We start from the raw sequence: 122881 nt of genomic DNA, 5'->3' as shown, positions 1-122881 counted from the left end.
CGCCCTATGGGACTCCCAATCACGGCCGGTTGTGATACAGCCCAGGATCAAACCCGGGTCTGTAGTGACGCCTCTAGCACTGCGATGTAGTGCCTTAGACCGCTGTGCCACTCGGGAGGCCCAGAGATGCACTCTTGACTAGGATCAAAACCCCCAACAATCCTTAAAATGCTCTTTGAGAGTGGTACATTGTCTTTTCATATAACTCTTCCTCAGACTAAGGATGAGAATCCGAAAAATATTGTTATCCATATATGAAAGCTATAGCTTTTGAGGCACTGCAATTATTGTGAATGGGTGTCTGTATAAGGGCCGTGTGGGTCTTACTTAGGGTTGAAGGTCTATCCGTCTGTGTGTGAAAGTGTTTGTGTTAGGGTTAGGGGTTGTATCACTCTTTGACAGTGAGCATTATGGGGTAGGGGTAGGGTCAGGGTCAGCGGTGCGTCAGTTTCTCCAAGTGCCATGTTTAGGCTTTGAGGTCACCTCTCCCTCTGAATGCACTGTGGGCCTAAACAGAGTATTAGGGTTGGGTAAACTCACAGGGAGTGCCTGATTGCCAGAAAGAGCCTTTATAAAGGGCAAAAGCTGAGGCTTGGTTCTAATCACTGGGATATCAAATGTAGCCAATGTCCCCTCAGAGAGCTAACAAGAGGCAGGTCGTGACCCCTGACTTAGTGGTGCTAAAGGTCGGTGCGCTCATATGAAATGAAGAGCTATTAACAGAAAGATCATCGCTAATGAGGACCCTTCTCTGCATGGACAGAGAGAGCCCAGGCTGTGATATGTGGACTTTTCATAAACACAGGGGAAAGGTTATTAGGAACAACTTTTATGAGGAAATGTAATTACTGGATGAGTGATTGTTGTCCATGTATTAGATTTGTTAATGTTTCTGTTTTTGTTTCTGTTTTTTTGTTTCTGCCAATGGTTTGGTTGTGTGTGATTGTTGTTTGTGCATGGACATGTGCATGTGTGTGGATACTTTAAAACTAAAAGATCTATTGAACCCTGTCCTGCCATGGCCTGCCCTGCAGTGACCCAATCTCCCAACCAGGAGGCGCTGCTCGCACTGTGAGTCTATGGGGACTAGGACCAGAATGAAGACGAAGATGATGTAATCTCTTTCAAGTTTGTGAGCCTTTCTCATGAGCTCAGAGCACACATATCCTGGCTCAGTAGCAGAGGCTGAATACAAAGTGAAAGAGTACTGTGTGTGTGTTGATCCCAACTGAAACAAAGTGGAACAGCCATGTCATCATTCTGCGCCCAGACCATGAGTTCCCATGGGAAAAGTTACAAAGAGCTGCTAAAAATGAGTGGGGCACATTCTGTGTGCCTCACAGTCACGGGAAGTCACAGTCACTGGACACAAGCTATAACAGTTGAGCGCTTTACTGAGGTCTACAGAGTCTCTCTCCTAATTCTCTCTCTCTTTCTCTCTTTTCTCTATCTCTCTATTTCTCTCTCTCTCTCTCTCCTATTTTATTTTATTTCCCTTCACCTTATAAAAATTCAGTGGAGATTACTGTGCCAATGAAGAGTTTATTGATGGAATGAATATCTTAGTTCTCTCCTCATAGTCTGAACTGCTTTATTAGTTTGTCGTAAGAAGGTTTCAGTGTGTTTACTTTAAGTCCCTGATGACAATGAGACAGAGGTAGCAGACAGTCACTAGCGGAGGCATTCTCTGTGAGAATACAAACAAACCCCTTTGGCCATGAGATAAGTGTTTGTTTACCTTCTCCGTTTCTCAGGTAATAAACATTGATTAGCTCAAGTGTGTTAGCTTAGTTTAATTAGCGCTTTGAGCACACATGCAGTCGGAACAAGCCTTCTTTTAAAAATTTAACTAGGCAAGTCAGTTAAGAACAAATTCTTATTTACAATGACGGCCTACCCCGGCCAACTGTGCGCCACCCTATGGGACTGGCCAATCACAGCCAGATGTGATGCAGCCTGGATTCAATCCAGGTATTGCAGTGACACCTCTTGTACTGAGATGCGGTGTCTTAGACCACTCCGCCACTCGAGAGCCCAAACACACACGCACGCAAACATACGTGCACGCACAAACACACGCACAAACACAGGCAAACACACACACAGTGACTGCACAATGAATGTACATGTACTCACATCTCAGTCCGGCTGGTCCATGTATCTCTGCCGTGGTCTTCCTGACAGTTGTAGTATAATGGATAGTTTGGGCGGTAAAATAAACAGGTTGAGGGGTCAGTCTGGGTGATTTATAGCCTGTAGAATGAATCACCTCCTCTTTCAGGGAGGGGGTCACCATCCCCATCACCATCACCATCAAATCCTTCCGTTTCACTGAGCAGCGGAGTAATCTGTGGATTCAGCTGTGACCTCACTAACCTAGTGTCTGAAGCCACCAACAGAGCCTGAAATGCACTTCATCTGTCCTCCTCCTCCTCCTCCTCACTTTGTCCAGCTCCATCAGACTGCTGTATGTCAACGCCACTCACACATGCACAGCTACATCAGCCACATGGCGTGCAGTGTAACATCCATTTAACAGTAATATACTATCAACCAGTCAGAGTGTGGGTACCAGGGTTTGAGGTCAGTTCCATGGTGTCAACTCAGAATGACACACATATGCCAATGTATGTGTTGACTGAATTGGAGTGGAATTTAGCCCACATGGGTACACCATCTCCACACCCTGCAAACTCCATAAGATACTTCTGCTGGTCAGACACTGAACTGTGGCCTATGTATTGCACTGTGAACCACACACTTCATCAATATGGAACTGGTGACATCTCCATCATACTGACAGAGACATTACTCACTACTTATTCATTCATACGTATATACATGGTAGGAATGTGTGCCAGTCTTGCTGCTGGTCATCAGACCTTGTCATTCGATTACAGGTCACACAAATCTAAGTGGCAGCCAGTGAGCTGAGAGAACAGAAACACAGCCCAGCCAAAGCCATATGACAGTCAGGAGCAAGGTCCGGAGAGAACAGAATCTGGCCTGTCACCGACTCACCGCATTACCTTCCTCAATGACAGGGTCTGTTTGTGATGATTCAAATAGGCTGTCTGCTTCCCATAGAGATTACAGTGTGAACCCAGTTCCAGTCAACATAGCACCAGATCTCACTAGCGAGGTATGCAAGGGGAAACAAGTGGTCACGTCTGGGCAACGCCACTATCTCAGCCACCATGGATGTCCAGGTGTGACATGAGAAGCCTTGGTCATCCCATAGATAAGGTTGTTATCATGGTAACATATAGGACATCAGCGGACTGGGCTCAACTCAGCCCCAAATCATATTGACAGGAAATGTGTCACCTGAAATGAACTGTGAGATGGTTGTGGCCCGCCCCGTGTATCATTCTAGGGCGTGGTTGTAAGTGTTGGCAGCTGATACAGTTTTTCTCAGGCTCAATCAGCCAAGCTGCTTGAGGTAAAAGGGATCAATACTTTTCATTTTGAAAACAGAGGTGATATCGAGCGGAGAAAGACTGACTCCTCACTCAGAGTTGAGTGACAATAAGAGGCAAGAAGAGGCACATTATTTTAATAATTGTGATGTTTCATCTGCTTGTCTCTCTTGTCTCCTGGCTTTAGAGACAGAGATGGCTTTGGAAAACGCACCAGAAAAACTTCAGAGAATACTTATTTTCAGAAATGAGTGCAAAGTGATGCTCAATTCTGTCTGAGCTGAGAACATATTATTTTTCATTTGGAGACAGGGAGACGTGTATACATCATATGCAAACTCACACTGTTTTCCTGACCCAAGCACGCACGCACGCACGCACGCACGCACGCACGCACGCACGCACGCACGCACGCACGCACGCACACACACACACACACACACACACACACACACACACACACACACAAACACGACCTTCTGCAATAATAATACAAATAAATTGAAGCCGTTTTATGATCACACGCCAGATAGGTGCAGGGAAATATGTTGGTTTACAGAGTCAGCCATAGCAGTACGGCACCCTTGGAGCTTATAGGTCTAAGTGCCTTGCTCAAGGGCACATCAACAAATGTTTCACTTTGTCGGCTCTGGTATTTGAACCAGCGACCTTTCGGTTACTGGCCCAAAGACATGTGCTGATGAAGCCATCATGGTCCAGAGAGTGTATCATAACCATGCCCAGATCTAATTTGACCATTTAGTTGAGGGAAGGAGATTGAAATTGCGACAGCATTCATCTTCCATCACAGCTGGCAGAGGGGAAAACAACAATAGCCTGCTCAATGTATTATAATTTTATTCAGATCAAATTGAAAAATGTAATCACAGTCATATTCATAAAGTGCCAATAGGCGAGAGAGGAAATGCAGTCATAATAGTTCTGCTGCTGCCCCTCTGATTGTTCTACTGTGTGTCTGACATGCTCTCTATTACAGTACAGTCACATACACTCTTAGAAAAAAATATGCTATCTAGAACCTAAAAGGGTTCTTCAGCTGTCCCCACAGAGAACTCTTTGAAGAACCCTTTTGGGTTCCATGTACAACCCTTTCCACAGAGGGTTTTACATTAAACCCAAAAGGGTTCAACCTATATCTACAGCATACTTATCTGTATTCTGAAACAATTTCAATGTGTATAGCATATCCACACAGTATATCATTTAATTTCATATAATTATCATATCTAAATTTACACCTACAAATGTACAAATTATAAACTGTAACACTGTGACATACAGGATTAGATCACTCTCCATTCCATTTGTCATTGTCAAATTTAGACTAGAAAATACCATAGTATGATTTCAGAGCTGTTCTCCCACCACAGAACAGACATGGTTGTTGAGGAAAGGACCTGGCCGGGCTGGGACAGAGTGACTAGTCACCGTGACCCGGCTCTCACCCTATCCTCATTAGAGTCTCACTCTAACCCAGGGGAGCACGTTTCATAGTCTCCTGTGAAAGGAAAACACAGCCCTGTTAAAGCCCCTTCTCCTGTGTGTGTGTGTGTGTGTGTGTGTGTGTGTGTGTGTGTGTGTGTGTGTGTGTGTGTGTGTGTGTGTGTGTGTGTGTGTGTGTGTGTGTGTGTGTGTGTGTGTGTGTGTGTGTGTGTGTGTGTGTGTGTGTGTGTGTGTGTGTGTGTGTGTAAGCCTCTGGGGAGCACGGCTGAAGGAGGAAAGGTGAACCACAGCTCCACTCAGACTGTTGCTGATCCACAGGTCATAACATGTGTTAACAGTGACACAGTGAGGTCATGTGTGTGGTGTGTCACTCTCTCACACTGTGTGTGTGTGTTTATGTGAATATATGCACTGTATGCATCTGCTTGAATGGTTCAAAGGATGGCTGTGCGCTACAGTTTAAGCCTTCCATTATTTCTCATCATATAGGTCAAAAACGCTTTATGTAGTACTGCTATGCTATGCCGAATTAAAGCAACCTAGTCTGAACCATTTACCTAACATCACACACTGGCACATAGTTTTTTCTGAGATATCGGGGTGTAGAAGAGAAACTTAATCTTTGTAACTAGCTAACGAAGCCCACTATGGGAATCCATTCATAGCATGGTACACTATCCAGGTCCTCCCTTTCCCCATGACTGTGGTCCTGTTCTTGCCTCCTCCTATTCACCTCTCACTGCATTATTACAGTCATGTGACCAATGTGGGACACAAACCAGGGGTGAAATGGAATTTGTTCACTGTGCGTACGAAAGCATGGGTTCTCCTCCCAAAAACTCTGCCCCCTGTGTATACCTTAAGGAGCACCTCTCGGGTTTGCCCTTAATCCCCACTGATTGTTCACCATATGAGCGGCTTTAGGATTCCCTGGGAGATTAATTTAACAAATACACCACCTTCGGGGGACTTAAGCTGTGTTTAAAGATAGGTAAAGACTCATAAAAGATGTGGCTATAAAGACATTAAAAAAATAAAAATCCCAATTATTGGATGAGCAAAACAAATGAACACACACATAGGGTTATATCTTATATCTTGTGTTATTCTCTCACCACGACTCGCCTAAATCAGCATGGGAATAAGGACAACTCAGGAAATTAACTTGTATGAAAAATGCAAGAGGCTAGGGATATAACTAATAGATATTTAAAGGTTTAGATGACTGTTTCCAGAATGTTCTCCCATCAAATAAGAATAACTGCAGTATGACAATGAAATACAACCATACACTGACTGCAATTTGACTTGGATGTATTACAAATAAAAATGATCGGTTACACAACACAATCAATGGACATGTGTATAGAAATAAAAATAGAAAACCTCTGGTGATTAGAGTCCACGCTTATAAAACTCAGTTATTGACACTGTTCGACATAGCCAACTTGCAAACTATAGTAGGCACACGGTGGAGCCCACCAAAGACATGACGAATGATCCAGCAAAAGGAATGGAAACCCAATGTTACTCACGGTACCGAACTCCCTGAAACAATAATTCCAAGGCCGATGCCCATCTATAACCCATGGCGGAAAATGCCCTGCATGCAAAAGAAGAGATGTCCAGGGGCCTCCCGAGTGGTGCAGCGGTCTAAGGTACTGCATCGCATTGCTAGATGCGTTATTACAGACCCAGGGTCATTCCCGGGCTTTGCCACAACCGGCCGTGGCCGGGAGTCCCATAGGACGGCGCACAATTGGCCCAGCGCCATCCGTGTTAGGGGAGGGTTTGGCCGGAGGGGCTTTACTTGGCTCATCGTGCTCTAGCGACTCCTTGTGGTGGGCCGGGTGCCTGCAGGCTGACTCCGGTCACCAGTTGAATGGTGTTTCCTCCGAGACATTGGTGTGGCTGGCTTCTGACTCCACCTTTGTCTCTCCCGAGCCCGTTGGGGTGGCAGCGATGAGACAAGATCGAAATTGGGGAGAAAAAGGGGGGTAAAATGAAAAAATAAATAAAAGAAGGGATGTCCAGGTCACGAAATAAGTCCTCAACTCATCTCAAAACAAAACCGTCCTCTTGAGCTCTCAATCTGACAAAACCTAGGCTAGCTCTTGTTGACGTGACGATGGATAAATCCTCACAGCAGGCGAATTCAAGTAGGTTCGATAGATTTGTAACAGGTAAGTAAAATTAAGCAACAGTCTGTTTGCTAATTCAGTTCATAATCTCTTCAGATGTAAAACTTTATACTTAACAACGGCAGCATCCGTGTCTCTCTTCTAACATCTTGAGCAGAAACTTAAAAGTCTCTCGTGCCACAGCAAACCCAGAATTCACACGATTGGCCATTTGCTAAACCAAACCAGGTTACTTTAGTTTACTGTAACGTAAAGGACAAAAAAATTAAGTGGACATCACATTACAGAATTCTACCAACAGTGACTCTCAAACGATTTACATGTTGTTTCTTTGTAGTTTGCACATGAAAGTAAACACATTTGTTTGATGCCCTTTCCCTTTCCCAATGCAATTACAAAATATAACTGCAGCAAAAGCTGTAGTAAAACAAAGTGTTTCTAATACATGGTACATAATACATAATAAGATAAATAAGATGGTCTTGACTTCCATATGGACCATTCAGTGTTTCACCTGGCAGGCTGCTCCATCTCAAGGCTTTAATAAAACTATCCTAAGGCCATAACAGAAGACACTCACTCCTATGAGGTCTGACTCCTATGAGGTCAGTACTGCTGAACTGCTATGGGAGTATATGATCATGCACTACCCATACTCACTGCAGTTGTATCGAGCATATACCGCTACATGTAGCTTGTGTAGTTAAAAGAACTTTGTAGAATATTGTACAACTCTTACACCAAACAATGTAGCACATGTGTAACAAAAATATTGTATCAAGGGATGGATTTTGGAAACTGGCCAGCAGCGCTAGTAGACTACAATTTGAAAAGAGGACAAAACGTCTCTTGCCGGCGGGCTAGTTGGGCACATTTTTACAAGTCTGAAAAGTATTAGCCACAGGCTAGAGGGCTATCTTAATTTCCCTCCATGGCTGTATCATATCCTTACATCAACATATCTTATGTTTTACAGTGTACCTTTGAAAAGGCATTCTTATTAAGCCTAGATTTTTCTAAACCAATTTTGGACCCACTATACATGTGTGACCGGAGCACAAGGCATGTGTTTTCCGAGCGTGTTTTGAAGGCCACCTTTGGCTTCTCTTCTTAATTGAAAAGTGTCTGTTTCATTCACACACAGCCGATTGCCCATCCCCAAGGAGGATCAGGTATCTGTCGGAAGTGAAGCCAGACATTCATATTCCTCCATGTATTCCCTCCTGTTCTCCCCTAGACCCTGTCAGGCCTGGATCACGGCCCCGCGCTGCATGATCCCCACTCCTTTCATTGGACAGGAGACGTGAACTGATGTCCCTTCAACGCTAGTGGCCTCAGATCAATTTTACACCGCTGTGAGTTTTCTTAATTTACCCATCCAATTCATGACATCTCCCTACAGTCCCGTTATGAACAAGTACCTTCTTCAACTTGAAACTCTTCAGATCAAAGTGCAATGAATAAAAGCGAGCAAAACTCATTTCTAGACCTTTTCATTAAGGAGGTTTAGATGTGTGTTTGAGTGTATGATGCATAATTAATCAGTTATTAAAGATTGGCAAACACAAAAGCTGCTTATAAGGGTAATTCCATGGCTGGGCCATTTTGTGCTTTGTTTCAGAGCTGGATCAATCTCTATTCGGTCGTCAGAAGCAACCAAAACCCCAGACAGACTGTATTAAACCTGGGTGTAGATCAGTAGAGTCTCCTAGTGTTTTAGGGGGCCTGTATGACATTTTAAACCACTCAACAGTGCACAATTTTGTATTCTTAGAACAAAGCTGATCTTATATTGTGTCCTTGAACAAAGCTAATTTCACTTAACAAACTGTATGACTGATGAGAGAACAATGTCATCAGTGGACAGAGGGCAATATGAATGTATGAATGAGCTGATGATCCTACCAGATGAGCTAAAGACCTTCTATGCTCACTTCGAGGCTAGCAACACTGAACCATGCATGAGATCACCAGCTGTTCCGGACGACTGTGTGATCACGCTCTCCGTAGCCATTGTGAGTAAGACCTTTAAACAGGCTAACATTCACAAGGTCGCAGGGCCAGATGGATTACCAGGAGGCGTACTCAGAGCATGCGTTGACCAGCTGGCAAATGTCTTCACTGACATTTTTAACCTCTCCCTGACCCAGTCTGTAATACCTACATGTTTCAAGTAGACCACCATAGTCCCTGTGCCCAATAATGCCTTAAAATTCTTTGAAAGGCTGGTAATGGCTCACATTAACACCACCATCCCAGACACCCTGGACCAACTCCATTTTGCATACCGCCCCAACAGATCCACAGATGACGCAATCTCTATTGCACTCCGCACCGCCGTTTCCCACCTGGACAAAAGAAACACCTGCGTGAGAATGCTGTTCATTGACACTGCTCAACGTTCAACTTTGCAGTGCCCTCCAAGCTCATCACTAAGCTAAGGACCCTGGGATTAAACAACTCCCTCTGCAACTAGATCCTGGACTTCCTGACGGGCCGCCCCCATGTTGTGAGGGTAGGCGACAACACATCCGCAATGCTGACCCTCAACATGGGGCTATTTTTTGATTATTTATCGTTTTATTCTCTCTGCATTGTTGGGAAGGGCCCATAAGTAAACATTTCACTGTTAGCCTACACCTGTTGTTTACAAAGCATATAACAAAATAACATTGATTTGATGAACAAATCAAATGATTCTACTATGTGATATGTGACTGCCTGAGGCTGATTGGCTCTGACCCACTCTTACTCTCCAATGTAGAAATCTGGAAATGTAGAATTCTGGTGAGAACTTCCCCCACTGAAATAGCTGGCATTCCAATGTCAGCAGTCCTAATTTTCTTTACAATGACTTTAAACAGCAAAGCAATAGTGGCTCACAGGCATTACTGACCTTGGACCAGGGAACCATCACTTATGAAAACATGTATGAAGTTATTATTTTGTCCATAAGCATGCAAGGCATGTGTGTTTGTGTGTGTGTTTCTGTGTGTATGTTTGTATTCCAGAGGTCATGTATACAAAAAAGTTCACCTAGGTGCCACACACAGACCTGTAAGTGTCAGCTCAACAGGAATGGATCAGACCTCCCATAGCTTGCTGAATCGAAATCAACTTACCTCCCTGCATCTCATATACACTCCTCTCTCTCTCTGAACTTTTGTTACTCTACCACTTGTGTATTTTCAGCCTCTCTCTCTCTCTCATTAGAGGCTATCCGTCGTCTTACCTCTGCTATAGTCTTGTATGAGCTGGGTGGCCAGCTGGAATGGGTCACAGTGGAGTTTTAGACAGAGGAGTGATGGGGCGAGATCAAGAAATAAACTGCTCCACCGGGGGAGAGATAAACATTTACTTTTCCATGAGGAGCTAGCATTAGTATGACACAGAAAGAGGATGAGAGAAAGGGGGGAAAGAGGCGAAGACAAAAAGGTAAGAGAGAGAAAGAAAGAAAGAAAGAAAGAAAGAAAGAAAGAAAGAAAGAAAGAAAGAAAGAAAGAAAGAAAGAAAGAAAGAAAGAAAGAAAGAAAGGAAAAGACAGAAACATTTCCATTCATCATTCAGTTTCTAGCATAGATCATATGACCATCCTTTGTAATGACTCTCCAGGTATTAGCCAGGCAAGAACAACACAGCAGTAATCCAAACTCTGGGTAACCCAGCTCTATGCTGTGTCTTACACCTTCAATACCCACCAATTGGTGAACAGGGAGATGGCCCTCAGTGAATTCATAACCATTACATTGGAGATTATCAGAGGATATGAAATGTGTTGGGGGAATCTGGTTTCATACACAGCTACAATGTGATTACTGCCTGCTTATCCCTTGCTAATGGAATAGGACTCTAGGGGCATTATGAGTGTATTACAACAAAAACACATAGTGACAGTTTGATGGCAAAGGGTTATGAGGAATATTTATAACCCACAGAAAAAAAGGTAAAAACAAGCCTTTTCCCATCGCTGACCTTTGTGTGCAAACTCTGTCAGTTGTGCACGGCAGATCCAATCTCCTCCTTCTCCCTCTGTGTGTGTGATATGTACATGTAGTGCATATGTGGAGACCACATTTCTTTGTGTGTGTGACAGAGGCAGCCACGCAAGGTCATGAGAAAGTGAGGACATTAGAACGCGACGCTGTGTATCATTGCATACTGCAGCCCTGACCCTAATTTATAATGAGTCCATTGTCTCTGGTAACATGGATGTATATGGGGTGTAAATGGGGTGTGAATGAAGAAGGACAAGCGCTATAGGGGGATGATGAGGTGGTTAAGGCTCATGGATTAGTCTACTTGGGTGAGAGGCTGGGCCTGTTGGTGTGACCAGCACATACGCATCACATATACCCAGACTGGTCATATAGCCAGACTGGTCATATAGCCAGACTGGTCATATACCCAGACTGGTCATATACCCAGACTGGTCATATAGCCAGACTGGTCAACCAAACAAAAACGGTGTGAGTTAAACACAAACCAAGGAGGACCATATTACACGAATTGTCCTGTGTGATTGTGCTAATAGTTTGTACATAAAAGTCCCTTCTTAGATTTCATCAATAGATTGGTCTTGTGTATTTGTGTATGAAAAGCAGGCACAGGCTATTTATTCTGCAAAAATATAGTGTTTGCCTTATGACTGGGCAACATGTGTGAGTGGGATCTCAGCCTTGGAAAGTGCATGTGACTATGAAAGAGCTAAGTTCAATTCCAGCTGGAACACTGGCCATGATAATGGTTCTCAGTAGTTAATGGTACTCAAGAGTTAATGACTGTTTTGAGGGTTAGGAATGTTGAGATATTCTTGATCCTGAACGATTAATGACTGCGTACTGTTCTAGTTGACTATCCAGGCTTTGAGATGAGGTTCCTTCGTGGAACTGGTTATACTAGGAATTATCTTTGACACACCAGACCCTCCTGTGTCTAGTACTGCCTTAATGGACCTCATGCTGTCTGCCGGATGGCATGTTACTGCAATAACAAGAAAATACCATAACAATCGGCCCTACTACAGGCCTATGATGTTATACCTAAAATAGTCATCTTGATAAAATAATATAGAACACATATGACATTTATTTTGTTTACCTGATCTTTGATCTAATTACTTAATTTATAACCCACCTTTCTGCTATCCAGGAAGCGCTTTTCCTTATCTCCACTGCGGGGCGCCAAGAAACATTGAAAGACTAGTGCGTAAAGCATGTCAAGGGCGCAAACCGATAAGACGGCGAACCAGTCTGACAGGCTACAAAATCTACAAGACAGAAACATTTTGCAAATGCCCTTGCTCAATGTTTGAATTTTGAATGCGTAGTAGGCAAATATTGACAAATATTTGGGGAAGTAATGCAGAGTGCACTGCGTTTACATGTTTATCAGAACTGTTCATTATTAGACACACAGTGGGATACCTCATGGAATTGAATAGGATCAAAAACAGTAGTAAATCAACTCCAGGAGCTCAATGGATGATAATAGACAGTCGTGGGCATTAAGGATTCAGTGGTTAGTTGTAGCATCATTTGCCACAATTCTGGATAATGCAAAACATTGTTGGTTTTAAAATACTTTGTGTGCGTAAAGACAGTATGGACCTCGGTGAAAGGTGTAAACCTGTAAACCGACATGCAAAGCAGAGCTGATATCAGATCGTTCTTATCTCGTTTAGGATCCGTGGCCCTAATGCCTAATAGGTCTACCTTGTGAAATAAATGATCTGTCGCTTGAGGAAGCAGATGTATGAGGAGGGATGTTGTTTTTGTAAGCGAAACGCCCATCATTCACATTTCAAACCAATGAGACTGTGCGCAAGCCTGAAACCGTACCCGCGCTGGCACAGTGGGGGAGCATGCATGCATGGCCGAGCCGGCGCTGCGCTGACTTGGTTTTCTTCCGGCCGAACTATACGACTTTCCACCGAGCCTGCTTACATTTGCCTCGTTTCATGCGACACATCGAAGTATCTCCGTCCATGCTGAGGTTTTTATAAACTCGTTTTATGCCACGGCACATTTGAATGACTCCGGTCCGAGTAAGGAAAGAGCTGATCCTAGTTATCCAGCCGTGACAATCCAGCGACAACGCCGAAGTCACGGACACAGATCCGAGGGAGGACAACGTCAAGGAAGACACGGAACTGTCTGTAGCGCACAGGTTCTTTGGAGTTACTTCTTATTCCAAAGTTCTAGAACAATTGAACAGATTTATGCATGGACTACTCTGTTATTACCTTTATTATCAGCAATTATATAGCTGCGTAACCTATAGTTGCAGAAACTATTAGTGCGCCAATAAGTGTTATTCCGAGGAGAGAATTATTCCTCATTGTGTTTAAAAGGCTATTCATGGTAGACCTACTGAAGGATATCTTTTTTAAGGCTCTAAATTCATGTGTTTAATATTTGTGGCATTCCACATCTGCGGTTGAAGAGGATGCGCTTGTTGCGATGAATACATTATACGAGCATTGACTGAAATAGTATTTATTTCAAACGGACCCTCAACTAATATTGCAGCATTTTTTTTCTTCACCGATTGCAATTATTTTGTATTCCACAAAAAACGGATTGTGCTTTTCTAAAACTGAATGCAAATACTGAACTTTTTCCAAATGTTAATTCAAGCTTCAGCACAATAACTCCCTCGCGAAGTAATCCAATCAGTTCGTTATAACCAGAGAGGAATCAACTGAGATATAAGGCAATTATAATTTAAAAGCCTTCAGATGGGAATATCATTTCATTCTGTCTGTTCATTCGAATAATTCTATCGCGCGAGACGCTGCATCGAGAGGGACTTTGGCGTGGCCAAGTTCTGGAGCTTTGCCGCAGGTGGAAATGATCCTGTTCGTTTCCCTGGTGTTATGGATGTGTGCATATGGCCAAGAGCCGGCGTCCAAGGTGGTGTCCGACCGCTATGCCGTCTACTGGAACCGGACCAACCCCAGGTGAGTCTCGTGCGTAATCGCAAATTGTGTCAAGGACTGGCCACGGGTCACCAACTTCATGTGGCATCAACTTCATTGTTGACATTGGTTAGAGGTGGATGGCCCCTGGACCATATATGACATTTGTAACAGCATTAATTAGGAAATTTTTCATCATGATTCATTGATCAATGACTTGGCTATAGCCTATAAACATAAATTTTATTGATGCACATCGGCAATAATATACAAAAATTGTATGTTAGGTGACATACATGTTATCTAAAAAAACAACAACGCCTCTCATCAATAGTTTTTTATATCCTATACTGTAAATACACCTGAATGATTATCCATAGATAATATTATCCTGGCTCTGCTGAATGCGCCGAAAAGGACTTTCCTTGTAGGCATCCTTAGCTATAATTTTACTAATAGAAAATGATGAGTCTTATCTCTTTAATGAGATAAATCGGGTGTTAGTGTGATAATTTAAGATATTATGTGTTGCTGTGGCGGATTGTTACCGCGTCCACTTTTAGTGCGTCGGCAGTAGGAAAATGATTCTGTTGATTTCTGTTAGAGTTCTCTGCGACTGTATCCCAGTGTCGATTAAACCAATGGCTGTACATATGAAGCGTTAAACATCTAAAATGTTGCCTTGAATGAAATAAATAATATCTGCCAGTTTGACTTGGAAAAATATAAGGCGTTTTGCTTATGACGCACATAAATTGCAAGCTTGTGTGTGCTTATAACATGTAATTGAATCCTTTGCATGTGGTTCTACAATAAAATCCACAAAATATTTAGTAGTAGGTTAGGTTGCCATCTGCCGTTTCTATTTTATTCTAATTAGTCAAAGTTGCCAATGAGTGTGTTCACAAGGGTAAAGCAATGGCTTCATAATAGCTGGAATGACCCACTGTAATGAATGGGCAGATGTGACTTCTATTTGACAGAGGTGCTAATTGTGCATTTCTAATCCCATCAACCCTACAGCTCTGGTACCTCAACAGTTATTCACACTGGATGACTTGCATCTCAGCAAATAGTTTGTAGTATGAGTGTATCACTTTGTTTTGTGTCATGCTTAACACATCACCACCATTGTACCTGATCAGGTTTTTTCCTGACAGTTATAGTTTCGATATGACTCCTCAAAATAGTTTGTTTTTACTTGGGGAGAAGAAACTGGTCCTTTGGGGTGATTTGCCTTGCACAGAGTCAACAGATGATGCTGTACTTGTTTGTCTTTTTGTGGTAACTCTGAGGTAAAGTGGGTGCAATGAACTAGTTAGGAGACGGCAGGTAGCCTAGTGGTTAGAGCATTGGGCCAGTAACCGAAAGGTTGCTAGCTCGAATCCCCGAGCTGACTAGGTAAAAATCTGTCGTTCTGCCCCTGAACAAGGCAGTTAACCCACTGTTCCTAGGCCGTCATTGTAAATAAAAATTGGTTCTTAACTGACTTGCCTAGTTAAAAATAAAAAAGAAAGGGAACAGGTGAGATATAAACGCAAGTGTGGTGGCTATTTTCCTGGAACAGATAACATCTTTGATATACTCCCATAGTGGCCTCAGCTCATTCCAACAGCTCCTGCCTAAAAAAAAAGGAAAAGCTTCCCAACTTCCCAAGGCCTGCTCCTCCGTTGCCATGCCCCCCGTCCCTGCTCCCCCCACACCCAGTGTGTGACAGACAATGAGGGGAACACAGAGGGGTATTTCAGCAGTGGCCCAGGCCCAGCGTGGTGCATGCTCCTGGGAGAGATACACACATGCTGAGGTCACACACTCTGCGGTAACCAAACAGGCCCTGGGATAACCATCACAGAGCAGCACAGAGGGGACTGTAGTTAGGGTTAAAGCTGGGGCAGAACCTACCTCTCCTCTGAGGCTCTGTGACGGCCATGCAACGGCACCCTGCCTGGGTTTTGTCTGAGGAGAAAAGGGCTCCTCGGGTAAATAAATAAGTAACTAAATGACTGTCTCCTTTTTCTCATTCAGGGGCCTAATCCAAACCCGACCCCGCAGTATAATGTAACCGTGCACCATGCAAAGACTCAGGGGCCCCTGGCCCTGCCGTATAATGTAACCATACTCTGTGTTAGACCTTGGGCCCCTGGCCCCTGCTGGGTAATGTAACCATACTCAGCCATCAGAGCTCGCAGCCTGCTGGGGTATAGTCACAACTTCCAGATGAGGCTTTTTTTCTGACCACAGGAGAAAAACAGCACCCAATGCAGTAGTCCTGCAGTCCATACTCAGCCATTCATGAAATCCCCTACAGGGACTCTGAAATTGAAATGGGAAGTGACTCGTGAAAAATGGAAATGGTGAAGACATTTTCACGTATTTTATATTGTCTCAAACATATGTAGGTTGATAATGGTGCAAGTTTGTTGCAAGCTTTATAAACATTATTCCTATTTTCCTCCCAAAACCGCAACATTCTGATGCACTTAGTTGATTCACTCAAACAGTGGGATTCAAAAGCAGTGGAGCAGGAGTTTAACTATGATGATGATTCAGTCATGCTTGGAGGTACAAATTCCTCAATTAGTGACAGTGAGGCGCTCAAGTCATTATAATCTCCTTAATTAAAAAAAATGAAGTGCTTGAATGACACACAATCTGGTTGAGGAGACATAAAACCACTGAGCCACAATGAATATTTTAAGTCAGTGTTTGACTTGTTATTTAAAAATGATTTGATTTAAAGACAGCATAATTTGAAATGCCCATCTTTTGTGCTATATTAGTAGTAATTAGCTAAAGAAGACATAATAAAATGTATTTTAAGGTTGGTTAACACAAATAAAGGTTAAATAAAAATAACCAAATAAAAAACATACATGTGTGAATGCTGTGTAAATGTAGGTAATACAGGGTTGAGGGGCCACTCAGACATTTTCTTCAGTAATACTCTGTTCATACATGTGTAATTAACAACAAGATGAGTAAATAAAGTAAATGATCAGCTTATTGCCCATTAATCAGTTGGCATTAGACAATTCCCCACCTGGCCTGTATTAAGTTTGATAGTTGCTTCATTAAAACCGTCAGGCTCCATATGGGACACATACACCCATCGCCGTGGCAAAGGTGTTTATTTGTTGCTGATAGGTGGGATCAGTGGAGAATCAGGGCTGAGTTCCGTCCCTAATCTTCCTGCTGTTTGTGTCTCCGATGCCATGGAAACCGATACCCTTCCTCATCAAAGAGCCTCATTGGGGTGGGACTAACGACCTGACAGCTGGGGAGAGGGATTCCAGCATTCTACAAGAGCACTGTCACCCCAGGGGCTGCAGTTTAAGCTCCGATAATGCCCCTCAAAGCTTTCTACAACAGATGTGACATATTTCTGTTGAAGATAATCAAAATACTTTCATCTATTTGCCTTGTGGTCAACTACTTTGGTAGCTATGGTAACTATCCGGCGGTGATCAAAAGTGCTTGTCCTTTTCTGAGGAAATTGTTGGATGTAGTTATACTATGATTCGATTCTGCAGTCCTTTAGAGGACACCTCAGAAATGTGAAAATGCCTTCCTTGGCATCTCTTTCCACCTCATAACATTCTTGCCCTGACAGACACAGATAGTTCTCCACTGAGCGAAATTACCTTGGCTGTTTGCTTTCTCTATTCCGGCTCATTTTTAATCTCCACTTAAGAAACAATACACCATTTTTCAGTTTGTGGCAAGTTGATGTTGTGATAGTTTCCCAGTGGCATTGTGAGTTGCTCCGTCTGCATTGTTCAGAGTGTTTACCCTCGCTTTTCCCCCTCAGCCTTTTCCCGGCTCCCTGCTGCGTGGTTCCGCTTCGATTAAAAACGGACACATAAAAGCAGCCGAGTCCAAATATTGACTGGGTCTCAGGACCGCAGCCCTCTCCCAGCCCTGGCTCGGACAGTGTGAAAGGACACTATTGTTCCTATCGTACTCAGCGGCCCATGGCCAGCATGCTCTTAGAGAGAGACAGTCAGAAAGAGAGAGGAGAGGTGAGTGGCAGAGAGAGAGAGGTAGTTGTGACGGGCTATTGTGAGGGTAAATATGTTAGGAGGCGAAGGGGAAGGGGCACACAGTCACAGGGTTAACAGAAGCTTCCGGAGAGGGGTCACAGGGTTACACAGGGAAACAGTGGCCATGCCATGGGTCCCCTGCATGAGGTCAAAACCCATATTTCCACCCCTGCCCCGGCTTAGCCTGTGGATGGAGACAGGCATGTTGCAGCCATCTTCTCAGGGATGTCTTGGTGTCAGAGAGTGTGGTGATATATCCTGGCCCTCTGTGAAGAGGAAAATAGTCCTCCTGTGGAGAAAGCAGCCAGTTCCACTGCTCTGCGACCCTGCACGCAGAGAGAGAGGTGCCTTGCCTCTGTTGCTCTTTTCAAACTAACAAGGCTGCCTCTGCTTGACTGACAGCAACTAAAGAGACACGGGTGTTTTAAGTCGGTGTCTTGTTAGTGAACATTTATTGTGTTTACTGTGTGTAGGTAAGGATTTCTTTGTTACCTTACAGCAACACTCAATATTCATAGCGCCACACAATGAATCCTTTGGATTTGGATATAAAGTGTTTGCCATGCTGTTTCTGTTAAGATTTGTGTAGATCACATTCTCAGCAGCTCCTGTAAACTTGTTTTCAGTTAATTCTCGATCGGTGGTATAGCTCAGCAAGTCGGCATCCTCCATTTCATATGCGCGGGCCAGCCAATGGATTAGAGCCAACCCTCCAGTCCCTAATCTCCAAGTCTCACTCCAGCGCTCCAAGGTTCACTTTTCTGCCGTTTCTTAAGGTTTAACTCTCGACTGGGCTTTTTGTGTGCTGTTTAAATGTGAGTGGTGAAATGGCATCCCTGTGTCTTTGTAGGCACCGGTGAGGGTATTAGCAGAGAGGCTCCAAGGGGCTTAAGAGGTCAGCCTCCCTTTGTGTGGAGACACAAAACACTTCCTGTGGGACCCTTCACCCCACTCTGTTCTTCCCCCAGAAAGCCAGAGCCTGCCTGACCATTCACATTAATCAGGGCCGGCCCCTAATGACTGCAGTAAAGCCTCTGGAACTGCTGCTAAAAGGCCTCCTGACAGACAGAAAGACAGACAGACAGACAGACAGACAGACAGACAGACAGACAGACAGACAGACAGACAGACAGACAGACAGACAGACAGACAGACAGACAGACAGACAGACAGACAGACAGACAGACAGACAGACAGACAGACAGACAGACAGACAGACAGACAGACAGTATAGCGGTGGGCTGGGAAGGCTGCTGTATTGACGGCCTCTATGCACCACACTCTCTATCAGAGGTAGTACAGTGTGGTGAGTGGCTATCTGGGCTTCCTATTACACTTTATACAGTAGGCCAAGGCACAGATAATGAAAATGGACTCCACAAAGAGAATCCACAAAGAAAGTGTAAGGTCTGAACATTTTAAACTGCAGTTAGCTGTATTATCTACTGTATGCCTCCTATTACAGAACATTCCCTAAGATAAAGGAAATGAAGGCTGTATTTTGCACTGCAGGTTTCAAATGGATAGAACAAATTGGCTGAGTACAATTCAGGGGAAGATGGATAGAGAGAGAAAGGCAGAAAGATAATTGGAATGATCTCCTCTGTGTTCTGTCTCCTCTCCCTCTGAGCACAGCAGTTCTCTTTGCAGCTGGAGTACCTAGAGCCAGGTTACTCAGAGATGACTTGGTCCATCCTCTGTCTTTAGTTAGTAATGGTTGTTGTTAGTAGTGCTCAGTCTGAGATAGCTCCAGAAGGGTGTGGTCAGCCATGACGTCTGTTTTAGTGTTGCTGGAATTCCCCCAGTTCTACTGATGGGGAGGGACGATGGCAGTCTCTCCAGTCTATGGCACACAAGTGGCACCAATCATGCATATTGGCACGCGGAGCTGTATATAGACCCTAGTATAATCTATTCAAAATTAATCCAAATTGGAAGGAAAGTATGCACAATATAAAACAAATGCGACGGTACATCCAAGCATCCGTGAAATGCTTCTGGAACTTCATTTGGTTCAATGTGGCTTTTGAAATGACAGAAAAAGATAATATCCCTCTCCATGAGGCAATGTTTCCCTGTGTCATTGGTGGCAAACTTTTGTAGAGGAAAAAATACGTTTTGCTTCTACAGAATTTCTACTGTGATTGCATCAGACTTTTCCAATCAGGATTTTTTTTACCAGGGTAGATGAAGAGTAGATATTTTTTTTAATTGACAGCATTTATAAGACTCAAAAAATAAATCTGATGACAGTGTTACGTTCCCCAGCAAGAAAACCAAAAATGGCACTCAAACAGAAGATGGAACTAACAAAGAGTCACTGACCAACAACCAAAACAAAACAGCTGGGGTTTTAGGAGGGGTTCTGATGGGGGTGTCCACTGAAAGTTAACTAGCAACAACAACTGGAATCTAAGACACCCACCATGGGCGCCAACCAAATTTGGCCAAGGAGAAGCAAACAAAAGAAAAACCCACACCAAATTTAAAGACAGGAAACTAACCAAAAAGGTGGAGCAAAACAACATCAGGGAAATCAGACAAAATAATGTTTTTCTATAAATAAAAATAGGGAGCACCAACTAAAGGTGTTAACCCTCCACATCCATCAAGACAACTGGGGCACTGGGCCAGCCACTGCACAGGTGAATCACCTTCCCACTAACAAGATGGCAACCAACACAGGTGTAACACATACTGACTAACGAGGTGACACCAATCGGTGCGCCCCATGTGCTGAAGAGCTATACGTGCTAAAGTCCAAACTCAAAACATAAATAGAAAAACCAAAGCCTGTAATAATAGCTTTACATTTATCAATGTTCTTATCCAGAACGACTTACAGGAGCAATTAGGATTAAGTGCCTTGCTCAAGGTCACATCGACAGATTCTTCTCCTAGTTGGCTCAGGGATTCAAACCAGCAACCTTTCAGTTACTGGCCCAACACTCTTAACCCCTAGACCACCTGCCACCCCCCTGTAGCATTATTTTCCATAGCATTCCAGAACATGTCTAGGGTGTTGTCAGTGTATGCCGTAATCTTTGGCATAGTTGTGTCATATCAGGCACCCGTGGACAAATTAGGTAAAGTGCATTGATAATGTGATTTCTTTAGTCAATACAAAAAACACAAGTGACATTTAGATGTGTGGAAAGAACAGTGTTATTTTCATGAACTTGTTGTCACTTTGCGGGACCTTTAGTGTGGCTTACTGGCCCATGGAGACAGGAAGTTTCCTCCTGTTGGATTTGAGCACGCTTGGTGCTTTGGGACCCTGAAATATTAAAAAGCTGTTTGCGATCTCACAGTAGAGCCTGGACACGCAACCAGAAGAAATCCAGGTCAGGACCACCGTGACTTTAATGCAGGGGTCGACATTTTGTCTCTCCATCTTTCATACATGTTTTCTCACCCCCATGTTTATTTGATGTTAATAAGCAATTTCGATGAAATCATATGATTTTGTCATCACCCTAAGTTAAGCACTGTTGATTGAAATCTCAGACTGCTAGGATTTGTTCTGTCTTCATAGGCGTGGCTCTCTTCTCTTGCCTGACTTTCAGCTGTGTCTTGTGACAGGGAGGGAAGCAAAGACCGCCATTTCCCTCCAAATCAGACTCCATTTTGTTTCTAAGAAACAAAAGTCGGTTGAGAATCCTGGGACCCTTAGTGAACAGGCTCCACCCCTTGTTGAATTCAACATGAAGATACATAGGACACAATGAACAGCTTTAGATATGATAAACCTACATTTTTTTATTGCAATTTTAATGCATTGCTTTACAACGTTAATTTACAGTGAAATTGAATCTTGGGGTAAAGGGGGTTAGGGGCTGTGAGGAGGGGGGCAACAAAACAATGCAAACCAGGGGTCTCGCTCAGCCATAAGTCAATGTTCGAGGCAACATGGTCATTGCTTGGTTGTGTTTGCGTCATAGCCATGTTGTGTTTGTGCCCTAGCTAGCCTTGCTTGCCTAGCCGTATCTATGCCATGGCTGCTGGTGCCCTAGCTGAGCTGGCGGCCTGGCACCCATATCACTCTTCGTGGCAACACAGTGGGAACATGCAGGCAGACGCTGGCAGCGCCTGGGCTGATGATCTCCCTTTATGTCTTTGCTCCGCCAGGGCCCTCAGTTATTCTAGTGCATAATTGATGTCGGAGTTAGAATAGCAGAAGTAATGCGATGAGAGGGTGCAGTCAGGCGGAGCGAGGGATCGCGTGCGTGGGGCTGCAAACATTGGAGGGGACGACGAGAGGGCATCTGGAGTAACAGGTCCCTGCGCTTTGGCACGCAGAGTCAACACAAAATGTCATCCTCCAGCCAATCACAGCTCAACGTCTTCCCTCCCAATAAGATGTCTTCGCTAAAGCAGAATACTATGTTCCCCATGAATCAGACAACCGACCACAGTTATTAGTCTGCAGATTATGTGCTAGGATATTAATAGGTTTTATTAGCCCTTTCTCATACTAAATTCAACTGAGACAGAAAATGAGTAGCATTGCCCTTTTTATATATAATGTGTTATAATTGAAGTAATTTAACATTTTAGTGGTCATTTGAATGGGCCTGGACTGTGGTATTTATGGGGTACGTTGAGTCACAAGGCATTCTCTCCAACATCTTTGTTCCTTTATCATGTAGTTAGTAGATGTAGCAGTGACAGAGTGTATATCACACCTAGACAAGCAACTACAAAGAGACACTAATGGGCAAACAACCCTCTGTTGTCTGTTAAACAAAGAGGCCAGGTCGCAGATTACCTGTCCTGTCCCTCTTCAAAGCAGCCAACTACCTTTCACGACAAAAACCTGCAATTAAAGCTGCAGGACTTCACCTGAAACCCATCTGAAATCCCTATGTTCCTGGTTAGGATGCTGCGGTTAGAGCCTGAAACCACTCTGTATCATTCCCACTAGTATCGCTATACTAGGGGACAGACAAGAGAGAACAGATGTGCCAGATAGATGTATGAGAGAATTACAATTATGTTTGATTTCTATACATTTTTATAAAAAATGATGTAGTAATTTTTCATCCGTCTGCAAAATAAATCTATCAACAAACATGCCTTCAGTTTCGATTGATAAATTAACGTATCTTTTAAAATTGAAAAAAGTAGTTAGTAGTTAGAAATTGATAGCAATTTAATTTCCATCAATATGTAATTTGAATATGAATTTGAATTTGAATAGTGATCTAACAAAGCAATTCTATTTAGTTGTGTTTATTAAAACCTAACATCTATTTTATGGAATCAATCCATCAGACCTGCAAGCAATGTACTGTATATTTATTACTGCATATTTTAAGAAATGTTACTTAGATTCTCAGGGGATTGTATATTATAGCACCTTCTTAGAGTTAAAAAAATACTTTTTATATTTCAGTTATGAACTCTGAGCCATGCTATGGTTTGGCCAGTTACAGTATTCCATAATAACTCAATGGGCAGGTCCGTCTGGAGACAGAAATATTACTGCACTGCCATAAAGACTTCCGATGGAAACCTAAGCAGTGTGCACACTCCGGAAAAAATAAAACATCTTTATGAGCAGGATTTTATGATCTTAATGACCAAAGCCCAGGCCCAATGGCCTTTAAGTGCACTTCTGGACAGAGATTTTTAGGGCCAGACATGGACCAACCCAGGTAGTGCTTATATAATGGTACTACTAGTGAGATTTACCACAATTGATTGTTTTCATATGTTGGTCATCACATTTTTGGAGGAAAATATGCCAATATCAGGGTTTGCACTCGCTATACGCCATTTGGCTGTAGCATAAGCTACATTTAGGCATACACTAAAGTGAATAAAAAAATACGAAAGAAAAATTATTGGACTGTGCTATATTTCAACAATTTCATTCCCCGAAAATGTAAGTACTATATTTTATTATAAACCAACGGATTTAAAAAAAGATTAAGATAACTTTATGCAACCATTTTAAATATAGTTCACAATTATATTTTTTTATATACATTTAAAATGTATTTAAATGACAGAGTATTCATTAAGGAAGATACTGATTACATTTAATTGGTAACATACATTTTTATAAGTGTCTTGTGGTGGGTATAAATAAAATAAAATATACAGTTGACCTCAGGCAAAATATTACAAAAGTGGACAATACAAAACATTACCTTTGAATTTTTTTAAATACTTTATATCAATGATATATAACGTTTTATAAATAAGAATTTGCCTAGTTAAATAAAGGTTAAATACATTTTTTTATAAAATAAATAAAAACGATTTAATTTTGATTCCCATGCTGAGTTAGTTATTTGATAAGTTGTGTAAAGGAGGCACTAATCAGATATTGTGGAATGATTATATACCACAGTCATGTGAATGGTGCATTTGAAATGTAATTGTTATTTATCTCTCAGTCTAAGAGAAAAATGTAGTTTTATAAATAGGAAGTTGGCATTTCAGTGCTTGAATGGACCGTGGTACCAACCACGGGTGTTTTGTGACGGCTTCTAATTTTTTTACTACTAAAAAGAGAATTGATTGAAAAAGCCTCTGGTCTGTTAGGTGCTAAAGTCTTGTGACTGCTACTTTGGTCAGTCACATGGTCCAACACAGAGGTTCTGTTAGTGAGGTCTAGACACGCGATACACAAGGGGCCAAATAAGTGCACCGGCTAACACGTCACACATGTTTACCATCCACCAACCAAGCTACTACAGTATGACGGAGGCAGGCTCATTTGAAATTTTGCCCAGCAACCCAGTAACATGGTAGGAAATATAGTAGGCCGACCTAATATTGCTGGTTACAATTCTCCTTTGCTATTAGTTAAAGATTTACCATGTCCAACTGATTTTTTCTCTCAATTGTTTAGGGAAATATTGAGATAATTGAGATAGAGCCTTTAGGTAATATCAAGGCTTTATATATAATAGATCTAGATAATTTTGTTAATAATTTTGGTGTTCAGTATCAGCTGACAGTGTGGCTTGCAGTGCTTGCCTGTGCTGGTCTAATGGGCTCCTCCATTTGGTTACCATTCTTCCTGTAATTTAAATCCCAGAGTATTTATTTTTCACATCCTCTAAACTAGTGTAAGGGATAGGAATTATGCAAATTGAAGCCCAAAAACAATGGAAGTGGGAGGTATGATCAGCCAGAGACTCACCAATAAGGTTTAAGCCAGAACCTGCCGCAGCCAATGAGGCGTAGAGCAGCTGTGTTTTCATTGGAAGATCAGCCCTGATTACCAAAACTGTGGCAGATACATTGGGGTGTAAATTGTGTTCCATCTGTACCCATGCCTGATTGGAGGCAGGACATTAATGCACTGTTGGATTTTTGCTGCATGGTAGTGAGAGTTTATTTTGGGACATATAACCACTGAAAAGCACGGAGCAATCATTTTAAATCAGTATCCGCAGCATTGTGTCCATGCCGCATGGTAACCATGTGCTGTGGCACACACACACACACGCACATGCACACACACACAGCTGCCCTCACTTAGCCCAAGAAATCTGGTGTAAATGTGAGACAGTTATAGAAAACAGGTTCCCAACCACCCCTGCTCTCTCTCAGGTTTTTCTCACTTTCTTTCCCTTACCCTTTTCTTTCTAATTAAGTATATGTATCCCTATCTCTCCATATCTCACTCCCCATTTTATTTTACTGTCTTTCCGTCTCTCCCCCCTCACCCCTCCTCTCCCGGGTGTCCAGATGTCTGTCACATACTGTATGCTGACTCCCACTCCTGGGCTGATATCAGATATGAAGAGGGGATAAGACGTCTCAGACTTCACAGCCTTCCTCCCCCACCCCTCAACGCTCCACTCCTCAACTCTCCGCCCCTCAACCCTCCACCTCCAACCCAGCTGGAACGGCTATAGTTCACATCTGATGTCATTTCTTCCCTCTGTGTGTGACCCCACAGGACTGATAGTATGCATTGTATGGCCATCACACATAGACATTTTCCCAACTTGTATGCCATTACTCTTCCCCCTCCCATTACTCACATCTGACAAAGAGAAATGCGCTTCAGCATACCCTGACTCCCAGTCCCTCCCCACCAATGTTTTCCTGTTGTCTTTTGTTACGGTTCAGAATGGAGTTGATGCGTGTGAAAGTGAACGTGATATCTCCAGCCCAAAGGTTCATTATTTGTCTCTGTTTTCATGGGGAGAGTTAAAAGTCACTTATTTGTAAGGAGGAAGAAAGAGTTTCTCTCTAACCTCATGGTTGTGGTGAAATGTCAGGGGCCTGAGGTTGGCTGCTGGGGTATGGCCACACCCAGTGGGCTGTAGAACTATGGAACCCTCCCTGAGCCTGTCTGAAAATGGATTTGAGATTTTAGCTTAGACATTTTTAGCACTTTAAATGTGTTGTATTTATTTCAAATGGATGTTTTCTTATTGTACCAGCAAAGTCATTTAGTGTTTTTTAATCACAACTGTTATTAAGAAGCTGTAAAAATGCTGAAAGACCAATAAAGTAAACTTGAAAGGGTCAGGACTACAGAGGACAGCTAGGGCCTCTGCTGGAGACCCTTCTCTACGGAAACTTACAGGACTGAAGTGCTGCTTTCTGCACTGTATTATGCATCATCCCTCTGCACCTTATGTGTCAGAGACTGACTCTCTAGTGAGGTGTTGAACAGCACTGAATACATCCCTTCCCTCGACAAACTGATCTCAGATCATCCCAGATCATTCGGAGATAATTGCTCGTACTACCAATATACATCAGAGGACTGTACTGCAGCAGCAGCATGGTGAGCAGAACAGGCACTGGCGAGGCCGCCCGTGCTGAACAGAGGGGGCCTTCCTTCCACAGCGCTCCAATTAGAGAGTTCACAAACAGATGACATAATGGCCCGGAGGAGCCTGCTGTCTTTCAGGTGCTAATTGAAACAGCCTGTGTTTGCCAGAGAGCTCATCCCAACTAGAAAATGCTAATGTACTCTCTCTGGCCACATTCCTTCTGCCAAGCCCAGGGACTTCACTCACATCCCACAGCACCGTAATGGTGTTTTTAGAGTACATATGCTAACTGTGTGATATCCAATAGGTTATGTTAATCCGATGTAATTATGACACCAGTCCACTGATGCGGCACTCCCCTGGGGCTGGTCGGAGCGCTGAGCAGTATAGTCTCCCCCGTGACAACCTTGTCTCGTTAGCAAGGAATGTGGAAATAGCAGCACTTTACTAAACCAAACCTTCATGGGAAAATCTGGTTCTGTGGGGAGAAAACTGTTAATGGATTAAGTGGCCACTCCTTTTCCCAGTGAGGGGCTGTTTTGTAGGCCCATACCGTTCATTCACATATGGTCCTCCGTACTGGGGACACTAATAGGCATGGCTAGCATAGCCTCTCAGCTTTAGACCCAGTTCCCTGGCCCTAACTTCCAGCTTTCCCCCTCGTTCTATTCATCTCCGCGGCCCGGCATTCTTGTTGGGTTTTTTAAGTGTGTTCACTTTGGCGGCCGATGAAAGGAACCGGGGAACATGGGACTTAAATCACTTAATGAGGGGAGACAGGCAGCGCTTTTGTCCAAGTTGTACTTGAGCTGCGTCCAGCCAAAGGCCTCTAACGGGGTCTGACACCTTTCTCAGTGGCACGGCCTGTATGTTTCTGCACATCGCCAAGGGGCTACAATCCCACTCCACTCCAATGTATGTAAGTGTACACCACAGCATTTATTTGGATTTCTAAGTCACATCACTCTGTTTATTTAGCTTGTCATTCTGTCATATTAGGATAAGCAGCAGCAGTACATTTCTCTGAGGGAAGGAAACAGGGGAGAACGCCCCCTCTCATTGAATCCACTGTAGTTCAAGGCCGACTGTGGTACAGCAGGCATTGTTATCAGTAAACAGGATCCCCCATTATAGACGGGTTGGTTGTTTAGCAACAAGACTAACGCATGCGCAACTATGGGGCAAAACAGACAGGGTTGGCTTAGATTGTTGATAATATGTAAACAATATTTAGTCCAATGTTTATTGAAAATAAATAAAGTTGCACAATGAGCACTTGTCTCTCAAATACATCGTTCCAGTTCAACACAGTCAAACACCTTAAAACAAGACATGGTGTCAAGAACAAGATCCAACAAGCTGAAACGAGCCACTTACGATTCACCACATGGCAGTTTCTTGTCATTGTTGCTTGCTAGCTATCTGGCCATCCAGAACCATAACAACACATGGCCTTCTGGGCCCTTTGACAAGTGCGCGCATTGTTTTAGTGAATGGAAAAATTGCAATCTTTGTGGTCAATCATGTAAATAAAAAAAGGTTTTGAAGATAATCATGGAACCAATAATTGTTTCTAATACACCAGACGTATATCCTTGAACCGATTATTTAAAAATCACACACGGAAGTTATAAGGATAATTGAGTTGCTGATGGCAGCCTGCAGTACCCCGGTCGGCCTTTAACTTGAGTAACTTGAATTACAATGAGAGGGTGCAGCACTGAGCTAGCCTGCAATGTCACTTCCTGGAGTAGCTCAAACTGCGCATTTCATGTCTCCATGAGACGCCACTGAGTCTTCACATAGGAATATATGGTGTCACATGATCGATGGCTTTGTCCATTCATTGGAAGGAACCCACAGGAAGTAGAGCCAGTGTAGTGGCAGGGTCGGTCCGTGTGGGCTTGTGGCCTTACTGTGGAGTAAACAGGCATGAGTTGCCAGCTCAGTACCATTGTGGAGCAGGATAAATAAACAGCCAGTGTCGCTATGACTGATTGGGATCGGAGGCCAGAGAGGGATGTAGCAGAGCCCACAACCGCTCCAACCAGTCCCAACTTTTTCACACACTGAGGAAATCCCACCTCTCTCTCTCTCTCTCTCTCTCTCTCTGTCTCTCTCTCTGTCTCTCTCTCTGTCTCTCTCTCTGTCTCTCTCTTCCTCTCTTCCTCACTAGTGTCCTGTCCTGCTCTCTTCCTCTCACCCTCATTCCCTAGATCTCTCTCTTTCTCTCACTTGGTCAGTCCTGCTTTCTGTCTCGTATTCCTCCTTTTATCTTTCAAGTTCAATATTTCACTCCTTCTCTCCATCACTCAAACCACAATCCCCATTACTCCTTCTCTCCATCACTCTCACCACAATCCCTATCACTTCTTCTAAAATTTCCTGATCCTGCTCAGTTAGTTTTTATGTTTCAGAACTAGGACCGATGCTCACAGATTACATTTATGCAGCGCCTCAGTCACACACACACAGGCAGATGAAATGTAATTATCTGCAGCGGGGTTTTACACATCAGTTGTAAACAGTTGTCACTCTAAAGCCGCTGTGTGTTTGCGTGTGTGTGTGTTTTTATAAAAAAATATATTTCACCTTTATTTAACCAGGTAGGCCAGTTGAGAACAAGTTCTCATTTACAACTGCGACCTGGCCAAGATAGAGCGAAGCAGTGCGACACAAACAACACAGTTACGCATGGGATAAACAAACGTACAGTCAATAACACAATAGAAAAATCTATATACAGTGTGTGCAAATGTAGTAAGATTAGGGAGGTAAGGCAATAAATAGGACATAGTGGTGAAATAATGACAATTTAGCAATTAAACACTGGAGTGATAGATGGGCAGAAGATGAATGTGCAAGTAGAGATACTGGGGTGCAAAGGAGCAACAAAAAAAGAACAATATGGGGATGAGGTAGTTGGGTGGGCTATTTACATATGAGCTATGTACAGGTGCAAATATTGGTAAGCTGCTCTGACAGTGAGGGAGTGAGGGAGATATAAGTCTCCAGCTTCAGTGATTTTTGCAATTCGTTCCAGTCATTGACAGCAGAGAACTGGAAGGAAAGGCTGCCAAAGTAGGAGTTGGCTTTGGGGGTGACCAGTGAAATATACTTGCTGGAGCGCGTGCTACGGGTGGTGCTGCTATGGTGAACAGTGAGCTGAGATAAGGAGGGGCTTTACCTAGCAAAAACGTATAGATGACCTGGAGCCAGTGGCTTTGGCGACGAATATGAAGCGAGGGCCAGCCAACAAGAGCATACATGTCGCAGTGGTGGGTAGTATATGGGGCTTTGGTGACAAAACAGATGGCACTGTGACAGACTACATCCAATTTGCTGAGTAGAGTGTTGGACGCTATTTTATAAATGACATCGCCGAAGTCAAGGATCGGAAGGATAGTCAGTTTTACGAGGGTATGTTTGGCAGCATGAGTGAAGGATGCTTTGTTGTGAAATAGGAAGCCAATTCTAGATTTAATTTTGGATTGGAGATGCTTAATGTGAGCCTGGAAGGAGAGTTCACAGTCTAACCAGACACCTAGGTATTTGTAGTTGTCCACATATTCTAAGTCAGAACCGTCCAGAGTAGTGATGCTAGACGGGCATTTCGTTTTGCTTGCATTTAAGAGCAGTTAGAGGCCACGGAAGAAGTGTTGTATGGCATGGAAGCTCGTCTGGAGGTTTGTTAACACAGTGTCCAAAGAAGGGCCAGAAGTGTACAGAATGGTGTCGTCTGCGTAGAGGTGGATCAGAGAATCACCAGCAGCAAGAGCAACATTATTGATGTATACAGAGAAAAGAGTAAGCACGAGAATTGAGCCCTGTGGCACCCCCATAGAGACTGCCAGAGGTCCGTACAACAGGCCCTCGATTTGACACACTGAACTCTATCTGAGAAGTAGTTGGTGAACCAGGCGAGGCAGTCATTTGAGAAACTAATGCTGTTGAGTCTGCCAATAAGAATGCGGTGATTGACAGAGTCGAAAGCCTTGGCCAGGTCGATGAATACGGCTGCACATCAGGGTCTTATATCGATGGCAGTTATGATATCATTTAGGACCTTGAGCGTGGCTGAGGTGCACCCATGACCAGTTCGGAAACCAGATTGCATAGCGGAGAAGGTACGGTGGGATTTGAAATGGTCGGTGATCTGTTTATTAATTTGGCTTTCAAACAATATGGGTCTAGAGTGTCACCCCCTTTTGAAGAGGGGGATGACCGCTGCAGCTTTCCAATCTTTAGGGATGTCAGACGATACAAAAGAGAGGTTGAACAGGCTAGTAATAGGGGTTGCAACAAGAAAGAGAGGGTTCAGATTGTCTAGCGCCGCTGATTTGTAAGGGTCCAGATTTTGCAGCTCTTTCAGAACATCAGCTATCTGGATTTGGGTGAAGGAGAAATGGGGGAGGCTTGGGCAATTTGCTGTGGGGGGTGCAGAGCTGTTGACCGGGTAGGGGTAATCAGGTGGAAAGCATGGCCAGCCGTAGAGAAATGCATATTGAAATTCTCGATTATCGTAGATTTATCGGTGGTGACAGTGTTTCCTAGCCTCAGTGCAGTGGGCAGCTGGGAGGAGGTGCTCTTATTCTCCATGGACATTTTGGAGTTTGTGCTACAGGATGCAAATTTCTGCAAAGCTAGACTTTGCTTTCTTAGCTGCCTGTGTATATTGGTTCCTAACTTCCCTAAAAAGTTGCATATCGCGGGGGCTATTTGATGCTAATGCAGTACGCCACAGGATGTTTTTGTGCTGGTCAAGGGCAGTCAGGTCTGGAGTGAGCCAAGGGCTATATCTGTTCTTAGTTCTACATTTTTTGAATGGGGCATGCTTATTTAAGATTGTGAGGAAAGCACTTTTAAAGAATAACCAGGCATCCTCTACTGACGGAATGAGGTCAATATCCTTCCAGGATACCCGAGCCAGATCAATTAGAAAGGCCTGCTCGCTGAAGTGTTTTGGGGAGCGTTTGACAGTGATGAGGGGTGGTTGTTTGACCGCGGACCCATTACGGAAGCAGGCAATGAGGCAGGAATCGCTGAGATCCTGGTTGAAGACAGCAGAGGTGTATTTAGAGGGCAGGTTGGTCAGGATGATATCTATGAGGGTGCCCGTGTTTACGGATTTGGGGTTGTACCTGGTAGGTTCCATGATAATTTGTGTGAGATTGAGGGCATCTAGCTTAGATTGTAGGACAGGTGGGGTGTTAAGCATATCCCAGTTTAGGTCACCTAACAGTACAAACTCTGAAGATAAATGGGAGGCAATTAATTCACATATGGTGTCCAATTTCAGAATTTTTGGTGGCCTTCCTAAGCCAGGATTCAGACACGGCTAGGACATCAGGGTTGGTGGAGTGTGCTAAAGCAGTGAATAAAACAAACTTAGGGAGGAGGCTTTCTGTACAGCACTTTGAGACATCAGCTGATGTAAGAAGGGCTTTATAAATACATTTGATTGATTTATTCTGATGTTAACATGCATGAAACCAAGGCTTTTACGGTTACAGAAATCAACAAATGATAGCTCCTGGGGAATAGGAGTGGAACTGGGGACTACAGGGCCTGGGTTAAACTCTACATCACCAGAGGAACAGAGGAGGAGTAGGATAAGGGTACGGCTAAAGGCTATAAGAACTGGTCGTCTAGTGCGTTGGGGACAGAGAATAAAAGGAGCAGATTTCTGGGCGTTGTAGAATAGATTCAAGGCATAATGTACAGACAAGGGTAGGATGTGGTAGGATGGTAGGATGGTAGGATGTGAGTACAGTGGAGTTAAACCTAGGCACTGAGTGACGATAAGAGAGGTTTCGTCTCTGGACAAGTTAAGCCATGTGATGTCTCCGCATGTGTGTGGGGTGGGACGAAAGAGCTATGTAAGGCATTTTGAGCGGGACTGAAGGCCCTACAGTGAAATAAAATAGTAAAAACTAGCCAAGACAGCAGTAGACAAGGCATATTGACATTAGAGAGAGGCATAAAGCAATCACAGGTGTTGATCAGGAGAGCTAAGACAACAACGGGTAAATGGGGATGAATGGGCAGAGCGGGTCAGTTAGGTACATACAGGACCTGAGTTCGAGGCTGGGGCCGACAGGTAAACAAAATGAGGTACCGTGTTATTAAAACAATCCAGGGGGGCATCAGCTGTGTAGCCGAGTAATCATAGGGTCAAAAGAGCAGCAATAGGTGAGTCAGGGTGCTGTTCGGTAGTCACTACTACGCTAGGTGAGCAAGGGACACAGTGTTCAGAAAAGCTAGCGGGCCGGGGCTGGTAGCTGGTTCTTCGGCGACATCGTAACAGAATAGCCTGTTGAGACCACATCGGACGATCACGTCGGCAGTCCAGTCGTGATGGTTCGGTGGGGCTCCGCGTCGACAATAAAGGGTCCAGGCCAATTGGCAAAGGAGGTATTGTAGCCCTAGAATTAGCTGGTATATGGGCCTAGTTCGAGACTAGCTCAAGGCTAGCTGGTGCTTGCTTCGGGACAGAGGCGTTAGCTAACAGTAGCCAATCGTTTGCAGATAGCTAGCTGCGATGATCCGGAGTAATAATCCGGTGTAATGATCCAGAGCGACAGGAATCCGGTGATATAGTCGAGAGAAGCAGTCCGATATGCTCTGGGTTGATATCGCGCTGTGCAGACTGGCAGGTGTTGTCCGAGCTAAGGCTGGCTGATGACGGGGGAAAAAGGTGAGGACTGCTAGCCGTGGCTAACAAAGACTAGTAGCTAGTTAGCTGGCTAGCTCCTGATGGAAGTTCCAGTTATAAGGAATAAAAATAGCAGATCCGTACCACATTGCGTGAGGCGGGTTGCAGGGAAGTATATTTTGTTCGTAGATAGAACGTGAGATTAAGATATATACGAAAAAGACCGGCTATTTCCACGGGATAAGACAAGGGATAAGACAAAGACAGATACACACGTCCTACTGCAGCGCCATCTTGGAATCGACTGCAGCGCCATCGTGTCCTGTGTGAACCATTGACTTTGGTCCCTAAAAAGCCTTCACAAACAGGACACTCTCAATATAAGCACAGTCATTGTGACCAGTAAATGCCACATGTTGCCTCTTGTACCAGCCCTGGTTTCCTTTGAAATAACACATCCATCCACCCATTGACAACCAAAACAGGTCAAAAAACCTATTAGGATGCAGAACACCTCCTTAGGTAAATATGGATTTGTCTTTGTGCAAATGTAGAATGAATGAACATTGTGTAGTTTGCTTTGCAACCCTGCTTTGCATGGGGTTGAATGGCCTGAGACATGGCCCAGTAAATCCTGAGAAACCCACACCATGAAAGGGTTCGTCTTTACACCAAGGAAATTCTCGTGACACCTAATCACAAAAAGAGAGGGGCAAAAATCCCCCAGGAGCCCACAACAATCTCCCCGGGTTATCTTGAGGAAGCGTGACCTTTGTGACATTGATAGGATTTCACACACACACTCGCACACACATTCACACACACATACATACACACACATACACACTCTTTCATTAGCCCTCTTTGTGGTGTGTATCTCTTGTGCCAGGCTTTGAAGCGGTGGGGGAGATGGATGCCGGGTCACCCCCTCTCAGCCCTCTCTCTCTGTTGTCCTCAGTCCTTCTTAATGGTCCTTTAAGCGAGAGAACCGGATGGGAAACTGACCCTAGATCTGTAGCTAACATAAAGCCATCTCCTTGAGCCAAACTTCTCTTTATTATCACCCAGTGTTTTATACACCCAATAAAAACCATAGAAAATGTGTTTTTCGTTTACCTTGTATAATTTTAGACAGGTCAAATTCAGCGAAACAACCTTTTGAAATGAGGCATGCCTGGCTGCAGTTGGCTGGACTGGGACCAGTGAAACCAGTCTGCACTCCTCCACTCTTTCTCCCTCTCTCGTTTTCTCCCACAGTCTCTCCATTCCTCCAGGCAGGCCTTTCTCATGTCAGGCCAAACATGTGCTTTCCCTTAATGCTAGCACACTGATAACCCAGGGTACCTAGCGCTGGAGGCTCACGGACAGCTATTTTCCATGAGCAGTAAATAAAATCAACAGTTTTCTATTTTTGCGGGGTGTAAGGCTAGATGGATGAGGGTTTTAAATCAGTGGCGCTCCGAGGCTGAGCAGGGCCCTACTGGATGTCCTCTGCACCGCTAGTGGACCGACGTTACCTCAGGAGGGAGAAGAGAACAGGAGAGAGGGATAGGAACACCTGGAGAGAGGAGGAGAGCAGGCATGCCAACCCCATATTTCCATCTACACATATGTGTCTCTTTTTCGCTTGTTCTCAAGATCTTTTCATCTCGATTTTGTCTGCAGACACAAACACATTCATTATTAACTTCCTGAATCATCCACAGTGGAAAAAGTCTGAGCTCTCCAAATCCAGACCCCATCCTTTATCAACATGTCTCTCCACCCAAGTTGTTCACTATTTGAGTGTCTGATCTGAAATATTCTACATCTGATGTGTTCATGTTGGTGTGGCCTTTTGTTTAGGTCACCTGTGGAAGAGAAGAAAATCCTTTAGATTAGGCCTAATCCCAGCCGTCTGGGTGTGTGTGATGGAACAGTATGAGCGTATCACAACCATCAGCCTCTGGTTAACAGATACAGAAATACAGCTGGCAGAGGTGTCACTCATTAAACTCGCTGTTGCATACACAGATGAGCATGAGTATCTGTGTGTGTGTGTGTGTGTGTGTGTGTGTGTGTGTGTGTGTGTGTGTGTGTGTGTGTGTGTGTGTGTGTGTGTGTGTGTTGGTGTGTGTGTTGTTGTGTGTATTTGTGCACTGTTCCACTTTAAAAAATGGAGGCAGCTATTTGCATCAACATTATGTATTTTTACATATATTATACTTAAGCAATAAGCCAATATACCACGGCTAAGGGCTTTTCTTACATGCTGACTAGACCGAGCTAAGATACGATCAATGAAAGTAACTAATCAGATCTAATGTACAATAATAGGTCTGGATTTGTTCAAATTCATTTGGATCTTAGCCAGTTTTTTTTATGCTGGACTTAATATATTAGTGTTTGTGAAACGCTAAAAGTTCATTATGAACTGGGTGGTTCAAGCCCTGAATGCTGAATGGCTGACAGTTGTGGTATATCAGACCGTATACCACGGGTATGACAAAGCATTTATTTTTACTGCTCTAAGTACGTTGGCAACCATTTTACAGTAGCAATTAGGCACCTCAGGCGTTTGTGGTATATGGCCAATATACCACGGCTAAGGGCTGTATCCAGGCACTAATGGTGAGAATGGGTGGTCTCATCATTGAAGGTCAATTTGTCAGACGGTTTTGATATCCGTTCATCATGATCCATTACACCGCATAGCATAACAAAATGTTTGATACTAATATAGAAATGTGCTTTTCATTCTTCAAACATGCAAACAACATTGAGTAAAACTATTGTTAAGTTAAAAAAAATATATATTACCTACGATCCCCTAAAAACAGAGCCACGTGGCAATTTGTTGGAAGAACTTACAATTCTTAAGTTGAAAGGAAATATTATGAACATTGAGTAAGTTAAACACAATTTTCCTTGTAGTTGTTTTTATACACAAATAGTTGTTTAGATTATGCATTTATCTTATCTTGAATACTTTTTAAAATTTCAGTTTGGTTGAACAAGTTAAGTAGATACTAGTAGAGCATCATTTGGAAACGTATCACAGTGTGTGAGTGCCATATTTGTAGGTCAGAAGTGATGTCATCGGGCACTAACCTGCTGACCTCTCCACTTTGGCAGTGGGCCAGGTCCTGAATGTCACTCATATCATTGGACACAGACAACAAAGCCCCCTCTGGTCCTCTCTTTGTGCGAATGTCAACCGCCGAACAAACCAGCAACGCCTTTTCATAACACGCCTGTCAACCCCCAAACAAAACTCAGCATCCCCCTTTCACACTGTGACAGTCAACCCCTCGAACAAGGCCAGCCACCTCTCTCTCCCCCCTCTCCCCTCTCTGTGTAGTGTAGTATTTAGGGGGCAGAGCACCACTCACATTAGATCAAAGGGGGTATCAGATACATGCCAGCAGTCCCGACCCTGATACCAGCGTCTCCTGTGTGTAGTGTACGAGGCGGCTATGAAAAGCCCATTGTGTCCTTGCCAGCGTGGCGCGGAGATAATTAGTGTGTACACCACTATGTCAATCCTGGTGTGATCTCCCTGTTTGTCTCTTTACGCCTGGCCTTTTGTCAGTCGTGTGAGAACTGGAGGAGTCGGGGGCTCTGTGTTGTTGTGCTATTAGAGACAGAGATCAGCGTTCCTGTCTGTCTCGTCTCGTCTTCGTCTCACGGCCGGATCAGCGTCTCACAGCCTTCCTGATTTACAGTCTGGTGCCTCCAGGATCGGATGGCACTGCCCCTCTGTGTTCCAGGGCATCCTTAGGGGTTAGGTTCACTAATGTTGTTGCTTTATGCCCTTAATAACTGGCCTGGCGCCAGGTTTATTGTTGAGCCTCAGAATGATGAACGTTGGCACTGGCAGAAGTCAAAGCTGATGTGAGATTAGTTTCTAAGGGCATGATGTGATTGTGGAGTTTGTCCAACCTCATCTCCTAGAGACAACCGCATATCCTATCTGTAAAAGGATCAGAATGGCTTGGGTTGGCTCTTAAATATATGTGTGTTTTATAAACGGTTTATAAACAGCTCAAAGGGAATCTCATGAGACATTTGGCCATAGTAGATACAGTATAAGCCCAGACCAGGTTAACAGATATACTCTGACAGATACCGTGCTTCGTTCCTTCAGAATTGTGTTGACCTCAAAGGTAAAACAGTTGACAGAATGGATTTGGGCTGGATAAGCCCAGATTGCCTCCTCATTGCCTCCTCATGCTGATTTGAAATGCCTTTCCTGTTTCAAGTCAGTGTTTTATTTTGTATTGCATTGTATTATAGTCTTGGGCAACACAACAGGGAGATATACTGTAAGAGGTTTCTTATCATTGCTCTGATGCTTGGTGTGGCTGTGTAGACAGTGTGTGTGGGTGTGTGTATCCCGTTTATACGCAAACAGAGATGTGTGAACCTTATCATAGGGAGAAACTTTGACTTCTTCTCTTACACACACACACACACACACACACACACACACACACACACACACACACACACACACACACACACACACACACACACACACACACACACACACACACACACACACACACACACACACACACACACACACACACACTTTAACTTTTTTATTTGGGCGAGAGTTTACCCATCTTTTGTGGAAGTATGCATTGAAAGTATAGGGAGCGTTACTTTACTTACGCTCGCACAACCTGGGCGGCTCGTGTGCCTGTTGTGTTACCTTAGATCAGAGGCAACGCTCCCAAACAGGTCAATACATCACAGTGACACTTTATGAGAACTTTATGAGAACGATACCTAGCAGTGTATGGGAAGCCAGCCAGACAGCTGATTTTAATAACAGCTGGACTTCAATGCAATGTGGCCAGAGGAGTGGCGTGAGTGGTCCATGCATTGACCTGTGAGCTCTCAGATCGTGGTGTGATGTGTTTGGTCCATGCATTGACCTGTGAGCTCTCAGATCGTGGTGTGATGTGTTTGGTCCATGCATTGACCTGTGAGCTCTCAGATCGTGGTGTGATGTGTTTGGTCCATGCATTGACCAGTGAGCTCTCAGATCGTGGTGTGATGTGTTTGGTCCATGCACTGACCTGTGAGCTCTCAGATCGTGGTGTGATGTGTTTGGTCCATGCATTGACCTGTGAGCTCTCAGATCGTGGTGTGATGTGTTTGGTCCATGCATTGACCTGTGAGCTCTCAGATCGTGGTGTGATGTGTTTGGTCCATGCATTGACCTGTGAGCTCTCAGATCGTGGTGTGATGTGTTTGGTCCATGCATTGACCTGTGAGCTCTCAGATCGTGGTGTGATGTGTTTGGTCCATGCATTGACCTGTGAGCTCTCAGATCGTGGTGTGATGTGTTTGGTCCATGCATTGACCTGTGAGCTCTCAGATCGTGGTGTGATGTGTTTGGTCCATGCATTGACCTGTGAGCTCTCAGATCGTGGTGTGATGTGTTTGGTCCATGCATTGACCTTTGAGCTCTCAGATCGTGGTGTGATGTGTTTGGTCCATGCATTGACCTGTGAGCTCTCAGATCGTGGTGTGATGTGTTTGGTCCATGCATTGACCTGTGGGTTCTTAGATCGTGGTGTGATGTGTTTGGTCCATGCATTGACCTGTGGGTTCTTAGATAGTGCTGGTGGGTTGTGTGTGAGGCAGTTAGAACACTGAACTTTAGACCTCTTTCTTTGGTTTTCTAGTGCTCTAACCAAGAGTCATAGGCCCTGAGTTTTCTCAATTAGTTCTTGTGGTCAGGAAAAACTCAGGACCCTATTCTTGGCCACGACACTGGGTCCTCTAACAGAGTAATAAGTAGTTCTGATAATTCATTTTCAGTGGTCATGTCTTAAAGCTGCAATATGTAACTTTTTGGGAGACCCGGCCAAATTCACATAGAAATGTGTGTTATAGAGCTGTCATTCTCTTTCAATGTAGTTCTAAGAAGCGGCAGGTAGCCTAGTGGTTAGAGCATTGGACTAGTAACTGAAAGGTTGCAAGATCAAATCCATGAGCTGACAAGGTAAAAATCTGTCGTTCTGCCCCTGAACAAGGCAGTTAACCCACTGTTCCTAGGCCGTCATTGAAAATATGAATTTATTCTTAACTGACTTGCCTAGTTAAATAAAGGTAAAATTTAAAAAAGCTATAGATATGTTCTATGTGCGCTATGTCTATGCTTCCCATTCTTAAGTTTTGTTTTTGCATTTTTTACTTTCGGTTTTGTACACCGGCTGAAAACACAATATTTTTGGTAATGATTCTCTACACTATTCTTGCCTGTTTTGTTACATGAACTGAAATTCGGCAAACTATTAGAATTTTAGCTATCAGGATAGCAGAGCATTTCTGCATAGTTTGTCTTTAATGTTTAACATTTTTGTGTATTTGAAGATTTCGTATTCTAACCCACTTTAGCAGGCACTGTTGAGCACAGTACTCATTCCTCTAGCAGTAAGTGGAGGTAGAGCTGTAAGCATTACAGGATGCTACATATACCTCTCATTAAGAGCGCTGCACACACATTGACCGTGGGAATGACTTGTCTCAATATTGAACATCAATTTGCCTGAAAGTTTTGATATACGCTCATCATGATCAATTTTAGACATTTTAGAAATATACTTTTCTTTCTTCAAACATGCATACAACATTGTGTAAAAGTATTATAAAGTCAAAAAATTATGAATTACCCACAATCCTCTTAAAACACAGCCACGTGGCACTATTAAGTATTCATAACTTGCATAAACTTAATAATTATATATCAGTACAACACAGATAAATCAAGTGTTTTAATCAAATGGCAATGTGTCTGAAAACAACTTTATTATTTTAAGTAAAGATGTAAAACATAAAAGAATCAAGTAAGAACAACTTAGATTGAATTTGAAATATTAAATAATCATAACTTGTAAAAACTCAATAACTTTCCATTAGCAGAACACAAATAAAGAAAGTGATATTTACTCAATAACCTACTATCTGTTAACAGTACTCAAAAACATTAAGTGATAATAAATCTTATTGACATATGAGTTAGTACCATTTTTATGATTTGAATTCTACTGACCATCTCTACTGAGATGTTTGAGTAGCAACTACTACATTTAAAAAAATGTGTTAGGCAGTTACTTTCTTACAGTGAATGGCCCACGTGAGTCATTGACCACTCTACTCTACTAATCACATTTGGTCCCCAGAAGTCCTTAGCATATCTCACAGCGTGTGACAATATGTCATTGCTAGGACGTTCCTGGGTGTCACCTCAGTTTGATCACCCTGAGATTTACTGTGGCCTGACCTGCTGAGGTTATTATGGGCTGTGTGGAATTAGTCCGGGTTGATTCTACAGAGTGCTGTGTGTTAAGGGTCAGGCTACTGCTCATTTAGGGCTACTGCTCCAGTATGTACATCTTCTCCATTTAGCTAATGCACCTCCTGCCATAACGACACTCAAACAGTCAGAGAAGAGTTATAGCTCCCATTGTCTCAGTGTCTTTTTACTGGTGCTATCTGGGTCCTTGAGAATTGCAGTGTGTGCAGGCCTTTGTTCCATCCCAGCACTAAATCAACTGATTCAGCTAATTGTGATTAGCATGGTCTTTAATCTTGAAAACAATGAATGAAATCAGGTGTGTTACCGTAAATCTGGGCTGGAGTAAAAGCCTGCAAAATGTGTGGCTCTCCAGAAATGAAATTGGACACCCTGACTTAGTGGCATTTTTTTTTAGCGTGCATATGACTCTTCTATCATTTTGCCCTACTAATATAGGCCAATTGTACATGATCAGTCTCACTGGTTTAAGCCTCCATGGCTAAGTACTGTTACAGTAGGCTATGCATAAGGCTAACATCTGTGGTGCATTCCGCTCCCATTCACACATGTGGAGGATCCTGTTGTAAATACAGCAGCAGCACCATAACCGCTAGCTAACCCTTAATGGTATGGATTAGCCACGCTGGCTCACACAGAATACAACGTGTTGAGATGAGCTAACAGGCCAGACGCTGGTGTTTGTGGCAGGTGTGGTGTGAAGTCGCCCCGCACACACTCACATTCACACACATGGTTCCATATTCAGATATACACACGCACACACACACACACACACACACACAATGGTTTCGATCTGCCAGATGGGTGGTTATGGATGGGCAGGGTCCGTGTGCCAGCAACCAGCACGGTCATTACAGGAACGGACAGAGAGAGAGAGAGAGAGAGAGAGAGAGAGAGAGAGAGAGAGAGAGAGAGAGAGAGAGAGAGAGAGAGAGAGAGGTTTACGCCACTGGAACAGAATTCTAAAGGAGAAATACGTCCCAATCCGGACAATAACACACAGTCCTGCCGCTGTAGAGGCTCTACTGTGAGCACACCTCTGTGTGTATGTGTGTATGTGTATGTGAATGTGTTTCCATGTGTGCAGGGAGTGTGTGGGTATTTGCAAACTGCAAGTGTGTGTGTGTGGGAGAGTGTGTCGGGCTAGTCAGTCCGTACCTTCTATCTTCAGGCATTTGTTTAGGAAGTGAATCCCCGGCAGACAGGGCAGAGACAGACAATGTGGCCGTGTGTCAATACTTACACTTTGCTGTTTGGATAACGGATTATGAGGGATGAGAGGCAGAGAGATGGACTGAAATGGGATCAGGGCGGAGAGAGGGAGAGAAGGGAGGGAGTGCTCATACAAAAACCAGTATAGAGGTTCTCCTCCCACCAAAATCCCTGAACTCATTATTTGTCCGGGCAAGGAAAATGTGTTATGTGCTTTGTCAATATCTGATTACTTTTTTAAATTCTAAAAGTTTCATCCATTGTCCTGTTGTATTTTTTAGAATTGTTTTGAAAACCTTTTAACAATTTTGACGACGTTGCTTGAAGAAGAGTATCTCAGGATAGGGGGTAGTCTATAGGACAAACTGTCTCGCTCTCTCTTTCTCCCTCTCTCTCTTTCTCTCTCCCTCCGCTCTCTCTCTTAATAGTTGCTCTTTCCAAGCTGAGGGTTATGAGAGCATTTGGTCTTCTTGAAACAGCTGCTCTATGTCACGTGTGTGGTCTGTGGGTCCCAGCATTGGGGCATGCGTTGAGGGATGGGATGGGATATGAAGAGGGGGAGGTAGGGCGGTGTGTGGGGGGAGAGGGGGGCTGTCACCACACAGGGGTCTTCCATCCACCCCCGATCCCTCTCTCCCAGTGAGCCCTGTCCCTCTCTCCCTTTCTCCCATCCCTCTATCGTCCCAACCCTCCACAGACCACATTCCCACATTCCTCTGATAAAGCGGTTGGGAGCTGCTCTTCCTCCGGGCTCGGGGCTGAGGGATCGGGGCTGGGGAAGCTTGTGTGTGATTGGAGGTGCGTCCCTAAAGCCCCCACTAAAGCTAAGATAAGGCATATCTCCCTGCCTCATGTGTGCCAGACAAAACCCATTTGTTTCTGATCTGTTGCCTGGAATTGGCCCTGACAGCTCATGGTGTGCAACTGAGAACCACCAAGACACAGAGAATGAGAAGAGAGAGATAAGAGAGAGAGAGAACTCCCTTTCTTTTTGCAGGATATGATGACATGGGTGACGGAATGCCTGTATCATATGGAAGCCATCAATTCCATTGCTCTCACTCGTTTATCCATCTCTCTATCTCTCCATTCCTTCATTCATCCTTTTTTTCTCTGTCCTCCGACCACACGATGTGTGCCCTTAACAGTGTCCATCCGCAGTGTCATGGCGACCCAAGAATAAACAGTGACGCCCTGTGTGTTTCAGAAACCACTCGAGGGCATTTAAGATCTTATTGAGTGTAATATTATCCCCTATACTGTAAACTGTCAACACCATCCACTTACCACAGCCCAGCACTTCTCCACCATGTGGCTGTAGTTCCCGCGAACGGGCGGTCGCGCTCACATCAGAGTTTGTTTGGGAAATATTCACACTTGGATCTGTTACAGTGAGGCTTTGTTCTTTATCTGCCCTGTCTTCCATCCCCCAGGGGGTTGGTGATAAAGTCAGAGCTGTGGATAAACTCAGGGTAGAGCAGGCTACATTATGGAGAAGTGCTGGGCTGTGGTAAGTGGATGGTGTTGACAGTTTCCAGGCTATTATGACAACACACACATCTAATCCTCATTCCCTACCCTTGCTCTGTCCAGGTAAACTGTCAGTTAGTTACAGTACAGTCACAGTATCTCTGATCTCTGCTAGGATTTAGAGCCACATTTGGGTTGTAGTGGGCGTGAATGTGTTAGCGACTTGTATCTGGATATGGTAGAGTGTTAATTAAATCATTGTTTTATTGTCACGTACACCGGATAGGTGCAGTGAAATGTGTTGTTTTACAGGGTCAGTCATAGTAGTACGGGCCCCTGGAGCAAATTCAGGTTAAGTGCCTTGCTCAAGGGCACATTTACAGATTTTTCAGTTACTGGTCCAATGCTCCAACTGCTAGGCTACCTGAGATGTGGTGCCATCCTTAAGGTGTCTCGGCTTTCTCATCTCCAGTGTTATTTCATGCAGGAGAGAGAAAGAGGAAGATGATAGTGGAAACAACAGAACAGACAGCTGCATGTTTACTCCAAACAAGGCTCTCATTTACTGGGGAATCCCCTTCTTAAAGAGGAATCTGGGATGAAACACCACTCAACATCTAAATTACATACACAACTAGGACACAAATATTCATCAGCATAGCTCAGGGATAGATACACTGTACATGATTACATCGGATCAGTCTCTTTTTCCATCTCTTTGAATTTGCAATCTCTATTAGCAATATTTCAAACTTGCTTAAAATAATAACCTTGCCAAGTTTTTAGGATGATTAGTTGTTTTTGGTAAGATCTCTGCATTTTGCAACGTCAGTCAACTTTTCTCCCCCAACCTCTTCCCTTTCCTTTCCTATGTGTCTCTCTCTTTCTCCACTCCCTCGCTCTCACCATCTTTTCCAGAGTGATATTGGGCAGAGTGTACACAGCTGTTTTGTAACCTTTCACCAGGGTCTCTCTATGCTCCTGGAATCCCTAAACCCCTCTCGATTCCGCCTTTATTTGTAGCCAGAACCCCCCCCCCCCACACACACACACACAGGATTCAATAAGAACTGCCTCAATCAATGAGACACAGAATGGCTTCAGAGAGTGACAGAAAGACAAAGAGAAAAAAGAAGGAAGGAGTAAAAAGGAATTGAGAGGAATGTAAGTGTAAAAAAACAGGCTGAGTGAGACAGGGACAAGGATGTAGGTAGAAGAAAATAATGAAGGCAGACGAGAGGGGATAATAAAAAGAGAAGAGGAGTTCAGGCCAGGGAATGTAACGAGAGAAAAGACAGAAGATACAAAGGGAAGACAGTGGGAAGACAGAGAAAAGAGAGGGAAGACAGAGGGAAGACAGAGAAGAGACAGAGAAGAGAGAGGGAAGACAGAGAAGAGACAGAGGGTAGACAGAGGGAAGACAGAGAAAAGACAGAGAATAGACAGAGGGAAGACAGAGGGAAGACAGCGGGAAGACAGAGAAGAGACAGAGGGAAGACAGCGGGAAGACAGCGGGAAGACAGAGGGAAGACAGAGAAAAACAGAGGGAAGACAGAGAAGATACAGAGATGAGAGAGGGAAGACAGATGGAAGACAGAGAAAAACAGAGGGAAGACAGAGAAGATACAGAGATGAGAGAGGGAAGACAGAGGGAAGACAGAGGGAAGACAGATGGAAGACAGAGAAAAACAGAGGGAAGACAGAGAAAAGAGAGAATAGACAGAGGGAAGACAGAGAAGAGAGAGGGAAGACAGCGGGAAGACAGCGGGAAGACAGAGGGAAGACAGAGAAGAGACAGATGGAAGACAGAGGGAAGACAGAGGGAAGACAGAGAAGAGACAGAGGGAAGACAGAGAAGAGACAGAGGGAAGACAGAGGGAAGACAGAGAAGAGACAGAGGGAAGACAGTGGGAAGACAGCGGGAAGACAGAGGGAAGACAGAGAAAAACAGAGGGAAGACAGAGGGAAGACAGAGAAGAGACAGCGGGAAGACAGAGGGAAGACAGCGGGAAGACAGAGGGAAGACAGAGAAGAGACAGAGGGAAGACAGAGAAGAGACAGAGGGAAGACAGAGGGAAGACAGAGGGAAGACAGAGAAGAGACAGAGGGAAGACAGCGGGAAGACAGAGGGAAGACAGAGGGAAGACAGAGGGAAGACAGAGGGAAGACAGCGGGAAGACAGAGGGAAGACAGAGAAAAACAGAGGGAAGACAGAGAAGATACAGAGATGAGAGAGGGAAGACAGAGGGAAGACAGAGGGAAGACAGTGGGAAGACAGCGGGAAGACAGAGGGAAGACAGAGGGAAGACAGAGGGAAGACAGAGGGAAGACAGCGGGAAGACAGAGGGAAGACAGAGAAAAACAGAGGGAAGACAGAGAAGATACAGAGATGAGAGAGGGAAGACAGAGAAGAGACAGAGGGAAGACAGAGAAGAGACAGAGAAGAGACAGAGAAGAGACAGAGAAGAGACAGAGGGAAGGCAGAGAAGAGACAAAGAAGAGACAGAGAAGAGACAGAGAAGAGACAGGATGTTAGACACAGAGAAAGATGTTCATGTGTTTTTAGAAGGTGAGAATGGGGTGAGGAGGGATAAGGTCAAATCCCCACTACTGTAGTTTTGCACTCTCTCCACGTCCTGCCTGCCTCAGTGGAAAGCCCTGTTCCACATCTGTTGAGAGTTGAAAAGGGCACTGTTATTCTTCCAACTAAGCCCCAAACCAAATACGACGTCTCAGTTTCAGCGACTGCGTCCGTCTCTGTCCCCCCGTCCAGCCGTCTGTCTTCACTCAGACAGCTCCAGCCCTGGACAGGAAGACGCACGTACCTAGGAAGATGCACCAGAGGTCATTATGATGTATACACACTGGGCCAGAATCAGGATTCATCTGGTGTAGGATTCACAGAACGGTGTATATCTAAGGAGTCAGCCTGTCTTCGCCTTAGCCTGCAGGGTGTGTGTGCGTCCCATCAGTGTGTGTTTATGTGTGTGTATTGTGTGTATGTGTGTGTATTGTATACTGGGAGTGGCCGAGGCAGCCATAGGGTCCCCTCCTGTGTGTCCTCAAGGCCAGAGTTGTCCGCTGACGCCACTCGCCTGCTAACAGGCCTGTGAGAGGCTCTTCAGAAACTCCAACACACTGGGCCAGAACCGCCCGGTGACAAGTGTGGAGGGACAAAAGCCAGCAGGCACAGAGGAATGCAGCGCACACTGTGTGCCAGACCCTACTTTGTGTGTGTGTGTGTGTGTGTGTCTGTGTGTGTGTGTGTGTGTGTGTGTGTGTGTGTGTGTGTGTGTGTGTGTGTGTGTGTGTGTGTGTGTGTGTGTGTGTGTGTGTGTGTGTGTGTGTGTGTGTGTGTGTGTGTGTGTGTGTGTGTGTGTGTGTTTGTCTCTTTCGGCGGTTTTTGAATGGAATTGTACTGACTGGCTTGTTTGGTTTGCAGTACTGCTTGTTTGCCTTTATCAGCCTTTTTCCCCTCACCAACCAGCTCTATGTTTCTATGTACAATGTCCCTCTCCATTTCCTCTGCATGACAAATTCTCTATTCCTCATTGTAGTACGTGCCTGCCTGCCTGCCTGCCTGCGTTGGTGCGTGCTTGAGTGTGTGTGTGTTATCCCTCATGACCTGGGTCAGATCACTTAGGGGATTATGGGTATTAGAGTCTTTACCTACTATGAGAAAAGGCAAAATCATCAGTCTACCTGTGACAGGCCTGATACAGTCCCAGGGTACGGTCTGCTGGCGTTGTAAAGGTATAACAAGCCCAAACCTGTCTCTCACCCCTCTACTACCCCTCTTACACAAATGGATGTGCACACACAGATCATAATTAATTCACACAACACAACACAGCCATCATCCAACCCCTTACACCTACAAACCGCTACTCTTCAACACTCACTCACAGATCATGTCCAACCCCATTATACACACATTATACCACATCCTCCTACCTGTCCCCATTGAGTGTTCTCCCAGTAACACAGCTTGGTCAGTAATCCCTCCTGTGTGTAGAGTGGACCAGCTGAGTGTATTTGTCCTGAGGGATTATCACCCACTGCTGTCAGAGAGAGGAGCATTGTAAAGGTGGATTATTCTGGGTTAGGTTTACGAACAGGGATAGGCTGGGTTAGGGTTACTAACAGGGATAGGCTGGGTTAGGGTTACTAACATGGATAGGCTGGGTTAGGTTTACTAACAGGGATAGGCTGGGTTAGGTTTACTAACAGGGATAGGCTGGGTTAGGGTTACTAACAGGGATAGGCTGGGTTAGGTTTACTAACAGGGATAGGCTGGGTTAGGTTTACTAACAGGGATAGGCTGGGTTAGGGTTACTAACAGGGATAGGCTGGGTTAGGGTTACTAACAGGGATAGGCTGGGTTAGGTTTACTAACAGGGATAGGCTGGGTTAGGGTTACTAACAGGGATAGGCTGGGTTAGGGTTACTAACAGAGATAGGCTGGGTTAGGGTTACTAACAGGGATAGGCTGGGTTAGGGTTACTAACAGGGATAGGCTGGGTTAGGGTTACTAACAGGGATAGGCTGGGTTAGGGTTACTAACAGGGATAGGCTGGGTTAGGTTTACTAACAGGGATAGGCTGGGTTAGGTTTACTAACAGGGATAGGCTGGGTTAGGTTTACTAACAGGGATAGGCTGGGTTAGGGTTACTAACAGGGATAGGCTGGGTTAGGTTTACTAACAGGGATAGGCTGGGTTAGGGTTACTAACATGGATAGGCTGGGTTAGGTTTACTAACATGGATAGGCTGGGTTAGGGTTACTAACAGGGATAGGCTGGGTTAGGGTTACTAACAGGGATAGGCTGGGTTAGGGTTACTAACAGGGATAGGCTGGGTTAGGGTTACTAACAGGGATAGGCTGGGTTAGGTTTACTAACAGGGATAGGCTGGGTTAGGGTTACTAACAGGGATAGGCTGGGTTAGGGTTACTAACAGGGATAGGCTGGGTTAGGGTTACTAACAGGGATAGGCTGGGTTAGGGTTACTAACAGGGATAGGCTGGGTTAGGGTTACTAACAGGGATAGGCTGGATTAGACCCTAATGATGACCTCTTGACCTGTGGCTGTAGAGTCCAGTCTCCTTCTGGGGTGTCAAATGTATAACACTGTTCTAGTTTTGATTTAGGGTCAGAGTTTTTCATGGTCAGGTCACATGATCAAGACAACCTTGATAGGCCTTTAAATGAGATATTGGAGTCTATTGATTCATCTTTCTCTGTTAATCCTTATTATGTATGATGATAGACCCATTGACTCTAACCCTATGGAACATGTCCACCTGGCCCCTATGCATCAGTATAACAGGGATACAGTGCATATGGGAGCAGGGCTGGGGAGAAGCCTTCATGTTGTTGTAATTGGGTGTTGTTATAAGGATAAAACACTATCTACAACGTTTTGAGCACGTCAAGTGTTCACTGTGTGTTCCTGGGTGTGCGATGAGTGCCTTGTGTGTTTAGCCCTGTGTGTTCAACGCGTACATGTTGACTGACGTGGGTTCACAGTGGGTTTAAACCTTGCCCCCACCACCCCTCACACATACACACGCATGTGGAGATACTATTTCCTTGGTGGTCATGGATGCGGTGGTCTTCGAGACTCCTGTTCTGAAGCGTTCAGCCACAGTACTTACGCATGTCACTGCCCACCTTGTGCTCCTGAAAGGAAGGACAGATGTGTACGCTAATTGAGTGACAGCTTTACACAGAAACATGCAAACCTAAAATAAGCCCCTCTGTCCTCTGTGACTCACAGAACAATCCCAGGGACACTCAACACAAGGCCCTTTCTGCCTGGGTGAAATGTGTCTTTTCAAACCACATATCGATGATAGAGTTTCAATCTATCATCAGTCAAATTTACCTCAAACAAAACTGGTTGATAAAATGTTTTGGTCCAGTGGGTTCCATGATTTTACCTGTGTTAGTCTAAAGCATTACTATAGTCCACTCGCTCGCCCCTCTCTTTCTTTCTCTCTCTCTCTCTCTCTCTCTCTCTCTCTCTCTCTCTTTCTCTCTCTCTCTCTCTCTCTCTCTCTAACTCTCTCTAACTCTCTCTAACTCTCTAATTCTCTCACGCTCTCACTCTCTCTCACTCCCCCCCCCCCCCCCCCCTTCTCTCTGAGGCAAGGACACTCAGTGACAATGTGGAAGTGAGAGGAGAGGTGGCGTTAGCAGTTTGCTCATCAGGGTAGTATCTCCACTCCAATAACAATTACATCAAGTGGTGTGGTAAATGAGGTGGCCCATGGTTCAGTGACTGGGGCTAATCACTACAGTCTGCTAACTAGAACACAGTGATAATGATAGGCAGTAGGCAGAGGAGGATTCAGCTGCTGCTGGCAATGCTTGATTTAACACACAGTCCTCCTTCTGCACTGTTATCAGCAGATAGACAGAGAGTCTGCACCACACATATGAATGCACATTCACACATGCGAAAATGTGCACACACACTGAATACACGCACGCACGCACACTCAATCACATGTACACATAGCCTACACACATCTTCCAACAGCTTTCTTTTCGTGTAAGGAATAGATGGAACCATGCCCAGATGAAATGAAGGCTCTTTAACCTGTGCTCAACTCTGCCGTCCATGACGATACTGAGATGAGATCCAAACTTCTAGGCCAGGTTTAAAAACACACATACACTGATTCAACACTAAGTGGATAGATGGACTGAGGGAGACAGAGCATCTGTTTTACGGTATGTCTCTATTTCTCTGGCATCGTACCTCAGACAGAGAAGTGTCCGACTCAGTGTTCTTTGGGATGGAAACTGGCCTGTCATGAGGTGATCTATCAAAAGAAGCTATCCCGCTCTGTTATTACCTCGTCTATCATCAGAAAGACACTGCAAATCCTTGGACAAATGTATATGAACAGCCAGTGACATGTGAATCGTATTGGCCCTTAGACAGCTTGCCCAGGATCAGATTTGTTGCTGTATTTTTAATGGTCAGTGTTAGGATTAGGGTTGGAAGAGCTGATCTGGAATCAGGTTTGAAGGTCACAGAGTATGAGGAGGAGTCAGTGTTGGCTTCAGCCAGGCCTGAGCAGGTGCTATAGGGCTAGGTGACCAGCTGGTATTGGTAATGTCCGGGCTGGTCCATCGATGATATCAGGGCGGGCTGCTTTGGTCCACTGGGTCTTGGCCTGTGGTTCTGGACCAGCCTTTGTTCCTGCTGTCCTCTGGTCAGGAGCTCAGAACATTGTGAGCTGCATCGCTAAACTCCCTGTGTGAGCGTTTGGCTATGAAACTCTTTAATGGGCCCACTGTGTAAATATTAGCCATGGGTTGGCATTTTAAATCCATTTTAAATGTGAAGATGAACTTGCCCTTTGAAAAGTCACAATGGCTGAGTTCTAGATATGTCCTCTTGGAGTGGTGTGTGTAGATGTGGATGTATACTACTAAGTATACTACTAAGGTAGCTAGCATGTATTTGAGCACACTTGTAATGCTGCAGAAGGTGTGAATGTGAAACACTGTCTGTTAAGGTGGTATGTGTTCATTTGAGCTTGGTCCCTTACAGGTGGTATGTGTGAATCTGAGCTTGGTCCCCTTTAGGTGGTATGTGTGAATCTGAGCTTGGTCCCCTTGTTAAGGTGGTATGTGTTCATTTGAGCTTGGTCCCCTTTAGGTGGTACGTGTGAATCTGAGCTTGGTCCCCTTAAGGTGGTTTATGCGAATCTGAGCTTGGTTCCCTTAAGGTGGTATATGTGAATCTGAGCTTGGTCCCCTTAAAGTGGTATGTCTGAATCTGAGCTTGGTCCCCTTAAAGTGGTATGTCTGAATCTGAGCTTGGTCCTCTTAAGGTGGTTTGTGTGAATCTGAGCTTGGTTCCCTTAAGGTGGTATGTGTGAATCTGAGCTTGGTCCCCTTAAAGTGGTTTATGTGAATCTGAGCTTGGTCCCCTTAAGGTGGTTTATGCGAATCTGAGCTTGGTTCCCTTAAGGTGGTATATGTGAATCTGAGCTTGGTCCCCTTAAAGTGGTATGTCTGAATCTGAGCTTGGTCCCCTTAAAGTGGTATGTCTGAATCTGAGCTTGGTCCTCTTAAGGTGGTTTGTGTGAATCTGAGCTTGGTTCCCTTAAGGTGGTATGTGTGAATCTGAGCTTGGTCCCCTTAAAGTGGTTTATGTGAATCTGAGCTTGGTCCCCTTAAGGTGGTTTATGCGAATCTGAGCTTGGTTCCCTTAAGGTGGTATATGTGAATCTGAGCTTGGTCCCCTTAAAGTGGTATGTCTGAATCTGAGCTTGGTCCCCTTAAAGTGGTATGTCTGAATCTGAGCTTGGTCCTCTTAAGGTGGTTTGTGTGAATCTGAGCTTGGTTCCCTTAAGGTGGTATGTGTGAATCTGAGCTTGGTCCCCTTAAAGTGGTTTATGTGAATCTGAGCTTGGTCCCCTTAAAGTGGTATGTCTGAATCTGAGCTTGGTCCCCTTAAGGTGGTATGTGTGAATCTGAGCTTGGTCCTCTTAAGGTGGTTTATGTGAATCTGAGCTTGGTTCCCTTAAGGTGGTATGTGTGAATCTGAGCTTGGTCCTCTTAAGGTGGTTTGTGTGGATGTGTATGTATCCGTGGGGCTCTGGTTGTGGACTGATGGAGGAGGCTTTGACAGACACTTAGTGTCGAGGAGAGGGGGTCAGTAGAGGCGGGTTAGGGGGCCTAGAGGGGTGAGATTGAGGGGGCCAGGTGTTGTGGCTTGGTGCTGGCATGCCTGGCACTCAGTAGACGTTCTATGTTTAGCCCTTACATGATTTTACATGTGCTGGTTTTCCTGGGGCTGCTGGTGTTTGTTGAGGGGACAGAGTGGGGGAAAGACCACCCCCTCTCACACTCTCACTGGCATCTACCGGCCCCTCTGGTTCCACTGTACCCATGCTACATCTAAAACAAGCAGATGTCGTATCCCTTCATTTCCCAACCTTGAATACAACCAATACCTTGAATACAACAAATATCCAACAGAAGCACTTCGCCTACTTTTCTTCCATCTCCCCACAGAACACTATCACTCGCCTTAGTCAATTTCACCCAACTATGATTTGTGTGAGACCTCCCTACTGGATGACTTGTGGTGTGTGTGAATGCTGTGGAGCCTTGTCATGGGTGGGTGATTGATTCCAGACATTGTGGTTTTCTCTCTCACCACTGCCCCCTCCCTGCTATACTGGGTTCAGGGTTGGTTTGGCCCAGGGTAGGGTGGGTTGGAGTTCCCTGGGGTGCAGTAAAGTGATAGGGCGGTGCAGGGGTTCAAATCGCCCCCGGAGAGAGGGGTCAGATGTCAAAGCCTGTGAGGGGGGTCAGGGTCACCATAGTCAAACACGGGATGAGGTAGACCCTTCCTGTACAGATCACTGCTGCTTATACCATTACCGTATGTGTGTGTGTGAGTGTGAGTGTGTGTGTGTGCGCGCTCATGTCCGCATGCATGCGTGTGTGCAAGTTTGTGTTTAATGAGAGGGCTGGGCAGCTCTGTTTGCTCTAAGGTGAAGCCTCATCCATCCACCATATTAAACTTCACCTTCCTCCCCTCAGCAGCCCCGCCACCTACTCAGCAGCTCCTAAGATGGACGACCCCGGGGTCATACCCGTCACCTCACTCAGACACTGGCCAAATACTGAGGCCCTGGCTGAATAATGGTCTGTCAGTGACCTCTAACCCCTGGCCTGGCTCTTATGTCAGATCAATATTCTCCTGTCCTATGGGAGTGGATTGTCTGATAATGATAGGTAGCATCTAGCCATCTAGACAGGCATCTATTAGTGCTCCCAGCTCACGCTCCATCAATGTCTTTATCTGCTGTAGATCTAGGTGTCTGTGTTTCTATGACCTAGGCTAGGGCTATATGCTACACTTGCTAGTTTGGTCCAAGGTACTGAGTGTGCCATTCTATGTGGGGTTATTTTAACAAGGCTTGGAGCCTCTTGAGTTATGTGGCTTCTGAGATAGACAGAGAGCACACGGAGATCTGTGTGTGTGTGTGTACCCTGGGGTTTGAGCACATCACGCATGTAAAAAGAGGTAGAACATAGCATTGTCGTAAGTCAGTGTGATGGCAACCTGTGTTAGGGTCGGCCTTGAGACCAGAGGGTAATGGTATTGGCTGTCAGCCCCTGGTGTTAAGCAGTGAGTGACCGAGCCCCGCGGTGTGTGTGCGTGCGTGTGTGTTAAGTGACACTCACCACATGCTGCCTCTTTCACCCTTTGACCACCAGAATAGCATCATCATTCATTAACCTGTCCTGTACTGTGAGTTAACTTCTTATGTCATTCATGGAAAACAGCTGAGAATCACTGTTAACTTCTCTTTCTCTCTTTGTCGCTCTCATTAGCACACTGGTTCTTACTCTGGTTCTCACTCTGGTTCTCACTGTTTCACACTGGTTCTCACACTGGTTCTCACACTGGTTCACACTGGTTCTCACACTGGTTCTCACACTGGTTCACACTGGTTCTCACACTGGTTCTCACTCTGGTTCTCACTCTGATTCTCACTCTGATTCTCACTCTGGTTCTCACGCTGGTTCTCACTCTGGTTCTCACTCTGATTCTCACTCTGGTTCTCACTCTGGTTCTCACTCTGGTTCTCACACTGGTTCTCACTCTGGTTCTCACTCTGGTTCTCACTCTGGTTCTCACACTGGTTCACACTGGTTCTCACACTGGTTCTCACTCTGGTTCTCACTCTGATTCTCACTCTGATTCTCACTCTGGTTCTCACGCTGGTTCTCACTCTGGTTCTCACTCTGATTCTCACTCTGGTTCTCACTCTGGTTCTCACTCTGGTTCTCACTCTGGTTCTCACTCTGGTTCTCACTCTGGTTCTCACGTTGGTTCTCACTCTCATACTCTAAATACTCTGTCTCCTGCTTTTACTGACCGTAACACATTGTAATGTTCTTGCCATGTAGGACCTACCTCACACAAACAGCCATGTGTTTTCAATCTAAAATTCAATAACTTTCGTCCCTGTCTGAGCAGCTCAGACAAAACGTTTTGTTCTCAGGGAAATGTACCACAAAAAAGAGAAAAGTGTCTATTTTATAGTTTTCTCTTTTCTCATCTCTTTTTGCTGTCAACGCCCAGTCTGACTCTGAACCCTGGCAGACAGCTCTGTCCGTGTGTCTGCACAGATGTGTGTGATCATTGGAGGTAATGATGTCTGAACCATGGCTGGTGCTGGTGGTGTTGGTGGCACAGTGCTATTAGTGATCTGCCAGGTAGATGGAGGTCAGGCCTGGTGCCCCGAGGGAGAGGGGGAAACACCAGGCAGAGGGATAAATAGACTCCATATGGTGACATCAGTGCCCAGGGCCAAATGACCCGAGATGCATTAGCCTGTTAGCCACAGTGGTGTAATTACCTACCTAAAGAGCTCCCCCTAAGGTCAGGGACATGAACTACGGAGTGTGTGTGTGTGTGTGTGTGTGCGTGCGTGCGTGCGTGCGTGCGTGCGTGCGTGCGTGCGTGCGTGCGTGCGTGCGTGTAGACACATTGCTTTTAGCAATGTAAAAAAACAATGTCATTCTGTGAGAGACAGTGCAGTTGAAACCCGTAATGTTTGCCCGCACAACCGTTTAGTTTGTATTTAGTCGTTTGTTCCATTATGTGGCTTGGAACAGGTCAGCGGTTTCATGTGGTCTGTGGAGGGAAAGCGTCTCCTTTTTTCTCCTATTGTTATAAAACCATTGGAATTTGACCTCGCTCTGACACCACTGTAATCATGTATTATAGAAAACACCAGGAAGGCTTTCTCTCTCCCTCCTCCCCTCCTCTCATCCTCCCCTCCACTGAACCAGGGTGCAAACCATTCATTACCTGTGTTTGGTCACCAGAGAGAAAGAGAAGGGGGGAAAGAGAGGAGGAGAGGAGTGAAAAGAAGGATTATCGTTATGAGAGTGCTTTGTTAAGAGTGGTAGACCCTGAATCATGCATGAGCCTGTCTAAGTGGCTGTGAGTAATTCAGCCAATCAGGCGTCATTAATCCCAATGACGGATAGAGATAGGATTTGTGTGTCTTCATTTTTAAAACTCTATTGGCTCATCGCGTCACATGAATGAATTTAACAAATGAAGGTGTTGATTTCTTAATGACGTCATTAGTTTTTGAGTTGTCAGCCTCACAGCCAGAGTTCTTTATTTCCTTGTCTGCCACATTGATGTTCGTTGTGAGAGACTTTGAGTGAACTCACAAAATAACTCTGACAAAACCCTGATGCTGATTTCCCCATTGAGCTCTGTCATTGAGCATTGAGCATTGTGCATTGTGAAGCATTACTGTCGTCTGAAGACATTCACTTAAAGATTGAAAACTCACACTTGCGGTGATATTGAGTGTCAGACCGAGACATATGTTTTAGCATTATGGTTCAGGATTATGGCTCAGTGTGGATTGATATTTGGTACTATCAGTCACAAGGCTCTCTCAGGTGTCTCTAGGAGGGTCAGAGTAATCCTCTCTGTGGTCCCTGCTTAGCTCCCCTGACATAAATCCTCTGCTCATCACTTTCAGAATGGTGACCACCCACGCCTCTCAGTTTAACTCTCTTCTCTAATCCATGCTAATCTTTATGGCAGGTCCCAGGTCAGATTTGAGTGACAGGTGAGAGCAGCTAAAGGTACACACAGGTTGAAAGGTAGCATTACAAGCTTAGAGAGATGGACAGACCAAGCTGGCTATCCCACAATGCCGCTGGCTGAGGAAGTGATACAGTACTTGCTAGTGGCTCTCTGGGGTTTGGTTGCTCTCTGTCAGTTATGGTATCAGTGAAAGGCTCAGAAACTGAGGCTGATTGAGGCCATGCTTTGCTGCCTGGAGTCACAGCACTCAGCTGGAGCATGAAAAGTGGGCCTTTGAGAGAGAAAAGAAGGCTTCAGTTTCATGTTTGACCAGGCTATAATTAGAGTGAAAACAAGGCTTCAGTTTCATGTTTGACCAGGCTATAATTAGAGAACAATATGAGAATTTAGCTGACAAATCACACACAAAGACACAATCTCACACATACATGCAAGCACACACACACACACACACACACACACACACACACACACACACACACACACACACACACACACACACACACACACACACACACACACACACACAGACACAGACACAGACACAGACACAGACACACACAGACACACACAGACACACAGACACACACACACACACACATACACACACACACACACACACACACACACACACACACACACACACACACACACACACACACACACACACACACACACACACACACACACACACACACACACACACACACAGCCACACTCCCTCCTCTGTGGCCGCACCAAACCCAGTAGGAGAGTCACTAATCCTGCAGCACATTTGCAATCCGTATAAGGACAACCTGATACTCCCAGCAGGTCCCAGCCAACACACACCACCCTTTATACTCCTCACGCCTCTTAAAGCCTGGAAATGTACGTGTCAGTGGGAACAGCTGAACTGCCGTCCAACGCAACCTCCTCTCTCACCTGACCCTGAATCAGTTCTGAATGCTCCTCTCCCCCTGGAGAGGTTGTTAGGTGGGTGTAAGATCTGCTCCTGGGTCAGTGAATCTCAGTCCTTACATTGAGAAACCTCCCACAGAGCGCGAGTCAGTTCATCCGTATCGAATCATCACAGCACAGTATGCACAGTATCGGTTCCCAGCCTGTTCCCCTGGCCCCAGTGTGTCAATGAACAGAGGTGGAGTATTGAAGACATCCGCAGAATGTCAGTGATACCAAGCTCGGCCATTAGCGACTCTGAGATGCGCTGGCCAACCTAAACCAATCTGTCTCCAATAAACGCATCAGAAATGCAACCGTATATGGCCTATGGGAATATGTGTTTCGCATCACTCCCCAGGAATGAATACCTGGCATATCTGGCTGATGTCCTCCTTCCTCTGGAGGGTCGCTCGGTTTACCCTGAAGCTCCATGTGAATCTGGTTGGGGCTGTTTCTGGGGCCTTGAGAAACACACTTTTTTCCCAGCACTGAGAGAGATTCCACCGGGTCTCCTCCATCAGCATGTCATATTGGTCTAATGAAAATTTCCCTCTTTTGAGGGGATCCTCTTAAATCTGCCAAAGGCCCGTGCTAACCAGAGGATTTGGACTTTGGCGCTGGGGGACTTTAATTTCAGCACTCTCATAAGTCATCGCAGCCCAGCTCAAACATTGATATGTGGCTTATGACTGACTAGCAGTCTGTCGTAAGATACTTTTTGGCTGGTGGTAGAGGAGAGGTTTGAGCGCCCGCTCTAGAGCAGTGAGAGGATTGAGAATGAGATGGTGGGATCCTGTAAACAAAACTAGATAGTAGGACGTATATGTGTCTTCTGTAGATCAGTCTGCAGTGTCTCTGTCAGACACATCTGGTTACATTTTCTCTTGTCTAGGGCTCTAGTTCACATACTTTTAGTATGCATCTTATGATACTCCCCTTCTTGAAGACATCACTGATCTGACATGACTAGATACAGTAGATGAGAGTTACACAATGAAGCCCTTGCTTATACCTGCCCTATAGTGTTAGATCAGTGATGACGTCCAGAAAGGTAGAATCATGGAAATGCATGTTAGTATCAGTACTATTAGACGTTGTAGTCTTGAAGAATCTTACTCAGAACCTCTCTGCTTCCCTTTCAGGTTCTACCGGGGTGACTACCACATCGACGTGTGTATAAATGACTACCTGGACGTCTTCTGTCCCCACTACCTGGACTATGTCCCTGAAGAGCGGACAGAGCGCTACGTCCTCTACATGGTCAACTACGACGGCTACAGCTCCTGTGACCACACCGCCAAGGGCTTCAAACGCTGGGAGTGTAACAGGCCCCACTCCCCCAACGGACCCCTGAAGTTCTCCGAGAAGTTCCAGCTCTTCACCCCCTTCTCTCTGGGATTCGAGTTCCGCTCCGGCAGAGAGTACTACTACATCTGTGAGTAAATTAAATTTTTGACATCTTTATGGTAATTTAGCACATGCTTATGTTCAAATTAACCAAGTTAACAAAAGCATTCAGTATAAAGTATGTTCCATGCGGGAATCAAACCAACAGCTCTGCTGTTGCAAGCACCATGCCCCAACAAACTGAGTTAACACTGTTGTAACTACAGTACTATGATATGGGATACATGAATGCTTTGCTTAAAGGCAGAGAGAGAGACAGAGGGCTACCACAGTTATCCTGCATGGTATGGACATTTATGATATCAGTGGAGAGGTAACACAGTATTTTGTGAGCTCAGGCTACTTGGGCAGAACAGAACATACTTAGATGATTTAAGGGTATGATGTGAGAAAACATTATTTTGAGTCCATCCATGGAACTGACAACGGGGAAACAATAGCAAAGTAGAACTTTGTTTTGCAAGCCCTGGCAAAGAGGTTCAAACCTAAACATTTGCTGAGGGGAAAACATCTCCGTTCTCGTGGTCTCCCTCTGAAGAGTCTTTGTTACAAACTCGCCTCAGCTTTCTGCTGCTTGTGAGAAGGCCTCCTGAACACAAGCATCTGAAGCCATGTTTTTACAAGAGGAGTCGGAGCCCTACAGAGCAGAGAGCTGAGACTAAATAGGAGACAGCAAGGGGTGGCCTGCTAGGATACAGTATGTCTCCTTCCCCCTACAGAGATGGCTTCACTTAGGCCCACTCCTGAGTAGCATCAGCCCCGGCCTCAGCCGCACGCCTCAGACCCAAGCTGCCTGACGAATCGCCAGTCCTTAAAGACACATGATCTACTGATTTTCCTAATCTCCTAGGATGTTATTCTACTGGATTGAATATACAAAGGGTGGTGTGGGGCTTCTGTGTATATCGGTGAGTAGGTAATGGACTTTACCGTAGGATGTCTATCAGACTGTTTAATGTGCAAATAGGAGAGCCAAGATGTCTAAATAGCCATCAAGTATATATACAGTAGGGCTTTTACAGTGAAACTAAGGGAGAGAGAAAGAGAAAGAGAGACAGGGCACACGGCCTAAAGGCATTTCCCTCCTTGACAACAGTTAGAGATCAACTGTTAGACAGTTAGAGATTCACTCAAAAAAGAGACAGTTTTTCACCCAGAACATTGAGAGGAAGATGAAATAACAAACAGAGGTGTACGTAATCACACCCCGGGGAACATACTGAGGTGTACACTAATCTACTCCAACATCCTCTGAACTCTTGTCCCTCTATGTAGTTCCAGAAAAGCTGGATATCTCACAATAAACCATGTGATATTCGTTTCAGTATCACATTGCATGTGTCTGATCTGTCAAGTATAACAAAAGAGTTACATTATTAGATGATACTAGCACATGTTCTAACACTATTGGACAATGGAGCTGTGAACTTGCAACAAGTAAGTCAAACGTTTGGGAATTGATGTGTGCTGGTGTCAACAACTCAGCGCCAACAACAACAACAACAACAACAGGCCTTTCTGGGGAGTTTTCCTAGCCACCGTGCTTCTACACCTGCATTGCTTGCTGTTTGGGGTTTTAGGCTGGGTTTCTGTACAGCACTTTGAGATATCAGCTGATGTACGAAGGGCTATATAAATAAATTTGATTTGATTTGACAGACGCCCCTTGGTCCCCCCTGTGGATAGTTAACCCCCCAGGAGAAGAGAGGAACGGGTGGGTTAAATCAAATGGATGACACCTGCGGTTGGTTGGCTCTGGGTCTCCGTCCGTCTGGCAGACAGACGCCTGCAGGAAGCCATCAGGGGGATCAGAAGGGGTGGCCTGGGGGGTCAGAGTTCAGCCTGTCCTGATGTCTGGATGTGAACCCGGGCTTCTCCCAGGCTTAGGGCTGCATGTTTTTCTAATAGAGCCAATAGGGAAGTCTGATCCTAATCTCAGGGGATAGAAATCCAATTTTCTGGGGAGACAGTTGAGAGTCTGGCTCTCCCTGTGTGTCTAGGGATGACTGTCTGCTGTAAAGCCCTGGCTTCAAAAGCCCAGGTCCTACTCCGTAGATACAGTCTGAAGATCTACATAGATAATGAGATGAACCCTGTTCAGACTTAAGTTACACGGCATCTGAGCCCCTAGCTTTTGTCTGGTGTTGTGTATGTCTGTGTGTGTCTGGTGTTGCGTATGTCTGTGTGTGTCTGGTGTTGCGTATGTCTGTGTGTGTCTGGTGTTGTGTATGTCTGTGTATGTGTGTGTCTGGTGTTGCGTATGTCTGTGTGTGTCTGGTGTTGCGTATGTCTGTGTGTGTCTGGTGTTGCGTATGTCTGTGTGTGTCTGGTGTTGTGTATGTCTGTGTGTGTCTGGTGTTGTGTATGTCTGTGTGTGTCTGGTGTTGTGTATATCTGTGTGTGTCTGGTGTTGCGTATATCTGTGTGTGTCTGGTGTTGTATATATCTGTGTGTGTCTGGTGTTGTGTATATCTGTGTGTGTCTGGTGTTGCGTATGTCTGTGTGTGTCTGGTGTTGTGTATGTCTGTGTGTGTCTGGTGTTGTGTATGTCTGTGTGTGTCTGGTGTTGCGTATGTCTGTGCTACCGAGTGGTGCAGTGGTCTAAGGCACTGCATCTCAGTTCTAGAGGTGTCACTACAGACACCCTGGTTTGAATCCAGGCTGTATCACAACCGGCTGTGATTGGGAGTTCCATAGGATGGCGCACAATTGGCCTAGTGTTGTCTGGGTTTGGCTGGTGTAGGCCGTCATTGTAAATAAGAATGTGTTCTTAACTGACTTGCCTAGTTTAGTAAATGTTAAATGTAAAAATAAATGTGTGTGTGTGGGAGCATCTGCGACACGTTCATAGGATGGTGTGTGTTCATGAGAGGATGTTTTCTGAATTTGTACTTTATTTGTATACCATGAGTGTCTGCATGAGGTTTACTGTCCTCCAGTCCGTCTACTCTGCCCTGCTAGTTTCCTCTGCTGGGCCGCAAGGCATGACTAACCACAGATCCAGTATCACAGCGCGTGAGGCAGAGTCGTAGAAAAGCAGTTTATTGGCTGTGTGGTGTGTGTTGTGGAGCCCAGACTGTCTGTCTGTCTGTCTGTCTGTCTGTCTGTCTGTCTGTCTGTCTGTCTGTCTGTCTGTCTGTCTGTCTGTCTGTCTGTCTGTCTGTCTGTCTGTCTGTCTGTCTGTCTGTCTGTCTGTCTGTCTGTCTGTGAATGGAAAGGGAGATAGTGCAGTCTGGCCTGTGTGCCTGCCACTGTAGGGGTGTGAGGTAAGTTACACGATACTTGCTGACACAGACATAAGAGTCATGATTGACACCCCTGGCTGTTTTTTCCCCCAACACACTGCCAATATAACTCTCATCATCAAGTTTTAAAAACAATTTTTATCTTGTTTCATAGTCACGCTAAGTGCTTTGAAATGGGAAGCCCAGTCTTCCGCTGTGGAAATACTGACAAGGCTAGTTTTTATCTGGAATTTACTGCCAGTATCATTCACTGGGAAGATGTAGCAACGACCATGCCCCACCCACCTGAGGATCTGTCTTTTTCAGCCTATTTCCTGTGTTTGGGGGTGCAAAATCCACTTGTCACTTAAATATCGCTGGATTTATTGCTTTCATTTCACTCCTACAGCTCCTTCATACTCTTGCGTGTGCCTGTCGTTTATTTCCATTAACGTTACGACTGCGGAAATGTTTGTAATCACCTGCCAAACATACCGGTAATGGCTGAAATGGGCTCGAAGGAATACATAGTCTTCCGTTGCATTTATGAGAACAATAAAGCTTTGTCGGGGAGTTAATGCACCAACTTCCGAAAATTAACACTCAGATTATAGTGATATTATGTCTGATCCCGCAAACAATGTAAAGTATGTATAGATAGGTGTAACATGGAGCCAAGCGTGTTGATTTTTAATCAGAGGGTATCCTGCTATTGACACACTGTTATTAACACACATGAAACAGAACGTGACAACAACAGTAATTAATGAGGCAGTCTAGACAGTGCAGGTGAGTGCAGGTAGGGTAGACAGTGCAGGTGAGTACAGGTAGGGTAGACAGTGCAGGTGAGTGCAGGTAGGGTAGACAGAGCAGGTGAGTACAGGTAGGGTAGACAGAGCAGGTGAGTACAGGTACGGTAGACAGTGCAGGTGAGTACAGGTAGGATAGACAGTGCAGGTGAGTGCAGGTAGGGTAGACAGAGCAGGTGAGTACAGGTTGGGTAGACAGAGCAGGTGAGTGCAGGTAGGGTAGACAGAGCAGGTGAGTACAGGTACGGTAGACAGTGCAGGTGAGTACAGGTAGGGTAGACAGAGCAGGTAGTGTAGACAGAGCAGGTGAGTACAGGTAGGGTAGACAGTGCAGGTGAGTACAGGTAGGGTAGACAGAGCAGGTAGTGTAGACAGAGCAGGTGAGTACAGGTAGTGTAGACAGAACAGGTGAGTACAGGTAGGGTAGACAGTGCAGGTGAGTACAGGTAAGGTAGACAGAGCAGGTAGTGTAGACAGAGCAGGTGAGTAGAGGTAGTGTAGACAGAGCAGGTGAGTGTAGGTAGGGTAGACAGAGCAGGTAGTGTAGACAGAGCAGGTGAGTGCAGGTAGTGTAGACAGAGCAGGTAGTGTAGACAGAGCAGGTGAGTACAGGTAGGGTAGACAGTGCAGGTGAGTACAGGTAGGGTAGACAGAGCAGGTAGTGTAGACAGAGCAGGTGAGTACAGGTAGGGTATACAGAGCAGGTAGTGTAGACAGAGCAGGTGAGTACCGGTAGGGTAGACAGAGCAGGTAGTGTAGACAGAACAGGTGAGTACAGGTAGGGTAGACAGTGCAGGTGAGTACAGGTAGGGTAGACAGAGCAGGTAGTGTAGACAGAGCAGGTGAGTACAGGTAGGGTAGACAGTGCAGGTGAGTACAGGTAGGGTAACCAGAGCAGGTAGTGTAGACAGAGCAGGTGAGTACAGGTAGTGTAGACAGAGCAGGTGAGTACAGGTAGTGTAGACAGAGCAGGTGAGTGCAGGTAGGGTAGACAGAGCAGGTAGTGTAGACAGAGCAGGTGAGTACAGGTAGGGTAGACAGTGCAGGTGAGTACAGGTAGTGTAGACAGAACAGGTGAGTACAGGTAGTGTAGACAGAGCAGGTAGTGTAGACAGAGCAGGTGAGTAGAGGCAGTGTAGACAGAGCAGGTGAGTGCAGGTAGGGTAGACAGAGCAGGTAGTGTAGACAAAGCAGGTGAGTACAGGTAGTGTAGACAGAGCAGGTAGTGTAGACAGGGCAAGTGGGTACAGGTAGGGTAGACAGTGCAGGTGAGTACAGGTAGGGTAGACAGAGCAGGTAGTGTAGACAGAGCAGGTGAGTACAGGTAGGGTAGACAGAGCAGGTAGTGTAGACAGAGCAGGTGAGTACAGGTAGGGTAGACAGAGCGGGTGAGTACAGGTAGGGTAGACAGAGCAGGTAGTGTAGACAGAGCAGGTGAGTGCAGGTAGTGTAGACAGAGCAGGTAGTGTAGACAGAGCAGGTGAGTACAGGTAGGGTAGACAGTGCAGGTGAGTACAGGTAGGGTAGACAGAGCAGGTAGTGTAGACAGAGCAGGTGAGTACAGGTAGGGTATACAGAGCAGGTAGTGTAGACAGAGCAGGTGAGTACCGGTAGGGTAGACAGAGCAGGTAGTGTAGACAGAACAGGTGAGTACAGGTAGGGTAGACAGTGCAGGTGAGTACAGGTAGGGTAGACAGTGCAGGTGAGTACAGGTAGGGTAGACAGTGCAGGTGAGTGCAGGTAGGGTAGACAGAGCAGGTGAGTACAGGTAGGGTAGACAGAGCAGGTGAGTACAGGTACGGTAGACAGTGCAGGTGAGTACAGGTAGGATAGACAGTGCAGGTGAGTGCAGGTAGGGTAGACAGAGCAGGTGAGTACAGGTTGGGTAGACAGAGCAGGTGAGTGCAGGTAGGGTAGAGAGCAGGTGAGTACAGGTACGGTAGACAGTGCAGGTGAGTACAGGTAGGGTAGACAGAGCAGGTAGTGTAGACAGAGCAGGTGAGTACAGGTAGGGTAGACAGTGCAGGTGAGTACAGGTAGGGTAGACAGAGCAGGTAGTGTAGACAGAGCAGGTGAGTACAGGTAGTGTAGACAGAACAGGTGAGTACAGGTAGGGTAGACAGTGCAGGTGAGTACAGGTAAGGTAGACAGAGCAGGTAGTGTAGACAGAGCAGGTGAGTAGAGGTAGTGTAGACAGAGCAGGTGAGTGTAGGTAGGGTAGACAGAGCAGGTAGTGTAGACAGAGCAGGTGAGTGCAGGTAGTGTAGACAGAGCAGGTAGTGTAGACAGAGCAGGTGAGTACAGGTAGGGTAGACAGTGCAGGTGAGTACAGGTAGGGTAGACAGAGCAGGTAGTGTAGACAGAGCAGGTGAGTACAGGTAGGGTATACAGAGCAGGTAGTGTAGACAGAGCAGGTGAGTACCGGTAGGGTAGACAGAGCAGGTAGTGTAGACAGAACAGGTGAGTACAGGTAGGGTAGACAGTGCAGGTGAGTACAGGTAGGGTAGACAGAGCAGGTAGTGTAGACAGAGCAGGTGAGTACAGGTAGGGTAGACAGTGCAGGTGAGTACAGGTAGGGTAACCAGAGCAGGTAGTGTAGACAGAGCAGGTGAGTACAGGTAGTGTAGACAGAGCAGGTGAGTACAGGTAGTGTAGACAGAGCAGGTGAGTGCAGGTAGGGTAGACAGAGCAGGTAGTGTAGACAGAGCAGGTGAGTACAGGTAGGGTAGACAGTGCAGGTTAGTACAGGTAGTGTAGACAGAACAGGTGAGTACAGGTAGTGTAGACAGAGCAGGTAGTGTAGACAGAGCAGGTGAGTAGAGGCAGTGTAGACAGAGCAGGTGAGTGCAGGTAGGGTAGACAGAGCAGGTAGTGTAGACAAAGCAGGTGAGTACAGGTAGTGTAGACAGAGCAGGTAGTGTAGACAGGGCAAGTGGGTACAGGTAGGGTAGACAGTGCAGGTGAGTACAGGTAGGGTAGACAGAGCAGGTAGTGTAGACAGAGCAGGTGAGTACAGGTAGGGTAGACAGAGCAGGTAGTGTAGACAGAGCAGGTGAGTACAGGTAGGGTAGACAGAGCGGGTGAGTACAGGTAGGGTAGACAGAGCAGGTAGTGTAGACAGAGCAGGTGAGTGCAGGTAGTGTAGACAGAGGAGGTAGTGTAGACAGAGCAGGTGAGTACAGGTAGGGTAGACAGTGCAGGTGAGTACAGGTAGGGTAGACAGAGCAGGTAGTGTAGACAGAGCAGGTGAGTACAGGTAGGGTATACAGAGCAGGTAGTGTAGACAGAGCAGGTGAGTACCGGTAGGGTAGACAGAGCAGGTAGTGTAGACAGAACAGGTGAGTACAGGTAGGGTAGACAGTGCAGGTGAGTACAGGTAGGCTAGACAGAGCAGGTAGTGTAGACAGAGCAGGTGAGTACAGGTAGGGTAGACAGTGCAGGTGAGTACAGGTAGGGTAACCAGAGCAGGTAGTGTAGACAGAGCAGGTGTGTACAGGTAGTGTAGACAGAGCAGGTGAGTACAGGTAGTGTAGACAGAGCAGGTGAGTGCAGGTAGGGTAGACAGAGCAGGTAGTGTAGACAGAGCAGGTGAGTACAGGTAGGGTAGACAGTGCAGGTGAGTACAGGTAGTGTAGACAGAACAGGTGAGTACAGGTAGTGTAGACAGAGCAGGTAGTGTAGACAGAGCAGGTGAGTAGAGGCAGTGTAGACAGAGCAGGTGAGTGCAGGTAGGGTAGACAGAGCAGGTAGTGTAGACAAAGCAGGTGAGTACAGGTAGTGTAGACAGAGCAGGTAGTGTAGACAGGGCAAGTGGGTACAGGTAGGGTAGACAGTGCAGGTGAGTACAGGTAGGGTAGACAGAGCAGGTAGTGTAGACAGAGCAGGTGAGTACAGGTAGTGTAGACAGAGCAGGTGAGTACAGGTAGGGTAGACAGAGCAGGTAGTGTAGACAGAGCAGGTGAGTACAGGTAGTGTAGACAGAGCAGGTGAGTACAGGTAGTGTAGACAGAGCAGGTGAGTACAGGTAGTGTAGACAGAGCAGGTGAGTACAGGTAGGGTAGACAGAGCAGGTGAGTACAGGTAGTGTAGACAGAGCAGGTGAGTACAGGTAGGGTAGACAGAGCAGGTGAGTACAGGTAGGGTATACAGAGCAGGTAGTGTAGACAGAGCAGGTGAGTACCGGTAGGGTAGACAGAGCAGGTAGTGTAGACAGAACAGGTGAGTACAGGTAGGGTAGACAGTGCAGGTGAGTACAGGTAGGCTAGACAGAGCAGGTAGTGTAGACAGAGCAGGTGAGTACAGGTAGGGTAGACAGTGCAGGTGAGTACAGGTAGGGTAACCAGAGCAGGTAGTGTAGACAGAGCAGGTGTGTACAGGTAGTGTAGACAGAGCAGGTGAGTACAGGTAGTGTAGACAGAGCAGGTGAGTGCAGGTAGGGTAGACAGAGCAGGTAGTGTAGACAGAGCAGGTGAGTACAGGTAGGGTAGACAGTGCAGGTGAGTACAGGTAGTGTAGACAGAACAGGTGAGTACAGGTAGTGTAGACAGAGCAGGTAGTGTAGACAGAGCAGGTGAGTAGAGGCAGTGTAGACAGAGCAGGTGAGTGCAGGTAGTGTAGACAGAGCAGGTAGTGTAGACAGGGCAAGTGGGTACAGGTAGGGTAGACAGTGCAGGTGAGTACAGGTAGGGTAGACAGAGCAGGTAGTGTAGACAGAGCAGGTGAGTACAGGTAGTGTAGACAGAGCAGGTAGTGTAGACAAAGCAGGTGAGTACAGGTAGTGTAGACAGAGCAGGTAGTGTAGACAGGGCAAGTGGGTACAGGTAGGGTAGACAGTGCAGGTGAGTACAGGTAGGGTAGACAGAGCAGGTAGTGTAGACAGAGCAGGTGAGTACAGGTAGTGTAGACAGAGCAGGTGAGTACAGGTAGGGTAGACAGAGCAGGTAGTGTAGACAGAGCAGGTGAGTACAGGTAGTGTAGACAGAGCAGGTGAGTACAGGTAGTGTAGACAGAGCAGGTGAGTACAGGTAGTGTAGACAGAGCAGGTGAGTACAGGTAGGGTAGACAGAGCAGGTGAGTACAGGTAGTGTAGACAGAGCAGGTGAGTACAGGTAGGGTAGACAGAGCAGGTGAGTACAGGTAGTGTAGACAGAGCAGGTGAGTACAGGTAGGGTAGACAGAGCAGGTGAGTACAGGTAGGGTAGACAGAGTGGGTGAGTACAGGTAGGGTAGACAGAGCAGGTGAGTACAGGTAGTGTAGACAGAGCAGGTGAGTACAGGTAGGGTAGACAGTGCAGGTGAGTACAGGTAGTGTAGACAGAACAGGTGAGTACAGGTAGTGTAGACAGAGCAGGTAGTGTAGACAGAGCAGGTGAGTAGAGGCAGTGTAGACAGAGCAGGTGAGTGCAGGTAGGGTAGACAGAGCAGGTAGTGTAGACAAAGCAGGTGAGTACAGGTAGTGTAGACAGAGCAGGTAGTGTAGACAGGGCAAGTGGGTACAGGTAGGGTAGACAGTGCAGGTGAGTACAGGTAGGGTAGACAGAGCAGGTAGTGTAGACAGAGCAGGTGAGTACAGGTAGTGTAGACAGAGCAGGTGAGTACAGGTAGGGTAGACAGAGCAGGTAGTGTAGACAGAGCAGGTGAGTACAGGTAGTGTAGACAGAGCAGGTGAGTACAGGTAGTGTAGACAGAGCAGGTGAGTACAGGTAGTGTAGACAGAGCAGGTGAGTACAGGTAGTGTAGACAGAGCAGGTGAGTACAGGTAGGGTAGACAGAGCAGGTGAGTACAGGTAGTGTAGACAGAGCAGGTGAGTACAGGTAGGGTAGACAGAGCAGGTGAGTACAGGTAGTGTAGACAGAGCAGGTGAGTACAGGTAGGGTAGACAGAGCAGGTGAGTACAGGTAGGGTAGACAGAGCGGGTGAGTACAGGTAGGGTAGACAGAGCAGGTGAGTACAGGTAGTGTAGACAGAGCAGGTGAGTACAGGTAGGGTAGACAGAGCAGGTGTTTGGTGGTTGCAGCCCTGTTCAACCCCTTAATGTTAATGAAGTACCCCCTGTATATAGCCTAGTTACTGTTATTTTATTGTTGCTCATTAATTATTTGTTATTTCTCTATTTTCTTATTTTTTTACTTCAGTTTATTTGAGTAACATTCTTAACATGTATTTTTCTTAAAACAAATACAATTTTATTTGATTAGAATTTATGCATGCAAATACATTATTTATGCAAATGAGGCACATATAATTTTCTTTATTTTAACACAAAATATTTAAAAAATACCTGATACAATAAGACATTGTATATATATGAGTGCATTATAATATTTTTTTTTACAATAAATTGAATACCTGAATTCCCACCAAAATCCCTGAACTCATTATTTGTCCATACGAGTAAAATGTGATATGTGCTTTGTCAATATCTGATGGATTTTTTAAATTCTAAACGTTTGGAGTATCTTCATTCATTGTCCTGTTGTATTTTTTAGAATTGTTTTCAAAACCTTTTAACAATTTCGAAGACTGTTGCTTGAAGAAGAGAATCTCAGGATAGGGGATAGTCTATAGGACAAACTGCCTCTCGCTCTGTCTCTGTCACACACACACACACAGACACAGACACAGACACAGACACAGACACACACACACACACACACACACACACACACACACACACACACACACACACACACACACACACACACACACACACACACACACACACACACGATGGTGCCTTGAGGGGTTGGTGGGGGTTTATGACTAGATTAAGAGCAGCTTGAGACCCCAGGCAGGCCAGGAAATGATGTGGTCAGAACACAGAGGCCCACAGAGCACTGTCTGGGTGGGGTGGGAGAAGAACAGAGACATTCTATAGATTACAGTAATACAAGCACAGGTCAGAGTCTGTCAAACTAGCAACAATAACAAGATCTCAGTCACAACCTACTTTCCGTATAGAAGAGTGATAGGGACTTCAGAACTACTGCTTCTCAAGACATCACACAATATGAAACCGCCGCAGTCTAGTTTGGTGACTATGTCCTAGGTGACATTTTCTAGTTGTTGCAGGTCAGAAGTCGGAGCAGCCTGAGTTGAAGTGACTTGCCACCATTGAGATTTAGTGAAGCAGCTGTCCAGATATTCCAGTTATCCAGAGTTGACGTCTGTGTAGCAGGGCTGTGCTACTTTACTGCTAATAGAACCCAGTGGCAGGTGTTGATGGCCTCTGCAGCCAATCAAATACTTCATAGCAGATGTGGATGTTACTCGGGAGCACATGTTTTTGTTATTTGAAGCTAATGGAAGTGTTAGGTGCAGATGTTGCCCTCACTCAGTAGCCAATAGAAAGACGTGTCTCAGGCATTGATCGACAGACAGTATGCTACATTTATCACAGATTGCATCCATTGAGAACCTTTAAGTCAGTGGAATGTTCACCTTGTTTGGGGTGTGATAGCTCTCTGTTTGACGTATGTCTGTACAGAATAGCTCTCGGTTATTTGCTGTTAGCATTTAAGTACGTAAGCATTGTTCCTAACATAACTGAAATGTTTTCACAGCATCCACCGTTGCTGACAATGGAAGGAGAAGTTGCCTTCGACTGAAGGTGTTCGTCAGACCAGCAAGTAAGTGGATTTCTGAAAGAACATTCTATTTTCTATTTCTTTCAAACTGTGAAAATTTTTTTAATGCATTGTGTGAGAGTCGAATATCAATCTTGGGCTCGCTGTGAATGTTCACGTCCCACTCTTTCCTTTTGTTGCAGACAATTGTGTGAAAACTGTCAGTGTTCACGATCGGGTCTTTGACGTCAATGAGAGGGTGGACAATTCCCTAGAACCAAGAGGTTTGTAAGACTCTATAAACTGTGTGTAGGGGTACGTGCCTGCCTGCATGCTTGAGAGTGTCTGTGTACCCGGGTATGACAAATTATATTTCCTGATACAGAATTCCGAAGGGGCTCATATTTTCCCATTGTACCAACTGAATGGATAAGTCAGTCACATAGAAAGTTGATGGAATGACAAAGCCACCACTCCATTTCATACATTAATGTTTCAGTCGTTGCAGCTAAATGATGATATCTCTTGATGTCTCAGGGATTCTTATCTCCTCCTCTCTCCCTCCTTTCTTCCTTCATCTAGATGATACCAGTCACGAATCAGCCGAGCCGTCCCGAGGTGACGTCAACTCGGTGGGCCGGGTTCAGACCACCGGCCTGCTGGTCTCCTCTGCCCTGGTTCTCTTTGCAGCCATCTTGTCTTTATAGCGCCCAGCCTGAGGGTTTTAGACAGGGCGGAGTGGACTCGCCCTGACTGGACCATACAACCCCCAAGGTGCACTTTTTAAAAGACAGTCTGAGTGCCGGGGAGAGGTGGACTTCTAAGGGGGAAGACCTTTTTATAAACTTTGCTTTGGGGAGTTAAGATGCCAAAAGCCTTTTGGACTCTCATTTTGTCATTTTACTTTCCTGTAGATGTTAATATTTTAAGGTCATAGTATCCCAGTGAATTTGCTGTCCCCCCCACCTCTCTCTCTCTCTCTCTCTCTCTCTCTCTCTCTCTCTCTCTCTCTCTCTCTCTCTCTCTCTCTCTCTCTCTCTCTCTCTCTCTCTCTCTCTCTCGTTCACACGCACGCACGCACGCACGCACGCACGCACGCACGCACACACACACACACACACACACACACACACACACACACACACACACACACACACACACACACAATCACTCTCTCCTCTGTGGTTCCACCATATCTTTTGCAAGATGAAACAACGGAACAAGAACTACTAAAAATAACTTTTTTTCAAGCCCCCAAATGACTTTGATTGAGAATATGATGAAGTCTTACAGCGAATAACTATGATAATTTGAAGATGGCTTGTGACTGATCAGATCAGCCAATGGCAATGAAGCAAAGGAATACTGGCCAATCAAATGAGGACAAGGCATGCTGGCCAATCAATGGTGAAACAAGGATCCAGAGCCATGGTTGTTGCTTGGAGAAGTCCTTTTGCCAGGGGGAGGGGGCTCTTATTTTCTTGCCTTTGAAGAGTCCATTAGAAGTTCATGAGATGGGGGTTGGATTTGATGATTCAGAGACTGGGAGTGAACAATCTTAGCTGAACCGGAAAAAAAGAAGCACTCATGTTTAGCAATTTGTGTCCTTTTAGGGGAATTAGTGATCGATTCATGTATTTTTTAAATGAATCACGTAATTCAAATTTAGCAGCCAAAACGGGTGTATATTTGCGAGGAGCGTGGGAGTTGATATGGTATTTTGTCAGGCAAATGTATTTTCCTATTTATTGTTGAGTCCTTTTGCTCTTTCCCTTTTCTGATGACTGTCCTGGTTCAGTCACTGTAACTACAGCAGAGACAAGCCCAAAACATCCCACCACTTAAAAGCACCAGTCTCTCTTTTTATTTTGGAAATATTTTGGTTATATTTCATACACATGTAATATCTGGGCTTGGACTCAAAATGGAACTGGACTGTTTTTATCTAACAGAGTTCAGGGAAGAGGACATAGTTGGATGTTGTATCAGGGTGTAACAATGTGTGTTATAACTGTGTTTCTTCCCTGTAACAGTAAACACAAACTGTATGTGTTCTAACAAGTCAGCCCATATTACCATCCACTACTTCATTTCAACATTGTCATAACCTCTACAAAACTACAATTATGTACTGTACATAAACAAAATGTTCAGGGATGACTCTATAACTAGTACGATTAGTTTCAATTATGTTCTTAGTAATATTCTTGAGTTTTTCCCCAAGCAAACAGCAAAAACGTGATTGATATTGATAGGTTAGCGACCATTCAGTGATGATCAACCCACACGTCCCAACAGGTCCAACGCTTCTCCTAAAGTTGAAGGTAGGTTGTGGCAACGTTAGTTTCATCTGTAGCAGCTGCAGCTCTAGTGTGATTTAGCCGTGTCTTTGATGTCGTGCGGAGCGGTGTCCAAGCAGACCACATGCTGGGGGGCCATGCGCTAGTTATTTCTGGAATGAGAAAAATCGACCACCAGGAGGGAGAACGAGAGATGAGAGAGAGTGAGGAAGAGAGGTGTCCTATTCAGCCTCTGGATAGGTTCACTAGCAGAGAGAGAGAGGTGTCCTGTTCAGCCCAGAGGTAATTTTACCACCAGAGGACTGGAATGAGTAATGAGGAGAGAGAGAGGGCCAGCTGAGATCAATAGTGATGGGCTTCTCAAACACAGGAACACAGTAAATATTTCCCTCCACTGTCTGATACACAGTCTATTTAGTGTACTGACACCAACTCACGTCCTTTGTAAAAGGGGATGGACTATCACTGAGAAATACATTAGCCTCTGCCTCTGTTGGCTGCAAGTGTGGGATTCAGTTTGAACAAGTCTTTAAATAAGAAAAGCTGAAATTCATTGTGACTGACATCATTCACTTCAGCCAGTCAATGTTGGGAAACAAGGATCAGCTTGTCTCATGGATACTGTGTATCCAGCTGTAGTCTCATATAACGTAGTGTTAGAGCAGTGGATCTCACACCTCTTTGAAGGACAACCGCAGTTAACAAAGACACATTGTTAATGCTGTTAGTGAGAGAATAAAGTCAATGTTGGATATCAAAAACGGTTGATTACATTTGTTTAATATCTTTTAGTAGGAGAAACATGATCAATGTTACAGTCTATATATTTTGTGTAAGGTTTTCACATATCAATGTTATAGTGTGTGTGTGGAGGTTGAAGTGCCCAAGTTAAGGGCTCTACTATTGGAAGTGCACTATATCCATCCATGCTCGTCTCAAGAACCATACTGCACTCCCATCGCCCTTCTCTTTTGACCAGAGCTTAGTAGTATTTGCATCTGAAATGTGGTTTAGGCGCCTAATGTTTTGAGTCCCTGTACATGCTTAGTTTGTTTGTGGTCCCTCTTAATCTTCACTACAATGGTTTCAGAGGAAACTTCAGTAGTCAGCAGCACCATTTTGTTATCTGAATTCAGGAGATTTTGTAAAGCTTGTTAAGTGTTGGTTTTCTGTCCATATCTCAATGTCATGAATCAGTTAACTTGTGTAATTTTCCATTCAAAAGTTGATGTACAGTATGAGATGCAGTTGTGTTACAGGGTGAATTGAGTCTGTTAGGAGGAGCTCTTCACCTGGCACCTGTTACTGTAGCCATGTAGCCTGAACCTGACACCACTGTGCCCTCCTATGTCTTCTGTCCCTGTCCTCTGTCCCTGTTCTCTGTCCCTGTCCCCAGTGACTGTCTCTTATCCCAGCCCTATCGTCCTCACCTCCCCAGACTGTTGTAACCCCTCCCTCTCTCCCTGGTCCAACTCTCTTCACCAGAATGTTCTGCAAATGTACTGTATTTCATACGAAGGCCATTATTTGTAAATACACAAATGTGTTGGAGCAGCTATGACTAACTACAAAAAAAGATTTAATAAAAGTGATTTGTCATTGTTGTAATTATTGTGTCTCTCATTTGTATTATCTTTTCCTTTTTATGTAAATTGAATCACAACTGTTTTGTCTAATGGATGGAAAATCCAATAGATGCCAAGCTTTTGTTCATTGCTCTTTGACAAAAATTGAAGAGATGACAACAACTGTCAATTAGCAGTACGTGTTAGGCATACAAAGTTGTTTAATTACACGCCCTACTACTGAACAGCTGTCATTCTATTATCCGAAATGAATTCACAAATAGAAAAACAACACAACTTCAAACAATCATGCTTGAACCTGAAATGTGTTGAGTGATTTCCTAGGATCTCTGCCAAAAGCTGCTAGGCTTCGCTCTCATTACCCTTGCTTTCTCTCCGTGTTGTCTCTCACCCCCCCCCCCCCCCCCCCCCTCTCTCTCTCTCATGAGAGCAGACCGTGATTTTGACACTGAAGGCCTTTGCCAAACAGCAGTGTAGTTCATGTTCTGATATCTCTGCCAATTACAATACAAGTGAGAGCTTCAGAGACCTTATCAGACGTTTAGGCTACATCCTAATAGAGACCCTGGGAGACAAACAACAACTAAAGAAAAAGAACAGAGAGTTCTCAATCAAGAGAGAATCATTATAACGATCATGTGTTTTGTCTTCAACAACAAGACACAGTTGAACAACAATGTACAAGACTGAAGGTGAAGGTCAAGAGCCGTGCGTCCTCCGAAACACAACCCCTCCAAGCTGCACTGCTTCTGGACACAATGCCCACTTAACCTGGAAGCCAGCCTCACCAATGTGTCAGAGGAAACACTGTACACCTGGCAACCGTGTCAGCATGCATGCGCCCGGACTGCCACAGGAGTCACTAGAGTGCATTGGAACAAGGACAACCCGGCCGGCCAAAGCCTCCCCTAACCCGGACGATGCTGGGCCAATTGTGCACCACCTAATGGGTCTCCCAGTCGCGGCTGGCTGCGACACAGCCTGGAATTGAACCAGGCTCTGTAGTGACACAGCTAGCACTGCGATGCAGTGCCTCCTGCGCCACTCGAGAGGCCCCTTGGTTTCTTTGACCCTTTCTTCCTCTCCTAATGCAGTGACACCTAAGCCCATGGCCACACTTCATCATAGTCCTGAGGGGAGCCTCCACACTGCTGTTCTCAGCCAGCACTGTGGTCTGGTATGCTAACTGACAGAATGTCATTTACTTTTAGTAAACAATGGATAAGGGTTATCCTCGCTCATGAATGTCTGTACAGTGCTTACAGTAACCCAGACTCCAAATAGCTTTGTATTGCATTGTGGAGGGTCAGGTGAAGTATAATCACTTTCCATATCCATCCTCTCTCTGGTTGAGATGAGTAAATTGCCCTGTTCTCTTCAACGGGATTAGGCAGAGAGATTTATGTCTGTTCTGTGGATCAACTTCTGACAATGAAGCTCCAGTGATTAATGCGAGGGATATGTTTCCACCCATGGGAGTGTGTCGTACATACTTAATTTTACATGATCAGTGTAAGATTGGATTACTATTAATGTGTTATTAAATATAAACCACCTCAGATACAGACACAGAGAGAGAGAGAGGAAAAAGATGAGAGGTGGTATAGCTGGATCATCTTTCTTTGAAATGTAAGCCTAGAAGCTGTTTTCTGTCTTTCTCCATCTGTGGTGAGTCTCACCCAACAGATGCCTTAGCGGGAGGTATGAGCGCATTTAACCTTTATTTAACTAGGCAAGTCAGTTAAGACCAAATTCTTATTTACAATGACGCCCTACCCCGACGATGCTGGGCCAATTGTGCGCCGCCCAATGGGACTCGCAATCACGCCGGATGTGATACAGCCTGGATTCGAACCAGGGACTGTACTGACGCCTCTTGCACTGAGATGCAGTGCCTTAGACCGCTGCGACATTCGGGAGCATCACGTTCATTAACTCAGTCGCAAGGAAAACCTGCCGCCTTGAGAAATGTCTACAACAGGAAGCATACTGTAGTCTGTCTGCCTGATGTTTAGTCTGGCCGACAACCGTGGGGCACCGTGATATTACAGCTTTGTTGGATCTACACAGTCAGCAATGGAAGGTCAGCTGCTTAAGACTAGAGATCTGCATCCTGCATAGATGAAGGAGAGCCTCATGGAAAGTATTCATTAACCATGCATACAGGAGCATGTTCTCAATAGTTAGCAGCTGGATGTTCTGATTGAAGTATGTCTTTTGAGGGATCCAGTTACAGATACACTGTATCCTGAGAGCAAAATGGGATTTGAAGAACAAATTCAAACTTAGTTTATGTGAAACATAATTAACTGAGTGGTAAGATTTACATTTGATGTCTTCTAATTCCTGATATTATTTTTCCCCCTCATATCACTGTCACGCCTCACATGGCTACTTAATTTGATCTCACCGGGGAAGCTTATATCTGCTTTAATTCTAGACACTTAATTTTCAAACTTTAATTCTGTCCTCTTCAATTTGGCAAATGGTTTAAGCAGATGGGATTCTCACTCTGACTGACATAGGAAAAAGAATGGTCCAGGAATAAGATGTAAAACCAGTACCCAAAAGACGGTATCATCTCTTTAGAAGACAACACTTTTGCCCCCTATGGCTGAGTGACAGGAAACTCCCATGATGAGAAAGCCTGTTTTAAAATCATCCTCAGAAATCCTACCGCTGTACTGTACTTGGCTAGGGACAGCTTACTGGACGTTAGATAATAGACCTCACAATGGCTCAGTGGCCAATCTTAGACCCTATTACTGAAATGAAGTGGTACTGTATTCAGTTTTATATAGGCCATCTGTAACTCTACTCAAAACTCTATAAATAAGATGGGGTATTCATCTCCCACTTCTCTCAATGGCAGAGATGGCCCCGAGCTGAATGGGATTTCTGAGGAGAGAGACGGAGCCAGAGAAAAGAGAGAATACGTTTCTCAGATTGACTGGTGTCCTAAATCTATAATCCAGACAGACACATGTAGGTCTGGACAAGAAAAATAATTGAACAAGTGAAGAATGAAGAATTTTTCTGAACGATGAGAATTGCTGAAATGTTTTCACTTTGAACTAGAATGGTTGATTCTCCTACGTACCTGTGATAAGGCATTACTTCAGGTGTGCAAAAGTTTTAATTCTAGGAAGTTCCCACTTTAACAAGGGAGATAGTTCAACTTCTGTAGTAACATCACATGTATTAGATTGTGAGTCATCCTACAGTGCTCTGGGCAGTACTGATGGGTCATGAGGAGTTTCTGCTCCCAGTATGGTTCCACTTTTGCTTTGAATTGTGGGATAATAACATAACAAGACCACAAACAACATGCTTTACACAAGCTTGGGCACTTGGGATAGCAGAGTCCTCTAGGATACAGCAGCAGGTGTTCTCAGCAGCCTCGGGCCCCAGGGGGCCACCTGGCCCACTATACACTCACACACACATCCCAGGAGCCGGCTCACAGACAGGACAGAACAGCTCAACAACACAGAAATTCACTGAGGAAACAGCCACAGTCTCTGCAGAAATAGAACAGAGGTAAATGGGACAGTCAGTGGTATGTGTCAGACAGAGTTTAAGTATGGGAGCCAGTCTGTAGTGCTTGTGTCTGTGTGAGAAAAGAGTACGAGAATTCAAAAAGATGGTGAATTAACAGTGATTCTGTTCTTAAATGGCAGTAGTAGGTGTAATTATCGCACAGATTATACTGTCTTGTTAAGGGGTAGATATTCTCTTTACTGACTGATAATATATACAGTAGGTGTACACACACACACACACACACACACACACACACACACACACACACACACACACACACACACACACACACACACACACACACACACACACACACACACACACACACACACACTCACACTCACACTCACACTCACACACTTACACTCACAAACACACTTTGCATTCCTTCCTTTGTGTGCAGAAATCCAGTGACCTCCCAGTGTTTGACATTCCCTCCTTATATAGGCCAGTCCTTTGTTAATTAGGGTGAATGATTTTATTGCTCAGTTAATTAGCATGGCTTTAAAGTTTGGTGACACCTGACCAAAATGCATGTTCAGAAGTGACACAGAGTTTCCATGTGAGCTGTGGTCCAGACTGGGGGTCAGTAGGGTGTTGTGGCTAGCAGACAGAGGCTGTAGGGTTTGATAGATGACTGACTATGGCCCATTACTCACACACTGCTACTCACAGGCACAACTCCCAGTGCATGCTGGGAGCAGGTAGGGAGTTATGGACACAGCCAATGAGATGTGAGAAGAAGGGAGGGTTGTTACTGAGAGAACTACTGGGCCATACAGGGTCCTGTGTGGCTCAGTTGGTACATCATGATGCCTGCAATGCCAGGGTTGTGGGTTTGATTCCCACAGGAGACCAGTACAGAAATGTATGTACTCAGTACTGTAAGTTGTTCTGGATAAGAGTGTCTGTTAAATGACTCAAATGTTATAAATGAGACAGTAACAGTTCTTCCCTCAGACCCCTAATGTTTACCCTTTACCTATGAACACAGTTGCTGAAAAGGTGGAAAGGAGAAGGTAGGGAAACCCAGGTGTTATATAATACTGGGTAGACACAATGATACTTTTAGTCTTTCCTCTGCAATATAGGCCTTGTCCAGATCTGAGCTCCCTCAGCTGGGTAAAAGCAATGTACACACAGCATACGCTTTCTGTCTGACAATGCTTTTTCCATACGTTGTCAAAACCTCCTCGATAATCTAAACTCACAGAGGCGAGTGAAAGAGAATATTTGTCTCGGCTTCAAATGTGCCAGGCAGAAATTAGGCATGTTTAAGAATAACAAGGCATGTCAAAGTTCTGCAGTAATGTTGAAATGTCCCATTAGTGAAAGAAGAGAGGAGGAGTGTTAAGGAGCAGTTGGAGGCTGTTGGCTTTCTGGCACCCAGGCAGTGTGTAGGGATCAAAGGTCATACACATCCTTACACTAATATTCCCACACAAAGGCTACCCTCTCTCCCACTCACCACAACTCTGGCATTAGGGAAACACTTTGGTTTTCCACAAGAATGATGACTCAGACAGAGGCTTCGGTACATTTAGTTTTCCACTATATTTCTTTTTGCTCTCTTTTTGCAGTATAAGTAGGGAAACAGCCAACTGTTTAATGCCCATTCACAATTCACAGCACTGTGATAAAATATGTTTCAGTGGTGAATAAAACCCAGTGACAGAAGTCAACCGGATCAATTTGTATCTGTTCAGGAAACAGACCATTAGTAAATAATCAAATATATAACTCAATGAGCCAAGTCTCATGTTGTACATCGAGCCAGTTAGGCTTCCTCTCCCAGCATGTTTTCTAATGAGCCAGTTAATATCTTTCTCTGGGCTCATACCAGTGGTACTACTGCCAATAGGGTGCAGCCTTCAGATGGACAAAACTCAGGAGAAAGCAAATAAAGCCAATGTTTCATATCTAGTGATAGTGAATGAATACTTCATTCATCAGTGTTCTCTATCCTCAGTCCAATGTTCTCTCATATATGAGAACAGTAAATGGTCTGCAGTATGTGGTCTATGCCACTGAGAGGGAACATATCAGTGGAAAGTGACAGAGGTTAAACTGCAGGGGAACTGTGAGGGAACTCAAACCACCATCCTTAGTTTTTAAGATCAAGGAAAGGCTAGACCTAGTTTACTGTCTATTACTTCTATTTATCTGGCAAGAACAGTTGGCCGGTATGTTTGCGCTAATGGTTGTCCAACTCCTACACAGGTCTTTATCGTAGTCTTTCATGTCAACAAGGAACACATCCACCCACCACAATCAGGAGATTCTGTATCATAACATTCTCAGCTTCCTTTTATCTAGACTCACAGAACAGAATAGAACTGGTATGTAAAGCTGGAACCCTTCATCGAATCAAAGATGCGGCTGGAACTCTGTCAAGAAAGAAACGTAATGAGATGTGAGGCGTTCCGAGTCAGCCCCGTTGAGAGTTCCCCCCTGTTCCCCCTGCTTCCCCTGCCAAACGTCTGAGGCCGGCCGCAGGTCAGCGCTGCTCTGTGATTTATGTGCGTCTTTATCAGACATAATGAGCCTTTTCAAAATTAGCTTATCAGAAGCCAGCCAGCGCTTTGTCAGTCCTGACCCACGCAAACACAGCTGCTTCTTAACGATGGCGAACCCGGGGTTTCTGTTTAATGGGCGGATATCGCGGCTACGGTCGCAGGCGGCCGCAGCTTGTTATGCCATCTCTTGAGAACGGCTCTCACCTCGGCACAGGAACGCACCGGCTTCATTCTCTCCCTGCTTCCACAGCCCTTTGAGTTTTTAGAGGGATGGTAAATCACCTTTCTATATAGCCATCCGCTGACTGCAGGTGTCAACATTGTTCATGGAAATGTAGACATATCACTGAGTCTACTGAGCACCGTGCATCTGTCTAAACTCCAGCTATCATCAGCTTAGTCACCACAAAAGTGACCCACCTGGGGAACTGAAGCCTTAAGAATCCCATTATGCTGAACGTTCATTCTACCCTCCCATTTAGACCCTCTGAACCTGCTGAAGTGCTCTGCTGCAGACAGTTAGCTTGTATTTCTGAATGCATGATTGACAGGATTTGGCTGAACCCTTCAATCTACAGATTCATGAATGTGGCAATTCATCAGCAGTGGAGGCAGGATATCACTTTGACTGTTTACGAAGACAGTTTAAAAGGCAGGGTTATACTGTAATCAAAAGGAACTCTCTATTCACCCTTCTGTTTATTAGTGTGTCAGACCCACTGGGCACAAACTGGTTTAATCAACTTTGTTTCAACATAATTTGTCAAGGTATTGTGACGTGGAATCTACGTGGAAAATACATTGGATTTGACAAACTGTAGTTTTGAGTGTGAAATTTCAACAACAAGATTATGTTGTCATGGTAACCACCTTTTAACATAGACAAACCTTGCATAAAATATGTTGAACTTGCTCCTCTAAAACAACATCAGAGATGTTCAACGTTATATCCACTATCATGAAAAACTATAGGCTGGGCAGCATCTACAGCTACCCTTTGGTCTCCCATCCAGGGTTTTAACTAAGCCCAGCCTATTTAGCTATGATATTTGTCACTGACAATTACCAATGTGCTATAGTGAGAGTGATTGTTGAGTGAGCTCCACTTAAAAACTAAATAGATTCACTGTTGCTATCGAAGTCATTCCAAAGGGTAGGTTTAACATTGCAAATGAAATGTGACCAAACTTTGGCACTTGATACGTCTGATTCAATATGCAATCAACTTATCTACAAGAACAGAGTAAACTCCGAATGAAGTTCAATTGTTTACTACCAAAGACGCAACGGCCGAATATGCGCCCCTTGAGTGGTGCAACTGTATATGTACCTCACGAGAGGCGCAGCGCTCTCATATACAAGCAAAGCTCACCCACGCCCATACAATGATATACTTCAGGAGCTTTCTGACTGAACATAGACCCTTTCACCCTGATATAAGACCTTTTCAGTCATTTCAATAGTTTCACTGTCCCTTGGACCACTTGGACCACTTCCTCTTCTCGTCTGGGTTCAATACATCTTGGGGCCACTTCCTCTTCTCGTCGGGTTCAATAGCTCTTGGGGCCACTGGCTCTTATCGTCTGGGTTCAATAGCTCTTGGGGACACTTCCTCTTGTGGTTGAGCCAGATAGCACATCATTGATTTCAGGTCACAGGGGTACACAAACACTTTCCCAAACTTGCTCACTAATACCGCAACACTTTTCTCTTCTCACATGCTGACCACAGCACTAGCGTTATGTCCGCTCGCGTTACGTCCATTCGCGTTGCAAAATAAATGTACACATACATGTTATTCAGTCATTGCATCCACGCTACTCGCGCGCTTCAAGAGCGTCTGCGTAGCCAGGCGCTAAAATAGAATTTGGTTCTATTTGTGATACTTAATGCACTGCAAGTCCCGCCTCTCCCATCTCCTCATTGGTTTTTAGGAGCATATACCATAGTGGGTGATTGAAAGATGAACTGAGGTCCACACTCCAGTCCAGTCCAGTTGGTGGTGGTAATGCACCTTAAAGTTGGTGCCAACCACCCTATACAGTCCAAAGAAGAAGAAGAAACCTGAAGGAGGAGAGATTACTAGAAGCAAACTCAGTTCACCCTTTTATCTGTGGATTAATTGACGAAGGAGAGGACCTTGTGCATTTCAGGTAAAATAACAACCCAATTTTTATATCCCAGGACAAATTAGCTAGCAACAGCTAGCTAGCTAAATTGCCATAAATGTTTTTTATTTTATTTCAACCTGCGTGTCCTGATCGCTAGTGGTGTGGGTGGACAAAATCAACATGCCGGTCTATTCTTCATGTCATACTTTGACTTTATACACCAAAACATCTCAAAGGCTTAAATCCTAACTCCAATTAAACTTAGTCACACTAAAGGAATTATTTACAACCCATCAACTCATATATCAACTATGTAGCATTTGCCAAGTCATCAACAGCTATTGTTTCAATGCAACCCAGAATTCAACAAAAAATAGACAGTACAATAGGACTAGGGTTTCAAGCTCTGGTTATTAATTTTGTATTACAGTAAATAATACAGTAAATAATACAGTTAATTAAGTTAAGGCTATCTTGCAAACGAATGTAACATTCAACCTTAAAATGAGTAAGACATCCATGGTCACATGTTTAGGTTACTGTAACTATAGATATCTTCTTATTAAACATTACACATTCATCTTATAAAACGTGTATATCCAAGATAGGTCATCGCAGCTCTGTGAAGATCTTCACAATTGCTGTAATAATCTGCACAATCCAGGTAATTTGGTTCTGCTATTAGATGAAGCACAGTGATAACACATTAATCTGTTGTGTGTATATATAAACAAAATATCAGACATTGTATTCCCATTTGAACTTTTCTGTGTTTTACATGGGTGATAGCGCAGTGATAGACATTTGGGTGACAACTAAATGAAAAATCAAACATTGTTTTTTCATTGGAATTTGGTTGTGCTTTTACATGGTTGAATGCATAGTGACATAGTGATAACACATTGGACATTTCAGCTAACTTCTGGCTGTCTTTTTTAATGGGTAAATATAGGTTTTAATCTCATTGATCAATGTCTCAAGTAAATATTACTAAGTTCTCCACGTTGAAATGATGTTGTGCGTCCAGTGGGAAGATTTAGTGCTTGAATCATTAGGTTCACAGGCCGAAGAGGAGCAGGTAGTAACAAAACACTCACAATGAGGTGTGTAAGTAGAGGAATGACTCATAGATGACTCATTATTTCATTTTTTTTTTTTACAAGATCCAAGCTTGGATAATTTCTAAATTAATAGGCATATGCCAGTAAAACTTCAAGAGATCAATAATGATGTTCCAGGTGACTATTCATCGAGCCTAAACCCTTCAGAGCGTAAGGTCACTGAAAGGTTGCTGGTTTGAATCCCTGAGCCAACTAGGTGAAAAATCTGTCAATGTCCCTTTGAGCAAGACACTGAACCCTAATTGGTCCTGTATGTCACTCTGAATAAGATTGTCTGCTAAATTACTTAAATGCACTTGAAACAAATGCCTTCTAATAAATGGCCATCCATATTCAATACAAATGGTCTCTCTGAAAAGCATTTTCATAAATGGCCTAACTCTGAGTCAATCTTCCATGTTGATTTGCCAGATTTTCATGATGTCTTGCATTTCCATAAATTGATGAGAAATGAGTGGCAATGGTAGAAACGTGATGCCACACAAAATGCTGAGAGGACTAGATTGTGGGGCTTTCAGAGTTAATTTTCGCAGGAAGCAAGTATCAACTTCCAATTCAGAGCTTCATTCTTCATTAGATTAATCCTAAGTGTTCAGTCATAAATGGATCCACTGGAAAATACTTAATTACAGAATTATGCAAATGCATTTTAAGATGTCTGTTACGGCTATCGTCATATTCTTCCTCCTCCTCGGACGAGGAGAGGCGAGACGGATCGGACCAATACGCAGAGTGGTTAGTGTTCATAATGATTTATAAAAACGAAACTGAATACTGAATTACAAAACAAATAAACGAAGTGCATAAACCGATACAGTACCGTGTGGTGCAACAAACACTGACACGGAAACAAACACCCACAAAACACACGTGAAACCCAGGCTGCCTAAGTATGATTCTCAATCAGGGACAACGATTGACAGCTGTCTCTGATTGAGAATCATACCCGGCCGAACACAAACATCCCAACATAGAAAATCAAACATAGACAAATCCACCCAACTCACGCCCTGACCAACTAAATAAATACAAGAAAAAGGAAAACAGGTCAGGAACGTGACAATGTCAACTTCCTTTACCAATCCTCACAATTAAAAACTTGTAACCAACCACTAAATCAAGGAACTTTTTCCAACTGTTGAAATGCTGGGCATCCCCCCGTACAGTCACAGTAAGTCAGTTAAATGGCAATATTATTTACCATTCTCTAATTAATATCTCCAAGCTTCAGGTTTCCAGCATGCTTCACTGCATGATGCCTACAGAGCCAGACTTAGGACCACTTAGGACCACTTAGGGACACTGAAGACAGACCTGGACTTCCTCAGACTCTTCTTCAGAGTCACACGGATGTAGTTAGTACATAACATAACATTTTAAATAATGCACCAAAGTACATGGAAATCCATGTACTCAAGTTGCATATTTTTGTGCTTCGATTGTAACAAAACAAACAGGCTTGATGGACATCACTAAAAGGTCAGATTTGAGTGTCCTTGGATTAAGTACAGATATGTTCAGTATTGTGTTGTGCCACAACGGACAAGAAAATGTAGAGAAAAAAGCTAAAGACTCCCTCCCTCCCTCCCTCGCTCTCACTAATCTCTTGATAAATGTCCCTCTAATATGTTCAGGAGCGAAATACGGAGAAACAGAGTTGTCTAATGGTTCCTCTGCCTCTCATATGACCGGTCCGTGGACACACTGTGTCCTTCAATGACTCATACGCTCCTTTATCTCATGATTTCAAGCCCATGGAAGCCGCAGCACACTAACCACTCTTTACGGAAAGCCAGAGCTATCAATTATTGGACACTCAGAGGCAACCAATATTTGGTCATCAGACACTGGATTGGTCACATGTGATCACCTGTTGCATTATGTTGGTTAATAATGATTTAATGGACAGAGGTCGTCTTAGATCAACAGTAACCTCATCCAGAGCAAGCTATTAATTACATCATTCAGCCTCTAAGTCTGTTTCAATATGAACAGGAAAGTAAAGAGCTGTGTGCATGTGCCCTCCATACTGACAATACTACAATCCTTGTAGTTTCTTGTTTCTATTGCCTGTAAGTTACGTTACTGTATGTGGGTGATGAACAACTCATAAAAAATACTCATAGTCCATAGTTATGAATCAATCTGTTTTGAGATCACATTTTCTGCACAACAATGAACATCATATAATTGCAAAGACAACATGCTATTTAAAATTGTGAATGTAATACATTCAAAAGCCTGTGGTTGTGTGAGAAAAGTTAATGCAATCATTCAGCCTATCATCTTAAAAGCCAGCTATTATCCTTTGTGGGAGATTACTTTTCATAAGACCTCCGATTATACCGTTATCACCTTTAGGTAAGTCATCTGTTCCAACTTTCTATCCTGTTGCTGTGGTGAAAATGGTTGGATTCCAGTCATACTCTACGGCACAACCTAATCACTGAAATGTCAGGCTAGTCATCCCCTTCCCCTGCCCTGTTCCATTACAGACATACTTAAGGCCATCTGTAGGAGGGCTGGTATTAGACAAATCAAATTGACGGTGCTGGGTGACCCTGACTGAGATTCATATCAAAGGAGAACTTTAATGATGTTATGAGGAGAAGAAGCCAGAAGGATGTTCTCATCATAAACTCATTCTCCATTTCCTGCTGAAACCTCTTTTGCGGACCTTTTTTCAGAGAGGGATATTACATTGTCGTCCAAGACTCTCCCCTAGTATCCTCCTAAACTGTCCCACAGTGCTCTGACAGATGATGTTAAATCACCATGGGTTGGGGAACATGCAGCAGGGCTCCCTAGAGTTCACAGTGAAGTGGCTAACCTCAATGTTGTGGCTGGGAGCTCCATCTGATCATTTGCTCCACCATATTCTCTGGTCTATAATGTTTTTGACATACCACCCATACTGAGGTCATTTCCCCTATCTCCAATCAATCTGACAGCCTGTGACATACACATTGTGTCAATCATCAATAAAATGAAGGCCAGTTAGTGGTGTTCTGTTTTCTAGAACATACGTACACTCTTAGAAAAAAAGGTACTATCTTGAACGTAAAAGCATTTTTCGGCTGTCCCCATAGGAGAATCCTTTGAAGAACCCCTTTCGGTTCCAGATAGGACCCTTTCGGTTCCAGGTAGAACCCTTTTGGCTTCCATGTAGATCCCTTTCCACAGAGGGTTCTATATGGAACCCAAAATAGTTCTACCTGGAAAAGAAAAAGGATTCTAGCTGGAACCAAAATGGGGACAGCTGAAGAACCCCATTGGAACCCTTTTTCTAAGAGTGTACCTCCTTCACTTTGCTCTCAACTACATTCAATGAATGAAATGACATGAAGGCCCTTATAAGTAAACTGCAACATAATAATGTTCATTCTCATAGGTACATACCAATGTATTCGACAAATTGAGTAGGCTTAAGAGCAATTGCTAATTTTACAGGAGACAAAATAATGAATATGAGTAGAAGACCAAAACTAAAATTTTGCTCTAACTCCACCTGTATTCAAGCCATATCCCGTCATATCGCTGTGTTTGCCCAGCTAACACAATTGACCCTGTGCACTGGGCCAGCCACTGCAGCTCCCCACTGCAGGGCTCGAGCTGCATATTAAGATACATGCACCCAAAAAATTAAATTTTGCTGTTTCCATTTTGTGCCCCTATGGTTCGCTGGAAGTCATCCCAGACAGTTGTGTCTTTCAGCAGGGTAACACGGGAATAAAACACGCCAAAAAACGAGGCCAGCCAGATCAAACAGTGTATTAGAAATACCCTTGCACCTATCTATCAGCTTTCATACAACCGGTGTACAAAAACAAGACACTGTGATGTAGGGGCTAACACACTTTGAAATATTACTGTAAGTGAAATTAATTGTTGGGCTGTGAGTGCCAGGACATCCCAGGTGTTACTTTGAAAATACCATCTGGTTCATTAATTGGAAGTTATTCCAGACGATTACTGATCCTCTCAGGACCGGGGCAGGCACATCTCTGCATGCTGGATATCATAAGTAAGACACATCAACAAAACATTAAGAACACCTGCTCTTTCCATGACATAGACTGACCAGGTGAATCCAGGTGAAAGCTATGATCCCTTATTGATGTTACTTGTTAAATCCACTTCAATCAGTGTAGATGAAGGGGAGGAGACAGGTTAAAGAAGGATTTTTAAGCCTTGAGACAATTGAGACATGGATCGTGTATGTCTGCCCTTCAGATGGTGAATGGGCAAGACAAAAGATTTAAGTGCCTTTGAACAGGGTATGGTAGTAGGTGCCAGGTTCACTGGTTTGTGTCAAGAACTGCAACGCTGCTGGGTTTTTCACGCTCAACAGTTTCCCGTGTGTATCAAGAATGGTCCACCACCCAAAGGACATCCAGCCAACTTGATCAAACTGTGGGAAGCATTGGAGTCAACATGGGCCAGCATTTATGTGGAACGCATTCGACAACTTGTAGAATCCATGCCCTGACAAATTGCGGCTGTTCTTAGGGCAAATGTTGGGGGTGCAACTCAATATTAGGAAGGTGTCCCTAATGTTTGGTATACTCAGTTTATGTCTCTACTGTGATGGGCATTGATTATGAACAGTTCAAGGTAGTGTATGCTCATACAGCTGATCTTATTGGTCCAGGATGGATGGATGAAGTCTCATGTGAAAAGGAAGGAGAATGCATTAAAACATTGATTATTGCAACAAAAATGAATAGCTTACTCTCGAGACGATGTTTAGAGGTCCAAGGGCTGGTCAAAATAGAACATTGTGCTTGATCAACAACAAGGAGAACTATGGTTTTATCCAGCATGTTTAGATCCACAGAAATACAATCATGATTCTATTTCTATGGTTAGATTACTGGTTACAATTTGAGCCTATAAAAAGAATGTAGCAACATGCTGGGTCCACACCTTCTCACCTATCCCCCTTCAGTACCGGACCTGTTGGGGTGAGATCGGAGCCCTGCCCCAGACCCTGCCCCCTGTAACCTTGAGAGGGAGCCATTGCCCCCAACCCTTTACGGCCTCACCCCCATCACTTACCCCTGTCTCCCAGGGGAGGTCAACAGGGCTCTGGAGTGGGACTTTGCACATGTCACCCAAAATGTTTTTTACATTTTTTGTTGTTGCTCTGGACCCTGTGTCATACACAAGTGGTTGTTTCTCATGCTTCTTATGTCATATTATCCCAAACTCCATACTCCTCTCCTGGCCCTGACCCTACCCTCTAGACGTGCAGTCTGGTCATTGATAAAGCCCCATTTCCCCTGTAGTGTACCTTTAAGGCTTTAAGTGTACCTTATAGCAGGATATGGGGATGGTGAGCCTCATTTGGGGAGTGAGTGATGGATTCTGTTGGTATGTCTGTCTTATGGATAATCAATGTGATCTCACTGAAAACAACTAATCAATCCCCCAGATCTCTACATCATCTGGCCTGTCTAGGGCCCTGACTGATGGTGACACCTGTAATTAGATTCAGTTTGTGAAACAACAGGCAAGAAACTATCCAGAAAGAACGAGACAATTATTTACAATGGTAATGCACAGATTTAGACACACCTTATATTTTTTCGGGGAAGAAGATGAGTTCCTCTAAGGTGTTTTATTGAATTTAGCAGGTTGTTTCCTTTTAGCTACCCAACATCCCTCACTCTTTCTGGTCTATCCATCACACACACAGCCACATGCACGTACACGCACACGCACACCAAAGTGTCAAAAAATTATGGGTTTCTTCACACACCTCGGGGCTCAGTCGACCCCTGTGCCAGATTAAATCTGACGCTTGTGACCGCGCCTGACAGGGGAAAAATGAAAGAGGAGGAAAAAAAACTCCATGGTAGGCAGGGAGTGACAGACTAATTAGGGCCTTCCTGTGAAGCACTTTATTTTCATATTTACTTCAGAGCGACAATGGCCAAACACAAAGCTAACCCTAACAGCTCACATTACTTAGGCTGCTCTCTCTCTCATTCACACACACACACACACACACAGACACACACACACACACACAGAGACACACACACACACACACACACACACACTCACACACACACAGATCAACAGATTTGCTGAGAAAATACCCCTTATGGCCTTTGGACCGAAATAACAATTGCAGGGCACAAGCTTTTTACCACTTAAAACACAGACAATGTAGGTAGGTGGCAGGGATATTTGGCGGATAATGGCGCTTGAGGAGATAGCTGCCGTTTTACGATTTCCTAACCAATTGTGCTATTGTGTGTGTTTTTTTGCGTTATTTGTAACTTATTTTGTAGACAATGTTTCTGCCACCGTGTATTTTGAACGAAAAGAGCTTCTAGATATCAGGACAGCGATTACTCACCCTGCACTGGAGGAATACTTTTTCTTTAGTCAGACGCAAAGGATTTACTTCAGATGCCCGACAAGGCCCTCATCCCCGTCATTCGCAGGAGAAAGACTGAGATATCGAGGACGAAGGTCTGGGTGCCTTGTAAGGATCTGACGGCGAGTGGGTAATTTCCCTTTACCATCAGTCCTATTAGTCAACGTACAATCAACGGATAATAAAATAGACGAACTACGATCACGTATATCCTACCAACGGGACATTAAAAACTGTAATATCTTATGTTTCACCGAGTCATGGCTGAACGACGACATGAATAACATGCAACTGGCAGGATGTACGCATTTTCGGCAGGATAGAACAGCGGGCTCTGGTAAGACAAAGGGTGGCGATCTATGTATATTTGTCAACAACAGCTGGTGCACGAAATCTAAGGAAGTCTTTAGGTTTTCCTCGCCCGAGGTAGAGAATCTCATGATAAGCTGTAGACCACACTATTTGCCAAGAGAGTTTTCATGTAAATTCTTTGTAGCTGTCAATTTCCCAACACAAACCGATGCTGGCAGTAAGACCGCGCTCAATGAGCTGTATACGGCCATAAGCAAACAGGAAAACGCTCATCCAGAGGCGGCGCTCCTAGTGGCCGGGGACTTTACTGCAGGAAAACTTAAATCCGTTTTACCTAATTTCTACCAGCATGTTAAATGTGCAACCAGAGGAAAAAAACTCTAGACCACCTTTACACCACACACAGAGACGCGTACAAAGCTCTCCTTTGCCCTCCATTTGGCAAATCTGACCATAATTCCATGATTCTTGCTTACAAGCAAAAACTAAAGCAGTGACTCGATCAATAAAATAGTGGTCAGATGAAGCAAATGCTAAGCTGCAGGACTGTCTTGGTAGCACATACTGGAATGTGTTCTGGGATTCTTCCGATGGCATTGAGGAGTACACCACATCAGTCACTGACTTCATCATTGATGACATCGTCCCCATAGTGACCATACGTACATACCCCAACCAGAAGCCATGAATTACAGGCAACATCCGCACTGAGCTAAAGGGTAGAGCTGCCCCTTTCAAGGTGCAGGACTCTAACCCGGAAGCTTACAAGAAATCCCGCTATGCCCTCCGACAAACCATCAAACAGGCAAAGCGTCAATACAGGACTAAGATTGAATCGAACTACACCGGCTTCGACACTTGTCGAATGTGGCAAGGCTTACAAACTATTACAGACTACAAAGGGAAGCACAGCCGCAAGCTGCCCAGTGACACGAGCATGCCAGACGAGCTAAATTACTTCTATGCTCGCTTCGAGGCAAGTAACACTGAAACATGCATGAGAGCATCAGCTGTTCCAGATGACTGTGTGATCACACTCTCCATAGCTGATGTTAGTAAGACTTTTAACATGTCAACAGTCACAAGGCCGCAGGGCCAGATGGATTACCAGGACGTGTACTCCGAGCATTTGGCAATTGTCTTCACTGACATTTTCAACCTTTCCCTGATTAAGTCTGTAATACCAACATGTTTCAAGCAGACCACCATAGTCCCTGTACCCAAGAACACTAAGGTAACCTGCCTAAATGACTACTGATCCATAGCACTCATGTCTGTAGCCATGAATTGCTTTGATCTACTCCAAGATCTACTCCAATTTGCATACCACCCCAACAGATCCACAGATGATGTAATCTCTATTGCACTCCACACTGCCCTTTCCCACCTGGACAAAAGGAACACCTAAATGAGAATGCTATTCATTGACTACAGCTCAGCATTCAACACCATAGTGCTCTCAAAGCTCATCACTAAGCAAAGGACCCTGGGACTAAACACATCCCTCTGCAACTGGATTGTGGACTTCCTGACGGGCTGCCCCCAGGTGGTAAATGTAGGTAACAACACATCGACCACGCTGATCCTCAACACGGGGGCCCCTCAGGGGTGCGTGCTCAGTCCCCTCCTTTACTCCCTGTTCACTCATGACTGCATGGCCAGGCACGACTCCACCACCATCATCAAGTTTGCCAACAACACAACAGTGGTAGGCCTGATCACCGACAGTGATGAAACAGCCTATAGGGAGGAGGTCAGAGACCTGGCCGTGTGGTGCCAGGACAACAACCTCTCCCTCAATGTGATCAAGAAAAATGAGATGATTGAGGACTACAGGAAAAAGAGGACCGAGCACGCCCCCATTCTCATCGACCAGGCTGTAGTGGAGCAGGTTGAGAGCTTGAAGTTCCTTGGTGTTCACATCACCAGCAAACTATCATGGTCCAAACATACCAAGACAGTCGTGAAGAGGGCAAGACAAAACCTATTCCCTCTCAGGAGACTGAAAAGATTTGGCATGGGTCCTCAGATCCTCAAAAGGTTCTACAGCTGCACCATCGAGAGCATCCTGACTGGTTGCATCACTGCCTGGTATGGCAACTGCTTGGCCTCCGACCACAAGGCACTACAGAGGGTAGTGCGTACGGCCCAGTACATCACTAGGGCCAAGCTTCCTGCCATCCAGGACCTCTACACCAGGCGGTGTCAGAGGAAGGCCCCAAAAATTGTCAAAAACTCCAGTCACCCTAGTTATAGACTGTTCTCTCCACTACCGCATGGCAAGCGGTACCGGAGCGCCAAGTCTATGTCCAAAAGGATTTCTACACCCAAGCCATAAGACTCCTGAACAGCTAATCAAAGGGCTACCCAGTCTATTTGCATTGCCCCCTCCCCTCTTTTACGCTGCTGCTACTCTCTGTTTAATATCTATGTGTAGTCACTTTAACTCTACCTACATGCACATATTACCTCAATTACCTCGACTAACCGGTGCCCCCGCACATTGACTCTGTACCGGTACCCCCTGTATAAAGCCTCGTTATTGTTATTTTACTGCTGCTGTTTAATTATTTGTTACTTTTATTTTAAAAAATGTGCTTATCTATTTTTTACTTAACACTTATTTTTCTTACAACTTCATTGTTGGTTAAAGGCTTGTAAGAAGCATTTCCCTGTAAGGTTGTATCCTGTTGTATTTGGCGCATGTGAGAAATACAATTTGATTTGATTTGTTTGGGATCATTCTGATTGATAAAGAAAGGCGCCCTCTCCTGGCTGAGTGATACATCACGTCCTCCAGTGTAGGTCCTGCTGTAAAACCATAATCTCAATCTGCAGCTGATGTGAGACCAAAAATGGCTACATGACTCCATGGCTACATGACTCCAATGTCCGAGCAAATATATTTATTAACCCACCATCGGTCTAGGGAAGACTGGGCATGAGCACATTAGCGTTACGATGTGAAATATAGGCTGTATAATTCAACATGTTGCTTTTCCATGATTCATGTGCCATCCATTTCCTGTCCTGTGTTGTTGAGTGATCTGTCCCCAAGGATAGTTACAGTCTTCAACGTTTAGCTTGTTCCTGCTATTTCCTGCCCCATGAAATAAGTCCTCGCTGAGACTATTTATCACTCTTTTACCACAATGCTGTTCCTCTAAATATAGGCTGCTCAGGTTTGCTAAAGTGGAGAGCCATGCCTTCCAACAACAATCACAGATATGGTCATAGTCGCTTGATTATAGCATTTCAAATGACCTTTTGCATGTACAAAAACAAAATCCATCAGCACGTGGGCTCCTAAACTCAATGTTTAGTTTGATTGATGCTGCTGAGGTGGGTAGGGGTCTTGTAATGGCCTACAGAACCTAACATGTGAATATTCATATTGTAGAACAAGCCATGGTGTGGATTAATAGCTGTCATATGGATTGAACATGTACACTGAAACAGTCGAATACAAGCAAAAGTGCACCGTTGAAAAGACCTGTGAATCATTGTAATGAACTCTTAAGTGGGCTAAATCCGGGTCACATAGTGTTTCTTAGTAGTCATAAACAAATCTACTTTGAAATAAAAGTATACATCTCACACATGGTTATGGGCTTAATTAAAGAATACATCTGTCCCATGTCAGATACAGAATTGAAATGTATTCCATTTTGAGTCTGCATTCAAATATTTCACTTTATATACATCACAGAAGACTGAAATATAACAAAACTGTTTGACATTGAAACACCTGATTTTCGGTGTAAAAAAAAAGGTTTATTAATTATGAAATTATGAAGAATATTAATAACATTCCACTCATGGGGCCACAAGGTAATTTGACTGCAGGAAAGGGCTACAAAGTACATTACTTACAGATTTATGGTAGAACTACAGTATATATAAGCCTGGAGGTACAGTTGAAGTCGAAAGTTTACATACACCTTAGCCAAATACATTTAAACTCCGTTTTTTTACAATTCCTGACATTTAATCCTAGTAACAATTCCTTGTCTTAGGTCAGTTAGGATCACCACTTTATTTTAAGAATGTGAAATGTCAGAATAATAGAAGAGAGAATGATTTATTTCAGTTTTTATTTCTTTCATCACATTCCCAGTGGGTCAGAAGTTTACATTTACATTTACATTTAAGTCATTTAGCAGACGCTCTTATCCAGAGCGACTTACAAATTGGTGCATTCACCTTATGATATCCAGTGGAACAACCACTTTACAATAGTGCATCTAACTCTTTTAAGGGGGAGGGGGGGTTAGAAGGATTACTTTATCCTATCCTAGGTATTCCTTAAAGAGGTGGGGTTTCAGGTGTCTCCGGAAGGTGGTGATTGACTCCGCTGACCTGGCGTCGTGAGGGAGTTTGTTCCACCATTGGGGTGCCAGAGCAGCGAACAGTTTTGACTGGGCTGAGCGGGAACTGTACTTCCTCAGAGGTAGGGAGGCGAGCAGGCCAGAGGTGGATGAACGCAGTGCCCTTGTTTGGGTGTAGGGCCTGATCAGAGCCTGAAGGTACGGAGGTGCCGTTCCCCTCACAGCTCCGTAGGCAAGCACCATGGTCTTGTAGCGGATGCGAGCTTCAACTGGAAGCCAGTGGAGAGAGCGGAGGAGCGGGGTGACGTGAGAGAACTTGGGAAGGTTGAACACCAGACGGGCTGCGGCGTTCTGGATGAGTTGTAGGGGTTTAATAGCACAGGCAGGGAGCCCAGCCAACAGCGAGTTGCAGTAATCCAGACGGGAGATGACAAGTGCCTGGATTAGGACCTGCGCCGCTTCCTGTGTGAGGCAGGGTCGTACTCTGCGAATGTTGTAGAGCATGAACCTACAGGAACGGGTCACCGCCTTGATGTGAGTTGAGAACGACAGGGTGTTGTCCAGGATCACGCCAAGGTTCTTAGCACTCTGGGAGGAGGACACAATGGAGTTGTCAACCGTGATGGCGAGATCATGGAACGGGCAGTCCTTCCCCGGGAGGAAGAGCAGCTCCGTCTTGCCAAGGTTCAGCTTGAGGTGGTGATCCGTCATCCACACTGATATGTCTGCCAGACATGCAGAGATGCGATTCGCCACCTGGTTATCAGAGGGGGGAAAGGAGAAGATTAATTGTGTGTCGTCTGCATAGCAATGATAGGAGAGACCATGTGAGGATATGACAGAGCCAAGTGACTTGGTGTATAGCGAGAATAGGAGAGGGCCTAGAACAGAGCCCTGGGGGACACCAGTGGTGAGAGCACGTGGTGCGGAGACAGATTCTCGCCACGCCACCTGGTAGGAGCGACCTGTCAGGTAGGACGCAATCCAAGCGTGGGCCGCGCCGGAGATGCCCAGCTCGGAGAGGGTGGAGAGGAGGATCTGATGGTTCACAGTATCAAAGGCAGCCGATAGGTCTAGAAGGATGAGAGCAGAGGAGAGAGAGTTAGCTTTAGCAGTGCGGAGCGCCTCCGTGACACAGAGAAGAGCAGTCTCAGTTGAATGACTAGTCTTGAAACCTGACTGATTTGGATCAAGAAGGTCATTCTGAGAGAGATAGCAGGAGAGCTGGCCAAGGACGGCACGTTCAAGAGTTTTGGAGAGAAAAGAAAGAAGGGATACTGGTCTGTAGTTGTTGACATCGGAGGGATCGAGTGTAGGTTTTTTCAGAAGGGGTGCAACTCTCGCTCTCTTGAAGACGGAAGGGACGTAGCCAGCGGTCAAGGATGAGTTGATGAGCGAGGTGAGGTAAGGGAGAAGGTCTCCGGAAATGGTCTGGAGAAGAGAGGAGGGGATAGGGTCAAGCGGGCAGGTTGTTGGGCGGCCGGCCGTCACAAGACACGAGATTTCATCTGGAGAGAGAGGGGAGAAAGAGGTCAAAGCACAGGGTAGGGCAGTGTGAGCAGAACCAGCGGTGTCGTTTGACTTAGCAAACGAGGATCGGATGTCGTCGACCTTTTTTTCAAAATGGTTGACGAAGTCATCTGCAGAGAGGGAGGAGGGGGGAGGAGGGGGAGGAGGATTCAGGAGGGAGGAGAAGGTGGCAAAGAGCTTCCTAGGGTTAGAGGCAGATGCTTGGAATTTAGAGTGGTAGAAAGTGGCTTTAGCAGCAGAGACAGAAGAGGAGAATGTAGAGAGGAGGGAGTGAAAGGATGCCAGGTCCGCAGGGAGGCGAGTTTTCCTCCATTTCCGCTCGGCTGCCCGGAGCCCTGTTCTGTGAGCTCGCAGTGAGTCGTCGAGCCACGGAGCAGGAGGGGAGGACCGAGCCGGCCTGGAGGATAGGGGACATAGAGAGTCAAAGGATGCAGAAAGGGAGGAGAGGAGGGTTGAGGAGGCAGAATCAGGAGATAGGTTGGAGAAGGTTTGAGCAGAGGGAAGAGATGATAGGATGGAAGAGGAGAGAGTAGCGGGGGAGAGAGAGCGAAGGTTGGGACGGCGCGATACCATCCGAGTAGGGGCAGTGTGGGAGGTGTTGGATGAGAGCGAGAGGGAAAAGGATACAAGGTAGTGGTCGGAGACTTGGAGGGGAGTTGCAGTGAGATTAGTGGAAGAACAGCATCTAGTAAAGATGAGGTCAAGCGTATTGCCTGCCTTGTGAGTAGGGGGGGAAGGTGAGAGGGTGAGGTCAAAAGAGGAGAGGAGTGGAAAGAAGGAGGCAGAGAGGAATGAGTCAAAGGTAGACGTGGGGAGGTTAAAGTCACCCAGAACTGTGAGAGGTGAGCCATCCTCAGGAAAGGAACTTATCAGGGCGTCAAGCTCATCGATGAACTCTCCAAGGGAACCTGGAGGGCGATAAATGATAAGGATGTTAAGCTTGAAAGGGCTGGTAACTGTGACAGCATGGAATTCAAAGGAGGCGATAGACAGATGGGTCAGGGGAGAAAGAGAGAATGTCCACTTGGGAGAGATGGGGATCCCAGTGCCACCACCCCGCTGACCAGAAGCTCTCGGGGTGTGCGAGAACACGTGGGCAGACGAGGAGAGAGCAGTAGGAGTAGCAGTGTTATCAGTGGTAATCCATGTTTCCGTCAGTGCCAAGAAGTCGAGGGACTGGAGGGACGCATAGGCTGAGATGAACTCTGCCTTGTTGGCCGCAGATCGGCAGTTCCAGAGGCTGCCGGAGACCTGGAACTCCACGTGGGTCGTGCGCGCTGGGACCACCAGGTTAGAGTAGCGGCGGCCACGCGGTGTGAAGCGTTTGTATGGTCTGTGCAGAGAGGAGAGAAGAGGGATAGACAGACACATAGTTGACAGGCTACAGAAGAGGCTACGCTAATGCAAAGGAGATTAGAATGACAAGTGGACTACACGTCTCGAATGTTCAGAAAGTTAAGCTTACGTTGCAAAAAAAAAAAAAAATCTTATTGACTAAAATGATATAGTACTGCTGGCTGGTGAAGTAGGCTGGCTAGCAGTGGCTGCGTTGTTGACTTTGTTTGAAAGTGTAGCTGGCTAGGTAACCTCTAACTGGCTAGGTAACCTCGACAATTTCTCTAAATTTCTCTAAACTACACAATTATCTTGGATACAAGGACAGCAAAGACAACTATGTAGCTAGCTAACACTACGCTAATCAAGTCGTTCCGTTGTAATGTAAGTTTCTACAGTGCTGCTATTCGGTAGAAGTTGGCTAGCTAGCAGTGTTAGCTAGCAGTGTTGACTAGGTAGGAGAACGGCAGCGCGGCGGACGAAAATAGCTGGCTAGCTAACCGATAATTACTCAAAACTACACAATTATCTTAGATACAAAGATAGCAAAGACAACTATGTAGCTAGCTAACACTACACTAATCAAGTCGTTCCGTTGTAATGTAATCGTTTCTACAGTGCTGCTATTCGGTGGCTAGCTGGCTAGCTAGCAGTGTTGACTACGTTACGTTACGTTAGGACGAAAATAGCTGGCTAGCGAACCTCAATAACTACACAATTATCTTTGATACAAAGACGGCTATGTAGCTAGCTAAGTAGCTAGCTAAGATCAAACAAATCAAAGATAGCAAAGACAACTGTGTAGCTAGCTAACACTACACTAATCAAGTCGTTCCGTTGTAATGCAATCGTTTCTACAGTGCTGCTATTCGGTGGCTAGCTGGCTAGCTAGCAGTGTTGACTACGTTACGTTACGTTAGGACGAAAATAGCTGGCTAGCGAACCTCAATAACTACACAATTATCTTTGATACAAAGACGGCTATGTAGCTAGCTAAGATCAAACAAATCAAACCGTTGTACTGTAATGAAAATGAAAATGAAATGGTAATACTACCTGTGGAGCGAAGCGGAATGCGGAATGCGACTACTCGCTCCAACCCGGAAGTTTACATACACTCAATTAGTATTTCTTAGCATTGCCTTTAAATTGTTTTACTTGGGTCAAACATATTGGGTAGCCTTCCACAAGCTTCCCACAATAAGTTGGGTGAATGTTGGCCTATTCCTCCTGACAGAGCTGGTGTAACTGAGTCAGGTTTGTAGGCCTCCTTGCTCGCACACGCTTTTTCAGTTCTGCCCACAAATGTCCTATGGGGTTGAGGTCAGGGCTTTGTGATGGGCACTCCAATACCTTGACTTTGTTGTCCTTAAGCCCTTTTGCCACAACTTTGGAAGTATGCTTGGTCTCATTGTCCATTTGGAAGACCCATTTGCGAACAAGCTTTAACTCCCTGACTGATGTCTTGAGATGTTGCGTCAATATATACACATAATTTTCCTGCCTCATGATGCCATCTATTTTGTGAAGTGCACCAGTCCCTCCTGCAGCAAAGCAACCCCACAACATGATGCTGCCACCCCCGTGCTTCACGGTTGGGATGGTGTTCTTCAGCTTGCAAGCCTCCCCCTTTTTCCTCCAAACATAACGATGGTCATTATGGCCAAACAGTTCTATTTTTGTTTCATCATACCAGAGGACATTTCTCCAAAAAGTACAATCTTTGTTCCCATGTGCAGTTGCAAACCGTAGTCTGGCTTTTTTATGGCGGTTTTGGAGCAGTGGCTTCTTCCTTGCTAAGCGGCCTTTCAGGTTATGTCGATATAGGACTCGTTTTACTGTGGAAATAGATACTTTTGTACCTGTTTCCTCCAGCATCTTCACAAGATCCTTTGCTGTTGTTCTGGGATTGATTTGCACTTCGCACCAAAGTACGTTAATCTCTAGCAGACAGAACGCGTCTCCTTCCTGAGTGGTATGGTGGCTGCGTGGTCCCATGGTGGTAATACTTGCGTACTATTGTTTGTACTGATGAACGTGGTACCTTCAGGCGTTTGGAAATTGCTCCCAAGGATGAACCAGACTTGTGGAGGTCTACAATTTTTTTTCTGAGGTCTTGGCTGATTTATTTTGATTTTCCCATGATGTCAAGCAAAGAGGCACTGAGTTTGAAGGTAGGCCTTGAAATGCATCTACAGGTACACCTCCAATTGACTCAAATTATGTCAATTAGCCTATCAGAAGCTTCTAAAGCCATGACATTTTCTGGAATTTTCCAAGCTGTTTAAAGGCACAGTCAACTTAGTGTATGTAAACTTCTGACCCACTGGAATTGTGATAGTGAAATAATCTGTCTGTAAACAATTATTGGAAAAATTACTTGTGTCATGCACAAAGTAGATGTCCTAGCCGACTTGCCAAAACTATAGTTTGTTAACAAGAAATTTGTGGAGTGACTCCAACCTAAGTGTATGTAAACTTCCGACTTCAACTGTATGTTTGTACATACATCTCCTGAGTCTTCTCTTTGGTGGTCGGTCAGAGAGGTGATTTATTTGACACTTAAACTACACAATGCCTTGTTAAACGAGGGTTCTCTCACATCCTTCCTTTCAGGAAATATTCATCATGCATAGTCATTAAGATTTAGTTGCACAAGTATGCATGTCTATACGAAACTCAAGGGAAGTGCGTACTGGAATCATAAGAAATGTCTAGTGCATGTTTGACTTTGGTGGTCAACTCTGAGGAAATGAAGGTAAAATGGTCACACTTTTACAACTTGATGTTTATTTGACAATGTGTCACTCTGTGTAAACCACGAATGACCTGTAAACACACACTTCACCTGCAATCTTAACAATGGTAAAACTTTAACACTCGATCCTTATCTGCAAATTACAATTTTCACAAGGTTTGTGTTCCATTTCCATGTAATAATTTGTATATTGTCATCTGTTGTCATGAGAAAGGCCTGGAAAGTGTTTATATTCCAAATACCAAAAAGAGGAAATCATGAAAATGACTTAGACCTTTGAACTAAGGTTAGGTTTCGATTAAGTGAGGTGCGAGCGGTCACGTCAAAATGACCATCGAGGTCATTCTGGCAGGGTGAGTGGGTCATGAGTGGTGGGAAAATATCTGACAGGAAGTGGTAAGCAATGAGGGTCACAGTAAAGGGTCGTGACAAGGAAACCCTCACAGGTCTGGTGTATAGGGCCCTGGAGGCCCTTGTTCACATACGAATACTAATGAAAATAACTCCCTTTATCTGAATCGCTGATAGAGTTGACTTTGTATGATGAATATGCATTTCCCTATAGATCCATGATTTATCATACTTTAGGTTATAAGCTCATATGATATCACTGTCATGTTTATAGCACAAGAATCGCTCTCCATTCAGATTAAATACACACCGTTTATCTGTCTTGATTTAAGCAGGGTTTTGACAATGTACAGTATGGTTAGCTCTTCCTCATAAATGTTATTTCTACTCTTATCATATGTCCCCAGCAGTATCTATGTCCTCTCTTCCTGCGAAAAACTAACTCAAATCATGTTTCCTGTGATCCCGTGGAGCAAGCCTGGCCCTTATTTATCCATAAAACAAGAGCTTCGTTTTGGCTGGGAAGATCACGAAGTGCCTGGAATGGGATCATATGTATCACTGTTCATTCCCAGAATTTGGAAAAAACACTTTCCAGGTAGACCGAGAGTGAACTTCCAAAATGAAGAATAACGTTTCACGGGAATGCCACTCAACTGTGTTAGCTGATAAAAAAAACATGTTTTGAGTTAGGCCCAGACATAATATGTTTAAAAGCTTATAAACAGTCTAGCAGGGTCTGGTTAAAATGAAACGAGGGAACATTTACAGTATATACCCATAGTGACATATTGTCTGGTATGCTCCTGGGTACAGACTCCTTAGGCGAACATTAACACACACTATGGGAGAAAAATTGCAACTTTTCTCAGAAATGTATGAAAACTCCAGAATGAAACTATTGTTGTATCTTATGGCTGTCACGGTCATTTAATAACGACTGGTGAGCAGAAATACAAGATCATTTGACCTTCACAACCAATTTTAGGGTCTGTGGAGGCAGAGGCGTAGCCAGAGGGGTGTCCGGCAATTTGATGTTGATTGACATCTCATTTCACCTCTTGTTGAAGGAAGCGTTTATTTTGAAGTTTTCAAATCAAGGACGAGGAACAGAGAATATTAATGTTGGTTGCGAGATACATAAGAATAAGAAGAACATACAGAAGAAGAAGAGAGAATATTTCCACGGCTCTACAAGCTGTTTTCGCGATTGGTGAAAGCATCATATTTGAAGTAAGTTTAAGGTTAAGCATCGGGTTTAGGTTTCCTGAACAGCTTTTACGAAAGTTGAGTCGCTGTGTAAGTTAACGTTAGACCTTTGGCTTCATTAACAGACAGTTAATCAGATAAGAGAGATCGGTTCCCAATTTAGCCTAACATTATGTTTACATCTGTACTAGTAATACACGCATATACAGTGCAGTGTCGTAACTTACAGTATACGAATGTTGACCTAATGTGGGGTAACTAGTAGGCTACTGCTGTCAGTGTTCAGCAAGTTAACATTCAGCAATTTGAAATCCATTAACTCAGTTAGATTTTCGTACTTGAACTCAAATCTAACAATTGTTATTATCAATCTGTTAATGTTACTCAAAAGATTACCACAATTTGCAGATAAAATGTTTGCTATCGTAAGGGGGAAGAAATGTATAGCTAGCTAAGTTACTTACTGCAAAGTAGGGCTAGCCATGATATAACTAGTAACTTAGGCTGGTAGTTGATTTTAAGGTACAGTTATGATAATGGGGATTTGTAATTAAGATTGAGATTGGACTAAAATAAGGGTAATTGGATGCTTAGATGTAACCATAGACTGTCTTGTTTTTGCATAGGGTCAATTAAACATGAAAAGAAAGGGAGAGACTTATTTTTAAAGAAGCACAAACAGGCAGATCAGGTGCAAACAGACCCCAGCCCTTGCATCCCCACTGGACCCCAGAGCAGCTCCCTACCTGAGGCTAGTCAGAGTCAGTGTGGTCAGACTTCACAAGGACCCAGTCTACCACCACCAGGTCAGAGCATCTACCAGGCAGTGAGTCACATGCCCAGTTCAGAATTTAAGTTTAGCTTCAGTTTGTAATAGATGATTTTGTCAGATTAAGCCTCACTTTAAAATGTTGGTTGTTGATTCATGTGTGTTCTTGTTTTGATGGCTGTGGCATTTTATTGTGATTATACACTAATGGTTCTTGTGTTATTTTAATGTAATAGATGTATCAAGGGATGACACAGAGACCTCTGGCTCTGAGCAAGACAGTGAGCCAGAGCTGCCAGGAGATGTCATCGAGACCCTCCCAACTGCATAAAGCACCAGATATGCTGTTCGAAAAGGACCCAATGGTAGGACAGGCCTATACTTTAAACTACACATTTTAGTTAGCAGCTGTTAGTATATAATCTTCTGGATCCCTTAATTATACATTTCCATTGAGATATGACACATTATTTAACGTGTATTTCAGACATTCAAGATCTAATTTTGAAAACATCCATGTTTGAAAACATTTCCCAGAACTCAGCATGGTACTAGGAAAAGGGCTTTCAACAGCTCCTGGTATAAGGACAATTCATGGCTTGAATATTCTGTAAGTCAAGATTCCACTTATTGTTTCGCATGTAGGCATTTTTCTCTGCCCAATACACCTGAATCTGCCTTCACATCACAGTAAGGTTTTTGTAACTGGAAAAAGGCGCTGTTTAAAGATTCTGGGTTTTGTCACTTTCTGACCTTAGTTCCTTTTTTATGTCTTTGTGTTAGTTTGGTCAGGGCGTGAGTTGGGGTGGGTAGTCTATGTTCCTTTTTCTATGTTGTTGTATTTCTGTGTTTGGCCTGGTATGGTTCTCAATCAGAGGCAGCTGTCGATCGTTGTCTCTGATTGAGAATCATACTTAGGTAGCCTGCTTTCCCCATTTTAGGTGTGGGTGTTTATTTTCTGTTTAGTGTCTGTTCACCTTGCAGAACTGTTTCGTTTTCTCATCGTTGTTATTTTGTGTAGTGTTCAGTTTTCAATTAAAATATGACGAACACTTACCACGCTGCATTTTGGTCCTCTTCTCCTTCACCAGACGAGAATCGTTACAGGTTTAAGCTCCATTCAAAAGCAAAGCATCATATCAATGCTATGTATGCTTGGAATCAGCGTAAAAGGGATATTGACAGCAACTCATAAATGTTAGATGTCATAAATGAGGAGTGGAGAAAAACTGTACTTACATTAAAACAATTGCAGATGTGCTCCTGTTAACTGCCACTCAAAATATAGCGCAGAGAGGTCATCGAGAGTCTGATGACTCTCACAGCAAGTGTATTTTTTTTTACAATCTTAGAAGAAACAGCAAAGCATGACCAATTCATATAGAAAAGGATGATTGCATGTGGCAATGCTAAGTACACAAGCCACCTGTCACGTTCCTGACCTATTGTTCCTTTTTTCTTTTATTTATTTAGTTGGTCAGGGCGTGAGTTGGGGTGGGTTGTCTATGTGTGTTTTTCTATGTCGGGTTGTTTGTGTTCGGCCGGGTATGATTCTCAATCAGAGGCAGCTGTAAATCGTTGTCCCTGATTGAGAATCATACTTAGGCAGCCGGGGTTCACGTGTGTGGTTGTGGGTGGTTGTATTCTCGTGTCTGCATTCGTGCCACACGGGACTGTTTGTCGGTTGTTTCATTGTGTTCTTTTGTTTCGTGTTCAGTTTCGATTTAATAAATAATCATGGACACAAACCACTCCGCATATTGGTCTGATCCTTCTCGCCTCTCCTCCTCGTCCGAAGAGGAGGATTACGACGACCATTACACCACCAAATCCAGAACAAAGTTCTTGAGGGCTTAGCTGAGATGGTACAAAGTGAAATAAGAGAAGTAAAAGAAAGTTCAGTTTTTAGTGTAATTGCAGATGAAACCAAAGATTTAAAGAAAAAATAACTAATGTCTTTAGTTGTGAGGTACTATTACAACGGGGCCATCCACGAAAGCTTTCTACACTTTCAGTCAGCTGAAAGCATAGATGCAGCAGGTCTAACAAAAATGATAATTGATTGTCTTGAAAAACATGGTCTGGACTACAGAAATAATCTTGTGCGGCAGGGCTATGACAGTGCATCCGTCATGAGCGGAAAGCATTCTTGTCACGGCAGCCTTCCCTCTCTTCACTAAAAGAGGGGGTGAAACAGGGATCGGACCAACACGCAGCGTAGCCAGTGCTCAACATGTTTAATTAAACAAAAAAACAGTGAACACTTACAACAAACAAAAAATAACAAAGTGTGGCAAACTGAAACAGTCCTATCTGGTGCAGAACACAAACACAGAGACAGGAAACAACCACCCACAATCCCCAACACAAAACAAGCCACCTATATATGATTCTCAATCAGGGACAACGATTGACAGCTGTCTCTGATTGAGAACCATATTAGGCTGGACACAGAAACAGACAAACTAGACACAACATAGAATTCCCACCCAGCTCACGTCCTGACCAACACTAAACAAGCAAAACACATAAGAACTATGGTCAGGACGTGACAATTCTGCTGTGTTTGCACAGATTAAAAACAGTACAAGATTTGCATTCTGTGTGCACTGTAATGTACATTGTTTGAATTTGGTTCTTGTCAATGCTGTAAAATCAGTGCCTGAGGCAATTCACTTTTTTGCTCTCCTGCAGAAGCTCTATAACTTTGTATCTGGCTCGTACGTTCATCTCAAGTGGCTTGCAGTTCAGAAAGAGCTGTATCCACAGCAGCAGCCCAGGGAACTACAGAGACTTACGGATGTAAGGTGGGCATGCAGATACATGTCATGCCGTAATCTGAGGGACAGGCTTCGAGGCAGTTCTGAGAGTGCTACAGGATATCACACTTGAAAATAATGGTGATAGATCAGTGGAAGCAAGGGGTCTTCTTTCTCAGATAGATTTACATTTCATAGGGCTTTTGGTTACCTTTTGTAAAGTGCTTGGTGATGCCAAATGTCTTTCTGACATGCTCCAATCAAGCTCTCTTGACCTAGCAAGGGCTGTGGATCTAATATGTGCCCTTACAGACACATTACAGGACTACAGAAGTGAGGGTTACTTTGGAGAAATATGGAAAGAGGTTGAAGAGATTGCAGAGCACTGCAAAATAAGTGTACAAACAGTGTGTAAAAGACAGCCTAAAACAAGCTTAAGAACTCACAACTCATTGATGATGAGCACTGTAGGACAGAAAAATAGTGACCAAAGTGATGGTGAGAGCTTCCAAAGAGCTATCTTTTATCAGGTGCTTGACAGTCTTACAGCTGTGTCGCAGGGGCGTTTTTCAAAGAAGATTTGCGAGATAATGCAAGGGGTCCAGTCTCTCAACCCAAAAAGTACAACAGTCTTTAGTGAGGAGCCTCTGTTTGCCTTTGCTCAGACCTTTGAGTCAGATTTAGAGGACCTCAAACATGAGGTTCATCAAACCAAGCGGCTTCTTGATAGGGGAGTGAAAAGTGGAAGGGACAGACCATCTCCTTGACTTTGTTGTGTTTCTAGAGCCTTATAAAGAGGTCTTCCATGAGCTATTTCAACTTTGTAAGATTTCTGTTGTTACACAGTGCTTCTTGCGAGAGAAGCTTCTCAGCTTTAAAAATGATTAAAACCCACCTTAGGACAACAATGGTTGATGACAGGTTAAGTCACCTCGGAATTATCAGTGTTGAGTCAAGAAGGGCACGCTCCCTAAACATGAATGAGTTTGTGAAACATTTTGCCAGTTCTCACCAGAACTGCATAATTATGCTGTTTTAAATCTACCTAGGATAATTTGGCACTTAGGCGGTCCCTCTGGTAATGATTTAAACCTGCACTGTGTACTAACTAGTACACTGACATTCTAAAATTATAAATCCAAAGAAAATCATGTGACACAGATTTAATTTGGTCTTGATTAGGCCAATTCCAAAACTTGGCTTTGCTATTAGTTAACATAATATATATGAGCATAAATATGATACTGTAAGTTTGTAATATGAATGGACACCAAAATAATTTTTATTTTTCATGTCAATTTCTGCTTGATACCTGGTATGTCAAATTGCAGTGTGATTTATTGTAAATGTATTTTTTTGTAAATAAACTAAGCATTTGTGGGCTACAAACATTGCAATCTTATCTCCTTGGTGCTTGAGCTTTATTTTCTGAAAATATTTTGGATGTTCAACACTTATAGACCCAGATTATATATTCATGAAAACAGAGTGACCCAAGTCTCTCCAGTATGTGAGTACAGTACTGTGTGTGTGTGTGTGTGTGTGTGTGTGTGTGTGTGTGTGTGTGTGTGTGTGTGTGTGTGAGCGAGAGAAATAAATTGAGTTGCAGTTCCGAGGTAGAGACACTGACTATTCATAGTATGTTAAAGGATTTTTGTGTGGTCCAAAAGGGTTACTTCACTATCTGCCACATTGAGGAACTCCGGGTTAAGTGAATGATCACTTCTACCTCTAATCAGCAATCATAGGATTCATTCATGCTCCTTAGATGCCAGGTTAGGGTTACACACACATTTTCTGTCATGGTCTATGGACCCCCTGAAGTAGCCTTGGCCACCCCCTGGCCACCCCATGTATAAAACTCTAGTTCCGACACTGTGTGGTCACAAACATTTATGTAGCCTTAGCATGGCTTTTAGGGCCTGTGTTTTATGTTTGATAATGTTCTCTGGGAAGAACTGTTCTCAACATACAGGTAAATGACAAAATAAAGGAAATACCAACATAAAGTGTCTTAAAATAGGGGATAGGGCCACCACTAGCCAGAACAGCTTCAATGCACCTTGGCATAGATTCTACAAGTGGCTGGAAATCTACTGGAGGGACGTGACACCATTCATCCACATGAAATTCCATAATTTGGTGTTTTGTTTATGGTGGTGAAAAACGCTGTCTTAGGTGCCGCTCCAGAATCTCCCACAAGTGTTCAATTGGGTTGAGATCTGGTGACTGAGACTATTTATCGTATAACTATATTATATACAGTATATACAGTACCAGTCAAAAGTTAGGACACACCTACTCATTCAAGGGTTTTTCTTTATTGTTACTGTTTTCTACATTGTAGAATAATAGTGAAGACATCAAAACTATGAAATAACACATATGGAATCATGTAGTAACCAAAAAAGTGTTAAACTTGATGACAGCTTTGCACACTCTTGGCATTCTCTCAACCAGCTTCACCTTGAATATTTTTCCAACAGTCTTGAAGGAGTTCCCACATATGCTGAGCACTTGTTGGCTGCATTTCCTTCACTCTGCCGTCCAACTCATACCAAACCATCTTAATCGGGTTGAGGTCTGGTGATTGTGGAGGCCAGGGCATCTGATGCAGCACTCCATCACTCTCCTTTTTGGGCAAATAGCCCTGACACAGCCTGGAGGTGTGTTGGGTCATTGTCCCACTAAGTGCAAACCAGATGGGATGGTGTATCGCTGCTGTCACGACTTCAACCGAGGCAGGCTCTCCTTCCCGTTCGGGTGGCGCTCGGCGGTCGTCGTCACCGGCCTACTAGCTGCCACTGACTCTTTTTCCTCCCCCCCCTTATGTGTTTATTTGTATCACCTGTGTTCAGTTAATTGTTAATTAGTGTGGCTTTATTAGTCAGCCAGCCCGTACGCTTCTTTGTGCGGGATTGTTACATTGTAGCTTTTGGATTTCGGGAGTGGATGTTATTATTGTGGACTGGGTTTGTTTCTCGTGTCGTTGGACCGTTGTGTATGACACCCAGTACGTCCGTGTTGGACATTGTGTTTGCCAGTTGGGTATTAAAGACTCAACATATTGAAGCTCTGCTGTTCCTGCGTCTGACTTCGCACCCCCCGACACCCAGATCGTTACAGCTGCTGAATGCTGTGGTAGTCATGCTGGTTAAGCATTTATTTGGGCTGCAATTTCTGAGGCTGGTAACTCTAATGAACTTACCCTCTGCAGCAGAGGTAACTCTGGATCTTCCTTTCCTGTGGTGGTCCTCATGAGAGCCAATTTCATCATAGCGCTTGAAGTTTTTCGCATTGTTTTTCGTTAAATTTTTTTTGTAAATCCCACCTTCAAGTCTGAAAGTAATGAGGGACTGTCATTTCTCTTTACTTATTTGAGCTGTTCTTGCCATAATATGGACTTGGTCTTTTACCAAATAGAGCTATCTTCTGTATACCATCCCTACACAACTGATTGGCTCAAACGCATTAAAAAGGAAAGAAATTCCACAAATTAACTTTTAATAAGGCACACTTGTTTATTAAATGCATTCCAGGTGACTACCATTTTTATCTGACTCCATAAAGAACATGCAAGCAAGCATTAGGCAATGAGTTGACGTTGACAAGCAAGAATTGGTCTGAGAGTGGAATACTAAAGGCATATATTTAATCATTTGTTGTGGAGTGGGTAACAGGTGCACGATATCGCTTTAATTGCTGAGTTCTCTGCCATATATGACATTGACTTCAAATTAAATCCCAAGTTCAAGAACATTGGGAAACGGTGGCTCTCCCCAAAAAAATTTTTTTAAAGGACAAGATGAAGTCACCTTTCTACCTTTCGGGTAGGCTAATGTGTTTCGGCAGCTATGCATTCATCAGACCATCTCTTGAAGCAGATATTTAATAACTTTGAAGAAGATATTTATTTACTTAGCTAAATGAATGAAATCACATACAAGGCATAAAGCTTAAGTCACAGGAGGTTGGTGGCACCTTAATTGGGGAGGACAGGCTTGTGGTAATGGCTGGTGTGGAATTAGCAGAATGGTATCAAATACATCAAACACATGGTTTCCAGGTGTTTGATGCCATTCCATTCGCTCCGTTCCAGCCATTATTATGAGCCGTCCTCTCCTCAGCAGCCTCCTGTGATTTCCTTACCCCCTGCTCGCTTGCACCTTCTCAAACCACCCTTCTGGTCAACAGGAGTAGATTGCTTTGGCCCCTTGACGATCAAGCTAGGTCGTCGAGTGGAAAAGCGCTGAGGCACCTGGACCTACTGGAGAGTTTGGATACTGAAGCCTTCCTCATGGCCCTAAGGCGGTTTATCTCCCGACGGGGGAAACCCTACGAGATCCTGGCTGACAGAGGCACAAACTTCAAGGCAGGAGAAGCCAGGTTGGAGGAAGCCTTCCAAGCCATGGAACCCAGCCTCCAGGATCAGCTGATGGACCAACAAATCTTATTCAAATTTAACCCTCCAGGATCTCCTCATTTTGGAGGAACATGGGAGCGAGAGATCAAATCTGTAAAGACGGCCTTACGAGTCGTCCTAGGGGACCAAACTGTCACTGAAACTGTCTTGCGGACCGTCCTGATAGAGGTGGAAGGGATATTGAACTCCAAACCCTTGGGATATCTCTCTGCAGATATCGCTGACCCCGATCCGGTTACACCGAATATGCTATTGATGGGACGCCGAGATGCGTCACTTCCTCAAGCCATGTATGCTGATACCAACCTCGTTGGCAGACGCCGGTGGCGACACAGCCAGATCTTGGCTGACCATTTCTGGGCCCGATTCATTCGGGATTACCTACCAAGCCTACAGCACAGAGGGAAATGGCATAGAGAAATGGCCAGCCTGGAAACTGGCCAAGTAGTAATGGTGGTGGACCCTCAGCTGCCTCGAGCCTCCTGGCCGGTGGGACGTATCACTAAGACCATGCCTGGGACCGATGGTCGCGTTAGATCAGTGGAGATCCAGGTAAAGAACCGGACATATATTAGGCCAGTTGCTCGACTAATTCCTCTCCCTGAGATGATGGAGGACGGGGAGCAATGAGCCTTTTTGAGGAGTGTGGAATTTAACAAATTTCCAGGGTGGCTGTAGAAAAGGCCCATGGAGTTGGTGGAATAATCCTTTAATTCATGGCCACTTACTCAGCTGGGCCAGGGGCGCTTTAATTAGGTCAGGTGGCAATGACCGACAGATCTCATCCACATAAAAGGAGGAAAACGCCATCGCCTGATCTCGCTGCTTTCTCTTCCTTAACTCCGTCTGCTCCAGAAGTTCTGTGCGTCCATGAATCCACGTAAGTCCACCGACTCTGTTACCGTTCATCTGAACTATCTGTTGCGATCGGGAGAGTGGGCCATCAGTTATTGTTTATAGCTATTACCGCGGAGCGCGGCTTGGAGCGCGCGCTTCAAACATATTGTGTAATGTGAATTGTAAATGATCGCGTCCACACGGATCCTCATAGGCCAATTATGCAATCGATAGGGTTAATATGTAATTAAATTAATTACATGTACACATGAAGACAATTGAAAGGGTGAAATGAGAAACGTCATTGTTTGCTAACTGATCTACTTTGATATCAAACTAAAGGAGATTATAGATTGAATGACCATTCACTGTTTGTATTTATTTCATGATTTATGATAAATAGTTAAGAGCCTAAATGACTCACGGGTGATTACTATTGACTTCTTAATGAACTGGATTGTTGAATTCCCTAATTATGTTAATAATGAATGATTGTTATGATTTGATCTTTGTGATTATGAATTTGATTGGATACATGTTATTTTGTTTCCTTTGTTATGCAGCACAGACTACTCAGTAAATATACCACTTTATGGTTAAAGGAATTCCTGCCTCAGTCTCATCCATTCCTCTGTCACCTGACACGTGACCACCTGTTCACCTTCACTGTCAGTCATCCTACCTGTCCAGCTACCCACACAGATTCCACTAATCTTTCAATGGTATACAGCATACATTGGTCAATGGTATACAGCATACATGGCTTGAGGAAGTGACGCATTACATTTGAAGGTGTAACTCTTCCAAACCAAAACCAACCACCATTGACCAATCAAACGATAGTTTACAGTAACATGATCACCCAGGCCCAAACTCAACAGGATGTCACGGCATCTAAAGGCTTGTGTGGGGGATGAGACCAATGTAAAAAGATAGAATTCCTAGAGACAATAATCCCTTTGCATAGAGTAACTTAGAGTTCACTCTGTACAGATAGATACAAGTTACCACAGAGATCATACATCCACATACTGTAGATGGCATTAGAGTTCTATTCAAGGAAGAAGTTTCAAATAGATACCAATCATGGCTGCAGTATTATTCTATCACACATTCCAGTAATCAGTTATCTGGATACTGTGTGTGAGAGAGATACATTTTGTGTCCTCAGAGGAAGTGTGTACTGGTCCTTAAATCATTCTCCTTTGTGTTTTCCACGTGTTCCTGGGACATTTGCCATGCAGACCCAGAGGTGACAGAGAGCACAAAGATTAGGGCCAAGCCTACATTTCCATTCTGTAAGTTACCTTAACATTACCATGTACTGCAACACTCTGTGTCCTATAGGGAGACTTTGGAGGAGGACGGTGAAGATGGTGAAGACCATAAAGAGGGTAATAATGACAGTAATGGGCATGATAATGATCGTAATTATGACAAAATATATCATTTACATGAAAGATTATGATGAGGAAAATGAGGAGTGAATGGAGGACAAAACATTTCTCTTCATTTAGAAATAAATGATATTTCCTCTATGGGAGAATATTTCCTGTCTCTTCTCCTCTTGCACATCCCCTCCTACTGTGCTTTAATGTCTGAGTTATGGCTGACCTCGCAAACTGCAGCATCTGACTGATCCCGTCACAAATGAGTTTTTTAACATTTTCATTATCCATTCTCAGAAAAATGAGTTTGAATTAAATCTGGAACATATGATTCTAAAATGACGCCCGATAAACATCTATTTCTGTGTAAAGTTTTGGTATGTCACCCAGGCCCCATGCAGCCAATGTACCAGATGAATGACTCACCCAGTGCATGTGGGTAAAGAAATCCATGCTATATTTCTAGCTCATCCATTACTTTATCCAATACCCAACTCATATGAATGGATATCAATCCTTGTCTGAATGATTCACAGATTTAGCTAACTCTGTGGTCTCCTGGATTCAGAACGTAAACAAATCAAAAGGATTAACCCTCATCTATTTGAGTTACCTCAGAATTAAGAACTAATCTATTTTAGTCTACTTGGATTTTTGAGTGACAGGTTATATTACTCGTAGGTCAAGGTCCATCTGGCAGGAGTCAGGGGGGCTCATCTGGCAGGAGTCAGGGGGGCTCATCTGGCAGGAGTCAGGTATGGTACAAAAATATGTTGATATAGAGGTTCATATGCTGCCAGAAACAAGTGGCCAACTTCTTTTTTGTCATTATGTCAATATGAAATAATAAAGTCTGTCACGATCGAGCTACTCTCCAACAACAGGGGATATCACTGCTTGATACAATGCAGTCACTACATAGTAGCCTAATAGAGGCCAACGACAGGTCTGTATACATTCATTGTCTCACTCTTATCAAACAGTCAATGACAGAGAAAGTCATTCTCTCCAAGTATATGCAGATAAATACAGAAAAGACTCACTCTAAAGTGTAAATGTGGTAAGATAGTTCACATATTCCAACTTGAACTTCACTCCTTACCTGTAGTTGTAGTAGCCCAGTTGATCAGCTCCCTGATGTACATCACCTTGCCAGGCTAGCCAGACTCCTTGCTCCAGCCAAACTCTACGCCACGCCCACGGAGTACATCCCCGACAATTTTTGGAACACAAACACATTTTAACCGTTCTAATTGGTCCCAGCAACCGATGGGTTGGACCAGAGCCAGAACACAGGTCAATAAATCGGTGTTTAAAAAATGTGTCATTGGCTTTGATTCTCTGATTGGTTAGAGATGATGCAATCGCTGATGATGCACCCTTCATTTTGACCCCGCTACAAATGACTTCAACGATGGCAGTCTCAGACTGAAGTATGTAGTGAACATAGAGCAGCGGATGAATTTAGTTTGAGCTTTTTATGACAGAATGTAAAAATGTAGTGAAATTAATTTTGTTTTACTAAGTTACATATATCCAAAAAGTACTCAATTGGTGAAACAACCCCTTTATACGAGAGGTGTTCCTGATGCGTCATCCTAGGGAGGTGTGTCAAACAGTGCTGGGTTCTTAACAATGATGGGTCATTAATGCAGGGTTTAACCTGTGTTGTGGGTAGCCTAGTGCAAAGGTTGCCAATTCCCAAAGGGAGGATAAGTTTAGCACCTTCATTGAACTGTGTGCTTATGATAACATGTATGTTTATTATCTTAAGATGATTATATTGTAACTCATTACTTTTTGGATGTTAATTAATCATTATGTCAAATGGCTTCCCATTGGTTGAATGCATTATGGGTAAAGTATTTAAATCCCTGTCATTCTGTCCTAACCAGATAGGTGAGAAGTTGGGCTGCTGGTGCTGTCCCATATCATGTATGATTGAGCTTGGGTTAAGTCTGGAGCTTCAGACTTTTTCTGTTCCATGTTCATCGTTTGTTTTTTTATTATGTAAATATTGTGGGCCTACGGTCCGTGACACCTGTTTGTGTGTAACCTTGGTGGATATTAGAGCTCAGAGAGTACAATAATCCCCCCTTCTCATGTCAGTGCTCTAATCTAGGCCAATAAACATGTTTGTCCTGGATTCTCTAATCCTGTTGACAGACTGACAAGAAGAATCAAAGTCCACAAAAACATTAGAGTTTTAGTGCTGTGGACGCAGGGAGGACCACATATACGTAGTCGGCTATTCTGTCCCACAGCTCATTAACCTTTTACTGCAGTGGACTAAATCAGGGTCACAAAGAGTGTTTCTTAGTAGTCTTAAACAAATCTACGTTGAAACTTGCAAAAAAGAAGACACCTGTACCATGTCAGATATAGAGTTGAAATGTATTACATTTTCAGTTGTCATCCCAATATTACACTTTATATACATCACAGAAGACTGAAGTATAACAAAACTGTTTGACATAGAATCACAGGATTATCGGTGTGTTTTAAATTTAAAAAAAATATGAATTATGAAAAATATGAACATTCCACCCATGAGGCCACTAGGTCATTTGACTGCAGGAACGGGCTAGGAAGGAGTGTATATGCTGTGGCTTCTGTGTTTCTTGTGTGTTTTTAGTTCTGTGCGGTTCTTGCGATTTATGGAACTATATCATTTCAAATCTATTATGTTTTAAGGATTCAGTTTTCTGTAGACTGAGATGTTTTATATTCCGCGTTCACTTGTGTGTTATGGAATCTGGCCTTAAGAATGGCCTCTCAATGGAATGGAGTCCTCTGGTCATCTTACTAGCTGCTATAAGACTAACTAAAGTAACTGAACACCCTATGTATATTTTGGCATACATATATCTCTCTCTACCTACGCCTCCTGTACTCACCCACACATATCAAAACATACCCGCACTTGAGGTTTATTTTCAATGGATGGTTTTCTGACATCACACATGGACTCCACACATGCAACAACATGTCCAACCCTCATTGGATGAATGCAGTACACATTCTGAGAGTGAGTGTGAGAGAGAGCGAGAGAATTCTAAACGGCTAGCATCATAACCCCCTGCACCTGTGAGGGCCAGAGGCATAAGCACATAATAAAGGCAACTTACAACAGATTTTATATTGTATAACCAAGGTAATTCTCCAATAAAACAGGTATACAGTCCTTTATTGAAGTACAGAGTGATGCATTCATCTAGGTATTCCCAATATGCCTTGTCTTCACCTAACGGTAGTGCCATGATGGATCAGCCAATAAGCCGCGAGCAGCAGCAGCAGGTAATTGTAATATTTGTCACCTTTAGAAAAGAGCTGGCTTTTGGCTGTGTGTTCCCTGTGTGATCTAATTGGACGGAGTTATCAGGAGCGAGGCAGCAGCACAGTAGAGACTGTTGATTCATATCCTGTTCAGGAGAAGGATAGTATATGAGTTGTTAGAGAGACCAGCCTGGTCTCATAGACTAGATGCAACATAGTAAATGTAAATTTGGTACACTCAATTAGTAAGATACGTCACGTTTGGTAGGGTTACATAAGACAGAAGGTTACTTAAGACAAAAATGAAAGTAGGGTGGTTGGTTTGGAGAGAGAGAGAGAAAGGGGGGGAGAGAGAGAGAGACTGGTATTTACTGTCATCCACACCGCAGGAGAGGAGGACGCTACCTTGTTTGAGAATGTGATGAAAGAGCTGAACTAATGTGTTTGTGTCGCTGGATTAATTTATTACCCCCTGCAGTTGTCCAAATACCAGTGTTGAGCATCATTCCTCACTGCAAATGACGGGTTGTGTTTCACTATCATGCTATCACTGTGTGATTCATCTGAGGAGCATAAAATATGCAATGACTTTACATTTGTTTTGAATACATTCATCATAGGTCTCAATGCAATGCCAAGAACACCACAGTATACTAACAGAACAATGCTAGATATTACAATGGAGAAGGGAGAAGGCACTTTACTGCAACAAATTCTGAAGGCACTTAACCAGACAGACTTTATAAATAGGTGTCACATTCATGTTATTCTATAGGGTAACATCAGTTACATGTTTGAAATGAGGGATTATATGGAATTAAAGAGAAAAATGAAATGGTGTTGTCATCTTCGTGAATGGACTAACACTAGTAGTAACGTTACTGTTATCCTATAAGGGAAAACCTTATAAAGGGCTTGGAAAGTACAGTAAGTACTACATTTTGATCTTTACATAAGTAGGATGATATGCAAACAAACTATATATGTTGATATATGGGACTGGACACGATTAGTCTGACTCAGTATTACCTAACACAGAAAAAACATTTTAGGGTAAATTATCTTCCTTGTCTTTCTGTGCACATCAAATCCTTAGTTTGAGCTATTTCAGCTAGTTCATTCAGCACTGACCCCTGTGGTGTCCTATCACTGCTTTGGGGCACAGGCAGCTCATCACTGCAAACACATCAAAGTGTATTTACTCATGCCAGCCTGTCTTCATCTAGAGGGAACCAGGCTTTCATGTCCATTACAGAGTAATTTGCAGGTAATATCTCAGCCAACATTATGACTGTAATTAAGTCTGTCAGTCAAACCAGGCTTTTAACATAATTGAGCCATAAGGAATTAGCATAAATGCTCATTTATTTGATTATGCGTGAATTTTGAGAATTATAGAAGTGAATGACAATGGCGGGAAAAACGACTGACTTCCCAGATGATCATTTACAGAGTTAGCACACACACACACACACACACACACACACAGTGCTATGAGGGCCAGAGGCTTCAGTTCCCACTAACCAATTTGGTTCCAGGTAGACCTATTTAGGGGTCCATGTAGAACCCTTTCCACAGAGGGTTCTACATGGATCCCAAAAGGGTTCTACATGGAACAAAAAAGTGTTCTCCGATGGGGAAAGTCGAAGATCCCTTTTGGAACCCTTTTTCTAAGCGTGTAGGTGATAAATTGTGGTAAAATGTCATGATCTAGTCTCATGTGTCCACTTTCTGACCAGGAGGAGAGCGACTTTGGTCCGCTGTAATACAGTGATACTCTGGAGGCAGCAGCGCGCAGAAATCCAATTTGCTCTGTGGAAGTATTAGCCTCCTGTGTTAATTCTCTCTGAAATGACTTCCATTGGGTCTATCTGCAGAGCGGAGAGACTGTGAGGGAGGAGAGGGTCGCTACTGAGCCGTGTGTTGGCGTGGGAACTGGGGTGGACATAAGCCCAGAGTGAAATAAATCCATCTAATGGTGATGCAGTTCAGACACAGCAACACCCCTAAGAGCAACCTCAGGTCGTCTTCTGCAATGATGAGGAATGTGATGAATTACTGAGGTTCTCTCTCTTCTATAGCATCATAGTCAGAGCATTGGAATGCCTGGAACTGCCCAAAAAACTTACTTGAGGTATGATCGTGATGATACGCACACAGTGATGTAAGCTTTAATTTGTGTCTGAGCTGCACACTTACATTTGCAAAGAGATGCGCTCCTGGACTGACTTCAGAAGAATTATGGACAGATAAATAATAGGAAATTTAGTCATCCACATTTACATCTTTCATGTTAGGCAGTATGGCCGTGAGTATTTGGCACAGGTAAAGAGTCAAACTTGACTTCTTCTAGCCCTTTGTGGGATTCAGGCATCAAACACATCAATCACATTTCTCCTCTGCATAATCTGTATAAATATATTTTTCCACATATAGTTCTCATCAATATTCAGATTCATCCATCTTCTCCTAAACTCATCGCCAGTTTTCATCCTAGCAAGCAACTATGCTGCATGGTTTACCTTCTGTCTTCCTGTAACATAGTCAGTCTCTCAGAGCTAAAACCACAGGCCTGTAGTATTGTCTCTGTAAACAACATTGTGGAAAACCCATCCGTTCCTCCTCCTCACTGTGGATGGTCCATTTGACACAGGAAGTGTCCAGTTCTGACATTTCCTGTCCAATGTGCCTTCAGGCAGTCTAATGTTACTGATGAGCTGTTTGGGGATCTGACCTGCCACCTGAGCCCACTCAGACACTCTTGACACCCATTACAAATGGGAACTACAAATGTGGCTCATATGCACAGTGCAATAGCACTACAAAAACATCCTTCTCCAGACACCCACATACAGGTAAAAAAAATCCATGTTCGGGGTATCATCTCATGCTAGACAAAGGGAGTAATCTATCTCATCACCTGTTCATGTGAGAAAGCCTACGCAGGACAAACGAAAAGACATTTAAAACAACACATAACAACACATAGTATAAAATGTCGCCAGAAGAAATGGCAGCAGTTTTACGGGCGCCCAACCAATTGTGCTATTATGTGTTTTTTTTCCCCGTGTTGGTTGTAACTTATTTTGTACATAATGTTTCTGCAACCGTATCTTACGGCAAAAAAGAGCTTCTGGATATCAGGACAGCGATCACTCACCTCGGATTAGACAAAGATGTTTTCTTCAACAAGCAGGATGCACAGGACATTCTCCAAACACCCGACAAGGCCAACATCCCCGTTATTTGCAAGAGGAAGAGATGCAGGTACAAAGGACACAGAGCGGGATGCCTCGTGAGGACCCGCAGAAGGCAAGTAGGAAAGCTGCCGTTACCGTCAATATTACTTGCCAACGTGCAATCATTGGACAATAAATTAGACAAGGTACGATCACGAATATCCTACCAACGGGACATCAAAAACTGTAATATCCTATGTTTCACGGAATCGTGGCTGAATGACGAAATGAATATTAAGCTAGCGGGATATACACTGCACCGGCTAGCTAGAACAGCACGGGGGGCGGTCTGTGCATATTTGTAAACAACAGCTGGTGCACGAAATCTAAGGAAGTCTCTAGATTTTGCTCACCTGAAGAAGAGTATATTGTGATGAATTGCAGGTCACACTACTTGCCTAGAGAGTTTTCAGCTATACTTTTCGTGTCTGTTTATTTACCACCACAGACAGATGCTGGCACTAAGACCGCACTCAGTCAGCTGTATAAGGAAATAAGCAAACAGGAAACACCTCACCCAGAGGCTGCACTCCTAGTGGCCAGAGACTTTAATGCAGGGAAACTTAAATCAGTTCTATCAAATTTCTATCAACATGTTAAATGTGCAAATGCGCTGATCCTCAGTCCCCTCCTGTACTCCCTGTTCACCCACGACTGCATGGCCAGGCACGACTCCAACACCATCATTAAGTTTGCAGACGACACAACAGTGGTAGACCTGACCACCGACAACGACGAGACACCCTATAGGGAGGTCAGAGACCTGGCCGGGTGGTGCCAGAATAACAACCTCTCCCTCAACGTAACCAAGACTAAGGACATGATTGTGGACTACAGGAAAAGGAGGACCGAGCACGCCCCCATTCTCATCGACGGGGCTGTCATGGGCAGGTTGAGAGCTTCAAGTTCCTTGGTGTCCACATCACCAACAAACTAGAATGGTCCAAACACACCAAGACAGTCGTGAAGAGTGCACGACAAAGCAAATTCCCCCTCAGGAAACTGAAAAGATTTGTCATGGGTTCTGAGATCCTCAAAAGGTTCTACAGCTGCAACATCGAGAGCATCCTGACTGGTTGCATCACTGCCTGGTACGGCAATTGCTCGTCCTCCGACCGCAAGGCACTACAGAGGGTAGTGCGTACGGCCCAGTACATCACTGGGGCTAAGCTGCCTGCCATCCAGGACCTCTACACCAGGCGATGTCTGAGGAAGGCCCTAAAGATTGTCAAAGACCCCAGCCCCCCAGTCATAGACTGTTCTCTCTACTACCGCATGGCAAGCGGTACCGGAGTGCCAAGTCTAGGACAAAAAGGCTTCTCAACAGTTTTTACTCCCAAGACATAAGACTCCTGAACAGCTAATCAAATGGACTACCCGGACTATCTGCATTGTGTGCCCCCCCCCAACCCCTCTTTTACACTGCTGCTACTCTCTGTTTATCATATATGGAAAGTCACTTTAACCATATCTACATGTACTGTACATACTACCTCAATTAGCCTGACTAACTGGTGTCTGTATGTAGCCTCGCTACTTTTATTGCCTCGCTACCGTATATAGCCTCGCTACTGTTTTTCACTGTCTTTTTACTGTTGTTTTTATTTCTTTACTTACCTATTGTTTACCTAATACCTTTTTTGCACTATTGGTTAGAGCCTGTAAGTAAGCATTTCACTGTAAGGTCTACACCTGTTGTATTCGGCACATGTGACAAATACACTTTGATATGATTTGAACACCGCAGCTCGATCAGGTGTAAGAACACTGACTATCCAGTAGCAGCTCACTTTGTTGAAGCTAACCATCCAATCTCCTCCCTCAAATACACAGGCATTGAGCGTGTTTACCAAGGAGAGGGGGTAACATCGAGATCCTACTAATACAGAGGGAAGCCTACTGGATATTTAAAAACATGGACGCCTAGTGGTCTGAATATTGACTTTGATCTCAGTCCCTTCTAATGAACAATCCTTCGTTCTACTCTCTTCTTTATGAACAATATATTTTTTCTACAGCTTATCAGAGTACACCCAATATGTGTCCCCTGTTGATGAGGCTTATTATGCATTATGGTTGAACCAAAAGATTACATATAACAACAATTTTATGAAATTGGAAACAATTACATATTTGTGTGAAATTAAATTAAACAATGTATGTTGATGCTAATATTATGTACAATATATAAATATGTTTCCATATGATAACAATAGCCTAATATATTCTATATGCTGTAAACTATTGTCTTTTTAACAGTTTCACTCAATTAATTCTAATCAACCTAATAAGTATGACACACCCCTCACTATTGTCGTTGGTTGCACTAATTGCACTGTTTGTCTACATAACCTGGTTCAAGCATTCATGACATTACCCTGAAGAAGGCACAGTGAAGGCGAAACGTTGGTGTTTTACACAATAAATGACTTGGAGTTTATTTATATAGCCTGTGCGACTCTCTTCACTTATTTTTTATAGCTTACTAATGAGCTGTTGACATGAGAAATCACTCTTCTTCTCCTTACCTTCTCTGAGCTCATGTTATAACCAAATGTGTCAGGGTCACATTGAAATGACCCTGACTCTTCTACTATATACAACATGATAATTGGTGCTTACATTTATTTTGATTTTTTTTTCAGCTTTATTTAACTAGGTAGGCCAGTTGAGAACAAGTTCTTATTTACAACTGCGACCTGGCCAAGATAAAGCAAAGCAGTGCGACAAAAACAATAACACAGAGTTACATATAAACAAACGTACAGTCAATAACACAATAGAAAAACCTATGTAAATAAATCATGGTTAATGGAATGGCATAAAAATGATTCGCTTTTATTTTAACGGCAATGTTCTGTGAACGAACTAAAGCGGTGTAAATGCAATGAACACAGTATAGAGGTTTAGCTGAGCAGTAATTTAATTATAAATTAAATTAGGTGTTGTTTTTGTCCACTAGGTGGCGCTTTGCCTTGTAGTCAGTTGTAGCCAATGACAGTTCTCTGATTCAACACAAGAGAGAAGCAGCAAAGTGGACTTGGCAATAGCAATGTCTGCAGTACTTGATTTTTTTCACCAGATGGCAGATCACACACATCTCAGAGCTAGTCAGGAAGGCAGGTGTATAATCATTGAATGGTGGTGCGTTTTCTGAGTCTAAACTCACAGCGCGTGACCAGTTTGTTTACGTTTATTGTGCACTGAGGGATTTGATTTGATTTAGAAAATAGAACTGTGTTTTCAACATTCTCCTGGATATTATTGTGTTTGTTTGCGCAGTATACTGAAAACAAAACAACTTTTATATACTCAGAAAACAGGTAAGTCATTCCTCAATGTATTCCTAATAGTGTAAATAATACAGGTATCTACATTTTACATTTCATTTATCTAAAGATCCAAATCAATGTCACTAAGCTCAGGGACAGTTAACTGTCTACTGTATCCATATAGATCTGCATGGGGTACAACACTTTAAATATCAAAAGAGGAAAAACTACAACTGACTTTCATTACTTTTTAAGAATACTACAAGACCTAAAATGAAGGGAGGCAATTAAAACAATGAATCACCAACTAAAGGTACATGATAGCTCAACTAATTGAAGAGAAGCTTTACTAAGAGCAGAGAAACACTTCATCCATTTCCAATCAGAACCCGTGGTATTGGTTATGGTTGGGGAGTGCAATGGGTGCAGGGGCTGAGCTTGCTGTTGGTTAGTAAAGGCCTGGCTCTACTAGACTAGTGATAGTGATCCCTGAACAGATGAGATGCCTGCTCCCATATGGCTGTCCTCTGGGAATCCTTTGTGCTGTGACTGATGGGCTCCCCTTAATGCCTACCATCCTTAAAGGCTCTTTCTCTTCCAACCCAACCCATACTAGCAGCTCCACCCATCCCTCTGCTCTCCCTCTCTCCTTTCAATGGAGAGCCCACATTGTCCTGGCAAAGTGTGCCTTCGTTTTGTACATAAATCCCGCACCCGCCCTCTACTCTACCCCCCTCTTCCTCCTTCCCTGCACCCCTCCACCCTGCACACTCTGGTCTAGACTTTGTGTTTGTGAAAAGGACCGTCTCAAATCTCCTCTGCAGCCACGGCAGCTGCTCCTGGACCTCACCATTCTTTCAGAGATGAAACAAAAGGGGGGTATCAATGCACCTTTGTGCAATGCCCCTCTTCCGCACCCTACCCTTTGACGAGGGTGTAAGAGTGGTGGCTGAGCTTTGATTTTTTTTGGGGGGGGGGCTACAACCACATTAGCCATCTAATGTGGGCCAAGACCAACCCCTCCCCTCCGGGAGCCCCTCAGAGCACAGCTGGCAAGCCCAGCCTCCTCAGCAAATCCTTACAGACCCCTCCCAACACTACACACACACACACACACACACACACACACACAGACAGACAGACAGACAGACAGACAGACAGACAGACAGACAGACAGACAGACAGACAGACAGACAGACAGACAGACAGACAGACAGACAGACAGACAGACAGACAGACAGACAGACAGACAGACAGACAGAGCAATGATATAGAGCTGAGGAGAGTTACAAGAGGGGATAGGGGGGTTCAGGAGTGCGTGTGTGTGTGTGGGGGGGGCTTCAGATTTACCTCAGGATTGTCTGGTTGAGGAGCCGTGTTTTGGCAACAGTTGACAACATGTCAGCACTGGGCTCCATGGTTACAGCACTAGACATGACCAAACTAGAAACCCCACCACATAAACACCCACACTGGCATCACACACTCACAAACACACCCTTACACTGATATTGGTACTGAATACACTGTAACATACTCACTTAACCAATGCATTCACCTACCACCTGCTGCCATTCTGCTCT

At 44.3% G+C, this 122881-nt stretch overlaps 1 protein-coding gene across 1 annotated transcript; it reads left to right on the top strand.

Moving 5' to 3' along the window:
• Positions 1-13863: 13863 nt before the first annotated feature.
• On the top strand, positions 13864-70654 carry LOC120025528 (ephrin-A5-like). Its single transcript, XM_038970094.1, has 5 exons — positions 13864-13982; positions 58084-58376; positions 69945-70010; positions 70151-70231; positions 70530-70654. The coding sequence occupies exons 1-5, from the start codon at positions 13873-13875 to the stop codon at positions 70652-70654; spliced, it is 675 nt and encodes a 224-aa protein (XP_038826022.1). The 5' UTR covers positions 13864-13872.
• Positions 70655-122881: the final 52227 nt, after the last annotated feature.

Source organism: Salvelinus namaycush, chromosome 31 (genome assembly GCF_016432855.1).
Source record: "Salvelinus namaycush isolate Seneca chromosome 31, SaNama_1.0, whole genome shotgun sequence".
Classification (NCBI taxonomy): domain Eukaryota; kingdom Metazoa; phylum Chordata; class Actinopteri; order Salmoniformes; family Salmonidae; genus Salvelinus; species Salvelinus namaycush.
Note: the sequence above shows the minus strand (reverse complement) of the source record. Positions and strands in the feature narration are given on the sequence as shown.

Excerpts from the sequence above, each read along its gene's own strand:
- LOC120025528 (XM_038970094.1), top strand. The coding sequence starts at position 13,873 with ATGATCCTGTTCGTTTCCCTGGTGTTATGGATGTGTGCATATGGCCAA. Across the intron at positions 58,377-69,944 it reads CAGAGAGTACTACTACATCT|CATCCACCGTTGCTGACAAT; the intron begins GTGAGTAAATTA and ends ATGTTTTCACAG. Across the intron at positions 70,011-70,150 it reads GGTGTTCGTCAGACCAGCAA|ACAATTGTGTGAAAACTGTC; the intron begins GTAAGTGGATTT and ends CTTTTGTTGCAG.